This window comes from Vitis riparia, chromosome 12, assembly GCF_004353265.1.
Source record: "Vitis riparia cultivar Riparia Gloire de Montpellier isolate 1030 chromosome 12, EGFV_Vit.rip_1.0, whole genome shotgun sequence".
NCBI lineage: Eukaryota > Viridiplantae > Streptophyta > Magnoliopsida > Vitales > Vitaceae > Vitis > Vitis riparia.
The window spans coordinates 8840245-8984423 of NC_048442.1; the positions used below are offsets into that span (position 1 = coordinate 8840245).

Sequence of the window (144179 nt, forward strand, 5' to 3'; positions counted from 1 at the left end):
TACCCTCCCAAATCTCCACTTCTTTGGACTTTTTAAAATTTTTTGGGGCATCATATGGCTTGGATGTTGTTTAAATAGGTTCATTACACTTAGAAGGTGGTCAAATGATTTCCGGAAAAATCGAAAGACAAAAATACTAAAAAATTGACAAGGGTACGAAGAATGTGAGGAATCCTCACATTCTTCGTACCCTCCGAATTCTCCACTTCTTTGGAGTTTTAAAAATTTTTGGGGGCATCATATGGGTTGGATGTTGTTTAAATAGGTTCGTTACACTTAGAAGGTGGTCAAATGATTTCCGGAAAAATCGAAAGACAAAAATACTAAAAAATTGACAAGGGTACGAAGAATGTGAGGAATCCTCACATTCTTCTTACCCTCCCAATTCTCCACTTCTTTGGACTTTTTAAAATTTTTGGGGGCATCATATGGCTTGGATGTTATTTAAATAGGTTCGTTACACTTGGAAGGTGGTCAAATGATTTCTGAAAAAATCGAAATCCAAATATACTAAAAAATTGACAAGGGTACGAAGAATGTGAGGAATCCTCACATTCTTCGTACCCTCCCAATTCTCCACTTCTTTGGAGTTTTTAAAATTTTTTGGGGCATCATATGGCTTGGATGTTGTTTAAATAGGTTCGTTACACTTAGAAGGTGGTCAAATGGTATCCGGAAAAATCGAAAGGCAAAAATACTAAAAAATTCACAAGGGTACGAAGAATGTGAGGAATCCTCACATGCTTCGTACCCTCCCAAATCTCCACTTCTTTGGAGTTTTTATAATTTTTTGTGGCATCATATGACTTGGATGTTGTTTAAATAGGTTCGTTAGACTTAGAAGGTGGTCAAATGATATCCGGAAAAATTGAAATCCAAAAATACTAAAAAATTCACAAGGGTACGAAGAATGTGAGGAATTCTCATATTCTTCGTACCCTCCCAATTCTCCACTTCTTTGGAGTTTTTAAAATTTTTTGGGGCATCATATGGCTTGGATGTTGTTTAAATAGGTTCGTTACACTTAGAAGGTGGTCAAATGGTATCCGGAAAAATCGAAAGGCAAAAATACTAAAAAATTCACAAGGGTACGAAGAATGTGAGGAATCCTCACATGCTTCGTACCCTCCCAAATCTCCACTTCTTTGGAGTTTTTATAATTTTTTGTGGCATCATATGACTTGGATGTTGTTTAAATAGGTTCGTTAGACTTAGAAGGTGGTCAAATGATATCCGGAAAAATCGAAATCCAAAAATACTTAAAAATTCACAATGGTACGAAGAATGTGAGGAATCCTCATATTCTTCGTACCCTCCCAATTCTCCACTTCTTTGGAGTTTTTAAAATTTTTTGGGGCATCATATGGCTTGGATGTTGTTTAAATAGGTTTGTTACACTTAGAAGGTGGTCAAATGATATCCGGAAAAATCGAAAGGCAAAAATACTAAAAAATTCACAAGGGTACGAAGAATGTTAGGAATCTTCATATGCTTCGTACCTCCAGATTCTCCACTTGTTTGAGATTCTCCACTTGTTTGATGTTTTTAAACTTTTTTGAAACTTGATATGGCTTGGATATTGTTTAAATAAGTTCATTACACTTAGGAGGTGGTCAAATGATTTCCGGAAAAATCCAAATCCAAAAAATACTCAAAAATTCAGTCCATTTTGAGGGTGTGAAATGGATCGAAAAATTCAAAATGGAAATTTACCGAAAAAATATGTGAGGGGTTTGGATTTCCATATTGTTAGTAATTATACATTTTTCGTATTTTCAATATTTCAACCAATTTTTTTTGAAAAGCTAAGAAATAATTTAATCATATATTCTCAATTAATAATTAGTACACAACTAATTTAATTTTAATTTAATGTATATTTTATAAAATTTAGTTATAGTTTCCTTATTTTTTTAACTTCATAAACCAATTATATTGCTTTTCACTCTTCAAATATTCGTCAAATTTTTGTCAACAAATTATTTGATGTTAAAATAAATTAAATTTACTTTTCCTTAATTTCTAAATTATATCACTAAATTCTTTATAATTTTATTTATTTATTTTAAATTTAATTTTTATGTGGGGTTTAATCACTTTATAGTACAAAAATAAATAAACTGTAATTTATTTTTTCAAATTTCTCTTTATTTTCGTGTTTCATAAAAAAAATTCCCCAAACAAAATAATTACATTAAACAGGAATTTATAATTGGTTATTGTAATGAATGTAAAAATGTGTGTTGCATGGGATTAATTCCCATGGCAACCGGTTGGGTGATCTGAAGAATTGGTTGTGTATAATTTTTTATTATTTTTACATGCCATGTGTCTTGATCTTATTAGCCCAAAAAAGTGGGTATGGTACCGAAAAGTGCTTTTCGGTACCGTAGCAAGAGCCTAATTTGTGATATTAGATACACTATGTACCTTCCCATGTACAGTGTTTAGAATGAGCCATCTATGAACCCTAACTAGTTAAATTGCCTTTTCTTCTTCCAAGCTTGTGTCTTCCACTGACAATCTCTAGAGCTACAACACCAAAACTCAACGCATCGGCCTTTTCTGTGAGGTGCCCACGCATGGCATACTCTGGTGCAAGATACCCACTACATCAGTAACATAAAAGACCAGTTTTAAACTTTGAGGATACATGAAAAAAATCCCAAAAAAGAGAATAAACAAGGAACATAGGGCCTTGACTTTTGAGGATCTTACATTGTGCCTGCAACACGGGTGCTTATGTGAGTCATTGTGCCATCATACTGTTTGGCCAAACCAAAATCTGAAATCTTAGGATTGAGATAATAGTCAAGCAGAATATTGCTGGCCTTCACATCTCTGTGTACAATGCGAACTCGCGATTCCTCATGAAGATAGGCTAGACCCCTGGCTACACCCAAGCATATATCATTAACGGGTTGGCCAATCAAGGTCCAAACTTCCGTTTCCTGTACATGAATAACAAGCATAACTGTATTCATTGTCTTTTCTTCATAAGAAAATGTCATGATAGCTAGAGCCGCTAAGGTGCTAACTCTTGCCAAATAGTGCTTTATCAAGGCTCTTGTTTTCAAGATACTCATAGACAAGTGATCGGTTTACTCCTTCAATGCAGCACCCATACAATTTCACAAGGTTACGATGTTGCACAGCTGATATGGTTGCAATCTCTGTTACAAACTGATTCTTTCCTTGGTGGGATGATACAGATAGTTGCTTTACAGCAACAACTCTTCCATCAGAGAGTGTCCCCTAACGAATATAAAATTATGACAAAAAAAAAAGAAGATTGAGAAAAATACCATGTTCGTAATCATAAAAAAATATATGCTCAATAGGATAATGACCTACCTTATAGACAGGTCCAAATCCGCCCTCTCCAAGCTTATTAGAAGGACTGAAGTCTTCAGTGGCATTTCTTAGTTCAGCATAACTGAAAGTGTATGGCCTAGCATCCATACCTAGGAGCACTGCAAATTCCAAACAAAGCACAATCAATTGTGAATCTGTTCACTGATTTCTTGCCTAATCAACAAGATGTCTTTGCAAATGCAAAATTATCTTTGACAACTGGATGTTGATCTGCAAGAACTTGTATATTCTTTGGCAAGATGTTTGGATTCCTCTTTTTAACATGCATCAGAATAAACATTATCCCTCTCACTAGATGTTAAATGTCATAAGCAAGCATCTATACACCAATACCAGTGAAAACAAGAAAAAGTACTTGCAAATAATGTCAGAGTGGGCACTTAAACCCAATTTCAGAAGTCAGAGCACTAACAATATGAACACAACATAACCTTTTGCATTACCTTCATCTTGGCTTTTCATATGGCTTTTTTCTTCTTAGAACAAAATAATAAAGAGCGAAAACAGATAGAATGCAAACAAGTCCAACACCAACAGCAAGTCCCACCATCAAACCAGTCCTATTCTTCTTCCCATTTGGAGCAGTGTTAGGCACAGTAGGCCCAAAAATCTGTGTAAAATTTAGTAATCACTCAGTATCAGTATGAAAGTGGATCAACATTTTAGTTACTGATTTGCATCAAATACTTTCTAATTGCATTACCCGGGGTAGTACTGATTGCTGAAATAGAAGGTCCATATGTCCCTCGAGCAGGTACGCAGCAAGTCCCTTTTCCAGCCCAAAAGAGATGGATTTCAATGTAATTTTCCGATACCTGAGCCTTGAATTCTTTCTTAACAGCTCGGAAAGAGACCTCTCCTGCCTCCTTTCATACTTCAAAATCTTTTAAAACCAAATTTCCCTAGAATAAACAAATTAGAACTTAAATAAAAATAAATAAAAAAAGGGAAACATATTGGAGAATGTCTTCTTAGGAATTTGGGAATAGAAGAATCCATTGAAGTTTCATTCACTATGCCATAACCTGAGATTATATCATGAAGAAATCAGACGGACACAGTTGAACTGACAATTTGGAGTAGAATTTCATAACTAAGAATAATAGTGATGGTTGAGGCAACATATTTTGTATAAGAAAGAAGCTGGAGTTTTCATTCTATAATTATTAAGAAAACTTTGAGGAGTTATTCTCAATATTGTGGTACTTTAAGTACCTATTGAATCAATAAATCACCAAAAAAAAAAGAAAAAAAAGAAAAAAAAAATTGCAATATCAAGATCTGTCAAAAATTTTCAAAATAATTACAAATTGATTTGAAGTAATGATGAATTATAACCTACTACTAGGAAATAAACACAATGTTGGTTACTCTGAAACTTGAGTTTAACAAAGAAAAGTGAAAACACAGTTTCTTGCACAAGTCCTTATTTCAATACTAACCTGGATATAAACATTGAAGACACGCCTTCCAAGACTCTTCCAAGAATTTGAATTAACAATTGCTGTCTCTGCAAATTGGAGGGTCAAATTATAGTTTCCATTCTCAAGGCCTAAGCCATAGTATCTTAACGACCCAGCAGAGATCCTTGCTGTTTGGAACAGCTCTGAGTCTAATATATTTGTGAATTGAGATGAAGACGTGCTTGTGTACTGAGGATTGCTTCCAGAAAACAATCCAACATTGCTAACTGCCCACCTGTTTGTTTCAGTCACATAGTATGTAGCTGGACCAAGAGTTCCATTATCCCCCTCAAACACAATCTTATCAGAAGATGTAATCTGAGGACCACCACACTTGATAGCAAAGTTGTAATCTGTACACCAATATAAAAGGCAGCATTTATCAAAGTTAAAGAAGAAGTGAATTGATTTTTTCAATTGAAAAGTTAAATTCACCTCTACCTTTTTGTTTTCAAATGGTTATACTCAAGAATATTGACAATTAATGAAATAATTCATACTTGAAGGTTGCATAAAGTCATTTTTCAATGCTCAAAACTGACATGAATCAGCAGCAAACCTTCATATCTGTTTGAGTGGAAATTCCAAAAAAAATTCTGGTATTTGATACTTCATAATATCATTTTACAACTCTCTCATCCCAATTCACCCCTCAAATCGATGACCTGTGAATATTCCAACGGAGGAGAAACTTGTGCTATGATATCTATTACAAGGCTCTCCCTGGACCTAACTAATCAAATGTCTTGACCCACAAGAAACAAACCTCATTAGTTTCCCTTTTTGAGTCTTTCAACAAACATGTCCTGGAGTACGGCAAGAACACCAATCACTAGCATGACTTGCCCGGTCTAAATTAAAATGGGCACTCAAGTAAAGAAAGGATTTTCCTATTCCTAGCTCATACAAGTTTATAGAAACGTGAAATACAGTTTCCAATATTGACAGTATTCTTTTTTGTGACACTGATACTATAGTAGATTTTTCTCCTTTTCATGCCATAAGAACTAATAATATGTCCCACCACTGAAATCATGAAAAAGGGAATGGTTCTGCATTGAACTTACAAATTCCAGAACCTCTATTGCAAGGAAAATTTTGATGAAGGCAGTTGAATCCTGAAGGAAGAACACTGTAAACACAAGAAGAACATACTTAGTTAAGCCAGAAATGTAATGAAATTATTGCAGCATCATGCATTAACTATTTTAAAATATTAAGGAATTTTCAGACATTAAGCATTGAGAGAAACTGTTTGCATATTTTTAATGAATAAGCATATCTTCATGGGTTAAAATATGGGATCGAAAAAATCACCTGCTGTTTGAACTGTCTAGTGTGAAGCTGTTGGCGACCGAATTACTGCATATTCAACCCCATAGAGAATCATAAAGTACAATGTTAGTTTCAATATCAATTGATACAGAACATAGCTCATGTTACAAAATGCAAGTTTCATATGATCAGTGAAGAAGCAACGAAATATGTCAAACCCGAAAGCTGGTCAGTTAAAATATTACAGCATTTCAATTTGAATATCAAATTAGAAACTTCTGAGCTACAAAATTTTATAAAAAAAAAAAAAACAGAAAGAATAGGATTTTTGAACATACAATTGTAAATTCTCTTCATCAACCCAAGAAGGAATGCTCCCTGATAGTCCATTGTATGACAAGTCACTGCAGACATAACATAATGGGAATGTTAAGTATATAGTCCACCAACTGATAGCCAAAATTGTGGTCAGTGTTAAATTTAGATTTTGGAAAATCTTAATTTAGCCAGTGGAATTATATAAGATTGGTAAAACTGAACTTAAAGAAGTAATTTTTTCACACTACAATAATCTCAATCCAGAATCCTCATGTATGTTTCTCGATTTTTCCTCATATGCATAAAATATTGTAGTGTAACACAAATATCAAGAAAGATTTTACATGAAATAAATGGCTCTGTACTAAGCTTTTGGGCTTGTTCTTTGATTTGTTGCCGACATCGTGACCCCTGATAACTATCTGTCAATGCACCATGATTCTTTCAAACTAGTAAACATGACACCTAAACCTACATAATGCTAACTTGCACACTGGACGAGAAATGAACGCTATACTCTTGAGAGGGGGAAAAAACAAATCAAACAAAAGAATAGACATCAGGACTAAAATTCTGTGCTAGGAACTTCAGGAAAATAAATTTTCAAATAGATTTGTAACTGCTGAAAAAGAAGGTACCACCTTCTTATTGAAAGAAGTAGCTTTAAATGATTCCCCTTCATAGTTTAATTTCAAAGACATAAAATAAGATACCACATATTATTCAAGCAGAGATTTTTTTTTCTTCTCCAAAGTTGCTTCCACATCACAATACAAACAATATATTTCAGCAGCTAGTAGGATCCTGATTCTTATCTTAGTATCACCACATATAAGCAGCTAGACTAGTTCTTAGTGCACATTGGGAGAAGTACTAAATGATTTTTGGGGCCTACAATATATAGATCTTTATTGTTTCACAGATAATATTTTAGAAATGAAACTTGCCATTCAACAGAATTCATAGCCCTAGTCCCTACACTTAGCATAATGGGGGGGAAAGGGAATGAAGATATTAGCTAGATACATCAATTTTGAACACATTTTAATGCTTATGAACATAAAAATGTTGAATATACTTACATATTGAGAAGAGATGTACTTTTCTGCAAGGGCAGACTACCAGTTAACTGATTATTTCCAAGGAACCTGATAAAAAAGACAACAATACATGCTTCACAATGCGAAGGAATATCTCTTGGAAGCATATGAAAGAACTAAGGAGGCAGGGACCATTACAAGTAAGTGAGTTGACTCAAATTGAAGAGTGATTCTGGAAGTTGTCCACTTAGATTGTTGAAACTCAAATCTCTGCATAGATAATCCAAAGGCTATAACATAAATAAAAGATGGAGTAGCTGACATTGAAAAAATGAATATAGATAAGAAAAATGATCTTCATGTGGCTAAAACTAATCAAATCTACACCAAACCCATCAGCTCCGCTGAATCAGACCATGAAAAATGGGCTTGGTTTGATGGCTAACTTTCTTTTAATGCAATCACAAACATGCTGAGGTCTACTTAGACCCCGGATTAACCTACCTGGCAAGTTTTTACTCATTCAGAATTTACTAAAATTAACATTGTATTATAGATGGATTGTTGGGTTGGTTCCAGGTGACTCTATAAAATGAGTTGTGCTCCAGAAAGTTGGATGTTTTGGAGCCAATCCAAAATTTAACCTGACATGCTGTTCATGTACAAAAGCAACATCCATAATTCTGAATAACTTACAGCTGAGTCAAACTTCCATATTCTCTGATAGTTGATGGAATGGAATTAGAGATATTATTATTCCTTAGTACTCCGCAAAAGACGACCATCTTGTTATATTGAAATCCCATATCAGAAGGTTAAGAGCAAAAAAATAAAATAAAATCCAACTGTTTTATAAGCTAGAAGCATGTTGCGTTACAAGGTGCTTAGCAACTTCATATCCTTTATAAATTCCAGTGAAGTAGAGCTCCCATTAGATATATCACTTATTCTCCTAGATTTTATATAGCATGAGAAAAGGTTAATCATACAGATCTGCTACATATCAATGGAAATAACTAACAGATTCTACACTTGCAAATTGGTCAAAGAGGTTAAACTGGAAAATGATGAGGGGATGGGACCTTCAAAAGAGTTCCCCTGAAGCCTCCTACAGAAACAGTTTGAAGAAGCAGATTATAATTGTGTAGAAGTACTCTATAAAGTTGAGTATCATGGTAAATATGAAAGTTCACATCCCTTAAAAGATGTACATTTACATTGAGTTTATAGCATAAAGTAAATTCAGGCATGTAATCTAAGCATAAGGAAAATAATGATTAAAAAACCAATAATGTTGCCTTACAATTCAGTTAGCTTTGATCATTTCCCAATGAAATCAGGTATGTTTCCTGTGAGTTCATTGTCTGACGCCAACCTGAGAGCCCCAAAAATTCTCAGGAAATTATATGAGGACACCTTCTCCTCATCAAGATATAGTACAACAATTCCAAAATGTGTAGACAGAAGGCCAAGAAAGCTCTTACACTATAGTCAGGCTCTGTAGATTAGCAAATGTTGAAGGAATCTCACCACTTAGCCCAGAGCTATCGAAGTAACTGTCGAGGTGAACAGCATTCATTAATTTAAGTGATATCCAATTTCTTTTCCTTAATACCAGCAAAAATTTTTGTTCAAAGATGATCAGTCAAGTTAATAAAACATGATCAGCGTGCCCTAGAAACTGCTAAAATTTTGTACCCATGCATGTGTACAGAAATCTACCAACAAAAACCAAGGAGGCATGTTAAAATTACATAAAATCAAATTAAATATAGCATTTTGTGTGAAGGATATTTCACTATTTGTTTGTACTCCTCTTTTAGAATTATACTGCTTTTTGCCTCTATGTTGTACTAAGGGATCAGTCAATCAATATTACACCTTCAAAATCAGCCATATGATAGAAAGAGATCTATTGATCAGTTGCATCTGGATCAACCCCAACCTATAATAATAAACCACACAAATGAACATTACTATATTATGACTAAAAATCCCCTTGTAACCCTACCAAATATCTTATGCCAGTTTTATGTCGTCGATCATGACAGTATATTAGTTTGATTCTAAATTACAGTTGTCACAAAGGGTTATATTCTTTGCCTAGAAACAATATCACTGGAAAGTCTCAAGAACCATTTCCAAAATGTGAGACCAAATAAGTAATGTAACCTACAAGATTTTCAGCATGTTTCATAGTCTACATGATAAAAAATCAAAATTATATTAGAACTTACAGATACTCTAAGTTCACCAAATTCCCAAGCTCAGATGGCAGAGAACCAGAGAAGTTGCTTGTCCCAAAAGAACTGCAAATTCAACAAGTGAATAGCATCAGGTTAACTCCAATTGGTAATATTTAAAGATCATCTTCTTATAAGTTCACAACATCAGCAAAAAGTACATGAACATGGTTGTTATAACTTGACAAAGCAACAACTTGTTCTGACATGGTGGCACCAAGCCAATCAACATGTGAAATGGAAAGAAAAAAAAAGTAGAGAGGGGGGGCACGTAAAAGAGTTGGTAAGACTAGCATCTTCCTAAAACGAAAGTTATGTGGTGTTGAACAGGGAAATTTGGATTGAAGCATAGTACTTGAAGATTACTAAACAATCCTGTTATCTATACAAAATAAGAGTATGGAAAACTTACAGAAATCGTAAATCAGTAAGCTGTCCAAGTTCCTTAGGAAGCTCCCCTGATAATGCATTAAGTCCCACGCTCCTAACAACATGAAATTAAACATCAAAAAGGACACCAATAAATGTCAGTGTAATAGGAATTTCAAATAAAAATTTCTAGTGATTTGCTTACATGTTCTGCATCATTCTTAGATTGCCAATGGATGCAGATAGGGGACCTGTCAAATAATTTTGAGCCAAATACCTGTAAAAAAATGGAGAAAAGTAGTGTTACAAAAAACACAGAATGCAATTGGAACCCTAGTAAAATATTTCAATGGGTTGATTTTCTGCATTAAGAATATCAAAGAAAATGAAGAGATAAAAATGCACAACCATAACTACAAGCAACGAATAAGTGAAATATGAAGTCATACAGATTGGTGAGGAAAGTCAAATTCCATAGCTCATCTGGGATTGCACCAACGACGTCCAATGCACAAACTTTCCTGTAAAGAATCATTAAATGAAGTCTTTTAGGTATACAGTAAAAGCTTAAGAAGCTCTTAAGAAGATGAATAGGGCCCCCAGACATGGAATATAGATTTGAAGTGTTGGTTTAAGGGAACCAACTTGGATGCAGTGGCCTAAGCATCAGATTGGGCCTCAATGTCACTTGGGCAATGACCACTCAAACCAAATATCAAGCAGAGGGACTGCATTCATAGGAAATAGACCAACAATATATATGTTAAACTGGATAATATTCAACAACCCATAAAACATGTACATACAGTTGAGTGATATGACAAGTGGAGGCATTGTCATAGGAACAATCGCATTTGATTCCGGGATTATTAATCTCAGAGCTATCAATGGCAGCTCCGGCGCATGGTTCCCCACTTGTGTTCCATTTCTTTGATGCTGAGATTCCCCATTGTTGAAATATAGAATTCAAAGCTCTCACTGCAATCAAAATTCAATAATCATAAAAATTGATTTAATTTCAAAATTTTGAAAATCAATTTTATCAGCTTGGTTTCTAATTTCCTCATCTTCAAATTCATAAAAATCAAATTAAATCAATATTTAGTCGTGAAATAAACAATTAAATAAAAAGATATTGAAATGAAAAGAAAAAAAAAAATAGTTCGGGTTGAGTGCTGGGTTGGGTCAGACTTCATCCAAGACTCTCAACCCGGTCCAACCCGCCGAATTGCAGCCCTACAAAACCACCAACTGGAATTGGAGGAGAGCCGGTGGAGAAGCTCTCTGAGGTCTAGGGTTTATCCCTTGCCACTATCACCCTGCTTGCTCACAATTTCTTTTCTTTTCCTTTAATCTAAACAGGCCATTTGTTGTTTGTTTTTTCACCTTTCAAGCTCTCCGCGCACCTATTTGAAATAGAGGAGGAACAATCGTCGGCAGTGATGCTGACGCGCGCCGGTGGTCTTTCCTTTTTCTTCGCCAAAACCCCGATACTTTGCCATGTCGGCCATACTCGCCTACGCTCACTTCTCTACGGTTGTTCTCCTCACCATTTCAAACCCACTACCTACAGTCCCTACATCAAAGATCGCATTTTTATAAACAAATCAGCGCATTTCTCGAATTTAGCTCTCTCTGCAACCAATAAATATATTCCTGAATCATCAGCAGTAGCAGAAACAATGTCCAACAAAGCCAGGAAGAAGGCCAGGCGAGAATCGCCTGAAGGAGTGCTCAGATTTAAACTAGATATGTGTTCGAAGCGCGGTGATGTTGTGGAAGCTCTTCGCCTTTATGATGAGGCTAGGAGTCGAGGGGTTCCGCTTAGCCAGCACCATTACAACGTTTTATTGTATTTGTGCGCTTGTTCAGGGTCGAATGGGGATGAGAATGTGGTGAATTTGGCGTTGAAGAGAGGTTTTGAGATTTTTAAGCAAATGGGTGTTGATGGGATTGAGCCTAACGAGGCTACATTTACGAGTGCGGCGAGGTTGGCCTGTGCGATGGAGGACCCGGAAATGGCGTTTAATTTGGTGAAGCAGATGAAGAGTTGTGGTATTCCCCCCAAGTTGAGGTCGTATGGACCACCACTGTTTGGGTTTTGTAAGAAGGGGGATGCGGATAGAGCATATGAGGTCGATGCCCACATGAAGGAATCTGGTGTGGTTGCTGAAGAACCTGAGCTCTGTGCTCTCCTTGGGCTTAGTGTGGAGTCGCGGCGGGTGGACCGGGTGTATGAGATGATGCACCGCTTGCGAGCATCTGTGAGGCAGGTTTCAGAATCAACTGCTGAGGTTGTTGAACGATGGTTCAATTCCGAAGATGCTGCAGGAGTTGGGGAGGAGAATTGGGATGTGGGGAAGGTGAGGGAAGGGGTTGTCAAAGGGGGAGGGGGTTGGCATGGGCAAGGGTGGCTGGGGAAAGGGGAATGGAAGGTGGTAAGGACTGAGATGGATGAGGCGGGTGTGTGTCAGTCGTGTGGCGAGAAGCTTGTTTGCATTGATATTGATCCAAGGGAGACTGAGAACTTCGCTAGCTCTTTGACCAAGTTGGCTTGCCAGAGAGAAGTTAAGGCAGATTTTGTCCAGTTTCAGGTATGGCACCAGCTTTCTGTTTCCCCTAAGTTTCTGAGATTCATGGAGAATTAGTTATTTGTGGTACACATGAATTTGGAAATGCATATATATTGTCGATTAGATTATTAAATCTCTCTTGTTAGGTGCTCTACTATATATTTACTTTTAATTTGCCTATCAAAAAAAAAAAAAAAGTTGAGTCTCTCACTTCTTTTTTGATCTAAACTTTCAATTAGGATTCCAGTAATCATCAACAACTACAATTACAACTCAAGTGGGAAACAAGCCAAATCCCCAATTTAGATCAACTCTATCTTTGAAGAGAAAAAGAATGAAAAACAACCTGACTGTTGAGACAGATTTGTCTCTTGCTTGGGAGCTAGAAGTTGATTGCCAATTTCCACTAACCGAGTCATCAAATCAGCATCTGATTTAATGGGGACAAATATAGAATCCAGCTTACGCCTTAGAACTGATTTACGCCACTTCAATGCCCTCCACCAGTCAACCTCTCCAATAATCACCTTCAAATTATTACTAGAAACTTCCATGTTAGAAAGAGCTTGGGCAATTATAGAAGCTCATCCATTCCAAGTCTGGTGCAATGCGTAAACCACTGGAAATGCTGGCCAATTTAGGTAAGTAATGAAGTGATATCTTCAACTTTGGAAGGTATGTTTTGAAGCGGAGCAGATTATGTTCTGCAGGAACTTCATGAGTCACCAAGCTGTTTATTTTGAGGCAGTTTTCAACCACAAGCTCCTCTAAACGGTTGAGATTTTCAAGCAAAGCCAAAGTAAAAGTGGTCTTCAATTGGGGGCATGCATACAATTCTAGAGAGTCTGGATAGGCAAACCTTCCAGATTGGCCCCTTCCATATACTGCCTAAATTCTTCATATAGTGAAGCCTCAAGTATCGGAGTGATCCAAGTATGATTTTTTGATGAACATCTCCATCATCATCTTCTTGTCTATAATTTTCTGCTCCATCCACAAGGGTTTGAATCTTGCTACATTCCCCCAATACACAAAATTCTAGCTTCATTATATTTTCAATCCCAAATTCAGACAGTTTGGTAAGAGTTAAATGTCGTTCCAAAAGCAGAGCGGTAGCATCTTAGAGTATCTTCTTAATTTCCATTGGGACACCTTCACCATTGACATACTTCAAGCATCTTTCTTGCTGTTCAAATTTGACCGCAATTTCTTGTGGTAGTCGAGATACAAAGTGCTTGCGATGGCTGCCAATGATAAACCTGAAGTTCATCAATGATAGGTTTCTGGATGATGTTCCACTCCCCATGAACTCATTCACAAGTATAACCTCTGGTAAGTAAAGTTTAAGAGTCTCCAAGTGTTTGAAGCTGCGGACTTCCTTAACAATATCTTTCATGGTCACATCCCATTGCTCATCATCTGGATTCACATGTATGCCTAACTCTTCCAATTGAGTGAGTTCTGATAACACGTTGTGGGGAATCATTGTATCTGACGATTGGTTATTTTGTTCAGTTTGGTCACTGTACCCATAGAAGGACACTCTAAGGCACTTGAGGGTGGTCAGCATTTTGATATTCACAGGTAGGCTTATAATTTCGGTCCCTTCAAGATCAAGCACCTCAAGTTTTATGAGATTACCAACTTCAGGTGGTAACTCCATGAGAAGTTGACATCCTCTTAGAAGGAAGATTCTGAGTTCGACCAATTCAAAAAGAGATGGTGGTAAAGATCTAATTGTAGAGTTGGACAAGTCTAAGAATTGTAGGATAGGCATCTTTTCAAAGAATATTGGAGGAATAACTCTCAGACCATGATTGGCTTGTAAGAACAGTGCCCTGAGTTGAGGGCAATGTGGACTCTTTGGTAGCTCAGACAGTTTATTGTTCATCAAATGCACCTCACTGGCTTTTTCCCATGCCTCGTCTCTTGGTGGTTCAGTTAATCCCTTTCCCCCTAGCCAAAGAAATAGCGACTCTCTTTTAAGTCCTAACATCTTTAGCAAGACCTCAGGGATTTTACTGTGCATTTTGACAAAAGAAGAATCTCCATTCGTAGACCTCCTGAACAAGAAGTCGTCAACAAGACGCCAAACCTTCTCTTTTCCTTCATCCACTTTTCTAATTAAGCCGTCTGTGATCCACCTGCCAATCAAATCTCCTTCCTCTAACTCTCCCCAGCATCCCATTTCTACTAAGTACTTCAAACAGTTCATTGCTGACCCTAAATGTCCACAGACGAATGCTAAGGCATTAAACAAGACATCGTCGTCTCTCAACTGAGTGGATTGTAAGGTCAATGCAAGAGATGCACATTCCCATGTGTGAACCTCATTAATACCTCTCAAGGCTCTTGCCATTAAAACAATGACAAGTAAATGACCCTTGCACTCTTTGACCATGCGTATTGCAAGGCGTTGGATGCCTGAAAAATGAACAACATTGCCAACTTCCATACAAAATAACTTCCATGTGAACAGATGATCCACCAACCTAATCTCCAGATCGGCTTCTGTGTAATCAGCTCTCCTTTCCATAGAGCCAGTTGTACAAACCATCTTTTGAAACTTCTTCGAGTTCCACCAATTGGTCCCCACGTCATTCAGATTTGTTGATGGAGCAAGATCAACATCGTCAAGAAGGATCAAAAAGCTTTTGCTTGTCAGCAATCCATCCACTTCCTGTCTGCTGGATGTTGAGAGACCCAGTTCTCTTGCAACGACATCTTCAATATCTCTAGCACTTTTACAAGAAGAGGCCTTAACGTGAATGACAAGATCAAACATACCCTTTTCTTGCTGTAGATTCTTCAATCTTGACGTGAGGAGGCCTGCATCATCTGTGCCACAGATCAAAATCCTCTGAAATTTGGGAATTTCTATATCTTGTAAAATTTGGCAAACAGCAAAATCAATAGCCAAATTGCACCCTTTTGTAGTAGGTGTTCTACCCCATTTAGTCTCCCTTTGCATCTCCTCAATGATGTCTGGTCGAACATAAGCTTCAATATCATGGATTGAATGATCAAGCAGTAGACTGATTCTAGGAGAGAGCTCTGAAACAACGATTTCTTTCTTCCTGTAAACTGCTTCTCTTCGTTTTTGATTAATCACCAAAACATCAAGAATCCAACCTTCGTGACTCTTTTTGATTGCCGAGCTGAAAGGAGGATATGACAAAATAAGGCATAGGACATCTTTCTTCCTGTTCAGTCTCCGAGCTCTGTCCCTGATTGTGTGTGTGGCAGAAACAAGGAAAAGTGATTATCAGAGGATTGGTTCTAGACCTGTAAAAGTTAGCCCCTTATCATAAGTATATATAGCAGCACAAAGACAAGAATATTCAGCACCCATATGCAAATAATCAATGGGAGAGATACTTGATGGTGGTTGTGTTGGAGAAATAGGGTTGATAGAGAAACACAAACAATTACAAAGAAGATAAAATAGGGGAGAATTAAAAATTTATTGTATTTCACTACTTTCTCTTATTCAAATATTACATAATCTCTTATTTATAGATACTCATACTTAACAAAATAGAAACTCCTAATAATATATGTATATATATACGAACTTGGTAACTCAAAAATAGAAATTAAAATAATAACTCAAAATAAAATATTCACCCTTATCTTTTAGAAACTGAATCTATTCTAATATTTAGAAAGTTTCTACCCTTAAAGTTGATTTGTGACTCCAAGTAGCATTCTTAACCTTCTAAAATCTTCAACTTGAGAGGCTTGGTAAAAATATTCATAATTTGATCTTGAGATTTTGTAAATTTTAATTGCACTTCATTTTTCATAATGCACCCTCTAATAAAATGATATCTTGTATTGATGTGCTTGTTTCGGTTATGGAAAACTAGGAAAAAAAATTTAATTTTTATAATGCAATCATTGATTTGTTGTCCGCACTCAGTTTGCCTTCCCTCCAGACTTAAACTAACCAACCACTCTACCATATATCTAGTCATCTTCTCCATCAAAGTCTGAATCATCAGTTGGTCGGTCACTTTCAGAGTCACTCAGCACATACCATGTCCGGACACGAATCACCCTCTGTGATCTAGTCCTAGCTGGTATCACAACTTCATTTGATTCCCCTCCTGAGCTATGTTTGAAGTAGAAGCAGAGTCCCCAAATTTTCTTTGGTCTCAGTTGTCTTGTCTTCCCAAGTACTCCTGCCCAGCACAGATCCACTTTTTTTTGTTAAATGGTGATGACCTCATCTTCCTCACCTTCTTCTCTGGAGAGATTCCCAAAGTCTCTGACGGTTTGAAGATTTCCGTTAGCAGTGTCTGGCCCAGTAGTTGAGGCTGCTGCTTGTTGGCTACTCCTCTCTCGTTGTTTGCAGCAGCAGCGGAGGCTTAGCAGGTGCTTCCTTGGCATTTGCAGCTGGTTTTCTTCTTCCCTTCTTTTTTGCATCCAGGACAGCTACTTCTTTTAACCTCAAAATATTTGTCATCTTCATCATCATCAGAAATTTCTGTGAGAGAGGCCAAGGGCTTTTTCTGTGTTGCAGCCCTTCTACTGGGTTCTTTCTTCTTAGCTGCTGGCACTTGAGGCACCTCAGTTTCCATAGCTGCAGATCCATCAGGAGAAGACTCAAGGTTATAAGCAGCAAGTTGTTCCTTCAACTCAAGTACTTCATCATCATCCTAATCCTTCAGAACTGAAGTGGGCATTTCCTTCTTTTTGGCTGGGGCCTTCCTTGGAGCGGCCCTGCCCTTTGGTTTCACCACCTCAGGAACACTCTCCATTTCCATTGCAGAGCTAGCTGACACATTCATGGTTTCAGCGGTGAGTGCAGCATTGTTGGCCTTCTTATTGTTCTTTCGGGGGTTCTTCAGCCTGTCTAGTAACCTTATTACCAGCTTTACCCATTACCCTGCTCTTCAACTCCATTCTAGCCTCCTCTGCACGGGCATCATTTTTGTCTTGCTCATCAAGTTCCCTCTCAAGGGCATCAAGATCTGTCATCCATAAAGCCTTTGGAGTTGCCTTCTTCAAATCATCAACTTCTTTGTTTAGCTTATCCCCATCAGCACACAGCTCTTGCACCTTCTCAAGCGTCAAGGTTCCAATTGCCATGGACAGTAGGTATTCATAATCAGTGGCCCTTACTCCTTTGCTGACCACATCTGTGTTTTCGTCAGCTTCTTCTGTATCATCAGTTGCCCCAGCAACAGCAATTTCGACAGACTTGGATTTCAACATTGTGCCATTTGATTTGAGTCAAACAGGTGCATGTTACTTGTGGAGATTTTAGTGGTGAGCTTGAATTTCTGCGACAAACCCTCCTGTTTGGCCATGAGCAAGTTCTCTTCAGACATTATAATGTTACTGTTGTGCCATCATTGTGCTCTTTGTAATCCTTGATGAAAGGATCCTTGATTTTATCATTCCCTGTCATAATGGACTCCAGAAATTCCTTGTAATCCTGAGTCCATTTCCTGATGGACAACTCTGTAATCCTGAGTGTTGTCTCTTTAACTTCTTCTATTATTCCTTTAACAGTGTAGCCAACTGCTTCTTGCTTTGTTGGGTCCATTTTCCCAATAGTTCCCCTGAATCCTCTGTACCATGGATCCATAGGCTCCATCATCTCACCATTCAACAAGCGTCTCGCATTTGCAATAATATCGCTTGGGTTATAATTTGGGTGGAAGAGCGCCACTCGGTCCAATGCCTTCACTACCATTGACTATAACCATTGGAATAATTGGGACATACCAAGTGGGTTCAATAGATTGTCCATCTTCATTTAAGTAGTCTAGTAGGACATCATCATCCTTTGGGAACAGGAACCGTGTGATTGGAGAAAGTCGAGTGTATATGTACCTTGCACTTGCATGATCTTTCCCCCCCTGATGAGGAGTTCCAAATTGACCATTTGGTAGAAGAAGGTTTATGTTGTTGCTGCCCACAAAGTCCTGTGCCATGCCAATAATGGTGCTAGCAATAGACTGCTCACCACGATGGTAAGCGGAATGCTCAGACACATAACCAGAAAACTGAGCAATTTTCGCTTCTTTGACAAAGTTACACTTGAAAGAGCAAAAAAGAATCTTCCTTTGACCTGGTTTCAGGCTATCAAACATTGAAGGAATAGACCTCTGAAGATCTGCCATAGAAAACAATATAAGCTCCTTGTTGACAAAGTCACTTTACTTTATGAGTTTCTCCTTCTGATCAAGGTAGGTTCCAGGCTGAAACTGCCAAAGCCAATTCTTCCTTTCTTCTATCTTCTTCTTACTGAATGCAAGCTCAATTGCATCTCCATCCTTCTCATCAACCCACATGAAATCATTTTTTTTCTTTGCAAGATCCTTGAAGTACTCCTTCCCTTTCTTGAAGTGCTTGTTCTCATGTAGGGAGTGCGGCAAGTCACTATTGTTTTCTTCATTGGCTTGTTGCCATGGAGTTATGCTAGAGATTGCTCTCCTTAACTGGGTTTGTATGGGGGACATCAAGGGGTATCTTTGATACGATGGCTATATTTAGCTGATTGGAAGATATCCCAGGGGCAGAGTCTTGTGAGATTGTGCTACACAACTAACATTTGGATTGTTTGGATCACCAAGATCTTTTAAGCAAGAGGACATTGACTGATTAATACGGGATAACATCTGTGCTCAGTTTCTTTGTGGTTCTATTTCCTGAGAGTTCTCTAACATCCCTATTGGTGTCAATGGGGTTTTGAAACTTACGTGTCCAGTAGCTCAGACCTTGAATATGTTTTCCCCTTACTCTGCCTTGCATTTACCATCTCTATTCTTGTCTTTTTCACTAATGTCTATCACCCTTAATAAAATTTGTATCAATGTACAAACTCATGTTGGTAGAAACACTCCTCTGATCTCCATTCATCTCTCACCAGGGTTTTGTGAAGTAGTGCGAGGAAATCCTAGTCCATGACTTGAGAACTGTTTTTAGGAAGTCAATTCTAATTCAGTTTTGATGAGTTGTTTCTCTGATCAGACAAAAATATTCCTAGTTTTCTAGCAGTGCTTTGTTACCTAGGTTTATGCTAGCGAAACTTTAATGATTCAAGTTATCAATACTTAATTTTTATTTTTTTGGTCTTGTGATTAAGTTGTCAATAAAATATTCAGGTTTTATATTGACATGAGCAAACAATTTTAGCTTAGATATATTTCATTGGTCTAATTTAAGAGATCAATATACTCATAGTTCATCATGTTATTGCTGAAAATGTGTTTATTGTCATAGTCGATGGCCGATATTTGCTACTTGTTTATGCTTCAGGCAAGTGATTCATAAAACAATTGCCAGTCCGATCCTGACTAATTTAGAAGGTGAACTCATTCAGGAGTGGCTTCAGCGGCATGGTCCATTTGATGCAGTGGTAGATGGTGCCAATGTGAGCCTGATCAATCAAAAGAGCTTCAGCTTTTTCGAGGTTAGCATTTTCTGAGTTTAAGCTGTATGTTGACAATTTCCTTTTTAGCAGCTTAATGATTTCATTTGGTTGCAGCTTAACTCTGTTGTAAATCGCTTACGTCAAATAAGTCCATCAAAGCGATTACCACTTGTTATCTTGCATAGAAGTCGTGTAACTGGTGGTCCTGCTCAGAATCCCAATAACGAGAAGTTGATACAGAGTTGGAAAAAATCTGGTGCACTTTATGCTACACCTGCTGGTTCAAATGATGATTGGTAGGACCTTGTTTTTTCAAACACATATGGTTTGCACACTTTTTCCTAATGCAGTTTATTTTCTTTTGCTTTTATATTCTTGCATCATCTATATTCTGTCCTCTGTGGATCATGATGCTGGACTGAGTGGGTTTCCTATAAGGATTTGATAAATAAATATATTAATAAACAAGCTCAAAAGCGACCATGTTTGCCCACGTTGGATAAAGAGAATTTGAAAATCAACATGTAAGAGAAATTTAAAAAATCCATAAAAAGCATAATCATTCCTAACTCATTGTTCTTTATCTAAAGAAGAATCTTTCAGAGTCAACATGTTTCGGCTTGAAAATGGAGAAGTCATTTTGTTCAGAAAGTTTATTGTTCTTGAACCGAACTGGTGTCTCAGAAATTCAAAATTGTTTACAAAGCTGGACAGCACAACTATTTAAATAGATAGCTAGAGAATAGCTAACAATTCTGCCGCCTAGAAACTTGGAGACTTAATCAAACTCAGCTAACAACCTAATGCCTAAAAAACAGGTGAAAGGATTTAAATATAAACTCTAAACAATAATTTAAAAGAACAGTAACTAGCTCCTAGAATCTGATATAATCAATTATCAGATTTATTATTTAAACAAAACAGAAATATTTGAATAACAGAAAGTATCTCCTAGATTTCCTATAGTTCCTCTCTTTGCATGCAAAACATGCGTGCACCTCTCCTAGTCCTTTTGTTCTCAGACTTCATCCACCGCCCCACCACAAAATCATTAGATGTGTGAGCTACAATTCATCAAACTCCATAAATGGAGAACAAAAATTCCAAAACTCCAAAGCTTCTCTACCATGTAGAAATTAGTGATCTACTTATTCCACTACTTCTTTAGACGTCATAATGTACCTATTTAGAACATCTAAATAAACATTGAACAACGATTCTAAGTCCTTGCCACCAGCCATGTAAGAAAGTCACCTTCAGTGAAAATAAGGCATCTTTGAACTTTATGCCTACCAATTATTTGAAAATACCTTTAATTCCTATCCTGAACTGAATTATTTAATTTTAGAGTTAGGTGTCGTCTTTGGTTTTCATTAAACAAATAAAAATAATTTGTTCACTTTTCTTTTATCCAATCCTCAATTATCAATTACTAAAACTCTTTGATTTTCACCTATAATGCACTTAACATTCCCGAGCTCTCTATTTTTCCCTTTTTCCATATCCTAGCCAAAGTGTGTTTCTCTTAGTCTGTTGTGCCTAACTCGCAATAGAGATTATTTCATGCCTTAATATAGCCTCAGTAACTACCCCTTTGGACCATTGGTGTTGCACCCCTCATAAGTACATTTTCTCCTCTTCAAAGCATTGGCTACATAGGCTATGAATAGATTTGTTAATACGGTGGCTTAGTTGGCATTTTAGTGGATGTCTGCATGGCACCCATCTGGTGCATTTTCTGTGGTTTGATTTAATTTGTTGTGATTTGAGAAGCAATTATAATTTTTTCTTGAGAGTTATTAATAAATATGTTTAATTTAATAATAACTCTCCAGAAAAACTATTATTAAATATGTTTAGTTATCAGTGTATATGGAGTTACACCTCTTCTGCTGTTTCTAGAAAATTTGTTTGTCTACCTAGAAAGCTGTTGCTGCACAGGAAAGACTCAGTATGCTATGTCACTGGATTTGTAACTTAATATCTATTACTTCTAGTATGGCCATTTCCAAAGAGCCATGTCAGCGCCTCACATGAATCTCTCTGTGAACTCCTGGATGTGTCAGATGCTCTTCAACTTTGTTCATAATTTTATTTTATTTATTTTTGTATGAATGGGCCTGCATGTGTCAAGAATGCAATCAAAGCATCAAAGTATATACATGTCTTAAACAAAGTAATATTGTTCTAATATATAAAACTCTAATGAGACTATGTAGTTGTGTATACAATCACTATATTTGCTACCTTCTTCCAAGTATGCCATTGTTATTCTAAAACTTTAAATGAACTAGCCACCAGCCAACTCATATGTTATTGCACATGTGTGCACATTGTTGTGCTCTTGCTGTATCTGTGTGCTGCTACACAAGGATTTGTCTTTTGACACATACATATGGCATGTTTGTCTCCAAGCTATCTAGTTTTTGCTACATTATAATCTCTGTAAATATCACATTACCCTTTGTTAGGATATCTAGCAACTTGTGAGCCTTGCTTGCATCATTTATTCATTATATTCATTAATTTTAAAAAAATTTCAGTTCGAGGAAGATTACAAATCTTGACTTTTTATTTTTTTTAAATTAATTTAAATTGTTGATTCTAGCGAATATTCAGATGAGTGTGAGTTGTGTTTTAGAGTTTTAATTGCAGAAAGTGAATAATTAGGTGACTGTGAGTCATGTTTTGCATTTTTCATTGTAGAAATTTCATTTAAATGATGATTGTTAATTTCTTTCAATTTTGTTATATTTTAAAGAAATGAACTTTGAAAAAATATAGTAAATTCATTTCTGATCCAAATTTTATGATTTTAGTATTGTTTTCGTTTTTGAATAAGGAACGTACAGAAATTTAAGGAGTTTAATTTTATTGAGAATTGGATGAGCTATTAGACAAAAATAGTGACTGCATGTAGTTGATTCTTTGTTTTGGTGTTAGAACTTTGTGGATTTGTTTTAAATTCTTTCTTATCCAAATTAAGTGATTCTGATATTGGTTTCATTATTAAGTATTCTTTCAAAAAAATTAGATCTAAAAATTTGCTTGAGAAATAAGAGAGAAAATGGTTAATATGCCAATTATATTCGGGTTTTCTTGATGATAACTTTGCCAATTTATTATAAATTTACTTCTCAGTCAAATTACATAAAATTTTGATAGTTTGATTTATTTTTAGGTCAAGAATTAATATAATTTTTCAAAAATGATTTTGGTTTTATTTTGAGAGAAAAATTAGGTTTGACAATTGTAAAAGTTAAAGTTTGAAAAGATAAAAGAGAAAAAGTGAAATTTTGCATTAAGGTAAAAATTAAAAAAAAAAATTCACTTTATCCATGAAGTCAAAATTGTTAAAAACACTCTAAAATGTTTTGAGTTTAAGTAATTTGCTTTAAGACTTTCAAAAAAAAAAACCAACATGACTTTATTGTAAGTGGTAACACTCTAATGGAGTTTTTACTGCTCAACAGCATGCATGAGTGGAGTTAAGACTACAGCTTTGTTGTATAAACTAAACTATTAAATCTTTTGCATGCTTGAAAAGTTTTAGTTAAAGCTACAGTGGTTGAATGTTTGCACCACCTCTTATCTTTTATGCATGCAGATGCATGTGTGCAGTTATAAATTTTTCAGTAAGAATATATATATATATATATAGTCTTTACACATATGTGAGCACATGTAAGTTAAATCTAAACCCTTCTCACAGCTCAAGTTTGCTTTCACCAAAAAAGTTTCGTTGCTATTTACAGGTACTGGTTATATGCTGCTGTTAATTGTAACTGCTTGCTAGTGACAAATGATGAGATGCGAGATCATTTGTTCCAGCTGCTTGGAACTAGCTTTTTTCCTAGATGGAAGGAAAAGCATCAGGTATTGCATTCCCCCTTCCCCCCCCCTCCCTATAATTTTAGGTTTTAGCACTCTGGAGAGACTTCATACAAAAATGCATCTGCATGACCCTTTCCTTTGGATTTCGATTACTCCATTCCAGAGGAATGAAATGAAAGGGAGTCATTCCCTTTCCTTTGGATTCTGATTTTAGTGTATACTTGTCTTTTGGGATCAGAACAGGTGTAGATCCCACCTGATTTTGAGGAAACTCATTCCTCTGAACCTGAGTTTAACCTGATGTACTAAGCTAAATCATTTTATTTTATTTATTTATTTCGTTATTTAGTATAACCTACATTTAGCAACCCAACGCACTTAGGTTTAAGCCTCTTGAATTGAGCCCAACCCAAACTCTTTCTATCATCTTCAACCTTGGTATCAGTCATGAGGAATTCTAAGTAAACACTCTACTGGTAGTCACCTTTATCATCTCTGGCAGCCTTTTGGAGAATTGCTTTGGAGATGTCCAAATTTATTTACCACATACCATTACCATGACTTTGAAAGAAGGCAATGTGTACAAATGAATTGTTGATTGCTGACTTCCATCACTGAAGGTGAGCTTTTTGCCCTTATGAACTAACTCTGAACTTCTGTTACTCAGATGAAGTTCTCCATCTGCCAATCCTAAAATCACATACCTCTATGGGTGATGGTGTGTAAATCACCACTAAACTCGTCATCCTCAAAGCTGTAGCAAAGCAATGAGCGAATACACCCAATCAGTAGGATTTGGTGGCCTTGTGGATATAATTGCTCAAGCCTATGGACCAAAAATGCTCACTGGCATTATCCCTTTTTGATCAACAGCACTCAGGCATCCTCCTTGAGCCGCATTGTATGACTTTAATCCCACCTTCCTTGCTGATGGTCCATAATAGTGTTTTCCTTCCTCTTGATGCAGCCTATGAGGAGAACCAAATCAATCCAATCACACTACTACGAAATCTCAGTGATTCAATCATGTCTTAACTCTTGTTTTTCACCTATTCTTGAAGCTCCCCTAGCTTTATTGAGCTCAACATTTCAGAGATGAAACAGAGCTCTTTCGTCCAGGCAAAATGTGGTTGGTAATCACAATTAAACAAAATGCTTAATTGTGTCATTCTGTTGATATTTTCCAGGTTAGGCTGACGATGACTAGGCGTGGCCCTGTTCTCCACATGCCACCTCCATATTCAATTGTTATCCAGGTTTGATGAACTGAGAACGTGGTTTTCTGCAGTAACCCATCTATATGTATCTGAAGTTGCTGATAAACTTTTTATGTAAAATGTAGGAGTCAGAACAGGGTAGTTGGCATGTACCAACTGTCACAGGCGACGACCTTGAGACCCCGAGACGGTGGCTATGTGCCACCAGAACCAGGAAAAACCATCGGCATCCTCAGCATTTAGAGTGAAGTCTGAAAAATGTGCATAAGCCAACTCTACAACCTTGAGATCCTCAAGGGAATGGTTAATGGTTATTGCTTCCAGGGCCAGAGAGAGGGGGCTTCCCGGGATATGTAATTCAAAAGACTGCAATTGCTCTCAAGCATTCTTTGCTTTCTTTTTAGCTCAGTTGTAACTAAAATATGTATTTTATTGTGCCATTATTTTATTTTAAATTCAAATTTAAAATTTACTTATTTGAGGCCCAATTATAGTATTTACAAACATGAGTGTAAGTCTTGTTCAAAGTGAAATGGTTTCAACCAGTGAATTTTGGGGCAAAATTGTCTCCTTAGCAATTTTGAGACAACATTAAAGTTACAAATGGATCCTCTAAAATTTTAAAACCTACATCTACTAATCTCACTCAATCCAATCCTCATTGAAAACTCATTCAAATCATCCCAAACTAATGTTTCAAAATTTCTTTTCTTCTCTGCTCAAACCTATCATTTGAAACACACTTAAAAAACAATAGTTTGTGGAACGAGGAGAAAAACAAAACAAGGTATTTATCTTTTTAAATAAAACAAGGTATTTATCAAACTCATTATTGTTTTGATCAAAGCCAAAAGTCTTAACTTCTTGATCAAAATACTTATTACATAAACTAAATGTTTGTTTTAATCTATAAATGGATTTATACAACTTGCATACCAAATGCTCCTAACCCTTTGCTATGAAACCGTTTAGTTGCATCTTATAGATGCTTTCATCCAAATAGTCGTTTAAAAATGTTATTCTGACATATATTCTTCATATTTCATAAACAAGAAGCATCACAATTTAAAAGTATTCCAATGGTTTTGAATATGACGATCGACAAAAAAGTTTCCCCATAGTAGAAATCATATTTCTAATTATAACCCTTTATGACAATCCCATCCTTATATGTATCAACTTTTTCATATACTTTTCTCTTCCTTTTATAAACCTACTTGCACCCTATGAGTTTATAAGGTGCTACAAATCCCAAACCTTCTTAAATACATATTCAATATGACATAAAATGTAATTTTGTATAAACTACTTGAACTCAAAATTTATACAAAAATTATGCAAAAGGTGGGCTACAATGGATTATAAGTCCTCTAAAAGAGAATCTTTTTGATAAGTTACAAAAAGATGGAAAAGACAAAAATCAACACCCCTTGGTTTTCATAAGTTCATAAGTATACCCTATCCCTATTTGTCTTCTTCTTACCCTTGCTTTTCAAGTTCATAAGTGTACCCCTTGCATGTTAATATTTAATAATAATAATAATAATAATAATAATGTCTTCTTCTAAATGACTATTAGCTCAAGAGGTTTGGACAATTTGGATTTTAATTTCATTGAACGAGTTTATGGAACAATTCAGCAGGGAATAGGTGAAGGTCCAAGGAAGCAAGAAAATTTTGTAGACTAACCTTATCTTTCTTCTTCTTAGGTCCATGGCTTGATGATTTTGTTGACAAAGAGTCTTGAAATATTAAGAGTAGCGTACCGGTATTAAAATAAAATATCAATATTATAACAAAAACATAATTATTTTTTGTTAAAAAAGAATAATAATATTTTTATAGATACTATCAAATACAAATATATTTAGTTATAAAGGAATAAATTTACATTCTTTAAAAAAATTGATAATGGTTAATCATTTTTTAATTAAAATGAATTAATTTACTTCTTTAATTATGTAAAATAAACCAAAATTCTTTATCACCCGATCATAACATGTTACTACTCTAAAACCAATTTAATTTGGAAACTTTTGATATTAATTGACTTGAAGAAGCTAAATTTTTTATAAAATAACTGAAATTTCATTCTGTCATTTGTTGGACTAAAAAAAAAGTTTTTTTGTCGGTAGTCTGCTATTGGGTTTGTTGATTTTTGGGCACATGGGAACAAGAACAGTTGGACTCTATTTCTTAGGTCTAGGTTGATCGGTCAAGCGAACTTGCAAGTTTGAAGGGCTTCTTTTTTCATGATCCTCATTTTTGGGTACGATGAATTTGTGCACCCTTAGGTTTTGGGGTAAACAATTTTCCTAGTGGTTCAATTTTTGGGAGCTCCATGACTGAATCTCTATCATGCCCTCTTATTTTTCCCCACAAAAAGCAATAGCACAAATTTGAGTATTTGAATACTTCATCTCGAACTAAAGTGTCTAAGACTTGAAATTGTACCCAAGGAAATTCAAATTTTGAACTTGGATTTAAAAATTTGATAAATATCCAAATTTAGATTTGAAGATGTTAGATTTATTCTCTAATAAGAAAATAATAATTTATTTAGTTGATAATTATATTGTAATAGTCAATTTTTGTTGATCATAAATGGCATCATATCTTTTGAGGCATAGTTGATTAATAATCCAAAACCCATTCCACTAAGTAAGAGGAGGGTAAAGGAATGGCGAGTCTGTGATGTCTAATGTGGGGACCTAGAGTGTTGGTGAAGCCAAGTGTATGGAAAAAACAAATACAAAATGCATAGTGATATGCTGTGTAAGTAGTGGAAAGTTATAAGCATATTTAGGAAAGCATTACCACCTTCAACTGCATAATACAAAGTATGACAACAATTTAGGCGGGTTGTTCGGGTTAATGGTTAACCAAACCCAATATGAATTAAAAGATAATCAATCAAATTCAACCTTTAACCTGAGATATTCAATCCAAATCCAATTCAATATTATTTTTTTAAAGTCAAGTTGAATTTGGATTGGTCAAACTAAACTTGAATTAAACCCAAGTTGATTGAATTAGACTCGATTTAGTTGAGTTGTATGATTCAAAATTCATCCATAATGGTTTTTAAAAAACTTTTTTTCTATATATTTATACCAAAATTTAAATAGTAAATAATACAAACTTCAAGAGAACAATTTAAAAGTAAAATTAACTTACATATCTTTCTAAAAAATGAAAAAGTATATAACATAATTGTATTTCGATTTTTTCTTTAAAATATCAAAAAATTGAATATTATTATACAAGATAATAAATATTATAAGAACATTAAATCAAGTTCGACTTAGGCTCGGATTGTCCAAACCTTGGTCTGACCCTAACCCAAATTAAGCTTGAATTGAGAAAACTTAACCCAATTTCAACCCAAGTATTGAAAATGTTTGTCTAAGCTCATTCAAACATCAAATTAGAATGAAGGATTCTCCTTCCCACCTGCATTTGCTTCAAACAAGTAAGTCCAATACAACCGAAGGCCCTCGGCCTTCTGCCACTCATCAACTAAGAAAAACAAAATAAGAGAAAGAACTATATTCCAAATTCTCTATCTCCAATACTTCAAAGCTCATTTTATTAGAGCTATCAAACAATCTCTTCAAGGGCCCACTTCCCATGATTTTGGGCAATTTACGATTCCTTGGACAGTCAATTTGCAGCAATGATCCATCCCAAATGGAACTCTATTTCCTATCGTCTTTGACAAGGTCTGTAAATCCTATGAATAGTGCACAACCAAATTCTATTGGACTTCAGATCAAAGGTAGCCTCCCAATCACAATTCCTAACTTGAGTGACTAGCCAACACTAGAGATAGGTGGCGATGACTTGATTGGAGCCTTGCCATCTTCTATTGGCCTCAAGTTTAGGTCACCGAACTACTTTTGCAAGAGGGCATCTTAGCACAATGCAAAAGCAATTTCCTAATCCATGTGGAACCTCAATAGTCTTTGGCTTTTCAATCTATCCTGAAGAGTAAGTTTAATATTATCTTTAAAAAGCACTTCTAATCTAAAAAGTGTTTTTAAAGAAAAATTAAGCGCAAAATTTAAAAAACACTTTCAAAAAGTTGAAAAATCACTTATAGTGCTTTCAGAGAAACACTGAATATGTGATTCTTCCAAAAATATTTTTAAAGAAAACACTTCTACTAACAACACTTCAAGTAAAAATACTAACAAAAGCATTCCAACTCTATAAACGGGATATCCTCCTCCACAGATTGAAAATCTAACGGTGGCAGGAACATTTGATCTAATCCAAAAATCAACTACCTGAAAGCATTCCCACCAAAATATCAAATCTAAAGATGTTAAGGCATCTCAACTTGTCAGACAATGCATTTCAAGGTAGTATTCCTGATGGCATCAGTGAGAGTTGACTACTTTAGAATCTTTGGATCTCTATTCCAACAAACTATTGGGCATCATTTTTGAGTCATTGGAGAAGAAGCGTCACTCTCTCAAAGCATCTGAATCTCTCTTTCAACATGCTAAGTGGCAAAGTTCCTACTGGAGGACCTTTTGGAAACTTTACTGATCAATCTTTCATGGGCAACGGTAAATTCTATGGTGTCTTAAAACTTAAAACTCTCAGCTTGCACAACAAATTCTAGCTCAAAATCTGGGAGGGTAACATTTTGGCTCAAATGCATTGACTTTCCTATTGCTTCACTAATAGTTTTGGTTGCTTTCTAACACGATGGACAGATGTCCAATGTGCTACATTGACTGATTACCAATGTTGATTGGGCATTATATGTAGGTTGACATCTACCCCTCATTAGCTTAAGCTTTTGGGAGTGTAAGTGGTCCCACATCATTTGGTATTAGAACGAGGTTTGACCTTACTCATTTCGAGCTAGTTGATGTGGGCCTTAAAACTGAGTGAGAGTGTCTGGCATAGGATGAACAAAAGTCCAATGTCCCACATTGACTGATTACCAACATTGGTTGATCCTTATATGTAGGGATACTTCCACCCCCTATTAGCTTAGGACTTTGGGAGTGTATGTGATCCCTCGTCACTTTCCTAATTATCATTATAAAGTATCAAGAGAAGAAGAAACAGCAAGCCCCCTATTTGGTTGAATTCTCAAATGGTGTAGCCACTAATTGATATCAAACCATTAGCTTCTTTGTGCCACCAACAACTTCTCTGAAGCAAACCCGCTAGGAATTCAAAGTTTTGGGTCTGAATACAAAGGAACTCTGACAGATGCTATGAGTTTTGGATTTGCAAGTGCTCTTTTGACGGTTCTTGGGGAAAGTGAGAGAAATTTCTAATAAAGAATATGCTTTCTATATACCAAAGCTCTTAAAATTAAGTGAGGGTGCATTGAAATCTATTATCACAGAATGTGAAGTGCTGAGAATGTTAAGACAGAAATATCATAAAAACCATAAACGCTTGCACTAACCTTGGTTTTAAAGCTTTGGTTCTTCAGTGCATACCTAATAGGGACCCTAGAGAAGTTGCTATATTGTCACTACTACTGCTTAGATACACTCCAGAGACTCAACATTATGATCAGCGTGATAATAGCTGTTGAGTATATTCAACATGGTTACAGAGTCAATAGTGCAATGTGATTTGAAGCCAAGCAATGTTCTTCTAGATGAAGAGATGGTCCCATATGCCAGTGACTTTGGCATCACAAAAGTTTTCACAAAATGCAAATCGAAGACACGAACAGCAATCCTTGGCACAATGGGCTACATTGCACCAGGTAAGTTAAAACTCCTACCTTCCTCTAATGCATGTTCTAGCATCTTGATTTGTGCAAACCTAACAAAGTATGGCTCTAAAGGAAGATTGTCAACAAAGGGAGACGCCTATGGCTATGATATTATGTTGATGGAAACATTTACCAAAAAGAAACCAATGGGTGGGTTCTTCTCATGATCTAACAACGGAGATTGTCAATGCTAACCTATTGACACAGCAACAAAAAGCAAACTAGAATCACCGATATTGTCTCTTGTCCATCATGGGGTTAGCCTGGCAGTTTTCCTTGGATTCACAAGAGGAAAGGCTCAATATCAAAGACAAGGATAGACTAGCAAAGATCAAACAACAATATATTAGCTAGATGTAAGAAAATTATATGTTCTAGTCTCCCATATCCTGTTAATGTAAGTTAGTACAGGAATTAACTGTGTAAGTTAGTACAAACAAAGTACCACTTTCATAAAGCATAGTAGATTACAGAGTTTGATGTAAACTGATGCAACATTTCAAGATAATCAAAAGAAAATAACACACCCTAAAACGGAAAACGGCACATTTTGTGGTCCCAGAGGAAATCTAGTTTTTCCATCCACCATTATTACAAAAGAATTGAAAAACACTCATAGGAACTTCCTGTGTGGCCTCCCAGCATCCTCATCTTGCATATGCTGTCACCACAAGTTCCAGAATATGAAGAAATTAACACAATATTTGTATTAATATAATCTCAGAAATTAATTGAAAAAATTCCTACATAGTTGCATCCAAACTTAACAAAGAAAAAAAAAAAGGAAAATTAGTATAAAACATCAAAACTAGTAGATTTGAAGATGGCATGGAACTAAAGAATATCAAAATTATTATTAAAAAAAAAAATACTAGACCTGCAGGGGATCAAATTTGCTTCAAATTTTCCAACACAAAATCTAAACAATGGACAAAACAGATGCTTAAGATGATGAGATTAAAACACATTAACATTCATTTTACTAAGTAAATAATTACTGTAAACATTCACTTCAGACCTGTCTTTTGTGACCTAAGATTTTAGCCACATCTAGAACTGGACTTGTGCTATATCATATTAACCGATGAAGTTTTGTGTAACTCAAAGTCTGAGAGTCACTAAAACACCAAACCAAGATGCATACATTTATGCTCCATTTGCATCTTGAGAAGTCTTAAGGAAAGAGAAAAAAACAGGAAGGAATCTCAGATTCCAATTTTTGGTTTGCCATGTAAAACACGAAGGAAAATGAAATGCAATGAAAATTATATGAAAAATCTATACATTTTCAAATTTCTCATTCTCTATTATAAAAGGTAAATAAAATTATGGAAGGATTGAAGAAAGCATTTATTAAAAATGAATATAATTTCTATTTTCCTACCCTTTTTCTTTTCTTTCTTTTTCATTGCCCTCACCTTTTCATGAACTATGCAAAGCCTTAAACCCCATTTGGATGACAGAAAAGAATCAATCAAATTTGACCACTTTCTCAAGCTAATTTTTTCCAGCTTGTCTCTTTCCTTTCTCTTGTTCTTTCCCCAGTCCAAACAGAATATTCACTGAACATATTAAATCTGAGAAAAAAGACCTAATTTTCAATACCACAAGAATATAACCAGCAAACTCAAAGCATTGCTCAAAACAGCTCAAATTTGATTACTGAAAATTTGATCCTATTTCAGTTTCCATTCCCTCAATCTTCTCCTAGTCTAAGCATAACCTTAACACGCAGAACATATTTAAAACAAAACAAAAACAAAAACCCAAAAAATTTCAAACAATTACTTGAACTAACCCAAATTTGATTACTTAAATTTGTGCTTTGTCATCAGATACAACAACGTCATTCAAATTGGATAACTTTCTCAAGCTAATCTCAGCATTTTCCTTCCCTTCAACTCGATTTTCCCTCCATTCAAATTGAAGCTTAACACGAGATACACATGTCAATAAAATGCCCATTTCAAATATCAAATCTGCAAAAACAAGCCCTAAATTCCAATATCACAACAATATAAACCAAAAAACCAGAAAAAAGAATCATTAATCGGAACAACTCCAATCCGATTCACAATATCCCAAGGGAAAAGAAAATCCGGATAAAAAGTTTCGCTTAAAATTTGAAAGCAGAACCGAAAAATGAGAACTACGGCAGATAGAAGACCAGTAAAACAAACACAAAAGTACTGAATATTGATAAAGAGACTTGTAATGAGAATGAGAGAGAATTACGAATTCTTTGACGATGCCTCGGTAGACCAAGATAGGGACTGCGACGCCGAAAATTCCGGCCAAAACTAAGTTTCGGCGAGTCCACCGGAAGTTATACTCGAGGTTCTCTCTGGCTGCGCCCCATTCCTCTATAAATTTGTTCTTGTGCGCCTCCATTCCTCCACCCATCGTTTCTCTCTGCTATCTGCTCTCTGCAACTTTCCTCTCTGCCTTGATCGATCTCTCCTGCTTCTGTCCTTCTGGGCTAAGCCGGCTTTTATTTGTGTGATGGAATACCGACTGTTTGGACGCATCGTTTGGTCTTTCTTTCTACGTTATGGGCCTCTCTCAGGCCCTTTCTTTCCCTTTTTTTTTTGAGTTTCATTTTATCGGGGCAAGGGGGGAGTTTATAACTTATTTTATCGAAAACTATTTTATTATCATTATTATTATTATTATATATTAAAAAAAATACTAAAATAAAAATTAAATTAAATTATTTAAAAAAATTAATTTTATATATAATTGAGGTGAGATAAACAAAACAAGGTAATACTCAAGCCCCTTCCGGGGTTTTTAAAAAAATGTCAAACTCGTCAAAAACCCATTTATTTAAATTTTAAACTTGTTCCGTTAGGGGCAAGTGAGTACTCGAAAAAAACCATCACATTATTATCCCTAATTTTAGTTAATTTAATATATTCAATATAGAAAAGAATTAATTATACTTAGAATTTTTAAAATAAAATATAAATATTTTTAAAGAAAATGATATTTGTAAAAGAATGCAGTAATTTTTAAGATTATAAAATCGTATAATATAAGTATTAAAATTTAGACATATCATTATTATAATTTATTCTTAAATGAAATTTAAAAATATCAATCCAATTTTTTAAAAATTAATTAAAATTTTAGTAACATAATTTTTAGATTATAATGTAAACCCAAATGAATTTTTTTTTCCTAATTTTTAAGTGGTTAATAATACTTTCACACGTGATATTATAATAATTATCATAATTTTTATAAAAATACCTCAACTTTTGATTTTTTTTTTCATTTAAAAAATTAAATAAATTCGTTAGCTATTTGAATATCCTTTGTTTTACTTTTTATATATATATATATTAATAAAAAAAAAATTAACAGTGAAAACGGCTCGCTCCCGTCATCCAATGCCCAAAAACACCCCTGATATTAATCCAACTGCTTCAATTCACAGTCTAATATTTGAATTTGAATACAATCCAGTGATCATAAATGTTTTTGAGCTTCCAACAGCCATTTAGGTCCAAAATTTTTCTGTAAGTAGTTGATCTTCTGCTCATTTAATTCACAATTCATTGGAAAGGTTCCTTAATCCAAAATTGATTAAAAAAAAAAAAAAAAATTGTTCTCGTTTTCTTCTCAAATTTTCATACTGTTTTCCAATCTCTCTGAAATAAGTTTTGGTGCTTCTGAATGGAAGGCAACAAGACAGATTTGAAGCAAGAGAATAGTTACTTGTTGCCACTGAATCCATTCTTGGCAAGACTCATTTTATGCAAGCACCACTCCTTTGGGATAAAGGGCTCTTCTTGGAATAAATTTTGATAATTATTTCTAAGCATTTTTTTTAAATAATTACTATACTAATACTAAGTGTTTGTTTAAACAGTGATTTTAGGAAATGTTCTTTATCTCTTCTAACATTTAAAAAATAAAATTTTTCAAATGCTAAAAAAGTTAGAAACACTTCTTAAAATTACTATTAAATAGACTCTAAATGTCGTTTGATAATTATTTTCGAAAACAATTATGAAAAATAGATTTTGAAAACAATTTTTGAAAATTGTTCTATGACTTTTGTAGAATAGAAATCTGTTTAAGAACCTAAAACATTTTTAACATATTTTAAATATTTTTAAATATGTTTTAAAAATAATTTTTATATGTAGTATTTTATTTTTAATCATTTAACATGTTTGTATAATTATTTCTTAAAGCAACTGTTAGAAAACAAGTAAAAGATGTTATCTAAAAACACTATATTTTCTAATCTAAACCGTTATTGTTAAATGAAAATACAAACAAATGACACTAAGATATAAAACAATAAAAAAATGAAATTTAAAGGTGTACTCGCAAAACCATCATATTGGTGGTGATTTTTTAGTACATATTGAAGAGGTACCTTTCAAGGACCGTATTAAGGGCCTCCAAAATATTACACATAAAACATCTGGATTGCATGGTGATTAAGTTCAGTTCAAAGAAGAGATTACAATGGTCCTTCTGGAACTGGTAGAAAACTAAATCCACATTAACATTGGCACAATTTTTTCAACTCCAAACAAGTACACATGAAGTTGTTACCTAATGTTAAGAGAGTCTAAACCGTATGGTATGCCACACCATAGAAATGAGCTTCCTTCAAGCACCTATAACACAACTTTCCAAGTTTGGCAGCTCAGGACCTGCTCGTTTCTTTGTGGAGACACCCAGCTTCATTCCAACTGCAACTAGGGTTTCCAGGGATTTTGTACTGTTCTCTAGAAGGTCCTCATCTATCTCTATAGTATCCTGCAGCATATTTAAGAGATCAAGTTCCAATAAACAATTGTTGTTGATTGCCACTATTTTAACACACTCACATATGCTTTGGCTACAGAAAATTATACTCAGATTGAACAAACTAGATAAAGTTTGTTTTTTAATTTTTTGGTGATTTTGACCGAGATGCTAATTGTTTTAATCTTTGAATTTCCAATATTTACAAGGCATTATATAGAGAATGTTGCTAGAAGTCACCAAAAGTGAAAAGCGATGAAAGTAATATGCGATCAATATTCTAGTATCGAGGGCATGTGATCAATATATAGGTTGTGCACTAATACGAGTATGGGGACATCATTGAAATTATGTTTGCACTAAATATTAAAACATCTCAGAAGCACATGTCAACTTCTCAGAAGCACATTGTGTTTTTCTCTTTCAAGACAAAATAACAAGGGGCAAAGGAAGAATAAGCATGATTGCTCTTCCTCCGCATCCTAAAGATATACATTGGGCACTAACCTTTTCAAAGACACAAATTACAGTACTTCCACCAAATGAGAAATATCCGAACTGTAAATGAGCAAATGAAGGTAGAATGTTAATTAGAAGCATAGCAGAATACATGGACACCACAATGAAAAATAAAAGAGATAAAAAAATGAATTTTGAACCTCTTCTCCTTTCTGCACATAGTCGCCCTTCTTTTTAGTGAAGGTGATGCTACCAACCATCGTTGCCCCGATTGCAACAAATGCCACCTGCATCCAAATTATATTGGAAGTTTCTCATGTTTCTCTTTTATATGGAAGAATAGGATATTTGATTTATTTGTGACACTTCTCAATTGTCCCCTTTACTGGGGCAGCCACTAAATGGGCAGCTGAGATCCCAGATATGCAGACTTGCTTTTCAGGGATTCATCAGGGCACTAGAAGCAAGATCTGAAGGTGCTATGCACAGCTGCCGCTCTTTGAGTTATCTAGATTAAAAAAAGTATTCAGATACTTGAGGAGTAAAATATTTTTTACAGAGCCCAGGGCTTGTCTTCATTTTTTGACCACTTTAGGGGTCTCCATGACCAAGGGTTTTGCTGTCTTGCTAGTTTGATCTCATTGGATTAGGGAGGTGTTTACTAGGCTCCTATTAGGACAGCCCCTCTTAGGGTCTCTTGTTTGCCATTTCTTGGAATTGTTATAGGGGTGTGGATTTCTGTTGTTCTTGTGTGAAATGGTGATAATGAGCACATGTCCATTTCATGGGGAAAAAAAAATTGCACACAAGATTTGAAGAAATCATTTACTGAAATGATAATGAGAAGCACACATCCATTTCTTCAAGTCCAAAGATAATCAGGGAACTTATTCATGTTGCTGTTCTAGGAAAGCTATTGCATAAAATCTCTACGAATTTCCTCCTACAAGGGAGATTCATTTGCTAATGGATAAGAGATTAACTTCTCAGATGACTAGTGGTGGGGGAAATCCTCTCAAAAGATCTTTTCCCTACCTTTTTCATCTTTCATATGGATAGAAGGACCCATCTCTTCCTTCTCTTTCCACTTCATCTCCTTGGAAATTTATCTTCTGCAGCAACCCAGAGGACTGAAGACACCAGTGAATTCGTTTCCCTTCTTTTACCCTCAAATAACGTTTACTTATCTTACTGGATTCCTGAAGAAAGGACCAAAAGTTGTTGGTTTCTGGGAAGGGGTCTTTTCACTCTTAAAGGCTTTTCTTGAATTTCTGTTTAGGAGAGATAATAAGTCTAACTTCTTCCCAGCAAGCTGCCCCCATCTCCCTCCTATCCAAAGTCAAAGCTCTTCATTGGGTGTGATTCTAAAGAAGGCAAGCCCCAACAACATGCTCCAAATTAAGAGATCTTACAGAGCCCTTAGCCCTGACAAATGGATGAAAATCACAGCTCTTACAGACTTTTGACTCCAAAGAAGGAACTACAAAATACATGCTCTAAATCAGAAGATCTTACAAAGCCATTATGCTGGCAGATATTGCGTGTGCCTGACTAGCAGCATCCTCTATTGCTCAAGCATGCTAGAGCTTTGGTAGAGAATGTTTGCTTTAGCTAGGATTCATTTGGTTGCCTTTAAGGAAATATCTAAGCTTATGATCGCATCATTTGACCACTTTGATAGGCAGGCAAAAAGTAAAGTTCTGTGGAGTTGTGATAATTTACTCAGAGTCTGGGTAATCTAGATAAAATGTAATACTCCAATTTTTTTAGGACATGTATAATACTGTTGAACTCAAGAGTGGTTAGTTTGGGAAGTCAAAAGGTGTGATCCTATTTTTAGACAATGGATCCTTCCTCCTAATGGAAGTTTAAAGCTGTACTTTGATGGCTGGTCAGTTGGTACCCTAAGATAGATGGGTATTGGAGAATTATTTGAGATCACAGGGAGAACACTGGTGGGCCTTTTCTAGATTAGATAGGACAAGGACACAAATGTAAGCCAAGATCCTAACCTTACTTGAGCACATTAGAAAGGCCCTTTCTCTGGGAATTGGGAACCTGTAGGTGGAAGGAGACTCGGGAATAGTCATTGCACAGGCCACCAGGGGGAATAGAAGTAACTAGTGTTGTAAACATCAGATGAAATGGTCCGATCACATTTTCTTTTTTTCCTAAAGTGCAGTCAGAAAGTCTATTCAAAAGCAGTAGGGTTTCTTCAAGCCAAAATTATGTAGCATTCGCAATTCTGCGAACATGATGCAGGAGTTGAACTTGTGGTCAAACATAAAGAAACTCTCACCCAATCCTTGAATGCTAAAGAATATGAAGAGAGTAAGCTACACCAATTATGCGGTTTGAGAGGAAAACATTTTTGAGAGAAATTCCTTTTCATTCCTTCCCAAACCACAATATTCACTTTGGGATGAAAACTTTGATTTTGAACCATTTTTCTAAAACCTTTATTAGTCATAGACTTTTCTAGACATAATACTGGTGCTTCTGACAAGCAGAACTAATGAGGGACTGCAGTTCATGGATTTAAATTTTGAAGAACAGTAGTTTCAAGAAATCATATTTTGAAGAACAGTAGTTGGATCAAGGAGTCAGAAATCTGCTAGAAGGTGGTCTGGGGAGATTTTTATTTCTCATGATTCTTAGCTTGAAGATGAGATTCAAGAAAATAAAGCAGAAGATGTATTGAACAGAGGTTCAATTGGGTATCCTGAATTTCAATGTTTCTATGTTAATTACTGCCTCCTTATTTTCCTTACTTTCATGATCATTATAATTGTTTGATTGGGTTGATTAAATTATAGATATGAGATTTGGTACATTCTTAGATTAAATTTACACCTTAAAACTAATAATTGAATATATCCAGGGAACATTCAAATTATATAGGAACAAATGGAAAAGATAAAAAATAAAAAATAAAAAATAAAAAAATCATAAATTTAGAAACCAATGATCCCCCATTGGGGCCTTTCTATGGAAAACAAGTTAAAAGGGAGTTGAGATTAAAGAACTACTGTGTTTTGGAAAAGAAAAAACTGGAGCTTGTTTTTTTTGTTACATAAAGACAGATGAAATTCAAGAAATGTGAATCAAGCAACATCAAATGATTGAAATCACAGACCTTCCCAAAATCTGATGTTGAAATAACAGATACGACTCGCTTGTTCTCTGTGAATACATTGCAATACTTGCTATTCACAGCAATGGGATTAACCTAGCAGAAAGAATTAAAGTAAAAGATCATGGGAGGTTCTGAAGAAACAAAAAAACAGTTTGCAAAACAAACATGAATTTCAACAGATAATAATTGCACATACTGTATATAAGCATCCGGGTATGTCAACAAAACGCTCAATGGTTCCAGAAACTGGAAAATGAAAGCGATGGTAATCCTGCAACAATTTGGAATTCAATAATTGAACCATATAATATGAAAAGTCTTTATCCTACAAAGCAATAAAGACAAGTTGTACTAAATACCTGTGGTGCTAAACGGAATATCACCAAGGATCCATTAATAAAAGAACTAGAGCATATTTCTTTTCCCAAAAGACCTTGAATCGAAAACTTCCGACCCTATGGAGAAACAAATAATGATCCTAGAAAATAAGAGATCACCCAACATATAAAATTTAAAATAAAACAGTGAGAAGGAAAAAAAATAAAAAAACAAAATAAAAACACACAGGAGGATTCAGACTTGAAGGATTCCACCAATTTTTTCAACATGATTCTGTAGGAAGTAGTAAAGCAGTGGATAATGTTTTTTCATCTCACTCGTGAGTTCCTTTTCCTGATTAATAATAGATGGTGCCAGCCAGCAATTGAGGGACCATTGCAGTCTACAAAAAGGTTTTCAAAATAGCAGTTTAAGTAATTGGCCATCTTGACCAATATTTTCTAGCTTTTTACCTTGGCCTTCTGGGACCAATATTCATTGATTTACTCCAATACAGAGACAAAGGCCCATGCCAAAACTCCAATTTTCTATGATCACATCTCCAAATAAAAAATAAATATTGAGCATGTCTTTTAGCAAAAAGAGTTATTTAGATAAGTATTCCCTATTATAAATAAATAAATAAGTAGATGAAAATTATCAACTGGCAAAGATGAAACCCAACTTGCATAAAATCTGTTACATAAAATCTGTAACATAAATATTATGGAATAAGGAAACCCAACCAGGATCCTTTAAAGGTCTCAAACTTATATAGTTATTAATATATAAAATTCTTCCACTTTTCCGGCTGGATTCCCTATTCTTGATACTGCTACTCCGTTTTCATTTGTGTTCAATAAAGCAGTGAGCATGCAAAAAGGCGTCTGGTTCTTTAAGTCTTGGAAAGAATTTTCAGATTATAATCATGATTGCCTGATGGGGGAAAGCCTTTTAAAGTTTATTCAAGGAGGAAAGGGAAGACCTAAGTAAACTTTAAGTAGGATTAATATTAATTAGAATTGAATTAGGATTGGTATTTGTTGGAGTCTAATTAGGATTAGCTAGTTGAGTTATAATATAATTAGAATTTGAGTCATGATAGGTTATTAGAGTCCTAGTAGACTTTAAATGTTATAATTAGAATTAGAATCATAATAGGTTATTAGAGTCATAGTAGACTTTGGATTTCTTAAAGAAACCTATAAATAGACTAATCAATGTACAATCAAAGGGATGATTGATATTAATAATATTATGTTTTTTTCATTGCAAGGTTGCAACTCTCAATGGTGAGACTCCATTGATCTTCTTCTAGGTGAGACTCCTAGAAGGTCTTAGTGAGACTCTAAGGTTTTCGATCTTTTCTTCGTTGTTTTTTCTTTCTCTCTATTTCTTATCTTATATTTTTCTCTACCATAAAATTCATTCCTTGTTCCTCTTCTTACACCCTAAAAATAACACCCTAGCCCACCTAACCTTGAGTGTAGGCAACCATCATAGGGTTGTCCCACACCAATTTTGGTATCAGAGCAAAAATTCTTGGCATGAAGGCATATGTAATTGAGGAGTGTTAGCGACCATCCTAGGGTTGTCCTACATCATTACCATTTGCCAATGACTGAAAGAAATAAGAAACAAGTGAAACAAGAAGAGATGCTCTCATCATCAAACCATCTATGTGACATCACATGCACTCTCCTACTTCCAAACTTTTTATTTTTGTTCAGCGTAACCTTTAAGTTAAATGGAGAAACAGTAAAAGGGCCACATCTTCTCTACCATGTGTCCTAACACTCACACAAGCTCCTACTTCTATTTCAGTCTTTTTCTTTTTCTTTAATAAGGAAAAAAAAAAGGAGAAACAAGAAGAGAGGGTGTAGGGAATCTATCAAAAAAAGAAGAGAGTGTGTAGGGTGTTCATGATAGCAGATTTCAAATGGGTCTCTCATGTCAGATATCCTCAACCATCTTGGCTGCTTTTATTTTTGTTTCATGTCACCTTTTGGACAGCCAGTAAAAGGTCACCTCTTCTCTGCCATGTGTGCTGATCCTTGAAAGGATGATAAAAGGGTAAAGAAGAATAGACTAAAATGTTGAAGAACATCAGGTCCTTAAATTTAGGAAATTATGGTATAGCTATGATAAGTCAAACTTTCTATATATTGGGAGCGTTCCTAATTTATAGGGATGGTTAGAGTTAGTTTCCAATGATAGAATCAGTTTCCAATTAAATTTTGAACTTCATAAATAGGATTATGTAACCACATAAATATGCACTATATGTTTTCTTCTTGAATTAGTAAGACAGTTTTAGAATTTCTCACATCATGGTATCAAAGCAGTTTTCTCTCTGGGATCCATTGTCATTGATAACCTGTCTAAATTCATTCTTTGGCTTTAATCACCATAAATGTACTCTATTGTCTTTTGCTTTTTCGGCACTCTTATTTTTTCAGAATTTAATCAAAATCTGTTTCTGGATTTTTCAATATGGGATATGTCAGACATCATACCAGCCCCATCAACCAATCTTACATAGTCACCCATGGAAGCATCCCAAAACCATACGACTAGAGAATTTCATAATATTTAGATTGTATACCGCTTAACAAGAAGGAATTATCTACAGTGGTCACAACTAGTGAGGATGTTTTTAAAGGGCAAGGGACAACTGAGTCATCTCACTGGAACAGGCCCAAAACCTGAAGATCTGCAATTTACTATTTGGGACAAAGAAGATTCTAGGATTATGTCATAGTAATGGAATTCAATGTTACCTGAAATCAACAGAACATGCAATTTGGGAAACTGTTTGGGAAAGGTACTAAAAAATACAGGATGCTGCCTGAATTTGTGAATTGAATATTAAAGTCTACACTACAAAACAGGGTACCTGATCGATTATTGAGTATTACAATGTAATGAAGAGTCTATGGCAAGAGGCAGACCATACTCAAACATTCAAATGAAGTGTTTTCTATCATCCATGCTGAAGAAAGCTGAAAGGTGGTGATGCTTGATCCACCACCAGTGGATGGATCAACCATGATTGTAAAGAAACCAAGAGGAGGAGCCAAACCAAATGGCACGAATCATAATGTTAACATGGCGCAAGAAAGACAGGAGTCGATGAAGAACTTAACAAAGAAGAAACTACGGTGCTCGTACAGCAAGAAAGCATGTCACACCAAAGAAAAATGTGGGAAACTTCATGGGAAACCACAAGGTCTCAATCAGAGCGATGGTATGAGGAGCTCATACTTCTTACATCATAACTATTTTTTACTCTTCAACAGAAAGTACTTCTTTCTGACCATTAGTTTCATTTTACCTTATCAACATTGCAAAAGCTGAGACCAAAACAACCTCTAAAAGATGTGTAGCTCTTACATCACAAATATTCAAAGTGACAGATAATACCTTAATCCAAAATCTTAGAGAATCTTCAACAGATTTAAATGCCGTTAGACGACTATCTGCAGCACATACAGCAACATCATCACGTTCCATGCAGGCAATTGGTCTAGCACCAGGTTTCAACTCTCTTATAAAAAATTCATTGAATGTCTGCATATGAAGTTAAAATTCAACTTATTCAGAAATTCAACGATAGTAACTGTTCCATTTCAAGAAATGATACCGAGATCCAACAATGGTAATAACAAAAACCTCACCATCAACTAAGAAGGTTAAAAACCAACAAAACCATAGGGGAAGTGATATTGCTCCATCTCTGTGCAAAAATTTATTTTTGTCTTTCAATTCCAAGCTAAGCAATGAAAATTTATATGTTCCGTCTTGGAAGGGGGAATGTCCTTGTTAATGAGGGTATTATTGAGTATGAAAGTTATTACAAGGGTACAGTATACATAGTTTATTACTGTAGTGTATTATTTTACTAATCAATAAAAACAAGAAGAGCAAACACATTCTCTTCTCCAATTCTTGTTCTCTAACAAGGTACACGTAAAATTTAACACAAACACTATAAATCCTTCAGTAAACATATCGATTAGAAAATTATTAGCATGAAGTTGAAATGAAGGCAGTCTAATGTGCTATAGCAAAATCGAGATAACATAGTCAATAATCATTAAACAAGCACAGAAATGAGAATTTGTGAGTGCATCAGGGGGGAAAAAGTATTACCAATCTGTTTCAAAGTACCACCCTACCTTAAAATGTTCCAAAGGGTACTTGACTTCATCCAACTTGATTTGATCCTACAAACCATGCTGAATTAAATTAGAACTGAGAACCATGTTCTTCAATACATGTGATGTCAGCATTTAAAAGTTCGAAGGAATGAAGTTTAATATGCATATCTATAACTAGGCCACCATGAATAATGAACCACATATAGGTATAGACATCTACCAGAGAAAAGGAGGGCAAACATTCTCAGACAACAAACAGGAAGCATGCCATATATATGCAGCACAGCTTCTACTTTAACAAATATTATTTATAAGAGAGAGAGTACTTCGCACATATTCTATTGATCAATATTTTCGCAAATTGTGTTTATTGAAAGATCAAATAGAAGAAAAGGGTCATCAAAAATGGATTTGGTTAATAATTATATAGCTGATATGAATTTATGTGCTTTTATAGAGAACTAGGTCTTACAACATAAATGACGTGGGCATTTAATACAACAGGATGCAATCAAAATATATGTTTTTGTGAGGATTCAATCAAGTTCGCATGCGAAAGACAATCAGAGCTAAATCTTAATGCATTTGCATCCTACCTAAGCATGAAGAGCCTACCACTTGCTACAATAACTAATGGACAGCAGTGTAAGTGAAGTGCTTTCCAGATGGCATGACAAATCTATCAAGTGGAAAGAAAGGAAGCAATGAAGAACAGCTAACACACAATTGGCCTGCTATCTTGGGCAGAAGCATGACACGAGAAAATTTTGAGGGGACTGAATCTGCAGAAAGAAAGCTTAAATAAATTGCACTAGGAGCTTTGTACAGTTGAACAAAGGAGGTTCTAGAGGATAATATACAACCTTTTATACTTGGAATACAGGCTGCTGAGTGTGTATGCATGGTTTATTTTGGCCCTTTGTTTGCCTTTCCTGATTTTCTGTTAGCATAATGCATGTACTCCCTGTGTGCTACAGTTCTCCTTTTGACACCTCTATTATATTATTTTTTTTTTTTTGACAGAAAAAAATATGTGCATATAAAAAAGTCAATGACAAATTGTGGATAATGGTTCTTTTTCCCAGTTAGTTACATGAATACATTTTCTATGGAATTTAGTTTCATAAGGAATGCAATTCCAGTTTTTTGAAAATTTTTATTATCAATAAATCAAATTAACAGGATGATTAATCTAGGTGAATGCCATGATGCATGTGACCCATAGTTTGTGATATTAGATACACTGTACCTTCCCATGTACAGTGTTCAGAATGAGCCATCTATAATTAGTGAAATTGGGTGTGCTGTGCACAACAAAGAGATATAATACTTCGCTGAGCAGTATTGCTGTGTGTAATTTTGACATGCAGTCAGGGAATAAGAAAGTCCCATTACAGAAAAGTTCAGAAAAAGTGTGTTAACCTGTAATGTGATTGGTGTTATCAAAAGCAATCGCCTAGATCACCTAGGGCGTCAAGCTAGGCGAGGCAAATAAAAGTCGCCTCTTGAAGACCCAGGCAAAGTGGCTTCAAAGAGGCAACGCCTAGGCAATCACCTTAGGATAAGGCGCAAGGCATAGAGGTGGTCGCCATTAACCATGAGTTAAGATTAAACATAATTAAATTATATTTTCATTCAATCTAACATTGGATTAAACAAAGTATAAGATGAAATATTGTATTATTAATTATAGAGATAATGAGATGAAGGGCTATCAATCTAATCTTGATGGAAGTGATGATAATTTTAATTTCAATGATAACTATGATGATGTCGCTCAAAGCTTCTTTAGGATGTTCATTCTCTTATTTTGGCTTTTATTCTAAATTTTAGATATTTGAAAAATTAGAATATGATTTTAGACGGAATGAATATCAATTAACAATATGATGTTTCTTATGATGTGGGTATAATATTTAACACTTTTGTGAAAAGAAAGAAAAGGGAGAATCCCTAATTTTTGTTATTAAAAAATTGTTAATAATACACATTGGACTTGGGTATATATATACATGTTAGTGGGACCCACAATACAATAAGGAAAGAAAAGGAAAAGTAAATAACTGAAATAACTACACTATCTAACACTCCCCCTCAAGCTGGAGCATATATGTTATATGCACCAAGCTTGTTACAAATGTATTTAATTCTAGGACCTCTGAGAGATTTAGTAAAAATATCTGCTAGTTGATCATTTGAATTGACAAAACTAGTCGCCACACATCCTGATGCGATCTTCTCTCTAATGAAGTGACAGTCAACTTCAATGTGTTTGGTCATTTCATGGAAGACTGGATTGGATGCAATATGCAAAGCGGCTTGGTTGTCACAGATGAGCTTCATCTGTTCATCATTTCCAAATCTCAACTCCCGAAGAAGATGTTTCAACCATATGAGTTCACATGTTGCCAGAGCCATAACTCGATACTCGGCTTCGGCACTAGATCTGGCCACTACATCTTGTTTCTTACTCTTCCAAGATATTAGGTTACCTCCAATAAAAACACAATACCCGGAAATGGAACGTCTATCTGTGGGTGAGCCAGCCCAATCTGCATTTGTGCAATAACTTGGGTATGACCTCTGTTCTCGTACAACACACCTTGGCCTAGTGTGCTTTTGATATATCGAAGAATGCGGATTACAGCATCCCAATGGCTATCACATGGTGACTGTAGGAATTGACTAACAACACTTACAAGAAAAGAAATGTCTGGACGAGTAATGGTGAAGTAGTTCAGTTTACCTACAAGTCGCCGATATCTCCCAAGATCTCCTAAAGGCTCCCCCTGTCCTGGTATAAGTTTGACATTTGGATCCATAGGAGTGTCTACCGGTTTACAGTCTAACATACCGGTTTCTTCCAAGATGTCTAAAGCATACTTCCTTTGGGAAAGAACCACATCGGAACTGGATTGAGTTATCTCAATCCCTAAGAAATACTTGAGTTTCCCCAAGTCTTTAGTCTGAAAGTGGGTGAAAAGGTGTTGCTTTAGTTTTTGAATACCATTCTGATCACTGCATGTAATGACGATGTCGTCCACATAAACTACCAGATAAATACACTGTCCCGAAGAGTTATGATGATAGAAAACGGAATGGTCTGCTGTACTGCGAAACATGCCAAACTCTTGAACAACAGAACTAAAACGGCTAAACCATACTCGAAGAGATTGTTTCAAGCCATATAGAGAACGGCGTAACCTGCACACTAAACCAGACTCCCCCTGAGCAACAAAACCGGGTGGTTGCTTCATATAAACTTCCTCAGCAAGATTCCTATGAAGGAAAACATTTTTAATATCTAACTGATAAAGAGGCCAGGAACGCATAGCAGCCATGGATAGCAATAGACGAACAGAAGCTATCTTGGCAACAGGAGAGAAAGTGTCACCATAATCAGAACCATAAACCTAAGTATAGCCTTTAGCAACTAAGCGGGCCTTAAGGCAATCAACCTGACCATCAGGGCCAACCTTAACTGTGTAGACCCAACGACAATCAACTGTAGATTTACCAGAGGGTAAAACAACAAGATCCCAAGTGCCATTGGAGTGTAAAGCAGCCATTTCATCTACCATTGCCTGTCGCTAGCTTGGATGAGAAAGAGCCTCAGGGGTGCTCTTGGGAAGAGAAACAGAAGATATAGCAGAAACAAATGCAGAATAGGGTGAAGATAATCGATGGTAACTCAAAAAATTGTAAATGGGATGAGGATTACGAGTAGATCGATTACCTTTCTGAAGAGCAACGAGTAAGTCAGCAGAAGGAGGCAAAGTCGGGGCAGGAGAAGCCAAAGGGATAGGAAGTGAGTTAGCAGGTACCTCGGCCAAAGAAGGAGGAACAGTGACACGATGATGACGATGATAAACCTGAAGTGGGCGAGAAGGCACTGCATTAGGTGGGGAGATAATGGGAAAGGGTAAGACTTCAAAAACAGGAAGAGACTCAGAGGTGGAGAAGAATGGTGAGTCCTCAAAGAAGGTGACATCAGCAAAGAGAAAGTAGCGATGAGTCTCAGAGGAATAACAACGATAACCCTTTTGAAGTCTGGAGTATCCCAAGAAGATGCATTTTGTGGCTTTGGCAGAAAGTTTGTCCTGTCCAGGAATGAGAATATGAACAAAGCAAGTACAACCAAAAACACAAGGAGAAAGGAAATAAAGTGGTTGGCTAGGGAAAAGAAGGGAATGAGGAATCTGATCGTGTAACACAGATGAGGGCATACGATTAATCAAATAACATGCTGTCAGAACAGCGTCCCTCCAAAAACGAAAAGGAACATTACTATGGAGAAGGAGAGTACGAGTTGTCTCAACAAGATGTCGATTCTTACGTTCAGCTACCCCATTTTGTTGAGTATGAGCATAAGAAGACTGATGAAGGATCCCATGTTGGGACATAAATGAAGTAAATGGTGCAGAAAAATATTCCCTGGCATTGTCATTGCGTAACACACGAATAGAAATATTGAACTGGATTTGGATTTCGGCATAAAATTTCTGGAAAATAGAGAATAACTCAGCTCAATTTTTCATTAAAAATAACCAAGTACATCGAGAATAGTCATTAATGAAAGTGACAAAATACTGAAATCCTAAAGTAGAAGCGGTCCAACAAGGACCCCAAACATCAATGTGGACAAGTTCAAAAGGAGACTTTGCCCGATTATTCAAACGCTTTGGGAACGAGACACGAGCATGTTTCCCAAGCTGATAGGACTCACACGCAAGCGACAACAAAGATGAAAAACGAGGGACCATTTTCTAGAACTTGGATAGACTAGGGTGGCCCAGGTGACTGTGGATGAGGAGGGGAGCATCAGTGGAAATGCAAACTGCAGGAATTGAAGGCGAGGTGAGGTGATAGAGGCCTTGAGACTCACATCCTATGCCAATCGTCTTCCCCGTACTCCGGTCCTGCAAGTCACAAATTTATCAGAAAAAGTAATAGAGCAGTTAAGAGTACAAGTGATTTTGCTGATGGAGATAAGATTAAAGGAACACTCGGGAGTATAAAGGACAGAAGTGAAAGGTGGAGAAGGGAGAGGATGTGTCAAACCAATGCCTTTAGCCACAGTTTGAGCACCATTAGCTAAGGTAACAATAAGTAAGGCAGAGGTAGTAGTAATAGAAGAGAAAAGATCCTTATTACCAGATATGTGATCAAAAGCGCCAAAATCTAGAATCCAAGGTCCAAGAGAAGATGTGTGGGTAAGACAAGCAGAAGCATTACCAGTCTGGGCAACAGAAGCTGACTTGGTGGCCTGATAGCGGAGATAGTCATCATATTCACTGTCAGTGAGGGAAATACCCTGAGATGTGGAGGAACTCGAAGGTTGAGGCGGCTGAGGATCAAATGACTGGGCCACGTGGGCAGTACGGGGAGGCCGCCCATGTAACTGATAACACCGATCACGAGTGTGGCCAAGCTTATTGCAATAGGTGCAATAAGGACGTTGGCCTCTACCTCGGTTACCACTACGTCCTCCTTGAGAGTTAGTTTGAAAAACTAACACAGAAGAATCTGAAGTGTTATCAGATGGCAAAGTCTGAGTGGAGGAGATACGGAGGAGGCGAACAAACACATCATCCAAGGATGGAACGAAGGAAAGATACATGAGAAAGAAAGAAAAAGGATGGAACGAAGGAACTGCCAAGAATCTGATCGCGAACGGTCTCAAGATTTGGACGGAGGCCAATAAGCGTAAGAACCATGAAGAACTTGTCAATCTGTGTTCGTTGATCCCCAACATCAATAGTAAGAGGCATCACGGTCAAGAATTCCTCCTTAAGAGAGGCAATCTGTCCAATATAAGTAGATAAATGTCTGACATTGACAATAAAAGAGGCCACCTTATAAAGACGTTGGATATCATTCGTGTATAGCCCTTTCGCCTGATTCCAAAATTTAAAGCATGTTTTGTAGGCCCGAAGGTGAAGCAGAATCTTAGGATCAACTGATTGCTATAACACACTACATAACTGTGCATCTATCTTCCTCCATTGTACTCTGTCAACCTCAGGGATATCCGCCTCCTGCGTAACAAGGTGATCCTCATAACCTTGACCCATAAACCAAAGCTCCAAAGAGGCAGACCAGGACAAATAATTTTCACTGCCAACCAATTTTTCCGAAGTAATCATAGGAGATCCAGATATATCAGGGGAAAAAATGGAACTTTTAGTAGTCATATCTACTTATCTGGAAAACGAAATATATTTGGATCGAAGAGAGCCTTAACACGGCTTCAGATCGCGGCTGAAAGAAGAAAAACTGAGGATCCGCGGCTGTGAGAGACCAAATAGTAAAGAAAAACAAATGTGGCACTACTAGAAGGGTAGAAGAACACTTCCTAAGACACGTGTAAGGCTTAGGGTGGAGAGGAAGTCACCGGAAGTCGCCAGAAAGGCTGTTTAGAGGGCCGGTGGAGACAAAAAACCCCAAAAAATGCACTTGCAGGGCTCGGATGGCACAAGCACAGATGGAGAATGGCTAGACGGTGTCAGGCGAGGTTGGTGGTGGAAGCGCATTGCCGGAAAGTGCTCCATGCGCCGATGAGTGAGGTTCAAGCAGTCGGAGAAGAAACACGCGTGGCCGGCGCGTGACTAAGAATCTCCCTCCAGTGCTTTGACAAAACTTGAAGATCTCCTCCTTATGCACCTGATGGCATGGTCGGTGTCGGAAAAGGACTTCGCCGGAAAAAGTCACCGAAAAGTGGCGGTGAGGGTTTTCTGATGGAGGTGAGGGTTTTCTAAAGGCAATACGGTTGACTTCCTCTCCACCCCGAGCATGGGAAAGGTGACCGGAATGAAACACAGTCACCGAAAGGTTTCCCAGAATTGATTCACGGATAAACCGGAAATAATTAGGTTTTTTTTCTCCCTAAGCTCTAATACCATGTGAAAAGAGAGAAAATGGAGAATCCCTAATTTTTGTTATCAAAAACTATTAATAATACACATTGGACTTGAGTATATATATACATGTTAGTGGGACCCACAATACAATAAGGAAAGAAAAGAAAAAGTAAATAACTAAAATAACTACACTATCTAACAACTTTGAATAATTATTATTATTTTGTTAATTTTATAAGATATCATGAGGGATGAAATTAATAGTGTTGACTGTTGAAGACAACACTTACATTGGTTAAGTATCGAATAGGTAAATATAAATTTTTTATCGCCTTATTATAATCAAGCTATCACTTTGTTTTTCACCTTTTGCCTTAGTCTTATTGCCTTGACATTGCCTTTTGCTTTTGACAACACTGAATGTGATGCCAAGATGAATTATAATTATTATTTTATTATAGACAATATCATATAAACTATTGTTTATACACCATGCATACAAGACTTATATTGCATGATACTACTGATGTATGGAATCATAAGTAAGTATTTCTATTATAATGCTGGTAAATTATTATTATTATTTTAATTTTTTGCTTGTGTGCTCACCCCTAATTTATTATTGAGCAATAAGTTGGAAAATAAAGACGTCCATGAACAGCTAGAAGCAATTTTTCTTTTTTTTGTCTTAATCTTTTTGAGTAATTATGTTGTAAGGATCCAGTTGTGCAAAAGAATTATTTCAAACTCAGTTATCAACCACTTCCTAAGTAATTGAAAATGAAGTTAGAAATCATGGTAACAAGATTATAGTTCATTCATTAAGAGAGATTGTCATGCCTCAAAGAACTTAAGGAACTTGGGTATATCTTTAGCAGATTCAACTGAATTCATTTGCTTTCCCTGCTTTTCAGAAATTCTTTGCAAAAGTTCTTTTGCACCTGCATCCAAATGGAGAAAGAATTTAAGTTGTGCAAGAAATTAAATGGTAAAGGAGAAAAAATAAAAGAAGGAAAAAATTGCAAGTCATTGATTACAACAACATTATGTTGATTTCAGAGATAGTGCTTATGGAAAAGTACAATGTACAAGTTTAATTCCTAATCATTGTTAAATATTGATTATTCATTTCATATATTTTGTTTCCAAATATATATTTAAAATGCATTCAAGGAAATCTATTTACAGTCAGAAGAAAAAAAAACAGCAAAAAATGTGCAAAAGCAGTAAAGCCTCTACTAGAACAATGAATAGTTCCATTATGGTATATAATAGTGTGAATAACAATTTTAAAACTTCAGTCAGAGTACATGTTATTGATAACAAAATGTCACTAAAAGGTTAGAATGAAATGTATCTCTTTAAACAAAATGGCATAAGATCACTAGAAAGGCGGTTGAAACCAATAAGGAAGGTATGACTAAGATAAAAAAACATGATTGCTTTACATGGCATGACCGTAAACACAAACCAATGTATCTCTTACTAATTTTTTATCCATAAGACATCAAACCTGTCATTCTGAGCATAATTTTTTTAGACAAAGATGATTAAATTAGTCATCCTTTAAATGTATCTGCCTATTACAGAGAAGTTCTGATCCTTGCAGCCTCTAATTGCATTCCAAAGGATTATGATCCAAGAGAAAAACAAGTAGTTATAATTAACATAAATTTTTGAAACAACTAGTCAATAAATTAGAGTTACAGGGAACACCCCAAGGCAACAAGATGTTAATATGAGAATATGAGAGGCTCAACAATATTTTGGTCCAGGGACCTTTGGCTATTGTCTTTCTTAAGTGACCTAGGGACTGAGAGGGCATTTTCATGCTTGGAGTCGCAAAATTGTTGAGCTCTTCAGAAGTTTATATTGTTTCTTTAGTTGAAATCCTCAGTTGGTTAACCAGTTAGTGAATCACCCCTTCATTCTAGAGCATTCACAATGTGGGTTCTTTTGTTTGGTTCTGCTGTTAGGTCTTTTGGGGATGTATAAATGTTTTATTTTTTCTTTTCTTGTTCAGACAGCTCTCTTGAAGGATACTCACTGTTGCATGTAATCACTCTCACTTTTTTAATAAATGATTTTCTTGTTTCCTTTATACACAGATGGACAGATAGAAAGATAGGTATATACACACACACATGTTAGCATGCCATGGATATGTGTTAGACATGTCCTTTGTCAAGGATGTATTCAAGAAAAAATGCTCTTATCATCACATTAAAATAAAAACAAAAAAAAAAAAGATGTAGTCGAGAGACTTGTCTAGCAAAAACAGAAAGATTCCTGTGGCTGGAAAGCATTGCTGCAAGTACATTGTGGTGAAGATTTTTAATGTTGTCATGGCATACGGTACATCCAACCTAACAAGATTGCTATTAAGGGAATATGCATCATCAACCATAATTTTTCTACAATGAAATTCCTGCTTCCTTCTTAAAATTTTTTTATAATGCAATAGTAAAGATTCACTAATCCTGCTAGGCCGGCAAATATTTCCTCCACAATGGCAAATTGAACCCACTAGCTTAGAGAAAGCTATCAACACCTATGCCTCTATAGTTTGGGAGAACTTCCCCAATTCCCGTCTGCCCTAGGTTACCTAGAAAACAACAATCAACAATAAGTTTGATTCAACCAAGGAAGGGAACTACCCCCAATTCGTTTTGGCAATGTGATAGAAACAAACATCTCTTTGTTCCCACAAAATCAAACTAATAGGATGCAAGAGAATTCTTTAGTTACAGAAGCTCAAATACAGGAGAGGTAGTAAACATTGTTGACAATTACAATCAAATTAACCATTATAAAAATTTGAAGCTACCTATCTATTAAGTTCAACTACTTGTTCAATGTTGATAGGTGACTATATCATTAAAACTTGGAAAAGAAAAAAAAATTACTCATACCTGCATCCATTAGGCCAAGCCCTAATTTTGATTGGTAGATGGCTCTCATTGATAGGACAATTTTTCCATCAATTAATTCTTCAACAACCCTCTTTGTCCTTCGGTCAAAAACCTAAAGCAGCAAAATATTAATTAGACGATAAAAGTGAATGAGATCTTAGTTTTTCAGGAAAAAAAAAAATGCGTGCAATTCAATGGAATCAACAATTCTTATAGCACAAATAAAGAAAAATGCATGAATAATCATAGACACAAATTAATGAAGATGAATCTCTAAGATCTACTAAAAGAAGAAATAAATATACTCAAAAAAGAGAAGGAAAGAAATAAATAAAATTTAAGTAGGATTAGTATTAGTTGAAATTAAATTAGGATTAATATTTGTTGGAGTTAAATTAGGATTAGCTAATTAGGTTATAGGAGGATTAGAATTAAAGTTGTCATAGGTTATTAGAATCCTAGTAGAATTTGGATTTTATAGAGAAATTTATAAATAAGACTAATGACGCAGATCAAAGTATTGGTGATAAAATACTATTAATTTTTTTTTTCCCAATTGTTTTAATTCTCAATAGTGAGACTCCATTGATTTTTTTCTAGGTGAGATTCCTAAAAGGCCTTAGTAAAACTCTAAGGTTTCTAGCTCTTCTCCTTCTTACCTTCTTTCTCTATATTTTATTTTTTATTCTTTTGCTGCCATACTTTATCCTTGTTTCTCTCCTTAAATCTCAAAGATAAAAACCCTATCCCACCTATTTGATTGTAAGCAACCATCCTAGGGTTGTCCTACATCACAAATGACATACTCTTTTTTTTTGGATAGATAGGTAAAGATTGTATTGAATGTGTTAGAAATCTGAATTTTCCTATTTGAGGTCTCTTGTATATATTTATGTAATATATAGCTATAAATTAGATTAGGAAAGTGTGTATAGTTGTAAATCAGATTAGGAAGAATAATCTCCGATTTATAAGAATTGTCCTAATTTATAGGGTTAGTTTATTTTTTTCCTTAAATTTCTTTGTAAATATAGGATCTAAATTAGGATTATAGCAGTTGATTGAATAAGAATTTTTTACCACTTTCTCCCACATGGTATCAAAGCCACTTTGACATTCTTCATCAACCTTCATTGCTGATTTTAGTTCAAGTTTTTCAGACTTCATTACTGAAGATTTCAAGCCTAATTCTTTCAACCTTCATTGTTGTGTGTTTTGTTTATTTCTTTTTTCATCTTTCATCCGTGCTACTTGCAATTTCTAGGATTTCACCATGTCTGATATGTCTAAGACTTCTGCCACACCCATAGTCATCTTTGGTGAAACTTTGCCTCATCAAACCATTGGAGAGTTACAAAACATCAATTCAGGTAAAACTTTATCTAATACTTGCATGTTTTTTACAACAAAGGAAATTTGGGAATCCTACTGGCAGACCAACTCCAAAGTCCGAGATGCTGCACAAATCTATGAGATTAAAACGAAGATCTCATCTACCAAACAAGGTAATCACTCAGTCATTGAATATGCTCAAATTTTACAAAACTTATGGCAAGAGTTAGACCATTATCACTGTATTGAGATAAAATGTAGTAATGATGCAACCCTTCTTACATTTTATGGAAAAAGAGAGGATTTGCACCTTTCTTGCTGGATTGAATATTGAGTTTGATCCTATTTGAGTGCAAGTGTTAAGAAAGGAAGAAGTTCCTTCACTTAATAAAACAATTGCCATAATTCGTGGAGAAGAAGGACGAAGAGGGGTTATGATGGAACCTTAATCGACAAATGGTTCAACCTTGGTTACAAAAGATATAAAAAATTATTAGGGAGAAGTTGTCTTAACTGCTACACATTTGATTGATAAACTACCTACTTGAGTGCTTGATTATAACAACCCCATACAACTATTTTCAAAATATTTTCCTAACTTCAAAACAACAAATCACTTGGTTCGTAGGTCTTTGGGTGTGTATCCTTTGTTCATATTCATTCAAATAACCATGGGAAACTTGATCCAAGGGCTCTCAAGTGCGTTTTTATGGGATATTCTTCTACACAGAAAGGGTACAAGAGTTATCATCTTCCAATAAAACAGTTCTTTGTCCCTGTAGATGTAACACTCATTGAAACTGAAAATTACTTTCCTAATCCTTATCTTCAAGAGGAGACATCACTCATGGAGGATCAAAATAGAGATTTGTTTTTGTTTGATCTTTCATCCTTCCCATCCCCACAAAATCAAAATCCTTTGTCTTCTCCATCGCCATCCATTTCCATTCCTTTACCAAATGAGTTAGACCCAAGTACTCTTAGTCCGACAGCAAAGGATAAACATATTCAAAGTGCTACTCACCCATTGGAGGTATATTCAAGGAAAAAGGAACCCCTTGTTCAACAAATGCAGGTTCATAATTCAGAACCAATCTCTAGAGTTGATAATATTGAGATAACTCCCAATTCAGAAGATTATTAAAGAAATGTGTCTATTGTTGATGATTATGATCTTCCTATAGAAATTAGAAAGGGTGTTAAGACGTGTACTCAACAACCTACATATCCATTGTTTCACTTTGTGTCCTATGAGAAGTTGTCCAATGGCCATAAAAAAATTTTTATTCACCTCAACACTATTACTATCCCAAAAACTATCTTTGAAGCATTGAGAATTAAAGAGTGGAAAGACGCTTTAAGATTGAGATGGATACACTTGAGAAAAAAAAAAACATGGGACTTGGTAAAACTACCTCCATAAAAGAAGTTAATGGGATGTAAATGGGTCTTCAATGTGAAACATAAAGCAAACGGATCACTTGAATGTTATAAGGCAAGATTAGTGGCTAAGGAGTATACTCAAACTTATGGGTTAGATTATCTTGAAGTATTTGCTTCTGTAGCAAAATTGAATACTGTAAGAATCCTATTATCTTTAGCAATCAATCATGGATGTTGACATAAAGAATGTCTTTTTACATGGTGGTCTTGATGAAGAAATCTATATGGAGGTTCCTCCAAGATTTGACTCAAAGAAGAATAAGGTGTGCAGGTTGAAAAAGACACTTTATGGCTTAAAATAGTCTCCCAAAGCTTGGTTTGGTAGGTTTGCTAGAGTAATGAAAGCTTTGGGTTACAAACAAAGTTAGGGTGATCACACATTGTTTGTTAAACATTTTGCTTTAAGGGGAGTTACAACTTTATTAGTTTATGTGGATAATATAGTGGTAACAGGAGATGACTTGCAAGGAATAGAGGCATTGAAAAGGTGTTTATTGCAAGAATTTGAGATTAAAGAACTTGGCAGGTTAAAATACTTCCTTGGCATTGAAGTGGCTCACTCTCGACATGGGATCTTTATATCCCAACAGAAGTATGTGCTAGATTTATTAACTGAAATAGGGAAACTGGGGTGTAAACCAATGGAGATACCTATTGAACAAAATCACAAGCTTTGTGAGGCCCAAGAAGATTTGAAAGTAGTAGAGAATCCTATTAGAAATTAGTTGGTAAACTAATCTATCTTTCTCATACCAGGCCAAATAGAGCCTATGTTGTAGGAGTGGTGAGCCAATTTATGCACAACCCAAAAGTACATATTCAAGCAGCACACCGAATTCTACAATACTTAAAAGGTACTTTAGGAAATGAAGTGTCGTTTAAAAGAGGCAATGAATTGACATTGGAAGCATGCATGGATGTAGATTATGTTGGATCAATTGATGACAGAAGATCGACTTCCAGCTATTGTACATTCCTTGGAGGTAACCTTGTAACATGAAAAAGCAAGAAGTAAAACATAGTTGCAAGGTCAAGTGCAGAAGCTGAGTTTAGAGCTATGGCATTAGAAGTTTATGAGCTTCTATGGATGAAAATAATTTTGGAAGATTTGAAGATTGCATGGAAAGGACCTATGAAGCTATATTGTGATAACAAGTCAACAATTGATATTGCACATAATGTTGTGCAACATAACTGCACCAAGCATGTGAAAGTCGACAAATATTTTATAAAAAAGAAATTAGATAGTTGATTAATTTGTACTCCATTTGTGTCAACTGAGGATCAATTTGCAAATGTGCAAACTAAAGGATTGAGCAGTACTGCATTTCAATCTATTATTGGCAAGGTAGGAATGGATAATTAGGGAGTGTTGAAGAATATTATAACTAGTAGAAGACATACAACAATAATATACAGCTATGTAAGTTGTATAGCTGTATATATATATATATATCTAGGTGTATATTTATGTATATAATTTCTAATTTATAGGGATTTTTCCTAATTTATAGGGATTCTTCCTTATGCTTTCTTTTTCTTCCTTTTTCTTTCCTTTTCGTTGTTGTATATATATTTCATTGGTTGTATACTTCCAACATATGAAAAGAAATACAATTTTTCTCCACATGTAATACTCTTTACCTGAGATTGATCTAGAGTTTGTTTTTGGAAGAATTTGTCATGAGGTAATTTTCCAACCAAAACATCTTCTATCTGAACTTATCTAAGCTTGTTATATACCAAAGTTGCCTGTATTTCCAATTTGGTGAACCTTTCTAATGAAGTCCTCTCTTCAATTTGTGACTTCTTCAAAACTTTCCGAATTGTTAGACCTTAAACCTTACATCCCTTATGTTCCTTGCATAAGTTTGAAACCTGACTCCTTGTTGAATGAGAGACGTTTTAGATCGAAGTTGGTACTCCTCCAAATCTTTTTCTAATCAGGCTCTTGCCAATGATATCTACCTCTGAACCCTTAAGATGAACCAAAAACACTTTGTCATGTGTCAACTCATTCCTGTCCTCGCATATGTTAATAGGGAATATATCTGTCCTCTTATTTGGTTTGGAAATGACCAAGATGAAGCTCTTTGACAACCATCATTTCCAGCTACAATGTTTTGTATAACCTTCAAAAGCACCAATCTAAATTTTCCCGAAGATCACTTGCTTCTCTCCTTGAAAAGCTAATAGAAAATATTCTTCCATTCCCCATTTCTTTCCAATGACAATAATTTCTCAACCATATTTTCAGATTTTTATAAACACTTTCTCATCACCTTCCTAGTGTGTTGCAAGGCTTACCCCATTACTAACACCTCTCGAACAGTTCCCTTTCCAGATATCCAAATGAAGGAATTGCAGTGCATCCTCTGTCCACCACAGTCAGCAAGTTGGTTTTATGCTTTCAAGAAATTTCCTGCTCAAAGCTTTATGATCTAACTGATAGCTCTCTTCTCTTATAATCCATCTAATCAAAATCATTACATTGTCAACTGATTAGCATAAAATTGTTTACTAATTAGCATAGTAAATCATACAAACTAATAAAATTTCATGCATAAGAGCACCCCATTTATTACGCTTTATCAATAAAAAGTGTCTTGACCATAAGAGCACCCCATTTATTATGCATAAGGAAACTAAATGAGGCACTTTCAAAGGGTTAATAACATCAAAAGCAAGATAACTAAATAACCCCTTAATTCCTCTTCAAAAACCAAGAGAGCGCAAGAAAATGTTATTTGCTAGGCTGCCCGCTAGGTTACCCACTGAGTTGCCTGCTAAGCTAGCCTAGCAAACACTGAATTGGCTAGGCTAAGAACCTAGCAACCAGGACGACCCATTTTTGCAATTTTAAGCTTCTTCCATATTTTTTTTTTCATTCTTTTAAGCCCAAAAAGCCTTGCAACCTTCCCAAACCCCTTTTTCTTCATTTCTCACTCTCACTCTCCCTCTCTTCCCTTAGCAAAGAATTGCACTTCCAATCACCAAATTTTTTTTTTTTTTTTTTTGATTGGAAACGACACAAAGATATATTGATAGAAAAAAGAAGTACAAGAAGAAGGATGAGAAATCCTCCCACCAAAGACAACAAAATTACAGGAAAATACACATAAAACAAACGAACTCCCTCTAAGGACCAATCCTTATGGAGTACACACCGCTATCCAATCCAGATAAATCACATTAAGGGGAGTCCCCTTAAATGCCTTGGAACAGAAAGCCCAAAGGGAAGCAAGGAATAGAGTCCCAAAGGAACTCTGAATTCCTTGCTTTATCCTCGAAAATCCTTGCGTTTCTTTCCAATCACCAAATATTGCTCACTTGTTCCCATTCTCACCTTTCACCTCTCATTTCTCTTCAAACAAAGCTCACTAGGACCATTGCAAAAACCTCACTAGGTGAACCAAAGCTGCCACACAAGCTCCGGCTGCCATGGCATGCATAACACCTAACAAGCATGGAAAGTCACCTCATTCTCCAACTGTTCAAAGTCAAGGGGCATTCCAATTGCCCTCCTAGTTCAAAGTCTTTCCACTTTAGCCTTTTCTTCTATAAATAGCAAGCATGACGGGAGCAACATGCATAGATAGGGAGTAGAGAAGAGAAAGCAAGGAAGCTTAGTTAGGATTTTCTCATGAGCAATAAGGCACGATAATCTCATGGACTAAGATGACCACTTAGTTCTTCTATGAAAAAAAAATTGAACTGTCTATTTTAAGTTTCTTTTTCCTATTCAATGCAAAGTCCTATTCATTTTTAATCAATGCTAGGAGCATTTGGATTTAAAATTTTCGGTGAATGCATATGTTTTTCTTCTTCACGTTTAGTTCACTTCCAGTAGAAAATTCTTTTTCCCTTGAGTTTGCTGTAAGTAGAGTAAATGAGGTGAGTGAGTGATTTTTCTTCTTCACTAAGTCTAAGATACAAAGCCACGATTCTTAAGGTTGATGGTAGAGTGATATCCAGTGTAATGAGCCTTTAGGTAGCTATACCCAAGTGTCCCTTAGAATTGTTTGGATTAACCAAGGGGATGAAAACCCTTCTAGTAGGGTTGGTCCTAAACATGGATCACAATATTTGCATTGCGAAGAGACAAGGTAATGAAGGTAATAACTCTCTCCTTCCCTAATTTTCCCTTTGGTTAATTTTCAATCAATTAATTGCTCATTTTCATCACTAAAATTCAGAGAATTGTCCCCTTTGATTTTCTTCAACACACTACATTTTCACTCTTCTTTCTCAAGAGTTGACAATACTATTCTGAGCTGTCAAAAACAACTCACTTTCCCTATGAAAAACAACACTCAAATCCCTTTCAAACTATATTGCAATCATGATTCTTGCGGTTAGTGACAAGGACTCAAATTAAACACTTGGATGGCTTTAAAAATGTCTATTTTTGTGTGTTTGAGGCACTCATAACAAGCCTAGTTCTTCAATTTGATGTTAATGCCTTAGAAAATTCCGTTTAATATGTTTTGTGAGATTTTTGCAGAATTAAGGCAGGTTTGGTGCATTTCCAAAACTTCATGGAGAAAGAGTACCTAAGTGGGGTACACTATCACTGATAGTACACTTCAATCTGAGCAGGACCCCCAATAGCGCACTAGGGAGAACCCTTTGTAGATGGCACACCCAAGGAGCATCAATCCAAATTGGACACTTAAAAAAATGCATTTAGATTTCACACCCTTAAGTGACGGTCTGGATTGCGCACTTAGGTGCCTGATTTACATTGCGCACTTTAGAGAAGCGCACTTAAGAGACTTTGCTTAGATTACACACTCCTTAAGGACACCTAGCTGAATAGCACACTTCCCTTAAGTGCTTCAACAATTGCGCACTTCCCAAGCATGTTGAGACCAAAGCGCATCACACCACCCCATCCTGCACAGAATTCACAAAGTGCACCCCAACAACTATAAGTGGGCTATTGTTCATCAATAAACCCAGCACACATCAGCAACCTTAAGTATGCAATTTTCCTCAATAAAGCCACGCACTACCCCAATTCATAAAGTGTTTTCCACTCCTCCGCCTATGAAGCGCACTCTAGATAGCTTCTACTTCAACGCATTGCCTTTATCGCTCCACCTTGCGCTTGTGCTACACCTTCTGATTATTGCACACTTAAGGCTATGCAACAATTAGGGCCCCTGAAGTTTTAATTGATCTATCCTCATCATCATGTTGCTGTACTGAAAAACACATTAAGTGTAGCCAAACGCTCCGCGCAGTCTTATTACTGATGGCAGCATTGACATACTTAGACCACAACATGGGTAGGAGGCAAAGCTAGATAGGGATGGCTTCGGAGTACTAGGGGAGGAGGGAAATTTTCACTTATAAATACCATAACTGTAAATAAACAAACGGGAGGTGGGATTAATAGGGAAATAAGTTAGGTTGTTTTCGTTATTTTATATTTCTTTTCTTTTTTGTACCTTTTCCTTGTTTTAGTAAATCTTTCTTTTTTAGTTTTATGTTTCAGTGTTTGTTTATGTTTGCGCCTTTTCAATTTGTGTGTGTGCGCGCTTATCAGAAACGAACAAATGAATTAAAATAGAAAAACATGAGAAGGATGAGAAGTCCTCCCCAAGATATGCAAACCTAATAAAAATTGAGTAAACCTCCACAAAACAAGGAGGGCTATACAAAAAAGACAAAGGCCTATACACGTATAATAAATCCAAACCTTGTAGACCCAACTCTAAGGTGTGCAAATCAACAACCAGTTAAGCTAAATTAAACTCAAAGGATAGGGTTTAAAAATGTTTATATAGTAAGCCTAAAAAGAAACATAGAATTGAAGCGAATCCCACAAGCGTCCTCCTAGTATCCTTAAAAATTCTAATGTTCCTCTCTCTCCACACAATCCACATCAAAGAGAGACATGTTATCATCTAGAGAGTTTTGCCTCCATTAGAATTCACAAAACATTTTAAGGAAGTCACCATCATATCACGAATACTACTTGGTTAAACTCAATCCATCCCCGCTTGTGAAAAAATCCTATTCCACAAACCCAAAGTGCTCGAACAGTGCAAAAAGAGATGATCAATCGTCTCACTGCCCTACAAAGCATGCACCAATCAGGACTAAGGGTTTTGAAAAGTCTTCTCAACTCTACCATGTCATTGGTATTCACCTTCTTATGTGTCACTAACCAAGCAAAAGCACTAACTTTAGAAGGGACTTTTGACTTCCACAAAAAATGAACAGGGTAGAAAGGGATAGAATTTGAGATATTGGATAAAGCTGAAAAAAACGAGTTTACCAAGAAAACTCTAAAGAGAATGGAACCCAAGCTTTCACATCCATAACAAAAGAAGATAAATGAACACTGGAAAGTAGAGATAAAAGTCATTCAAGATCCACAATCTCCGCGTCAGATAAATTACGACAAAGGGTGAAATCCAAAAACAAAAAAGCGTTATTACTCATAGTAGTTGAAATAGGAAGGTTTTTGGTTGTGGTGACTCCAAATAGTCTTGAAAATTTTAAGCAAAAAGGTTGATCCCCCAACCACAGATCTTCCCAAAAACAAATTGTGGTCCCATCACCCACCATAAAGCTAGTGTGTAAAAAAAACTTGGAGCAGATGTGCAATGGCCTTCCAGGGGTACCAATGTGACTATCTAACTATATTATTGGCGTCCCATCCATTTGAATGTGTCCCATATGTACTTAAGATAGCCTGGTGCCAAAGGACAGAACTTTCCTTAGGGTACCTCCAAAGCCATTTCCTTAATAAAGTTTGGTTCTGTTGAATATAATGTATTTATAGTGTACAATCTTTCTTTCCTTTCTTAATATAGGTCACATATATGGTAGTTAGTTCAACCTAGTCTTGTATGTATATTTCTCTATTGTAAGAAATTAACAATATGAATGAGAATTAAGGTTCTCTCTCTCTTTTTCAACATGGTATTAGAGCCAAGGAAGAAAACTTTATTCTTTCTGGTTTACCCGTGTAATTAATTCGGGGAATCCGTCCAGTGACCGTGTTTCATTCCGGTCACCTTTTCCATCTCCCAAAGCTTTCCGATCAGCCATATCGTGGTCAGAAAACCCTCATCACCATCAACATTTTTCCGGCGACTTTTTTTCCCCGGCGATATTTTCCGACACTGACCACATCATCAAGAGCGCAAAGAGGAGATCTGCAAATTTTCTCAAAGCACCAAAGCCAAAAACCGATCCACGCGCCTCCCATGCGCCATTTTTCTCCGACAGCCTGAATCCCACGCGCCAGCGCGTGAGGGCGCGTGGCCCACTTTCTGGTGTCGTGCTTCTACCAGCAGGCTCGTCCGGCGCCGTCTTGCACTTATAAGCCTCCATCAGTCCTCTCCGAACCCTGTTTCTCCATTTTTTTGGTATTTCAGCCTCTGCGGGTCTTCTTTCATCCTCCGACGATAGCTCCCTTCCTTGGCCGAGACCTGTGTGTGCCTTGGGAAGGCCTCTTCTTCATCTCCAGTCACTTTTTTCCTTTGTTTGGGTCCCGACATACCAGGTTCTTCTTCCACAACTGTGATCCGACCTCCCTTTAGGGCTCTCTTCGATCCAAACGTGATTCAATCTCAGGTGAAGTGGACATGGTGACTAAAAATCCTATTTTTACATCCGTCATCTCTGGATCTCCTACTATCACATCGGAAAAATTGATTGGTAGTGAGAATTATCTCTCCTGGTCAGCGTCCGTGGAACTCTGGTTTATGGGACAAGGTTATAAGGATCATCTTGTTACACCTGAGGATGCTATACCTAATGTTGACAAAGTGCAATGGAAGAAAATCGATGCACAATTATGCAACATATTATGGCAATCTGTTGATCCCAAAATTTTACATCATCTTCGTGCCTACAAAACCTGCTTTAAATTTTGGACTCAGGCTAAGGATTATACACGAATGATATTCAACGATTTTATAAGGTGATTTATGATATTGTTCATGTGAGACAGCAGAATATGGATCTGTCTACTTATATTGGCCGGATTGCGTCTCTTAAGGAGGAGTTCTTAACTTTGATGCCCTTCACTAATGGTGTTGAAGCTCAACAAATACAGACTGACAAGTTCTTTATAGTGTTAACCCTCATCCGTCTAGATCTTGAGTCTGTCCGAGATCAGATTTTTGCTAGTCCATCAGTACCATCATTGGATGATGTGTTCGCTCGTCTCTTACGCCTCTCCTCTACTCAGACCTTGTCAACTGATAGTCCTTCAGATTCATCTGTGTTATCCTCTCAGACTAACTCGCGAGGAGGACGTAGTGGCAATCGGGATCGAGGACAACGTCCTCAGTGCACCTATTGTAATAAGTTTGGTCACTCTCGAGATCATTGCTATCAGTTACATGGACGGCCTCCTCGCACTGCCCACATTGCTCAGTCATTTGATACTCTGCTATCTTGACCTAACTCCGCTGCGAGCTCCACATCTCAGAGTATCACCCTTATTGGCAGTGATTATGATGTCTATCTCTGATATCAGGCAACCACATCAGCTTTTGTTGCTTCTGTTGCCCAGACCGGTAATGTCTTTGTCTGCTTTACTCAATCTCCTTCTCTTGGCCCGTGGATCCTAGATTCTGGAGCATCTGATCATATCTTGGTAATAAACACTTTTTCTCCTCTATTACTACTACCTCTGCCTTACCTACTGTTACTTTAGCTAATGGTTTCCAAACTATGGCTAAAGGTATTGGTTTGGCTCATCCTCTCCCTTTCCTACCTCTCCATTCTGTCCTTTATGCCCCTAAGTGTCCTTTTAATCTTATTTCCATCAGCAAAATAACTCGCACTCTTAATGTTCTATCACTTTTTCTGATAAATCTGTGATCTTACAGGACCGAAGTACGAGGAAGACGATTGACATAGGGCGTGACTCTCAAGGCCTCTATCACCTCACATCACCTTCATCTCCTGCAGCTTGCATTTCCACCGATGCTCCTCTTCTCATTCACAGTCGTCTGGGTCATCCTAGTCTCTCCAAGTTCCAGAAGATGGTCCCTCGTTTTTCCACTTTGTCGTCGCTTCCGTGTGAGTCGTGTCAGCTTGGGAAATATACTCGTGTCTCATTCCCAAAGCGTTTGAATAATCGGGCAAAGTCTCCTTTTGAACTTGTCCACACTGATGTTTGGGGTCCGCGTCGGACCACGTCTACTTTAGGATTTCAGTATTTTGTCACTTTCATTGATGACTATTGAAGATGTACTTGACTATTTTTAATGAAAAATCAAGCTAAGTTATTCTCTATTTTCTAGAAATTTTATGCTAAAATCCAAACACAATTCAATGTTTCTATTCGAGTGTTACGCAGTGACAATGTTCGGGAATATTTTTCTACACCCTTTACTTCTTTTATGTCCCAACATGGGATCCTCCATCAGTCATCTTGTGCTCATACTCCTCAATAAAATGGAGTTGCTGAGCGTAAAAATTGACATCTTGTTGAGATAGCTCGTACCCTCCTTCTCCATAGTCATGTTTCTTTTCGTTTTTGGGAGGATGCTATTCTTACAGCCTGTTACTTGATTAATCGTATGCCCTCATCTATATTACATGACCAAATCCCTCATTCCCTCATTTTTCCTACCCAACCTCTTTATTTCATTCCTCCTCGTGTCTTTGGTTGTACTTGTTTTGTTCATACTCTCACACCTGGACAGGACAAGCTCTCTGCCAAGGCTACGAAATGCATCTTCTTAGGATACTCTTGACTTCAGAACGGCTATTGTTGTTATTCCCCTGACACTCATCGTTATTTTCTCTCCGCTGATGTCACCTTCTTTGAGGACTCTCCATTCTTCTCATCCTCTAAATCTCTTCCCATTTCTGAAGTATTGCCACTTCCCTATATATCCCCCCCTTCAGATGCGCTCTCTCATCCTCTTCAGGTTTATCATCGTCGACATCGTGCTGTTGCTCCTCCTCTCTCTTCAATTGAGGTACCTGATGACTCACCTCCTATCCCACTGATTTCTCCTACCCCGGCCTTGTCATCTACTGACCATTTGCCTATTGCTCTTTGGAAAGGTAATTGATCTACTTGTAATCCTCATCCCATTTATAATTTTTTGAGCTACCATTGATTATCTTCATCCTATTCTGCCTTTGTCTCTACTTTATCCTCTGTTTCTCTTCCTAAGAGCACTAGTGAGACACTTTCTCATCTTGGGTGGCGACAGGCAATGGTTGATGAAATGGCTGCTCTGCACTCCAATGGCACATGGGATCTTGTTTCTTTACCTCCTAGTAAATTTACAGTTGGATGTCGTTGGGTCTACACTGTTAAAGTTGGTCCAGATGGTCAGGTCGATCGCCTTAAGGCCCGCTTGGTTGCTAAAGGTTATACTCAGATTTATGGTTGTGACTATGGTGACACCTTCTCTCCTATTGCCAAGATTGCTTCTGTTCACTTATTTCTCTCCATGACAGCTATGTGTCATTGGTCTCTTTATCAGTTGGATATTAAAAATGCTTTCCTTCATGGTGAACTTCTCGAGGAAGTGTATATGGAGCAACCACCTGGTTTTGTTGCTCAAGGGGAGTCTAGTTTAGTGTGCAAGTTACGCCGCTCTCTATATGGCTTGAAACAGTCTCCTCGGACATGGTTTGGGCGTTTTAGTTCAGTTGTTCAAGAGTTTGGAATGCTTCGGAGTGAAGCAGATCATTCAGTTTTCTATCATCATAACTCTTCGAGCCAGTGCATCTATTTGGTAGTTTATGTGGATGACATTGTCATTACAGACAATGATCAGGAGGGTCTTGGGCAAACTCAAGTACTTTCTGGGACTTTAAATAGCTCAATCCAGTTCAGGTGTGGTTATGTCACAAAGGAAGTATGCCTTAGACATCTTGGAAGAAACAGGTATGTTAGAATGTAAACCTGTTGACACTCCTATGAATCCAAATGTCAAACTTGTACCAGGAATGGGGGAGCCTCTAAGAGATCCTGGGAGATATCGACGACTTGTAGGCAAACTCAACTACCTCACCATCACTTGGCCAGGCATCTCTTTTCTTGTGAGTGTGGTTAGTCAATTTCTACAGTCACCATGTGACAACCATTGGGATGTTGTGATCCGCATTCTTCGATATATTAAAGGAACACTAGGCCAAGGTATGTTGTATGAAGACAGGGGTCATACCCAAATTGTTGGTTGCACAGATGCAGACTAGGCTGGTTCATCCTCAGATAGGCATTCCACCTCAGGGTATTGTGTTTTTATTGGAAGTAACTTAATATCCTGGAAAAGTAAGAAACAAGATGTGGTGGCCAGATCAAGCGTCAAAGCTGAGTATCGAGCTATGGCTTTGGCAACATGTGAACTCACATGGTTGAGGCAACTCCTTCAGGAATTGAGATTTGGAAAAAATGAACAGATAAAGCTAGTCTGTGACAATTAGGCCGCATTACATATTGCATCCAATCCAGTCTTTCATGAAAGGACCAAGCATATTGAAGTTGACTGTCACTTCATTAGAGAGAAGATCGCATCAGGGTGTGTTGCTACAAGTTTTGTTAATTCAAATGATCAACTAGCAGACATCTTCACTAAATCTCTCAGAGGTCCTAGGATTAAATACATTTGTAACAAGCTTGGTGCATATGACATATATGCTCCAGCTTGAGGGGGAGTGTTGAATATAATGTATTTATAGTGTACAATCTTTCTTTCCTTTCTTAATATAGGTCACATATATGGTAATTAGTTCAACCTAGCCTTGTATATATATTTCTCTATTGTAAGAAGTTAATCATATGAATGAGAATTAAGGTTTTCTCCTAACTAATCAATGAAGCTAACAAGAGAAATAAGGTTCATATCTACAGACACCCTAAACCAAGACCACAAATTACATACAAAAGAATTTTTCAATCTTTGGATCAATAACTCCTCATTGCCAAACGCTAACATGTTCATTTCCTTCCACACTGTCCAAAATATACATAAATGGACCATTGCCAAGCTTTTTAACGAGTTTTACCCACGAAACATCCATGCTACCTAAGAAGAGTTTCCTTCACCGAACAGGAGAGAACTTAAGACACCAAAAAATGAGAAAAGCAAATTCCAAAGAACCTGAGTCTTTGCACAATGTAGAAGAAGGTGATCAACCATCTCTACTTCAGAGAGGCAAAGGAAACATTTGGACCTAGATCTTGTCCTTGCCTAAATTAGAGAGAGCAGCAAACACCTCTTCTTCCGAAAAATGAAGATCTAGCCTCTCAACCTCACTGCTATCTAACCCATCAACACTGGGTCTTTACGCCCCTTCTAATGAAAGGAAGTTACAAAACGCGCCAACCACACTAGCTTTTAATTCATTCTCCTCGACATGCCAACAACCATTCACTTTCACCTTGGTTAACCAGTTTCTTCTGCTATGTGTATTTGTCATCCTATGGAAGAATCTGGTGTTGCAACCCCCCTCCTTCAACCACACTTGATTTTTGTCTCCAAGAGATTTCCTTCCTCAGCACCCACTTCTTATAAGTCTCCCTTGCCTCCTTTCTGGCTTTAGACTCTTCCAGATTTAGGGTTGAACCCTCCTCCTCCTCATCCCAGTACACAACTTGACTAAGAGCTTCTCCCTTTCTAGCCTTAATGAAACCAAACACTTCTTTATTCCAAGTCTTCAAGACTGCTTTTAAGGCTCTCAATTTTGCATCTAAAACAAAGCTAAAGGCCCCATTAAAATTAAAGCTCACCCACCAATTCTTAACCAAATCTTTGAACCCTTCCTCCTTCAACCACATGTTTTCAAATCTGAAAGGAGAGGGTCCCCTCCTCTGGCCTCCCCCCATTGAGCAAAATGGGAAAATGATCAGAAACTAGTCTGGGTAAAGCAAACTACACAATCCCATTTTCAAACTTGAGAAACTTTTAAGTGGACTCCAAAACTGATAGTGGACTTATAGAATTCAAGCCCATCCAAAGTTGGGACTTCATAAGCCTCACACAAATCAAAATCATGTCTAATGGAGTTGAAAACAAACCTAAGGGTTTATATAAAAAAAAGATAACTATAAAATCCCCTACATAAGTCATCCTAATAAAGGAAGACATCACATGGCATATATTACTCATAGTTGCATACACCATAGTACTAACCATCTTCTCTTACTACATTTTAATTTAATCTTCTATTTTTTACCTTTATTATATTACATATTCATATGCACAATATCTTCATATACCTAGGTGACTGTTTGCCACTGCAATTTCACATGATTCCCAAGTCAATATAAACATAAAAGACACCACATTACAAATTCCCCTACTCATGAATATCCTGACTCCACCATTCAACCTGTTGAATACTCATGCAAACAATATCCTCATGTAACTTGGAGACTATTTGTCACTGCATTATCCAACATTCTTGCAGGCCAAAGGAACTTGTATACAAGAGAAGAGCCACCGAGAAGGAGTACAGTTTTGTGCAACTGCTCCCCCCCACTAGCTTGGTTCTCATTTTTCGTGCAGATTTATGTTATTTTTGGAGTTCCTCAACAGAAATTTTTTCTCTGATCTTTTCTTTTCTTTAAGAGAACTCTCCCATATATCATCTTCTTGTTCAAAAAAATTCATTCATCAAATAAATAAATTTAAAAGATAAACTCAAATAGACAAGACTACTTTGCCAAGATAAAGTATAATTAGTCTTTCCCTGTTTTCTCTCCCACACTAAGCTCCAATCAAGACTGCAGGCAGCAAGGCAACAAATCTATTACAAGCACAAATAGGACAAATAAGCAAATTCAGCAGCATATTGCTACAGCAGAAGGGCTTTTGTTATTGCTCCTTTTTTCTTCCTACTTTCCAGCTTTCTTTATACCTTCCCTTTTCTACTAATAATGATCTGTTTCCTATCAAAAATACTTCCATAAAACTTCTATAAAATGCTATGACTGCACTAGCAGGTGAAACCAGGAAAGAAAATAATGTTTGGGAGGGGTGGGGGGCACTCAGCTCAGGTGCAGAGTCAGAGGGGAGGGACAAAATATGGCTTTTCATTAATGAGTTTATCCATTCAATCCCCCAAAACACGTAGAGGATAGAAAGAAGGACAAAAAAAAAAAAAAAAAAAGAGAGTAAGAAAGGTGCATACCAGAATATGTGAGGCACTTGATCCAGAGTTCAAACCAATGTCATAGGAAGAAAAATGGGCCCACTCACTCAGTTTAAACATCCATCTAGAGAAATAGAATTTTACCTTTCAGTTCATAATCATGACATTATGATAGATAATCCAAAAGATCAACATGAACAAAGTTTTACCCATATGAAGCCTGTTTATCAGTCAAAAACCCTCCAGTCATAACCTGGTTTCCAGTCCCTTCGTCAAAACATAGGTTCATATGAATCATATTGTTCAGCTTATCAGAATCTAGAACCTCGCCACAAACAGGGCAGCAACTAATAAGCGGTTCCCTACAATAAAAGGGAAGTAGGATTTAGAATCCAACAAATAGTAGCTTGAAAAGCAAACTACCATTAAATGAGCATTATAAGGTCAATAAAACTGGCATGCATGAGATATTAAAAGTCATAAAAGAAGTGAAAATGGCTCTCAGGGATCCCAGTTTTACCACAAAAAAGGTTACAAAATAAGAGTAGAAGAAAATCGAAAGATTTAGACCAATCACCTTATTCTTCCTAATCAAGAAACAAACACAATAGCATCTCTCGTGCGTCCAGTGTCTCCCAATAACCTCTGCTCCTAAAAATCAAGATAACCTCGGTCCAAGTAAAGGAGCCAACCCTTTTTCAGTCTTTTTATCACAATCCTTCAACTCAGTTTTGAATAGCTTTATTTGAAGAGTGCCAACTTTTTAACAGGAAATTAGTCTCTTTTTTTTTTTCTTTTTAAATTGCCTTTCTTTAATTCCATCTTTTTCTTTTGGGACCACAAGAGGGATTCCAAGCCCTCAGCATTATGTTAATTGGAGGAGAGATTTCAAATCTGTCAATGCACATGATGCATTCTTCTGGAGGCCTAGATAAATGCAAGTATAGTTTCTTAGAAAAATTAATAGATAAATAAAAACTAACCAGAAGATAGATGGTTAGCATAGAAGAGAGCTAGGACTTGAGGTGTATTTGTTATTTATTATTGACACCCTTGTTCAGGGGAGCGCAATGTTGTTCTTAATTTTTCTTTAGATAATCTGAACTTTTCCACCATGCATCATGTAAAAGGAATGCCTTATCCATGTATAAATCAACATAAATTGTCAGCCCATGCAAGCAAAATACAAAAAATAAAATACACACACACACACACACACACAAAAAAAAAGCATAACTTTCACAATTAAAAGCTTATTGCTTCAAAATTTTATAGGGACCATTACTTTTCTTGTTGAATAGCAAGAAGAACAGTCAACTCATCCATGCTAACAACACCATCCTCGTTCTTGTCAGCCGCTTTAAAGAGCTCCTCTTTCTAGCAAACAAGGTAAATATACTGCTAAGATTATAAAATCCACAAAACAAATTCTATAAAGTAGCATTTGAATCATTGACTTTGAAAGAGTCACTTTGGATTTGAGGCCCAAAGTCCAAATATATTGCTTAGAAAAGCCTTTCAGCAATGCAGATTCAAATTTCCAAATGATCCATGAACTGATACTAAACCCCCATATCCATGGATCTGAAATATCACATGGGAGTTCTCACTTTTTGAAACCTCTAACAGTCAAATACAGGTACTCTAATTTACTCCCAAGAAAATTTAGGAAGCCCATACCTAATAACAATAAAAGGTGTGAAACAAGGGACTAAAAATAGAAACCCAAAATAAAACCTTGAGTTTGCACCTTCTCAGCTGCCACTTGATTTCCAAACGCTTTAATTAATTCAGAGAACTCAGAGGATGAAAGCTTTCCATCTTCATTATAGTCCTGTATAAAGTTTAATGGCTTAGGCTTTGCTTTGAAAAACACTATATGGTGTCTGAAAATAAGAATCAGTGAATGAGAAATATCAACATAAGATAATTAGATGCAGTTCCTATTGAACAGATGAAAAAAAAACCCAGATATAACACAGGGCTCTTCCCCGTAATTTTTATGGTCCAATGGATTTCATTAAAGATTGTAGAGCACCTAAGTTCTAAATATTGATAAAAATATCCTTCTATTAATATATTTCTCTTCGTTTCTGATAAAAATAAATAAATAAATATTGATAAAAATGATGAATTTCAAGTAAAATTTACCATTTTCCAGGTAAGATATTTTAGAAATATTTAATTTATTTTGACAGACAAGGAGAAAATCAATAATATGGTGGTGTTAAGCATATCAACTACAATTGCTTGAACAATACGATTATACTCAATAATTGAATCTTTTAGCTTGCAGAAAATTATTCAACAAATTGAGGCTTTGAGTTTGCAATGTGCTCCTTATTGTGATAGATTGTAATCATGATGCTTTGAAAGCATAATTCTGCACTAAAACAGCATTTTTCACATCTCATGTTTATGCAAGCGAGTCCTTTGCGAGGATCACCCTAAAGGAATGAACCTATCCCAGATAGGTGTTGGACATTTGTTGAGACCAACACTATTGCAAAGTATTCTTCCTTTACTAAGACATCAGCAATAAAATCTAAAACAAATTGTGCAGTATGCCCAATATTCACATGGTCTGAAAGTGAGTAACATAACCTCATTAAGCACATTAAGCCTTCAACATAATGCAGTTCATGAAATGTGCTATTGGTCAATTCAATTTATTTTGGAAAAAACTGGAAGGCAACATATTTGAAAAGGGAAAAAGAATGGAAACTGGCAAAAACCATTATGTAGCATGTTTACCCTTTTTTATAATAATTTACATATAAAATTGCTATAAAACAGGAAAAAAATTTGGAAAAAAAAAAAAAACCTACATAGATCACCGCACAAATCTTGACACATCTAAACAGAATTACAAAAATCCATACATTAGATTCAAAAAGTAATTACAGAAACTATTTAATTACTGATTGAATAAAAAAGGCTATCTCTCAGGCTGCTTTGATTATGGTTTGGAGAAGATTTCACGGTGGACTGCTAAAATGATGTGAAGTTGGAAAAGATAAAATGATTCTTGTGTCTTGGAAAATGGGTGCAGTGAAAAAGATGATTATATTTTTTAGCCATTGCCCAATGGTTGGTCTTGCCTCTTATTGCTGTCTCCAGACATTCTTTTCCACTCTGGCATGAAGAATGAGAGAGACCAATTGGTTACTATGTGCTGACACCTGATTTGGAAGACAAAAAGACAGTGTACCAGCTAGTAATGTGCAACCAACTGAAATCGCATTCCTACGACAGAGATGTTATCAATGTATGTTGTTGTTTTCCAAGATAAAACAATAATATAAATGAACATATCCATATCTCATGCCAAAGACTAAGATAAATCAATTTTTTTCATTTGAGAAATTGCTAGAAGTGAGATTGTAGCACTGATTTCAACAAGATCACAATCAAGATATCAATGCTCTCATCATGATTTTATTCATTGGTTCTAAACTATCCCAAAACTGACATAAATTCATAGTATTTCCTTAAACATGACATTTGAGTAGTAAACATAGATGAGTTGATGTATAAAGATCATATGGAGAGAAGATCGAAAATTATTAAGAACATACCACTATAGATAAGATCCTTCTGACAAAACTTCTCTCAGTTTCCGTTGGATCCTGTCAATGTTTTCAAACCAAACGTCATCCATAAAAATGCTCATGAAGGTTTCAGTTATCAACCATCCAATAAGATATGTTTGTAATCTACCACACACCTCAACAGAACATGAAACCGTAATTTTCCCAACGGCTATGCCAGACGAAGATGGATCAAACAGATCAAGTACTTCAGAATCAGACTCTGAATCCTGCGATAGAATTTCAAATGAATGTAACAACACAAAAGGAAAATGAACAAATAGATATTCAGCCATTAGAAATTACATACAATATAAAAAATCTTAAGCATGGGGCTACAAAGAGTAAAGCTAATTTACATTGCATATTTTTTTTACAAGGAAACAGACATATTAATAGATAAAAAGGTGTGTACAAGAAAGGATAAGAGATTCTACAATCAAGACGGGATTGGAAGCCTAAAAAAGTGGCTCCCAACTACAAGAACAAAGAAAACCATCAAACAAGTACTCAACAGAGCTGAAGCTCAAGAAATCAAACCATTTTCCTTAACTCTTTAGCAAAATTACCAATATTTAAACAAAATGGCATGTATATATGTATGACTTATTGATGTATGTTTAGAATACATAAAGAGAACAACTAGGATTTTTAGCCCATAAAGTTATGTTGGCAAATTTTGTACCAATATGCATGCACAGATGTCAAATAAAATACCATGCATACATAATTCAAGTTAAAGAAGCCGTGTCATGCTCATGGGTTATGCAAATAGAAAAAGTTAAAAAAAAAAAAATCAATCAATTCTAGGTATGGAAAGTGGTTTAGAGGCCTCAAGAATACTATTAGATAATTTAACTTAAAAATATAGGTCATAACTAAGCTTCCTCGACTTGATTAATCATGACCTATATTTTAACTTAAAAGACCTTAGGAATACTAATATATGTCAAAGATGAAAGAGAATTTTACAGAAAAATAAAAAACAAATAAATAAATAAGAAAAAATTTCTTCTTTAGGAAAAATGAGAGTTTTTATATGCAATTGCAAACCCCTTCTCAAGAAATTTATATTAGAGTTGCTTCCCATAAAAATGATAATGTAGCAAATTTTTAGGCCAAGGATAGGTAAGGATATTAGATTCCTTGTTTTTTAAGATCTTTCTAAGATTGGGAGACCAAGATGGTAAATAACTCTCTTTAGCAAATCTAAGCAATGGTTTTCAAGGGGTTAGTAGGTAGACATTGATATGATGGGGTTGGAAGAATGGGTGCTTCTTTGTCAAATCATTCTATGCCTCCTTAGCTTCAAAGTGTTCATTTTGTTTTCCTACTAGGGAGTATGAAGTTAAACGATGGCCCTTGGGGCATTTTTTGTTGTTTGGCTAACTATTTAGGAGAAAATCCTAACATTTTACCAACTTATGAACAGGGGATAGACCAGGCTTAGTAAATGCTTCCTAAGCAAAGACCAGTAGGAGGCAGCAAACCATATTCCCATTCACTAACAGGAAACCCTCCCTCTACAGGGCTTGTTGTTGGTGAGGGAGTAAGCAAGTGGAGTAGGAAGGTATGGAGAATAGCCCCTTTGTACTTGTTTTGGTGCTTTTTTTTTTTTTTTTTCTGTTGATAGACCTTGTTTTGGTGCCTTTGAAACGTGCAGAACTTATGAGTGGCTGAAAGAGGCTTTCTTCAAGTCTCTCTATGTTTGGTCAAGGTGTAGATTTTTCTCTTGTTGGATTTTATTTATGGATTGAGTGAGGGCTAGGGGTTATAGCCTTTCTTTATTCCTTGTCTATCTTCTCTTTGTCTCACCCTTGGTCACTCTCTATTTACTTCCTACGTATCTGACATGTGGCCCCCTTTTGGTAAAATTTATCTTTTTTCTTTTTTGGCCTTAAAAAAGAAAATTACATTTTTCACCACTAGTTTCAACAAGATAATATACATATGTATGTTTCTATAATTTGGAAAATTTTGCACTATTAGTGATATCAATACCATTGATACTGTCAGTACATAATTAACTTCATTGTCACACAAACAAACCAGAATGCATGATTTAATCAACATTGCACTAGAACATGATTTCCAAGTCGTAAATGAAGTAACTATTATATACAGAAAATTGTGCACATAATGTTGTAGATATGTGCACTCTATTTCTATTATTTTCCTCTCTCTTTTTTCTTTTTACTAAACAAATTGCATGATCATTTGTTGTTACAATTTAGCCTAACTTCTCCATTTCACTTTCAAAAAGCATGAAATAAATGGAACTCACCTGAGTAAGAAATTCAAAAAGATCAATCTCACAATGGCCAACGAGATTGCTCTTGGATAATCTGTTGGTCTGCACCATAAGGAAAGGTTTTTATGAAGAAAACCACAATGTACAAATAATATTTTACACTTATTATAATATTGTACAGTTTTGAAAGAAACAGAAAAAAGAAAATAGAAAACTTTGCTTTTAGAACTCTCTTGCAAATAACTTTCTTGATTAGAGGGTATTCTTGCTTTTTCAAACACAAACGCAATTACATTAATTTAGCAACTTCAAAGAAGAGATGAGGAAAAAAAAAGCCAGTGAAAAGTTTAAGCAACTCCATTGTTGCTGAATTTTATGGATCTGAGTAAACAATTTGTAGGAATTCAGAGAATAAAATCCCTATTAAATAGGGATTAGTTGACCTATTTATCTCCTTTTAAATAAAGAGATATGGATCAATTAATAGGGATTAGTTGATCTGTTTATCTCCTTTTAAATAAAGAGATAAGGATCAATTCCAAATATCATTTTTGTATTTCAGTTTTTTATGTTTTTATCCCTTAGTTTTAGGGATAGCTTTATGGTCCTATAATTAAGGAATTATCTATGGCAAGTCGTTGCCATCTTTCCTATTTAAGTACTATTATTGTTCACGGTGAAAAATAAGAAAACTGGAGTTTTCCTCTATCGTTCTTGATGGTATCAGAGCCAAATTTGGCTTCTTAGGGTTTCAATTTTTTCTTGAGCCTTCATCATTGGTTGTTTAGGAACCTGCACAAATCCGGTTTTGAAAAAATAAAAAATAAAAATTCTGCTCCTTTTTTTAATCTGAAAATAGAGCATTTCTTGTTGTGGCTTGCATTGCTGCTGCCTTTTAATTGACCATCAGATTTAGATTTTCTGTTCCAGCACTGCCTTATAACCCTTCCTCAGCCTCCATTGTCATTTTTCTCTGAAAAATTCAAATGATGAAATACGGCATGAAATAGGCAAGAATCCTGTTCCGAGGTGACCTTTGGTCAAGAAATTTTATAGTACAATAATATGGAGTTCAGTCAGCCAAAAGCAGTGGCTGCTCAGTGGAAAAGGTGTATTCCAAAAGGAAGAACAAAACTTCTTCCGGTGCCCCTAGCTTCCTTTAGTTTTTTGAGTCCTTTGGTGTCTTCGGGGTTTTTTCATTTTTTATGAAAATTATTAGTTGGAATTCTAAAGGTCTCGGTTCCATTAAGAAAAGAAGAGTAGTGAAGGATTTTTTTTCTCTTGAAAATCTAGATGTTGTCCTATCACAGGAAACAAAGAGGGAGTCTTGTGATAGGAGGTTTGTGGGTAGTGTGTGGAAGATAAAAAACAAACAGTAGGTAGTTCTTCCAGCTAGCAAGGCTTTGGGAGGAGTGGTAATCTTTTGGGATGCTTTGAGGTTTAAGTGCTTGGAGGTTGTCCTAGGATCTTTCTCTGTTGCAGTCAAGTTGGAGTCAAAGGAAGAAGGGTCGTTTTGGCTTTCTTCGATCTATGGTCTTTAGAAATGATTTTTGGTTGGAGCTTCAAGATCTTTCAGGCTTAACTTTTTCAAAACGGTGTGTAAGTGGGGATTTTAATGTCATAAGAAGAATTTCATAAAAGTTAGGAGGCTCCAAGTTAACCTCAAGCATGAGGGATTTTGATGATCTTATACGAGAATGTGAATTAATTGATCCGCCTTTGAGGAATGTGTCCTTCACTTCGTCTAATTTGCAAGAAAACCCTATTTGCAAAAGATTGGACAGATTCTTATTTTCTAGAGAATGGGAGCAAGATTTCCTTCGATGCATCCAAGAAGCTCTCCCCAGATTGACGTCGAATCACTGTCCAATTGTGTTAAATACCAATCCTTTAAAGTGGGGGCCAACAGCTTTTAGATCAGAAAACATGTGGCTAATTCACTTAGATTTCAGCGATAGAATGAGTGTCGGTTTGAAGAGTGGGAAGGTCACCAATTCATAAAAAAAACACAGTTTGTCAAGTCAAAATTGAAAGAGTCGAAGAAGGCGTCTTTTGGAGACTTAAAAGAAAACTAGAAAAATATCCTTTTAGACATAGTGGGTTTGGATGAGAAGGAAAAAAGAAGGGAATTTTTTGTTTGATCTAGCAGCAAGGAGGACATTAAGGAAGGGGGAGTTGAAAGATGTGCTGCCAAAGGAAAAAGTGTTTTTGAGACAAAAATCTAGAGTCAAATGGATAAAAGAAGGGAATTGTAATTCAAAATTTTTTCATAGGATGGCCAATGGTAGTCGGAATACGGAATACATTAAATCCTTAGTGACAAAAGATGAGGTAATCTTAGATAATATTAAGAGCATTTCACAAGAGATTAAGCACCATTTTGGGAAGTTATTTTCCAAGCCTTTAGGTGGTACTTGGAGGATTGAAGGTTTGAATTAGTCTCTTATTTCAGTAGAGAGTGTCAAGTGGTTGGATCGCCCTTTTTCAGAAGAGGAGATTCACAATGTTGTGTTGCATTTAAATAAGGAAAAAGCCCCTAGCCCAGATAGTTTCACAATTGCTTTTTGTCAAGGGTGTTGAGAGACCATTAAGGATGATCTTTTAAGAGTGTTCTTAGAGTTTCACAACAATGGAATAATCAATCAAAGCACAAATGCTACCTTCATTGCTCTAGTGCCAAAAAAAGAGTCAAACAAGTAGGATCTTAAATTATAGACCCATCAGTTTGGTTACTAACTTGTACAAAATCATAGTCAATGTTCTACCAGGGTGGTTGCGTAAAGTCCTCCAAGACACCATCTTTTCAACTCAAGGTGCTTTTGTTGAGGGGAGGCAGATTCTGGATGTTGTCTTGATTGCTAATGAGTTGGTGGATGAGAAAAGAAGATCAAGAGAGGAAGGGTTAGTTCCCAAAATTAATTTTGAAAAGGCCAATGACAATGTTGATTGGGATTTTTTGGACCACGTACTTGAAAGAAAAGGGTTTAGTTCAAGATGGAGATCCTAGATGAGGGGATGCTTATCTTCAGCGACATTTGCAATCTTAGTAAATAGAAACGCTAAGGGGTGGATTAAGGCATACAAAGGCCTAAGACAAGGAAATCCCCTTTCCCCTTTTCCTTTCACCTTGGTGACTAATGTTTTAAGCAAATTGATTGTGAGAGAGAAGAAAAGAGGTTTATTCAAGGGGTTTCTAGTGGGCAGAAATAGGGCCAGAGTGTCTCGTTTACAATTTGCAAATGACACCATTTTTTTTTGTAGAGCATCCTTTGAAGAGTTGCATTCTCTCAAGTTAATTTTGTTGGTGTTTGAGCGGTTATCAGAGCTAAGGATCAATTTAAATAAGAGCACTCTCTCAAGAATCAACATTAGTCAAGACCAAACCGCAAGGTTGGCTTCTCTACTTGATTGTGCAGTCTCTGATTGACCTTTAACGTATTTGGGTCTTCCTTTAGGAGGGAACCCAAATTCGCTCTCCTTTTGGGATCCAGTGTTGGATATGGTCTCTAGGAGGCTGGATAGATGGAAAAAGGCCTTTTTGTCCTTAGGAGGTAGAATCATCCTAATTCAGTCTTGTTTGTCACACATCCTAAACTATTTTCTTTCTCTTTTCAAGGTTCCAACTTCAATAGCTTTGAGGATTGAGAAATTACGAAGAGATTTTCTATGATCAGGTTTTGAGGAGGGTAAAAGAGATCATTTAGTCACTTAAGACATGGTCTAGAAGTCTAAGGAGTCTGGTGGGTTAGGGTTTGGGAAAATCTCTCTTAGGAACCAACCTTTATTAGGGATCAAGTTATCTTGAGTATCTATGGGACACATCCTAATGGATGGGACACCAACAATATAATTAGATGGTCACATCGTTGCCCTTGGAAGGCCATTGCTCATATTTTTCAAGTCTTTTCCACACACATTCGTGTTGTGGTAGGTGATGGGACCAAAAACTCGTTTTTGGAAAGATCTATGGTGGGAGGACCAATCTTTTTGTTTACAATTCCCAAGACTTTTTAGAATCACCACTACTAAAAATTGTCCTATTACAACTATTCCGGGTATCAATACTTCTTTGTCTTGGGATCTAGTCTTCAAACGCAATCTAACTGATGAGGAGATTATGGATCTTAAAAGACTAAAGTCCTTACTTTCCCTTGTTCATTTGACTCTTTCTGTTCCAAATGCAAAAGCTTGGATACTATCCTCCTTTTGAATTTTCTAAATTAAATCATTTTTTTCAACCTTATCCATTATCTCAAATTCTATTCCTTTCTACCTAGCTAATTTTTTGTGGAAATCAAAAGTCCCCTCTAAGGTCGTGGCCTTTGTTTGGTTGGTGACACTTAAGAAGGTAAATACCAATGACATGCTACAGTTGAGAAGGCCTTTCAAAGCCCTTAGCCCTGATTGGTGCATCCTTTGTTGGAGCAAAGAGACGATTGATCATCTCTTCTTGCATTGTCCAATTACATTGAGATTGTGGCATAGAATTTTTTCACAAGTTGGGATGGAGTGGTTTAGCCTAGCAATATTTGCAATATGTTGGTGATTTCCTTGAAGTGTTTTGGGAATTCTATCGGAGGTAATACTCTTTGGAGGATCATGTGTCTCTCTCTGTTGTGGATTGTGTGAAGAGAGAGGAATGCTAGGATTTTCGAGGACATTTGGAAGATGTCGGAGATAATGTGGGATCAGCTTCATTTTTATGTATCTTTTTGGGCTTGTTGTACAAACATTTCTTAAACTCCATCATTTGAGTGTAATCCAGCTTAGTTGGCTTCCGTTATGTACACCCTAGAGTTGGGTTTATAGGGTCAAGATTGTTTTACTTGTATAGGCCTTTTGTTCCTTTTGTATAGCCCTCCTTGTTTTAGTGAAGGTTTACTTAGTTCTTTCGATCAGGCGGCCTTTTGCACCTTTTGTATAGCATTCCTTGGTTAGTGGAGGTTTACTTAGTCCTTTTGATTTGACTTGTACTTCATGGGGAGGATTTCTCATGTTTGTTTTCGCTTTTAATACATATATTTTGTTTCTGATCAAAAAATAAATAAATAAATAAATAATCATGGTGGTTCAGAGAATTTTGTTCTTCCCATCACTGGACACAAACTCAATGACCAGAATTATCTTAAGTTGTCGAAGTCAATAATGATGTTTTGTGTGTGGAAAAGGAAAAGATGATTACCTCACCGGAGCTGTCACCGTGCCTCCATCTGAAGATTCGAAGTTCAAGACATGGAAATCAAAAAATAGCATAGTCATCTCTTAACTTATAAACTCCATGACCAATTATGAGACGGCTAAGGAAATCTAGGATGCTGCAAAGGAGACCTACGCGGGCAAGGAGAATACATCCGAGTTATGTGAGATAAAAGGAATCCTTAATGATCTAAAACAGGGAGAACTCACAGTCACATAGTATTGGCAACACCTAGACCTGTTTGATGAGAATAACCCCAGCTGTCCAAATTGTTGCCGAAAATATAAGAAAATTGTTGAGAATGAGAGTCTTCAAGTTCCTGTTTGGACTCAATAAAAATCTGGATGAAGTTAGAGCACGAATCCTCGGAACAAAACCTCTTCCTTCCATCCAAGAAGCGTGTTTCGAGGTAAGAAGTGAAGAAAGCAGGCAGAAAGTAATGCTGGGAAAAACCTCCTCGACATCCAGTGAGAGTTCTGCTCTTGCTACTCATGGTTCAAATCAATCCGCCTACGACAACAAGCAAAAGAAAAATGGCAAACCCTGGTGTAATCATTGCCACAAACCTGGGGATACGAAGGACCGTTGCTGGTAAATATATGGCAAACCAGCGGATTGGAAACCTCGTAGCTCATCCAAAGAAGGTCAAGGTCTAGCAGCCAGCTCAGGGGAAAAGAAAGAGCAGCAGACTTCCAATAACTCTACTTTTTTCAGCAAGGAACGAGTAGAGATCATTCAAAAACCGATCACTCAGGCAACCTCTTCCCAATCAACTCTAACAAGAGTAGCGTCCATAGCTCATAAAGGTAAATTTTCAATGACCTTGAACTCCCAAAAGGAGAAGAGTAACCATTGGATAATTGACTCTGGGGCCACCGATCATATGATGGGTAATGTTGATTTATACCACACATACAGCCCATGTTCTGGAAATTTTACAATTCGTCTTGCCGATGGTTCTATGTCTAAGGTGCTTTGAATAGGATCAATAGTCATTACTGAAGATTTAGCACTCAAATCTATCTTGCTGGTTCCAAATTTGACTTACAACTTCCTGTCAATAAGTAAGTTTACGCGTGATTTGAATTGTGTTACTAATTTTTATCCAACACACTATGAATTTCGAGACTTGGAATCTGGGTGGATGATTGACAATGCTAGGGAACGTGTTGGGCTCTATCTTCTTGAGGTTCCTAATAATCCTGAAAAAAAAAAAAAAAAAAAAACTCAAGTTGCATGTAGTGCTCCTTTTCTTGTTTCTTTTCATGCTTTAAATAATTATAGTGCAATTATGTTATGGCACTATAGACTTAGACATCCAAATGTCTTGTATTTGAAAAAACTATTTCCTGATTTATTCAATAATACCAATGCCAAGTTTCTTTAGTGTGAGATTTGTCAGTTGTCAAAACATGTAAGAACCAATTTCCTTACTCAAGGGTACAAAGTATCTCATCCTTTTGCTCTCATACATGGTGATATTTGGGGTCCCCCTAGAATCAATAACATTACAAGAGCTAGATGGTTTGTATCCTTTGTTGATGATCACACTAGAAAAACCTAGGTTTCCCTTATGAAAGCAAAATCTGAATTTGGTCCTATATTTTAGAAATTGTGTACCATGATCCAAAACCAATTCCAAGCATGGGGAAGATAGAGGGGGTTGGTGCTCTCAGGAAGTGAGAGAGGCGCATGGTGTGGGCCTATGGAAAGGAATAAGGATGGATTGGGAGTTGGTGGGTGATAGGATGTTATTCATTGTAGGTAATGGGCGGAGGGTGAGATTTTGGAGGGATAGATGGTGCGGGGATTCCCCTTTGTGTGTGTCTTTCCCTTCCTTGTTTGCTTTGTCTATTGATAAGGAAGCGTGGGTGGCAGATATTTGGGACCCCTTGGCTGAGGGGGGTTGGGGGGGTTAGGGGGGTTGGAACCCCTGTTTTTCAAGAGCCTTCAATGATTGGGAGGTAAAGGAGACGGAAAGATTCTTGGAGCGGCTACATGGAAAGAGAGTACTTGAAGATGTGGATGATATGGTGTCTTGGACTGAAACAAAGAGTGGAAAATTCTCGGTCAAGTCTCTACTTTGCCCTAGAAGCGGGTTGTCCGTCTTTGTTTCCTTCTAGCTGCATTTGGAATGTGAGTGTGCAGCCCAAGATTAGTTTTTTTGCGTGGGAGGCATGGGGCAAAGCCTTAACCTTGGATATGGTCCAGAAAAGAGGACGGGCATTGGCAAATAAATGCTTTATGTGTCTTGAGAAAGAGGAGACCATAGACCATCTTCTCCTACATTGTTCAAAAACAAGGGTTTTATGGGATTTACTCTTTACTTTATTTGGGGTGTCTTGGGTGTTGCCTTCTTCAATTAGAGAGACTCTCCTAAGCTGACATGGTTCTTTTGTGGGCAAAAAGTGCAAGAAGGTGTGGAGAGTTGCTCCTCTTCACATTTTTTGGACGGTTTGGAAGGCTAGAAATAGATTGGAATTCAAGGATGATGTGTTGTCAATCCAAAGACTGAAATACTCTTTTGTTTTTTTCTTTTTGGTCTGAGGCTAAGTTGTTTATAGTTGACTGCCTCTAATTATAGTTAATTTTATTGATTGGTTGGGCTCGATTAAGGTTGTTTTTTGGGTCATCTAGGTTCTTTTTGGCCATTTTGGAGGTGGGTGTATAGGTATTGTTTACCTTGAGTCGCCTTTTTGGCGTCTCTTTTTATATATGAAATTTTCTTTACCTATCAAAAAAAAAAAAAAAAAAACTAGTTCCAAGCAAAAGTTAGGGTATTCTAATCTAACAATGCTAGAGAATACTTTAACACAAACCTAGGAAACCATCTTGAGAGTCAGAGAATTGAACATTTGAGTTCATGTGTTGATACTCCTCAACAAAATGGAGTATCTTAGAGAAAAATAGGCACCTTCTAGAAGTTGCAAAATCCATTATGTTCACCATGAATGTTCCCAAACATTTTTGGGGCAAAGCAATCCTTACTTCCACCTACCTTATCAACAAAAAGGGTACAAGTGTTATTCCCTTGCTACCAAGAAATTCTATGTCACCTAAGATGTCACCTTCTTTGAAAATCAACCGTTTTTCACCAAAAGTAACATTCAGGGGGAGAACATACAAGAATGTGATTTTTGGTTTCAAGAAGTACCTAGAATTGAACCTAGTGCTTTAGTTAATCAACCTATACCTAATATACTTCAACCTATCCTTTCTAAAATTCCTGAAATTGCTCTTGAACAACCTGTCCCTTCAACCTCTCAACCTAAGCCAACTATTCCTACCTCTTTTTCTACACAACATGCAGATTTGACAAACCAAAAGGCATCACAGTCCATTCATAAAGCCCATGTTTAGTTTTGAAAGTTGTTTTCCACTTATCATTTTCCCAGATCTAAATTTGGCGATAGCCATTTTTAAGATCAATTTTAGAAAATACCTTTGCTCCCTGCATCATATCCAACATATCATCTAGTCTTAGGATCGAGTATCAATACTTTATCGTTATGCGATTTATTGCGCAACTATTGATGCACATTCTCCAGGTACCATCTTTCTTTGGAGTTAATAGTGTTAGAACTGCACATGGACTCGGTGATTCCTTTATACATCCTTTATGCAGCAACTCTTTCACTTGTCTTTGAAGTTCTTCACGTTTTTTTGGAGGCATTCTGTAATGTGCTAGGTTTGGTAGGCTGGCTCCTGGTACTAGATCAATGTAGTGTTAGATGCTTCTTTTTGGAGGCAATCCACTAGGCAGCTCTATAGGAAATACCTTTGAAAATTTTCCAGCAATGTCTTTGCTTCATTAGAAACATCTTGCTGATCTTCTAAGACTTCTTTTTCCTACAGCAAAAATGCAACTCCATTAGTTTCAAACTCATTTAAAGAGCATTGAATAGTTACACAAGATTGTTCTGGTTCAACCTTGACTTAACAAACTCTTCTTCTTTCATCAAGGCAAGTACTACCTTAAGCCCATTTTTGTAGAAAGCATAAACATTCTTCTCTCCATGGTGGACAGTTTTATTGTCAAATTGTCATGGCCTTCCAAGTAACAAATGACAGACTTTCATTTCTACCACATCACATAGAATCTTATCTGAATAGTTTTTCCCAATTGAGAAGTGAACAAAGCACTGCTGCACTACTTCCACTTCACCTCCTTTCTTGAACCAAGCAATTCAATATAGCTTTGGGTGTGGTAGCACTTCCAAGTTGAGCTTCTTCACCATTTCTTTAGAAACAAGATTCTCACAACTTCCCCCATCAATAATAACATTGCAAAGTCTCCCATGTGAAGCACATCTAGTGTTAAAAATATCATTTCTTCGCCAATCGCTTTTTGATGCTCTTGGAGTTAACATGGATCGTTTTACCACTAAATTTGGAAGATCATGGTCTTCATATGTGACTTCATCTTCTGTGATTTCCAGCAGCCCTCCATTGCCTTAAGGTTCCCTTTCTACCTCCTCATTATCATTATTCTCTCCTTCATCCTCATTGATCAGAAAATTGTTGGCTTGGTTTTGGCAATCAGAAGATTTGTGAACCTTTTTTCCACATTTATAACATATTATTTTGTGTCCCGCAGGTGCGATGAGTTGCTACTATTTCCGAGAACATGATTTCTCCTTGTTGCACACCCTTGGCCTTGGTTGCGTGCTTGGAAGTGAGTGTTTGATCTAGAATTCTGCAAATCATCGGTCGCTGCCACTGATTTTTGCTTGACATCTCCTTGCTGCCTATTATCCTCCAATTGATTAGGCCTCCTTGCACTTTTAATTGGGTGGTTATTGGACCATCTTTGTTGATTTTCAACCTTCATTGCCAACTGAACAGCACCAGATAGCGCCCAACAAGACTGTAGCTCCACCAAATTTCTAACCTGCACTTCCGTTTCAGTTAGTTGTACTCTAGTTCGCATTTTGTAAAACTCATTAGCGTATTCTCGCACAGAACATTGACCTTGCTGAAGTGCTTGGTATTGCCGAAAAAGAATTCCTTCATAGTTCAATGGAAGAAATTGACTTCAGATTTGTTGAAGCATTTTAGTCCAGCTCTAGATTTCAACTTTCCAGATTGGACTCTTGTCATCTACACTTGTTGCCACCAAGAGGAAGCATACCCCTTCAATTTTATAGCCACCAACTTCACTTTTTTATTTTCTAGAAGATTTAGAAACTCAAAAACCCTTTCAACTTCATTCAACCAATCTAAGACCTCCTCCAGTTGCTCCTCTCCAGTAAAGTGTGGAATGTCTACCTTAATGTTTAGATTTTGATAACGATTTGTAGTACGATGAAACATTCGTTGCGTTCCCAAAGGTAAAAATCCACCTTCTTCATCTGAAAAGTCCCCATAGTTTGCTGGAACTCCTCCATAGCAGGCTGATTTCTCACATTCCTCTGCTGGTAAGTTCAAAAATTCTGCCTTGTTTGGCCTCCAATGGTGGAATTTTGAGCACCAAAATACCAACTTGCTCCAATCTGGCACATAATTGATTGAGTTGCTGCAAGTTTGCAAACTCTTCTATAGTTGGGTCACTTCCTACTGGTTGTGATGTTGTAGCATTCAAATGATCCCTAGACCCAACATTGATTCAAAACAAGCACAAATCTGGAACAGAGGATCAGATACCAATTGACGAAAACTAAAAAGCTATTATAGCTACTATCCAAGTAAACTTTAACCAAGTCACTCCAACCACCATCGGAGCCAAAATTTCTTGCAGAAAAATCTAGGAAAAACCCTTTGCAGAAAGTTGAAACTAGAAACTTCTGGTTAATCACTTCATATATTTTTTCTGGATAATTATCAAAAGTCCTTACAAGAAGCAAGTTCTTTCCTTGTATAATGACAACCCTCAACTACTTTCTAAAGGCTTCCAAGACACCATTAGTAGCCTTTAATAACAAAAAACTGACCTTTTAACTTCTAATTTAATAACAAACTTTTCCCATGCAAACCTTTGATGTTTTCAAACTGCCATAAATTGACTAGTACTAACTGCATCATTTTGAACTAAAAGGCCTAGGACCTCTCAAATATTTCCTAGGCATGGTTCTGGATTTACTAAAGGAATAGGGGTGCTAGGATGTAAGCCTTCAAATACTCCCATGGAATCAAACTACAAAATAGGACTAACGACAGAAAACCCCCCAGTTGACAATGGAAGGTGCCAACAACTTGCAGGAAAGCTCATTTATCTTTTCCAAACACGACCTGATATTTGGTTTTCAGAAGTGTCGTACATCAATATATGAACAATCCTAATGAAGAGCATCTTGAAGTCGTGTATCGAATTTTATGGTATTTAAAGATGACACTAGGAAAAGGTCTCTATTTTAGAAAGGGAACCAACAAAGGGATTTAAGTCTACTTTGATGCTAATTGGGAAGGATCCATTCAAGACAGAAGGTCTACTACAGGCTATTGCACGTATGTTTGGGGGAATCTTGTAACTTGGCGGAGTAAGAAGCAATCTGTAGTAGCAAGAAGTAGTGTTAAGGCAGAGTTCAAAGCTCTTACTCAAGGTATTTGTAAAGAATATGGCTGAAAAGATTACTTAAAGAATTGAGAATTAAAGCTGAGAGAGTAATGAGTGTTTTTGTGACAATCTAGCAACAATCAGTATTGCAAAGAATCTAGCTCATCATGACAGAACCAAACATGTTGAAATAGATCATCACTTCATCAAAGAAAAGATTGAAGAAGGGATACTAAATTTGATCCATACTCCAACTAGTCTACAAGTAGCTAATATTTTCACAAAAGCTCTTCCAAGGATGAAGTTCAAGGAATTGATTTCCAAGCTGGGAATGACAAGCATTTATTCCCCAGCTTGAGGGGAAGTGTAGGAATTCAGAGAATAAAATCCCTATTAAATAGGGGTTAGTTGACCTATTTATCTCCTTTTAAATAAAGAGATATGAATCAATTAATAGGGATTAGTTGATTTGTTTATCTCCTTTTAAATAACAAGATAAGGATCAATTTCAAATCTCATTTTTGCATTCTAGTTTTTTTAGGGATAACTTTATGGTCTTAGAATTAAGGAATTATCTATGGTAGGTTGTTGTCATCTTTCCTATTTATGTACTATTATTGTTCATAGTGAAAAATAAGAAAAATAGAGTTTTCCTTTCTATCATTCTTGACAATTCAACCTTGAAAATGTTATATTTGGAGGTGAAACTCAGAAAAAAAAAAAATGAAAAAAGGCAATAGTTAACTCCAATTCCTATGTCCATATTCATGCCAAACATGCACCACGCTAGGGATTAAGGTCTATTTCTTTGTTCCATAGGGCATTAAGAATTGGTTCTTCTTTCATGTTTTTCTTTCATATACAAATGCATTATAAATATCAAACCTCTCCATCCAGAAATTTTCTCATTTTGTTCAAGGAAAATGCATAGAAAAGAAAAAAAAAAGGGACATTTTGTACACTCAAATTTAGCTCATTACACACCTCAAATATAGATATCCTTGCAATATGAGGCCCATTTCTTTCCATTAGAAATTTCTTCTCCTGTAGAAGAAAAACGAGATGAATATTCAAAAAGATAATTAGAAAGAAATAAATAAAATAACAACCCACCATATTTTCCTTGGATAGGTTACCCATTCTCAAGTGAACATAAAAAAGAAAATGATATGCCTAGGCTCACTCCTAGATCAAAAAATACAGACTCAAAAGCATACTATTTTGCACAATTTGAGATTCAAATCCAAGAATCGTTAATGAATTCATGGTCAATAGTAATAGTTAATGGGTTTTTGGTCTTTCTATGTTTCAAGTGCCATTCCTTTGGAGTACTACAATATAAAATGCTTGGCTTCTTCAAATCCAAATTAGCCCTTCTTCGATGACTTTATGCCTTATGTTGTAGAGAGTGAGGACAATAGGAGCGAAGCCCTTCATTTGTTACAATCAACTTTCTTTTCAGATATGAGCTCAACAAGCTTGACAATGCTACTAACAATGACATAGGAGGCCCTTTTGGCAAAGACAACTAGGTTTTCAAGTGAGCTGCTTCCTTCCACTTCTTTGGGGGGTAGGGTCTCTCCTCTCTCTCTCTCTCTCTCTCTCTCTCTCTCTCTTTAGGAGAAGTTTTGACTAAGGGATGTTCAGAGAGGCTGTCTAGAAGGGAGTTTAATATGGAGAAACTTTTTAAGGGAAACCAAGTCTATATAGGGGATTTGTTGAAAATGGTTCTTCCAAATGGGAGCCCAATGGAGCTTCCAGAGTATGTGGAGAGGAGCCTAGGGGCATAGTGGGTTTTAGGCATGCCTATAGAGAAGTTTGAGAAAGTGATTTTGGCTTTGGTTAAAAAAAAAATAAAAATGAAGGGTTGAAAGTGTTATAAAGGCTTGACTTCAAGGACTAAGAAGAAAACAAACCCTTTGATGGGAATGGACAAAGAGATTAGGAAGTTGTCGTGCACAATTAACTATGATGGAGCATCAATTAGGGAGAAAAGGAGTGGCAAGAGTGGGTAGAAATAGTTTGTATTAATCAATGAAATTAAAGATTCTTTCCTAGAACCTTGGGAGGCAAATGATGGAGAAACTAAAGTTTAGCATATGACACTTCAATTAGTAAGGAGCTTGGGGGTAGGCAGATTTTTAGAATGGGGAGCAGTGTAAGCTAGAGAAGCATCAAATGGCGAAGTGGTGTTTTGGGATAATAGAGTTATAGAGCTTCTACAGGTGAAGGTCAGTGTCTTCTCCATTTCTTATCATTGCAAGAACTATGAGGACAATTTCAAGTGGATTTTTACATAGGTGTATGGTCCTATCCTCGATGAGAAGAGGAAGACTTTCTAGGTTACAGTGCCTAACATTAATGGATTGTGGAATGACCCTTGGTACGTTGGAAGGGAATTCAACATGGTTAGATTCCCCAGGGAAAAGAGGAATTGCTCTAGGTGCTCTCTATCTACGAGACAAATCTCAAAGATAATAAAGGAGCTGAATTTGTGGGGTTTGCCTCTAATTAGAGGGCCTTTTACTTAGTGCGGGGGTTTAAACGAGCAATTTGCTTCAAGATTTGATAGATTCCTTATGTCAAAAGATTAGAAGAGTCGCTTTAGCAATATCTCTAGTGTTCTCCCCAAACCAATCTCTGATCATATCTCAACTTTGTTAGATGGTGGCAAGATCAGGAAAGGCAAAACCCTTTTTAGGTTCAAAAACATGTGACTGAAAGAAGAGGGGTTTGTAGAGCAAGTTAAAGCTTGGTGGACAAACTATAATGTTGGAGGCTCTTATGGTTATATGTCGGCTTGGAAGTTGAAAGAGTTGGAAAAAGGATTTGAATGTGTGGAACAAAGAGGTGTCTGGAATAGCCTCAATTAGGAAGGAAGAGGCCTTAAAGTAGATTAGTCTTTGAGACCTAAGGAAGAGGGAGATTGTCCTTAATGCTAAAGTGGGAAAGGCTAGGAGACATGTTGTGGAAGATTGTAATAAATGGGCAATGATTCAAGTATTGTAGTTGACGGAGGGAGATAAGAATACTAGTTTTTCCCATAAGATGGCCAATGCTCATGGGAGAAGAAATTACATGGCTAGAATTAGAGTGAACGAGATTTGACTTTTCAACGATAAAGATGATTAAGGAGGGTGTTGCGAACGCTTTTCATAGTCTCTTTTTAAAGGGTAAGGGTTAGAGGTCTAGCATCTGTAGAATGGCTTTTGCTTGTTTAGAGAGTGCAAACATAAGGGGTTTGGAGGCTTCTTTCTTAAAGGAGAAGGTTTTCTTTGCCTTATTTTACTTAGAAGGGGACAAAGCTCCCAAGCTAGATAGATTCACTATGGCTTTTTGGCAACAATGTTAGAATTTATTAAGTTAAAGGTGTGGCCTTCTTTAAAAAGTTCTTTATGCAAGGCTCCTTTGTAAGGAGCCTAAATGCTACATTCTTGGTCTTGATTCCAAAGAAAAGGGGTATGGAGCATCTGAAAGATTTTAGAACCATCAGATGGTAGGAGGGTCATAAAAGCTTCTAGCCAAAGCTTTAATTAATAAGCTTAAAAGGGTTGTTGGTAAAGTAGTTTCCAATTTTCAGCATGCATTTGTCAAGGGACTGCAATTTTGAACGTGACCCTAATTACAAATGAGATCATTGATTCAAGGTTAAAGAGTTCCACTCCTGAAATCATCTATAAACTTAACATAGAGAAGGCTTATGATCATGTTAATTGGAGTTCCTATTTGGAAGTCATGGAGAAAATGGGTTTTAGGCAGAAGTGGGTGGGTTGGATGAAATGGTGCATGTCTTCAGCTTCCTTCTCGGTGTTAGTGAATGAAACCCCATTGATTTCTTTCAAAGCTCTTGGGATCTGGGACCTCCTCTCCCCTTATTTATTTGTCTTGGTGATGGAGACTTTTAGTCAACTACTTGTGAAGGCAACAGAAAGAGGTTTCATTTGTGGTTCCTAGGTGAGGAGGGGTAAATGGAGGGTTGAGGTGACTCATCTTTTATATGTTGATGATATTATCATTTTTTGTGAGATTAATGAAGAGCAATTGATGTAGTTGAACCAGAATCTCATGTGGTTTGAGGTGATTTATGGGTTGAAAGTCAATATGGAGAAGAGCAAGCTCATTCCAATAGGGATTATTGATAATTTGGAAGAGTTGGCAGCAAAATTGTGTTGTCAGATGGGGGGCCTTCTACTAAATTAGGTCTTCCTTAGGGAGCCCCTTTCAAGTCAACAACTATGTGGGATGTGGTGAAGGAGAGATTTTAGAAAAGATTAGCCTTTTAGAAACGACAATACTTGTCAAGAGGGACGAGACACACTCTCATTAAAAGCATTTTATCTAACCTACCTTGTCTACTGCATGTCTTTATTAGTGATTCCAAGAAAGGGTGATTTCAAGGCTTGAGAAGATCCAAAGAGATGTCTTACGGGGGTGGCAAAGCTTTAGAGAAAAAACCTCACCTAGTCAATTGGTGTGTACATGGATAAGAAAAATGGGGGTTTGGGCATTAGGAATCTCTCAGTTCTCAACACTGCATTGCTAAGCAAGTGGGGTTAGACATTTGCCTCTACAAGGGACTCAATTTCGAAGCAAGTGATTGTTGGGAAGTTTGGGAAGGAAGGTGAAGGTTGGAGTTTGAGGGTGCTTAGGGAAGATAATAGTGTTAGTTTTTAGAGAAAAAAGGGGAGGTATTTACATAGTTTTAAAAGGGTCAAAACACACCAAGGTGTAAAGTTGTCCTAGAGCCTAAGGCACATGGTGAACTTTAGGTGTGGGCTTTAGTGAAGTGAGGAACATCCTAGTTTATGTATATAACTTTATATAATCCATCCAAAAAAGTATACTTCTTCTTCTTCATGCATGAGACCTAATCTAGGCTTGGCCTTTTTTTTTTTCCTTAATTTTGTTAGGTCGAAACGCAACATTTTGAGCTACAGGTATTTTAAAGGGAAAGGAGCCAAAACGACATTGTTTTGCCCTTTCTTAAAATTAAAACAAATTAAATTAAATTAAAAAAAAAGAAGCAAAAACAACATCGTTTTGGCCCATTTCTATTTAAATATGTTGCAACTCAAAACGTTGTGTTTTGACCCAATGAAAAAAAAAAATCCCCAAATTAGGGCTCTTGGCTTCGCCTCTACAACTTGTTCGTGGTTTGTGGAGGAAGAAAAACAACAACAGTAGCAACAAAAGAAGAAGAAGGTAGAAGGAAGAAGAAAAAGCGTAGCTTCTTGTGCGCCTCCTTCAACAGGAGTCACCTAAAGTAAGTCGAGGTGCCAGCAGTTTGCATCACGCCGCCTTATGCCTAGGTGTGCCTAAAATGCACCTTTCACAACTATGGAAATTTAAAATTAGAGTTTCTTTCATTGTTGAGAATAGGAGGGGAGAATTAAGTTTTGGTTGGACAAGTGAAGTGGCAACATTTTGCTAAGACTTTTTCCCCACCTTATTTGTCATCGCCAACTCAAAGGAGTCATAGGTAGTAGATATATGGAAGCAAGATAAGGAAGTGGGTCACTAGAGTCCCTATTTCTCAAAACAGTTTTATGATTAGGAGTTAGAGGCGGTAAAAGCTGCCCTGCGAAAAATTTAAAAGCATTCAATAACATGTGATGCAGAGAATAGAATGGCTCAGTCAATTTCAAGTGGAAAGTTTCCTATTAAAGCTTTCTACTCATTTTTAGTGCCAAAGGGTTCAGAGGCTTTCCCATCTAAAGTTATTTAGAAAGGTTCTAATGAGAGTTAGTTTTTTTACATGGAAAGCAACTTAGGGAAGGATCTTGACATTTGACCATTTGAAAAGAAATGGGGTGTTTTTAGTAACTAGATGTTATATGTGTAAAAGAGAGGAGAAATCCATCGACGAAATGCTTCTTTAATGTGTTATAGCTAGAATTTTGTGGCAATTGGTTTTTTTCTTATTCGGGTTGCAGTGGATAATGAATTCTTCAATTAATTGATGTTGCTAAGTTGGAATAGGGTTCAAGTAGGAAAAAGGTAGAAAAGAGCTTGGTTAACTACCTCGTTGTATCTTCTTTGGACCATTTTGTGTGAAAGAAATCAAAGGGCTTTTGAAGATGTGGAAATCTCGGATCAATCACTTAAATCCTTTTTTACACGTTTTTATGAATTATGTTAGGCATCATATAGAAAGGAATACTATATCTTTAATCAATTTTGTTGATTGACTAGGAGCCAAGTCGATGTGGCCAAGTGTTGTTTCCTTTGATTGCTCTCCTTTATTTGTTTTTTTCACTTGGCACCCTCTATATACTTCCTATGTACATTGGTGTGTCTTAGCCATTTCCTTTTGTATCATCTTCATTTTCCTATTTATAGTGTTTTCTATGTGCTTATCAAAAAGATAAATATTATGGAAAATTGCAGTTACTCAGAAAAGGAGTTTCATACATGAGATACAATTATGCTACTAGTTAAAAGAAAAGACCATCTGAAATAGTGGTTTAAATTCTTAGCATCTTGTAAAAGAATGGGAGGTTACAGACTGCACTTTCACACCTTATCCAAAAACAGAATGATCTCTAAGTACTCCAATCCTTGACAAGAACATTCATCAAATTTAACTTTATAGAACCCAGTGGAAGCGGTATCCCCAGAGTATGTCTACCAAACAGACCTCTTGGAGCTGCACACCAAGTTCCAGTCCAGAAATATAAAGACTGAAAGGAGTCCCTGCACAGGCATCAGTAGCAAAGCCCAAAGAGAGGAAAAGAGCTGAACCAAATTCCAAACTGCCTCCACAATCCCCCCTCTATTATTTTGGGTGGGCCTCTTCGTAAATCATCAAAAGGAATACGAAACTTTGAATCTTAAATGGTGTACTTCCTGCTCCACCCCAAAACCCCCATTTTATCCCACCCTTTAATCCAGGTAAAAGTGACAAACTAATCAGCACTTCTTTAGAATATGTCCAGTGTGAACCCTTTTCTTCTAGTGGCTAAGGAGAAATCAACTATTTCATCATTGTCCCAACATTTTTTTTCTCAAGTTGGACCTCATTTACCTATATTGTGAACTCTCCTGATTATTCAGCCGCTTCCAAGTCATTAAAGAACAACAGTTCTAATGAATGATATCAATCTAAATCGCCTAACATAATTTATAATAAACTGGATATAAAAAGAAAAGGAAGATAATTTGTGCAAGTGTACACCATTTGATAAGACTGGCATTCACAGTACATAAAGCTCTAAAAGCCTCTGCATTTCAAGTCCAATAAACTACATACCATTTTAAACATATATACACCACACATACATCTATATACATTTACAACATTAAGTAAGGCAAACAAAACGAAAACTAATGAAAAGCTCAAGTGAATGACACAAAAAGTTATTGTTCAAGTGTACTCACAGAGTTCCAAACAGGTTTGTCTGTCCTGCATAACCAATCAAACCAAAATCAACAAATGGAAGAAGTATGAATTGAACTTAGAACAGAATTCAAAGTCATTTCCATAAAGTTATTTCATCCTTACAGGGAAGCATATCTTGAGCATGTGTTGATTAAATATTTGTGCCAAGTCTACCAAGTTGGAAATAACAGATGCTATGTATTTTTCTTCTTTTTTCATTTTTTTTCCTCCATTTTTTTTCTTATAAGCAAAACAAAAAGTTAAATTAGAGCAGCACTGAATAAAAATTGCCGCAACCAAAGTACACAAGATGTATACATGGAATGCTCAAGGGTAAAAGAGAAAGAAAGAAGACAAAAGACTGAAACCCCTAGCCACTACCCAATCCATCAATGAAATCCAAGAGCATAATACTGGTATTCACCTAAAAACAAATGTTGTTATCCATGGGAACAATATTCTAAATATATAATAAACATCTTTCTCACTTTTGTCCTCAATTAGTGTTATTCTTCTTCTTTACATATAAATTACTCTGTTTTCTTAAGCCATCACTCACTTTTTTGCAGAATATAGCACACCATAATTTGAAATTTGGAGAAATCTTTCAGCTATATGTCTGATTTCTCGGAGTTTTACAGCTATAAATTAATTTACTATGTTTGGTATTTCCTATAATAAGGAGATTCTGGTAGCATGTTACCCAATCTCATAGCTATTTTGTTTCCTAAAATTAGGGAATCTTTTTAGGTAAGTATCCTGTGAATAATGGGATGTTATTTTCAGCCACTCCACTATTTATAACAATGTATCTTCTTCGCTATTCAAGGAATGAAAAATAGGACCATCTTTTCCTTCTCATATTTCTTCATGGTACAAGAGCCTCCTCTAAAAACTTAGTTTCTTGAATGACAAAATATGGAATGGCCATTGAAAGGCAAAGCTCAACCTCTGAAGTCACCTCCAATCATGAAGTTATCATCTCAAACAACAATGAAAGATCATATGGCAATATTCTTCCCATTACAAGACACAAACTGAATGGGCACAACTATCTCCAGTGATCACAATCCGTCATGATGTTCATCTATGGAAAAGGGAAAAATGATCATCTTACCAAGGCTGTAGTTCCTCCCAAGAAGAAAGATCTAAAATTTAAATCATGGAAGTCAGAGAATAACATGCTCATATCCTGGCTTATCAACTCCATGATCAATGATATAGGAGAAAACTTTCAGCTCTAAGGAACAACAAAGGAAATATGGGATGCAACTAATGAGACATGCTCCAACAATGAAAATACATCAGAATTGCTTGAAATTGAAAGTATTCTCCATGAGCTACATCAAGGAGACATGTCCGTCACTCTACTTCTACACACTCACATGTCACTAGCAACAGTTGGGCATGCTCAAAGAACATGATTGGGACTCCCCAGATGATGGAATCAGGTACAAGGAGATCATAAAAAAGAGAAGAATATTAAAGTGTTTTACGAGGCTCAATATGTATCCTGATGAAGTTCGAGGGAGAGTGTTGGGATCGAAGCCTTTACCCAATATTTGAGAAGCTTCCTCAGAAGTCTGCAAAGAAGAGAATCGAAAAAAGATAATAGGTTCACAAAATGCCACACCTACCATAGAAAATTCTACCCTTGCTGCTCAAGGGATTCAACACCATAGCAATGACAATCGATAAAAAAAAAAAAAAAAAAAGGAAGACCATGGAGTGATCACTATTGCAGACTTGGACACACCAAAGAAACATGGTGGAAGACTCATGATAAACTAGCAGATTGGAAGCCTACACATCCTACTAACGACAAACAAAGTCATGGCAATCTAATCTCAATTGATGAGAACTCCACACCATCCGGACTTAGTCTTTTTAGCAAGGAACAACTAGAACTTTTGCAGAAAATGTTCGGTTAGTCACAACAAGCTCCTCTCACCTCTATGACTGGACCAGGTCCTTGGCATAGAAAGGTAATTTTTTAAATGCTTTAAATGTTAAAAGAGAGAAGATGAGTCCATGGATTGTGGACTTAGGAGCATCAGACCACATGACTAGAAATGCTAATATTTTCCATAAGTATAGCTCATGCCATCAAAATTTTACTATCATGATAGCAAATGGATCTCTCTCAAAGGTGGCCAATGCAGGCTCTATTATTATTTCAAATAATCTGACCTTGGATTTTGTTCTCTTAATTCCAAATTTTAATCTACTATCTATTAGTAAACTCACTCGAGAACTCAATTGTGTTACTAAATTCTTCTCAAACTCTTTTGAATTTCAGAACTTGGATTCAGGGAAGACAATTGGCAGTGCTAAGATGTGTTCAGGGCTTAATATCCTCAAAGTTGATGATTCGCTTGAAAGACAAGCTCACAAGGTAGCTTGTGTTGCGTCAAAAAGTTTATTTCATAAAAGTTCTTTTTCAATTGCTAATTCTAATACTGATAGTGCAGTCATGTTGTAGCATTATAGGTTAGGTCATCCAAATTTCTTATACCTTGAGAAACTTTTTGCTTCATTATTCAATAATAAAAGTCCAAAATTTTTTCAATGTGAAATTTGTCAATTTTCCAAACGTGTGTAATTCCTATCCCAAGCAACCATACATAGTGATGCATGGGGACCTTCTCAAATAAAAAATATCACTAAAACTCAATGGCTTATATCTTTTGTTATTGATCACACTAGAATTACATGGCTATTTCTCATGAAAAAAAAAAATCAAAAGTTGGTAAACTTTCAAAATTTTCAATAGTATGATTCAAACTTAATTCCAAGCCAAAATACAAGTGTTAAGAACTAACAATGCAAAAGAGCACTTCAAATCAATCCTTGGTGATTATCTCTCAAGTTAAGGCATAGTACATCAAAGTTCTTATGTTGATACTCCTCAACAAAATGGGGTTGTTAAAAAAAAAAAAAAATACACCTTCTAGAAGTTGCTAGGTTACTAATGTCGGATTCTGAGATAGAGGACTTAGAAGGTCTCATGCGGTCACTTGATGGATTGCATCTATCTCCTTCGGTTCCAGATGCCAGATTTTGGCCATTATCTTCTTCAGGGCTTTTTTCAGTCAAATCCTTCTTTCTAGCATTATCTCAATTTTCTGGATCTCCTCAGGTTTTCCCTTCTAAGTTCGTTTGGAATTCTCAAGTTCCTTTCAAAGTGAAGTCCTTTGTCTGGCTAGTGGCACACAAGAAGGTGAATACTAATGACATACTACAAGTGAGAAGACCCTACAAAGCCCTTAGTCCTGATATTTGCATTCTGTGCATGAAGCATGGGGAATCAGCAGATCATCTTTTTCTTCATTGTTCCTTGACGATTGGGTTGTAGCACCGGTTATTTTTTTTATTTTTCATAAGTGAGCACAAATTATATTAAAGGGCAAGAAGCCACAAAGCATACAGGGAGTATACAACGCAGCCAAACCCAAAAACAAAAGAAACAAGCAGCCTCACCAGCCCTTAAGTAGCCGCTAGCCACTCCAAAAAGACTAAAAGCAAAGAGGACTCCTCTCCCATGTACCCGAATTTCAGTTAGCTAAGATGGATTGGGTCCCCCCGAGGAACATCTTTGACATGATGTCCATCAAATTTAATGGTTTTGGTTCTTCTAAGAGAGGGATGGTTTTGTGGCAAGCTGCGAGCATCGCTCTAATTCGGATTGTGTGGAGGGAAAGAAACGCAAGGATTTTTTAGGATAAAGTAAGGAATTCAGAGTATCTTTGGGACTCTATTGTTTTCCTAACTTCTCTTTGGGCTTTCTGTTCCAAGGTTTTTAAGGGAACTCCCCTTAATGTGTTACAACTTGATTGGTTAGCGGTGTGTACTCCATGAGGAATGGTCCTTTATAGAGAGTTCGCTTGTTTTACAGTGTAATTTCCTGTAGTTTAGTTTTCTTTGGCAGAAGGATTTCTCATCCTTCTTTTTGTACTTCTTTTTATCTATCAATATATCTCTGTGTCATTTCCAATCAAAAAAAAAAATGTTCTCGACACATGTTCCAAAACATTTTTGGGGAGATGTAGTTCTTACAACAACTTATCTTCCAAACACCTTGCCAAGTTCTTCTCAATTTATATCCTAGAACTTGAATCATTTCCACCGTTCCCATTAGAGTGTTTGGGTGCTCTGCATTTGGTCCTTGATTGCAAGGTGTTGGATTAGCCTATTCCATACTTGGGACTTCCATTGGGAGGGAACCCAAAGGCAAGTGCATTTTGGGACCCAATGATTGAGAGAGTTTCCTGAAGATTGGATGGGTGGAGAAAAGTCTATTTGACTTTAGGTGGGAGGATAACTCTTATCCACTTGTGCTTATTTCATATCCCTAACTACTTTATGTCCATATTCAAGATCTCTTCTTCAATGGCATTGAAAATTGAGAAATTGTAAAGGGATTTTTTATGGCCTCGGCTTAAAGAGCAAAAGAGAGACCGTCTTGTCAATTGGGACTTAGTGTGTAAAACTAAGGGGGAAGGGGGATTAGGGTTCGGGAAGATCTCTGTAAGGAATCGTGCTTTATTAGGGAAATGGTTTTAGAGGTTTACTGAGGAAAAGTACGCTCTTTAGCATCAGTTTATTCTAAGCATTTATAAGGCATTGGGCACATACTAACGGGTGGGATGCTAACACTATAGTTAGGTAGTCACATCGCTGTCCTTGGAAAGTCATTGCACGGGTCTTTCTAGATTTTTCAAGATACACTCAGCCAGTAGTGGGAGATAGGACAAGAATTTGGTTTAGGGAAGATTTGTGGTGGAGGGATCAATCTTTGTGCTCTCAATTCTTAGGTCTATTCAAAATTGTCACTATTAAAAACCTCACTATCTCATCAGTTCTTGGGTACACTCATCCTTTCTCTTGGAATCTAAACTTTTGCAACAATCTTTCAAATCTTAAGATAGAAGATCTTGAAAAACTCATGTCATCTTTCTCACACTTGCACTTATCTCCTGTTGGTCATGATTCAAGAGTTTAGTCCCTATTTTCTCCATGTTTATTCACAGTAAAGTTGTTATTTTGGGTCTTAACCAATCATATTGATCCAACTCCATCATTCCCTATTGATTTTGTATGGAAATCACAAGCCCCATTTAAGGTCAAATCTTTTGCTTGATTAGTGGTACTTAAGGAAGTAAACACCAATGACATGCTACAACTCAAAAGATCTTACAAAGCCCTTAGTCCTAATATTTGTCTGTTGTGTATGGAGAGTTGTAAAAAGGCAAATCACATCTTTTTACATTGCCTATTGAGTTTGGGACTATGGCACAAACTATTCAACTTGGTTCGTATGGATTGGTTCCTCCCAAGAGTATATGCAACATAATGAGTATTTCATATAGAGGATTGGGAAACAACAATAGAGGCAAGGTATTGTGGAAGCTTGCTTGTCTTGCTCTAATGTGGGTGGTGTGGGAAATGTCAGGATCTTTGAGGATAAGGCGAGATCCTCAAAGGGTCTTTGGGACATGATCTTTTTCGTAACCTACTTTTAGGCATCTTGCTCCACAACTTTTAAGGGTGTTCCCCTTAATTTGATTCAACTTGATTGGATGTTGGTGTGTAACTCCAAGGGAGTGGGCTAGCAAGGATAGATTATTTTTGTATGTTCCCATATGGGACTTAGGTTGTGGAACATCATAGTTGTATAGATTCTTAAACTTGGAGATTCTTGCTTTTTGTTTGTGTACTTTTTGGAGGATCTCTCATCCTTCTTTGTACTTATTTTACTCACTTCAATATACTATATTGTTGTTTCTCATAAAAAAATAAAAACATACATTAACAAAATTGGAGCAAACTTATCTCAATGCAATCAAGTGCATATTCATTGGGTACTCTTCAAATCAAAAGGCATACAAGTGCTATTTCACTGATCACAAAAAGATTATAACTCCATGAATGTCACAATTTTTTAACAACCTTAGCATCCCAAATCCGATATTCAAGAGGAGAATTACACATAGGAATACAAACTTTAGGATGTTGAAACCAATGTTCCAAACTTGTCTTGCAGTCCTTCAAATTCATATATTGATCCTAGTCCTCAAGTCCTTCACACCATCCAAAGTCCACTCAACTTGCAAAAAATAGTGAGCTTATTGTCTATTCAAGGAGAAAAAAGATTGAAGAGAGTATAGAGCAACAAACACTTCCCGAGCAAATCCAAGAGTCTGATCCAAATTCAAGATTAGTTGAAATTTCACCAGGTAACACTAGTCCTACATCTGCCAGTATTGAAATTTCTAATGATGATCTTAATCACCTGATTGCCTTGAGGAAAGGTGTGAGATCCTGTACAAGTCACCCAATCTATAATTTTGTCTCTTATGAAGGGTTATCACCTAGTTTTCATGTCTTTGTCACCAATCTTGACAAAATACAGATTCCCAACACTATCCAAGAAGCTCTAATGTTACCAAAATGAAAAGTTACCATTGGAAAGAGATTCTTGCACTAAAGAATGGAATTTAGGAAATTTCAAATTTTTTTTTTTGATAGGTAAAACATATGACCTAAATTCACCTGGCAGAATATTTTTTTTTTTTATAAGCAATCACAATTCATTAAAGAGGCAAAAAACCTCAACGTATACAGGACGTATACAATGCAGTACAAGCCAAAACAAGCAAAAAGACCAAAAAAACAAACCATCCCTCATCTGGAGGCAAACCACTCCAGGAAATCTAAAAGGGAATGCGGCTCCTCTTCCATATACAATTTAGCCCAACCCCAGATATTACAAACAAAAGAATATTTGAACCTCTGAATAACTAAGACCCCCCCCCCCCCCCCCCCCCCCCCTAAAGGCTAATCTATTCCTTTCCTTCCAAACCATCCAAAAAAATGAATAATGGAATGGAATTCCAGAATATTTTCTTTTTTTCCCCACAAAAGAACCCCCCCAACTATATAAAACCTCCTTTACAGTATAAGGGAACACCCACTTGACCCCAACTAAGCCCAACACTAAGTCCCAAAGAACTCTAGCCACTGTACAATGAATAAGTAAATGATCCACACTTTCCTCTTCGCATGCACACAAAAAACACCTATTCGGGAGCTGCCACCCTCTTTTTTGAATCCTATCCAGAGTCAAGATCTTTCCCCAAGTAGCTTCCCACGCGAAAAACATGATTTTAGTTGGAACTCTTCCCACCCAAACCTTATTCTTCGGAAAATTGACAGCCCTAGCCCTATCCAACCAGCTGTACGCATCCTTCACTCTAAACTGCCCACTTCCCCCTCCCTTCCAAACAACTGAGTCCTCCTCCCGAGTAATCCTAACTCCTTTCAATGTTTGAAGCAACTCACCTATCAACTCCACCTCCCAATCATTGAAATCCCTACTGAAACACAAATTCCAACCTCCTTCCCCTACATTCTGGTCATACATGTCTTCAACCTTTGCATTTCTATTGGCTGCCAAACTGTAGAGATGCGAGAACCTTTGGGCCAGCGCTGCATCCCCGCACCACACATCAGTCCAGAAGCTGATTTTGTTACCTTTCCCAACCTTGAACCCCATTTTGTCCCAGCACCATTCAGCTTCCTTTAAAATTTTCTTCCACACCCCCACACCACATGCACCCACAGCCTTTTTGGTCCTCCATCCATAGTCCTCCTGACCGTACTTTGCCTCCAACACATACTTCCAAAGGGCCTCCTTATCCGAAGCGAATCTCCACGTCCACTTACCAAGAAGCGCTTTATTCATTGTAGCAAACTTCCTTAGGCCCAACCCCCATTCTCCTTATCTCCACACACCACATCTCACTTAACCAGATGAGTTTTCCTTTCCATAAGACCCCCCCCCCCCCCCCCCCCCCACAAAAAGTCTCTTTGCAATTTTTCTAATCTTCTTGCCACAGAAATGGGCACACGGAATAACGACATCTGGTACACTGGCATGCTTCCCATAGTGCTTTTAATTAGAGTGATTCTCCCACCCTTTGATATATATTGGCCCTTCCAAAGAGCAAGCCTCCTTCTCATTTTTTCTTCAATCCCGTCCCAGCCATAAGCAGCCTTATTAGGCACCCCCAACGGCAGCCCCAAATACACATTCGGAAGCTGCCCCACCCTACACCCTAACTTCACAACCAACTCCTCTATCCTTTGCACCTCTCCTACTGGAATAACCTCGCTTTTAGCCAAATTAATTCTTAACCCGGACGCGGCTTCAAACCAGAACAAGATCCAGCTTAAATTCGTTAAGTTCTCCTTCTTTGCCTCACAAAAGACAATCGTATCATCGGCAAAAAGCAAATGAGCAATGTGGACAGCCCGACCTCTATCACACTGAATTTTGCAACCTGAAATGAAGCCCCCCTCCATAGCCCTTCTGATTAGGACGCTCAGCACCTCCATCCCCATTACGAATAGGTAAAGGGACAGGGGATCCCCTTGACGCAGCCCTTTAGAACTCGGAAAAAACCCAGCTGGCGTTCCATTCACCAGCACTGAAAATTTGGCTGTGGAGATACACCACCACATCCACCTCAGCCACTTAGCTCCAAAACCCATTTTTTCCATCACTTTCAAGAGGAATTGCCAATTAATGCTATCATAGGCCTTCTCTATGTCTAACTTGCAAATAACCCCCTTATCTCCCTTTTTTTTCCAGTTGTCGATCACCTCATTAGCTATTAGAGAAGCGTCAAGTATCTGTCTACCTTTAACAAACGCGTTCTGATCTTGGGAAACTACTTTATCTATAACTTTTTTAAGCCTGTTGGCCAACACCATTGCCAACAGCTTATAGAGGCCCCCCAACAGGCTGATTGGCCTGAAATCTCCCAAATCCTCAGCCCCTCCTTTCTTGGGAATCAACACCAGAAAGGTGTTGTTAATACTCTTAAGGAACGTATCCCGTTCATGGAACTCCTTAAACATCATCAGAATATCCTCCTTGACGAAATCCCAGCAGCATTGCCAAAAGAAGACTGAGAACCCGTCAGGACCTGGGGCTTTATCCCCATTCATATCCATCAAGGCCGACAGAACTTCACCCTCAGAGAAGGAATCCTCCAGCATCTCTGCCTCTTGCACACAAATTTGATTAAAAGGGAGATTTCCAATGTCCGCCATCCACCCCGGACTTTCAGAGAATTGCTGCTTAAAAGCATTAGCTACCCTCTCTCTAATTTCCCTCTCCTCTGTCAGCCTAACCCCATCAATTTTAACTCGGTCCATGTGATTGACTCTCCTATGAGCAGACGCCATAACGGTGGAAATATCTCGTATTCCTATCACCTGCCTTCAGCCAAAGTTCCCTAGACACCTGCCTCCAGTGAGTTTCTTCCAGATCAACCCACTTAGCATAATCCTCCTTGGCTTTCTTCTTACAAGCTACTTCCTCCATTGACAAGCTCCTTTCCTCCTCTACTCTGTCCCAATACTCCACTTGTTAAATCGCAGCCTCCTTGTTACTTCCCAGATTACCAAACTCCTCCCTATTCCAAACTTTAAGCTTCTGCTTCAGTTCCTTCATTTTCTCCGATAATCTAAAACTGGCACTGCCCCTGACCTCTATCCCCTGCCACCAACTCCGGATTAAATCCTTAAACCCCTCTACTTTAAACCACATATTTTCGAATCTGAAGGGTGCAGGCCCTCTCCTCCAACTACCCCCCTCTAATAATACTGGATAGTGGTCCGAAATCGGCCTGGGGAGCCTCCGCTGACTCACCCTACTGAACCGATCCAACCAACAAGGAGAGACCAGGAATCTATCTAGACGGGCCCTTGACATGTTATTCAGGCCCCCAGACCACGTGAATGCACCCCCTTGCAAATGAAGGTCCACAAGGCCTAGATCATCTACCACTTCCGCAAACCTCCTCATAGCTGAAGTCATTCTCCCTTGCCTACTTCTCTCACCTTGAGCCAGGGTAATGTTGAAGTCACCACCTAGACACCAAGGCCCCTCCCAAATTCCTCTGATTGCCCCTACTTCTTCCCAAAGCCACTCCCTTTCAAGTCTAGTAAAAGGGCCATAAACCCCCGTAAAAGCCCAAATCACCCCATTCTCCATTGTCCTGAATCTACAGGATAAAGAGAACTGCCCCACCTCCCACTCCAGCAACTCCAGAGCTCTTTTATCCCAACAGATCAGAATACCCCCAGCCGAGCCACACGCATTCAGGGCCTTCCAATCCAGTGGGATGTAAACATATCTTCATAGTTAAACACAAGGCAGATGGAAGTGTGGACAGGTTCAAGGCTTAGCTTGTTGCTAAAGAGTTCACTCAATCCTATGGAATTGACTACCAGGAGATATTTGCCCTAGTAGCTAAACTCAGCACAATTTGGGTACTATTATCATTCGCAACAATTTTAAATTGGCCTCTTATCAACTAGATGTCAAGAATGTTTTCCTCAATGAAGTTCTAGAAGAAGATGTCTACATGGAAATTCCTCCTAGCTTTGAGACATAAACAACTATCAACAAAGTGTGTAAGCTCAAAAATTCATTATATGGTCTCAAGCATCCCTAAGAGGTTAGTTTGACAGGTTTACAAAGGCAGTGAAGAGGTATGGGTATTTTTAGTGTTAGACAGATCACACCTTAGTTGTCAAACACTCACCTAAAGGAAAAATAACCATCCTCATTATGTATATAGATGACATCATTCTAACAAGGGACTATGAGGAGGAAATAAGCAAACGTAAGGACTTTCTAGCCAAAGAGTTTGAAATCAAAGACTTGGTCAATCTCAAATACTTCCTTGGTATGGAAGTTGCTCAATCAAGAAAGGATATTTTTGTTTCTCAACGAAAATATGTTCCAGACTTACTAAAGGAAACAGGGATGCACAAGTGCAATCCTATTGATACTCTAATGGATTCAACAACTAAACCAGGAGCTAAAGAAGACAGTGCATGAGTAGACAAAGGCAGATACCAAAACCAGTAGGAAAACTCATATATCCTTCTCACACTAGACCTAATATTGGTTTCTCTATCAATGAGGTAACTCAGTTCATGAACAATCCAACCAAAGAACACATGGAGGCTATGCATCAAATCCTAAGATGCCTAAAGATGACACCAATGAAGGGCCTATACTTCAAGAAGACGTGAAGCAAAGATATTGAAATCTCCACTAATGTTGATTGCGCCAGATCAATAACTGACCATAGATTAACATCTGAATATTGTACCTATGTGTAGGGAAATCTCATTACATGGCAAAGCAAGAAACAATTTATTGTGTCAAGAAGTAGTGCAAAATACAAGTTTAGAGCCATGGCACAAGGCATGTTTGAAGGAATATGGCTGACAAGGACACTAAGAGAATTGAGAATCTCAATTGAGAAACCTATGAAAATGTTCTGTGACAATCAGTCAGCCATAAGCATTGCTAAGAACCTAGTTCATCATGGCAAGACAAAACCTATGGAGATAGATCGTCACTTCATAAAGGAAAAAATAGAGGAAGGGATAAATTCAGCTAGTATACACACCAACATGCCTTCAAATAGCAAATATCCTCACCAAAGCTCTACCAAGGATCAACTTTGAAGATTTGGATACCAAGCTAGGTTTGATCACACCTACAACCCAACTTGAGGGGGAGTGTGGACATCTTTCAGTTATTGGTCTAATTTCTTGGAGTTTTACAATTGTAAATTAATTGATTGTGTTTGGTATTTTCTATAATAAGGAGATTTTGGTAGCATGTTACCCGATCTCATAGTTATTTTGTTTCCCAAAATTAGAGAATCTTTCTAGGTAAGTTAGTAGATGTATCACGTGAATGATGGGATGGTATTTTCAGCCACTCCATTATTTATAGCAGTGTATTTTCTTCTCTATTCAAGAAATGAAAAATAGAATCATTTTTTCCTTCTCATATTTCTTCAAAATTTTAGCCCAAGATTTCACTCATTGCGCACAATGATTCTCATGATAGTTCAGGGGTGATCAATAAAAAACTGGCTTTAGTTTTACCAAATAAATAGCAAGACGTGACATCCCATCAAATCAACATAGCTGAATTTAGGCAGGATCCTTTCACATCATTTGCACTTGGACATTAACATAAATAATCAAACAACAGAATCACAGGTACAGAGTTTTGGAATGTACAATTAAAACATGTCAACAGGCAAAACATGAGACTAAACAAAGAGCCAGCTTAAAATTCCAGGTGGTTCAATATTTTTGCACTTCTTTGTAATATTTTCATGCTTTCATATTTTACATCATGGATCAGGTGATTGAAAACCAGGCCCTTTTACAACTTAATATCAGCTTCAATTTTTTAAGAACACTGCATTAACTTACTACAAGCAATTTGCAATCACAATACAATGACTGAGCCAAATTCATATATGGTTGTGTCAAGATGGGGACCCAGCTTGGAAGTTTACTAGTTTCTTAGACATGCTCATACATGCTAGTTGATTGAAACTCAGATTTACTGTAGCATTAGCATTGTGAGTTACCACAGCACTTAGAGCAAGTTATTATAAGTATTGCAGCTACAGTAGCAGCAAAATTTCTCTATCTGGATTTTAGATATTTGGAAGTACTTCTTTATGCTTATTTTCTTTCAATCCTTCACAGACAGCAAAATATTAGCCAAGCATGCCTCGACATTTGCACAAAACTTTTTATATTAATGCAAGATTCAGAATAATTCTTGAAGTGGTTGACTTCTGAAATCTTTTTGTTTGACACTTTCATAGTAATCTTCTTATCAATGAAGAAAAACAATTAAAAAACCTATCTAGTGAAAAAATTCCGTTATAGAGCAAAAATTCAAATCTTCCTGCATTGGATTATTTTGAAATTTAAATAAGTCAAAAAAATATATGAATTTGGAAAATGCATTTGAATGTTAAAACAGATGAGAATTTGGAAAATAGATTTGGATATTGCTCTCCTAAGGAATAAATTCAAATTCCACTCACTTGATAAAAAAACAAAATGATATGTAATTAATTATAAAAAAAAAAATTGTCAAGTTCCCTTTACTGACCATAATATAAATAATATCTAATTAAGTGCCTTTTTCTATTTTATTTTTTTCGCTAGTTGTTTAAATAACAATAACTACTAATAACAATATGGTCCCAAAAAAATATGAATTAAAAGTTTAACAGATGCGTAACTGATCAGAAGTCTCTGTACGGAACGTTTGTTCTCCCACCGAAACACAAGCAAGCCACTTGTCCTTGAACTTCATCTCTGCCTACAAGGAAATAAAAAAAAAAAAAAAAAAAAACATGTTTGGTTGACAAGAAAAAGCAGGAAATCAAAAGGTAGTCAGCATCTTTACAGCCTGTGTTTCCAAGAGAAAATATTAAAAAATAAATAAAATAAAGTATAAATTAAAGAAAAGATATTTTTATAATTTTCATAAATAAAAATAATCAATATAAATTAAAGAAAATATATTTTTTGAATTTTCTTATTTTCATAAATAAAAATAATAAACATGCCCGGCTGGGTTTTTAATTGTTGTATATATATATTTTGAATTTGTTAAAATATTTTCTAAATAGTTTTGAAGTTTAATATATGTAGGACTTATGATATTAAGAATAAAATTGAATAAAACATAAAGTTTTAAAAAACAAGTACAGCTCAGATTTCCATCAAACAGACTTTCAGGTTATATTGGTTCAAAAAAAACATATAGAAAAAAAAATAAAAAATAAATTTAAATAAATAAATTATTTTCATATATAATTTTAAATTCATTTCATTTAACCCAAATTTTTAGTATAAAAATTAAATAATTTTAAATTTTAAAAGTTTCTAGCTAGCTCTAAATCTATTTGATTTTTATGATATTTCTAATTAAATGATAAAATAGTTCTCCTTAACATTTGGAATATTTTCTCGGGAACCAAACGGAAATTAAGAGAGAGAAAAAGATCTTTCAACATTTTCCAATTCTCGGGAACCAGACGGAAATTAAGAGAGAGAAACAGATCATTGAACATTTTCCTAAATTTTTATATAAAATGTTCTTAATATTTGGAACATTTTCTCGGCAACCAAACGGAAATTAGGAGAGAGAAAGATCATTGAACATTTTCCTTAATTTTTATAAAATAAAATAAAAAAAGAAAGAGACTTAGCCAGTGTTTGGATTGGTAAAAACCTTTTTAAGCTTGATAAAAAATTTTATTTGAACTTAGAACATGTCTTTTAGAAACTTTCTTTCAACTTATATTAAAAAATATTTTATATTTAATAAAAAAATTTAATCCAAAATATTTTAAAATTATGACTTTGACCCGAGTGATTTTAGTTCTAACTTCTAACCAAACCAGTTTCAGGAAGAGAGAGAAATCGTCGAACATTTTCCCCTAATTTTTCTGAGCAACCAAACGGAGATTTGGAAAGAGGACAAATCGAAAAATTTCCTCCAAATAACAAGCAGAGGGTTAAAAAGAGAGAGAAAAACGTCAAACATTTTCCTCCAATTTTCCAGAACAACCAAATGGATACCTAAAGAGAATAAAGATCGTTAAAAAGCCTTCCTCCAATTTTTTTCACAACACCACAACCGAAACTTAGGAACAGAGAAAAAGCAAGTCGCCAAAGATTTTCCTCCTATTTTTCTCAAGAACCAAACAACAACACTCGGAAAAGAAAAAAAAAAAAAGTCATCAACCATTTTCCTACAATTTTACTCTACCAACCAACCAAACTAAAGCCTTGAAAGAAAACGCCGATCAAACATCTTCCTCCAGTTTTTCGCAAGAAAAAATTGGACACTTCAAAGAAAAATAAAACAAAAAGACCGTGAAGCATTTTTCTCCAAAATTCATCAAGAAACAACGAAAAGCCTGGAAAGAGAAAAGGCTGACCCCATGGAGCGTGAGAAGAGCGATGCCGGCAAAGTCCTCTGCGGCGAGGCGTTTGTTGTGAGAAGAGGAGACATGGCGGTGACTGCTATGGGGAATTTTACGCCAGACTCGGGCAACGCGAGACGAAGACGAGTCTTGCTGGTGAGTTGATTTGGAGCTTCCGTGCCCCATTCTCTCTTTCCTCTCTCTAACTCTCTGGTCTGATTTGCTTGGTATGTTACGACATTTCACTATTTTATATGATAATACATACAGACATTAAAGATATAAAGTGATTTGAAATATTCTGAAAAATATGTTCAGAAAGTTCAACTACATTCTGGCCTTTCCTTCCGTAACCTTTTTCTCTCTCCCTTTTTACTTTTTCTCTTTTACCTTTTTGCCCTTTTATACATTTATGAAAAGTCATCGCACTCCAAGGTTATGTTTGCCTCCCAAGAATGTGAGGGAAAATCCTTACATGAAAAAATATATATATAGAATCAAGGAAAAATAAAAAATAAATTCAAGATTAATGAATTGTTTATATATTTATTTCAAACTCATTTTTCTCATTTTAACTTTTCTATATAAATATTAAATAATTTTAAAATATATAAATTTATAAATAATTTAAATTATATTTTATCTTTTTTATATTTTTCATAACAAAATAAAATATAAAAAATATTTTTCTAAGCATTTTTTAAGAAATGACCATATGATGCCTCTAAGCAATTTCCAATTCAACTTTCATAATGAGGAGTAGGACCTATTTTTCTTAGTTATTTTAAAAATAAATTTGACTTTATAATTAATTATTTAAATAATAAAAATAGTGAAAATTTTAATATATCCTTAAAAAAAATACTTAAGATCTGGGAATTGTTTTCAAGACAATTTTATGTTAATCAAAACAAAAAATACAAGAAATGCGTTTGACAACTAAAAATTATTTTATATTTTTTATTCTTAAGGATATAAAATATGATATTTTCAGAAAATATACAAATTTTTTAATATTTTTAATTATATTTAACTTTCTTTTATATTTTTCATAATAAAATCAAATATAAAAAAATAATTTTCTTTAATATTTTTTTTTCTTTTCGCTATTGCTTTTTGGAAACCAAACATAACATAAGAAAAATTGTTTTATAATATATGGTTTCATTATATAAAAAATAAAAGAAAATCAACTATAATTTAAATTAATTAAAAAAAAATCATATATTTTAATATTATTTAATTTTTATATAATAGAAAAAAACAAATTTAATCTTAAATATATTTTAATTTTTATTTACTTTTTCTTTCTTACTATTTTTCCTTCCTATTTTCTCTTCTTTACATTTCCTCAATATTTTCTTTCAACTGCATTTTGCCTCGTAAATCAAACATAGCATTATTATTTGCCAACTAGTTTTATGTCTTATTTTTCTAGTCAACCAATCACCATACTCATGATTTTAATATATATAATATGGGATATAGATGGATGATGGATCTTTATTACTATTATTTTTAATAAGAGTTTATGATTGGAAATTTGGAAGTGAGTTTAAAAGATAATAATAATAATTATAAGGAAAGAAAGAAAATATAAAGTAAGTTATGGTGTGAAATGCATTGTGAATACTTAAAGGCCAGCCGCCATTATGTCATACAAGTCCCGACTTTGAATAATTTTTTTAATTTCTAAAAAGAATCTTTTTTAATAACTTTTATATAATATGTATGAACTTGTCTTATTTCTTTAAAATTTAAGGTTAATTTCATTGAGACCCCTAAGATTTAGCATAAATACATTAAGCCAACGTAAGTTTTAAATCTACTAAATTAGCATCCCTATAAATGTATTTCCTATATAAATTTTATTTAAAAAAATATATAATTTAGTTTTTAAGGAATTATTAAATACTCCTATCTAAAATATTTTTAGTTAAAATATTTTTAAAAAATAAATTTGATAAACAAAATAAATTTATAAGGATGTTAATTGACAAAATTTAAAATAAATGATGATTGAGTATATACCTCATGGTCTCAATGAAATTAACTCTAAAATTTATTTATATAAATTATTATTATTTTCCATTTTTAAAAATAGAAAATAGAAAATGTGTTGGAACCAATCTTTGAAAGAAAGCATGTGTCATTTTACTTTTGTTGGTCCAACATGTAAATAAATCCCATAAGTAGCATTAAGGTCACATATGAAAATTTCTATCCAAAATTTTTATAATGCTTTTCTAAATATTTATTTGACAAAGAAAACATTTTATTTTGAAAATGTTTATGTGACAAATCTAGAAATATTTATAGGTGGTAATTATTTTTTTAATTTAATATTGAATGTAATTTTCTTTTGGATTTTAAATTATTTGTTTTTAACTTTTTTTCTATTTATTACTTATTTTTAATTCTTTTTGTTAAATAGAAAATGACAAAGAGTGTTTGATAAAACTTAATATTTAATACCTAATGAGTTAAGTTGATTTTAAGTTAAATTATATTTAAGTTATTTAATTAAAATTTACTACTTAATTCTTACCAGTATTAAGGTTGTTTGATAAAATTAACTTAAAATTTACTATAAATCATCAAATTAACCTATTTATTCTTATAAATTATATTTAGGATAAATGAAGTTGAATAACAATAAAAATCTTGGAATAGCAAAAGAGATTATAAAGGTAATTAGGACAAACGAGGATAAAAAAGTAAAATAAATATGTAGATTTAAAAATAAGTTAATTATTTTTATTTATTACTTAAAGTTATTTTTTTACTTTAAGTTATAACTTTAAATTATTTTATCAAATATAATGACTTAAATTAAGTTATTAACTTGCTTTAAATTATTAGGTTGGTTTACCAAACACCCATACAATATTTAATTTTTTTATTGAATATTAAAAATAAAAATTTTGAAATAACCAAAACACAATCTCAACACCATCTCACTTAATAAAAATAGAATAATAAAAAATAAATAACATAATATTTAATACTATTAAGTATATTTAATACTATTAAGTTATATTTAGAATTAAATTAAATTAATTTTTATTTAGATTTAAGTAAAAAAAAATTACAATTGCAGTGTTCTTATTCAAAGGTAGGGAGTTTTGGTATCTATTTAGAAATATAAAAAATATATGAATTTAGCATGTTCTTAAAAAAAAAAATTGAAGGAGTAAAAAATATTAATACTCCAATATTTTTAAACAAATTTTAAAAGTCGTCTTAAAAAACGTCTCAAAGACTTCTCTTATTATCATTATCTTTTATAGTGTCATTAGAAAGGTGGCCACTTGTGCGAGTGCACTTCCACAACCTTGTCGGCTTTTGGTTGAAATTGATTAGGCTTGTATGGCAAGTAAGAGAGGAAAGCCAGAAATATGACTAGACATGCGGAGCGAGCAACATCTGTGAGTAACATTCAGTATGCCTTTGCGCCCGGGAGCATACTTCCAATAGATTGTGAAGCTAATGCTAACCTTAAATTTGGCTAGAGTTTGAAGAGGGGAAACATGAATGTGACTTGTGCTTGTGTGAGGGAAGGGGGTGTAAAAAGAACATGTTACCATGCTTGAACTAAATGATACATAAACCTTGTGAATAGCTGGTGGAGATTCTTAATATTGTAGTATTCATTAATGGATAAATCAAATTAGATGATGTAGATCTCAAAATTTATCTTATTTTTATTTTATATTAATTTTGAACCTAATTTTATTATTAATTTTTAAATCTTAATTATATGTGATATTTTTTATTAATTCATTATCTAATTATTAGTTTTTATTATTATTATTATTATTATTATTTTTATTTCCTTCCTTTCTCTCTCATCTCTTCTCTCTCTTCCTTACCTACCCTCACCAACCCTATCACCCAAGACCCATTTCTACTCTTTATCATTTTTTTTCATTTTTTATTTCATCTCCTCCATTCCCAAGGCAAGAATGGTCGGGCCCCTCTGTTCACCTCTTCCTTTTCTCTCTTTCTACTACTCTCTAGAGACTCATAGACAACCGGCCCATTTTTGGCTACTGCCATTTCTCTTCTTCTTCCTCCACGGCACCTCACACACTACTGGCCGAACACCCTTTATTTCCTTCCCATCTTCTTCCTTTCATTCTCTATTTTTTTTTCTTATTTTCTTTATTATTATTATTATTATTATTATTATTTTCAAAAACTCAACCCCTCACCGCCATCGATGAGACCACCGACCAGTCACCGCCGGCGAACCACTGCCGGCCGGTGACCCCCTTCCCATCTCTCACTTTCTCGCCTCACCCATTTTCCTTTTAATTATTCATTTTATTTTATTTTATTTTTTCTTTTCCATTTTTTTTCTTCTTTTCTTCTTTCTTTCTTTCTCCTTTCAACTCCACTGCCGCCCAGCCGGCGCCGTCCAACCGTCGCCGGCGAGCAATTCCGGCGACCCTCTCCTCTATACCTCCACTGCTAGTCTCTTTTCTTCTTTGAAATCGGTTAATTTTTTATTTCCTTATTTATTATTTATGTGTAATGTATATTTTTTTAATCAATATAAAATTTGGCTTTGTAGATATATTGCATTTGGTGATTAATTTGAAATATTTAGATTATGTCAATTACATATTATTTAATTATCTTATTTGGACTTGGGTCTATTGCTTATTGGTTATTTTTTGGATTTTGAGATTTTGATATGAGCTTATACATTTATGTTTGTTTGTGAGTCTTGTATTTGGGCTTTGAGACTTGGATATGTATATTGGATATCTAGTTGGGCTTAATTAAATATATTGGTTTTTTTTATTACATGTGGGCTCTATATATTAAATTTGGTTTGATTTTGGTTGTGAATTTAAGTTTGTATATTAAATTAGGCTTGAATTATGGAATATTAAATTTATGTCTAATAAAATATATCTTAATTTATCATTGAAATTATATTTGAGTTATTTTTGTTTTTACATGGGCTCATTCTGTAAATATGTTGGCTGACTACAATTTTATGACACGTGGAACACAGAATTTCATGGAACAAAGTGAGACTCAAAAAGTTGTAAATGGAGCATTGAATTTGTTGTAAGTTTGTTTGGATATATATTTTATTTCCTACTCTTATTCAGTTTTCATTTTTATAAATATTTATTTGTGCATATTTACTTGTTATGTACAAAATTGAATATCGAGCAAATCAGAAATTTTGTTTAAATGAGGGAAAGAATTCAATAAACATGTTTTAATAAAATAATAATTTTAAAATATTATGTTTAATAAAATAATTTAATTTATTTTATTTTTATTATTTTTTTATAAAAATTCAAAAAAATGCATTTAGAAAAATCCAAAAGAATTGTTTTTAATAGAATTTGAAAAACTGTTTTTAATAAAATTGTCCAAAAAAATGTGTTTTTAAATAAATTCTTTTTCCTTACTTTAAAATAGGATTAAAAGCAATTTTTTGAAATAAGCGATTGGATTTTTTCTTCTTTTTAATTAAAATTTCTTTTGCAAATAAAATTATTATTTTTTAATAATTTGTACAAATTACTTTTCTTAAATAAAAACAAATTAAAATACTTTTGTAAATAAAATTGTAAAAATTCATTATTTTCTAGTAAAAGCAAGTAAAAATAATTTATGTATCCAAATTGAAATTTTGTAATAAATTCTTTTGATACAATAAGTGTAAATAATTTTTTTTTTTTAAATTGAATTCAAATGAAATTGAGAAAATAAATTGATTTTTTTTTTTTGTAAATAAATAAATTAAAATCATTAATTCAAAATCATTTTTAATATAATTCTTTGAAATTTCTTGAAAACTATTTTTTTTTAATATTTTTTTTTAGTTCAATAAATCATTTTGCATAATTCTCTTATCATTTATTTTGTGTATTTTTGTAATTAGACTTCATCATTATTTTTGTGTATATTGATTTTCACTATGACTTGTACATGCTTATTTGCTTGATTATTTTTCTTGGTATCCATAATTAATTAATTAATTGTTACAATTCCCTTAATTCGATTAGTAGAGACCGTATGTATACGGGCCTAGAGGGGTGCTACGGCTCACCACCGTACCTTCCCAATAAGTAACCTGACCCTCGAATCCAGATTTTGTTTTTGCAGACATGTCTTTTCCAAATAAGGAGTCACATAGGGTTTTCTTTCATATTTTGTTTTCCCTTAAAAAAAATTAAAATAAGTGGCGACTTCAAATCTTTTAAAAAAAATCAATTTTTACCAATAAAACAAAAAACGAGTTTCACCATCGAATAGGAACGCATGAGCCGAAATGCGGGGTCCATAGAAGGAAAAAGTACTTTTGACTAACTAATTTTTTTTTTTTTTAAAAAAAAGAATTCCAAATTTTCTAAATCAATTCTATTTTCATCAATTTTAAAATACATGTATTTTTTCATAAGCCAAATAATTATTTTTTGAAATGATCCTTTTACTTGTCAAATTAATAACAGCATTTTAAATTAAGAATACAATTAAAACTAAAAAAAAACTTTAAAATAAAATATTAACTTTCACTTCGCTAAAACATATTAGTAGAAAATATAGATATCGAGAAAGAGTTGGAAATACGATGAGAATGAATATTTTATTTCTTTAATTTTTAAGTCTTTTTTATTTTAATTATATTTATTTTAAAATTATTTTAGTTTAATTATATTTTAAAATTTTAAAATTTCTTATTATTGTTAATATCACCTAATAAAATTTTTATTCAATTTATTTAAAAAATGAGAAGATGAGTGGATTTATATAATACAAGATATAAAATTATTATTAATTAGAGAATTAGAAAGATTTTATTTATCACTTAAGGATTTTCGAATTTTTTACACAATAATTTGTATATCATATTATATAATAAAATATATATAATATATTTATTTATAAGAGACTTTTATTAAATTAGAATGATAAATTAATTCTTTTGATAATTTTATTTAATATTATCAAGTAAAAGGGTATTTTAGAAAATAATTATTTGTTTTATAAAAAAGTATATATATTTTAAAATATTTTTAAATGGATGAAGGTAAAATTGATTTATAAAAGTTGAGTTCGTACATGTATTTTCAAATTATTTACTCAATATTTTTAAATGTAAAAATATTTTAAAATATTTTTACAAGTATATATTTTAGTTTTCTTCACAACAATATACAATATTATTTAGTCATCGAGTGGTCCCTCTTCCATGTAGTGAGCTTGAAGTCCGGTCCATGTTCCATGTTGTGAACTTGAAGTCCAACGTTCAAGTCTTCTAGTCATGTGACAGTGTCTTCTTTAAGAATTTTTCTTAAACTCATTATTTATCATCTTCATCAGTCGTGTGTGACAGTTTTTTCTTTAAGAATTTTTCTTATACTCATTATCATCTCCATCCCACATGGTGAAAAATGCTAACAAAAGAAAATTAACAAATAGATTTAAAGTTTAAAAATTATTTTTATATATTACTTCAAATTCATTTTACTTATTTAACTCTTCTATATAATGATTAAATAATTTAAAAATATATAAATTCTTATTAATTTGAATTGTATTTGACTTTTTTTTGGGGTGTTAAGCAGTATCAAACCAAAATACCTAATAAGTATTAGCTCTCCTTGAAAATGAGGTGATCTAGTCGCACCTTTTAGTACGACTACCTTGTTATAACTTCACTTCAATCACTAGCTCTACCTTTGACATCCCTTTCCTTACGATTAAGATAACGATTTCAAATATGACTAGCGCCCATAATGTGACGAGCAGTGTGTATAAGACTCGACAACGAATTCACTGTTGTATGGTTGATTAGTGATTACTAACGATTTTGACTTCATGCAAGCGAATTGCAACTTGCAATTTGAATTGAGGACAAGTTTTTGCAGGTAGCTCACCTTTGCGGGATCACAACCCTCTAGCTTGGCTTTGAACAAATATGATAGAAACATATATGATATATATGCATCGACACATTTCGTATCAAGAACAAAAAAATGCAGATACGATGAAATGGTAAAATTTCTTTTTGCCAAGGAGAAGATATAGGTTTGATTCCCACCATCTGTCCAAGGTAAAGAAATAGTTGACCATGATAGGGTAGTCATTATATCATTCCTTGGGAAAATGTAAAGAAAAAAATAATAAAGAGAGAAAAATTAAAGAAAAAAAAATTAAAGTTAATAAATTATTTTTATATATCACTTAAAATTAATTTTACTTATCTAACTCTTAAGGTTAAATAATTCTAAAATATATAAATTCTTATTGAATTTAATTATATTTGACTTTTCCTTTTAAGGGATCTAATGGGTTGGAGGAAAATTAAGATTATATTGGTTCTGAAAAGTTTAAGGGAAAATGCAAAAGAAATAAAATAGATAAAAAAGAAAAATGAAAAAAAAAAGATTTAAAATTAATAAATTACTTTTATATATTATTTCAAACTCATCTTACTTATTTAACTTTTCTATAAAAAAATTAAATAATTTAAAAATATATAAATTCTTATAAATTTTAATTATATTTAACTTTCTTTCTTATTTTATTGTGAAAAAAATCAAATATGAAAAAAATTATTTTCCTTAATTTTTTTTTTCTTTCATTACTGATTTCTAAGAACCAAACATAGCCTAAAAGTAAAAAGGCCATCAACCTAAAACCGACTAGTCTGTTCCCTGTTTCAGCGGTTCAACTGCCAATTCACCCAGCTCGATGCTGGTTTAGTATGTATTATTCCAGGCCAAAGCCCAAATTGGCTCCAGTCGATGGTTTGACTAATTGAACTAGCCGGCCTAGTCCAACTTTTAAAACATTGGTATGAAGGTTAACATATACTTTGGGATCTTCAATCATTGAAATGGCAACAAAAGCCTCCTGTTCATCTCTCCCCTGTATTTTCGAGCCTGCTTGTCACCAGCCCCTCCATGAAGTAGGTTGACACTCAACAAATTCTTCCACTGCCTGCAAAACAGCAAGAACAAAAAAGATAGAAACTCAAAAGCTTGTATTGCTGAAAAAGACCACAAAATTAGGTGTTGCTCACATTTCTGCTCTGCCACACTGTTCCCATCTACTTGATTATATTGGCCATCATTTATGTAAACTTGTTTTATATGAGTAGAACAACTAAAGGCAGACAGACAAACAGATATCCTTTTTCCCCCCCGGAATGACACTGTAAGTCGCATCTCTCTAATTCTTGATCAGGTCAAAGTAGTTTGAGTTTTACATCTCTTTAATTAGTGATAAGTTGAAACTAGTGTGAGCTCATATGTTGTCAAATCAAATCTCTTTCTTGTAATTAAATAATGTATAGGGTCATACAAACTTTCCAAGGAAACCATTTTCTTACAAGCACCAATTGCTCTTGAATGCAAGTAACTTTTAACAAGAAAATCTCAAAGTAAAGACCTTGTTGACTTAATTGTGTTAAGGCAGCACCTTCAAGGTTTTAAGTCTTCCATAAAATAGCAGGTGATTCCTTCCTGTTAGTGGTTTCTCAGAGAAGACTGCATAATTTGCCCTAAGAAACAAAAGGAAAAAAAAAAAAAACATTTGATATTTAATAATTAGAGGACATAAAAAAAGCTATGAAAATCCTTTCTTGAAATGTTAGAAAATTCTAGCTTACTCGTGCTGTGGGCATATGTCCATGCTAGTATATATTCCATCTATGTGAGTTCATACGTCCAGACCCCCAACAAAAGCTGTGTCAGAGGTTGGTGCTGTGAGCCCAATCAACTATCAACATATACATTTGAACACTTAAATATTGCAGAAAGGACCAAGCTAATGTAATTTCTAATTTAGACGACTCATGTTAATTAAGCCTTCTTGCAAGGAAGCAATGAACCTTTAGAACTAGAAATCCAAGATATCTCCAAACATTTTCACTCCATTCAGTTCCCAGAAAGAATGAGAAAAAAGAAAATAAAATGTTTTAAGACACCTGAGGAAGGAACCCGCTTTTAAGCATGTTCTTTTTGTATCATTCTCTTGGGAAACTCCAAACACAGCATTGATATTCCACAAATAAGAAGACATGTACACAAATCTCTGGAATTGCATATTATTTAAAGAGTGAAAGAGCACTTCATACTGACCATACTAATGAAAGAGTTTTTGTCTGCACCATTGGGACCAAACATACCAAAGCACTCTCCATGAGACAAAGCAAGAGACAACCCTCTCACTGCAATTTTTTCAAGGGTATCCAAATCACAGATGATGGCATGATCTTTGCTGGATTCAAGTAGCAGCTGTTCAACCCCCTCCCTCTGCAATAAATAAATAAATAACTGAAATCATTAGTTGCCCACATAACTGAGCCACATTCATAAGACATTAAGGAAAAAATGAAGGTACACAACAGGTAAGATCTATTAACATAACAGAGATGAACTGATCATACACAGGCCGCATTTAAAGATAATGTTTCATGTTATGGCAAAACCTCACAAAGCAATGTTACCAAAATAACCTAACAAAATTGACATTTTTAAATAATCGGTAAAAGCATTCAGCTGATGTTACTAGATAACATATGATACTGGAATAGTGGAAAACAACAGGAACATAATATACCATGTTATACTATCAAATGATTCAAGACACAGATTTTGTATGGTATAATAGAAATACTGAATGAGCAACAGAAAAATAACTTGCATTGCAATAGCTCAAATCCAAAGTAACAGTCCAATGGTCCTTAAAAACATTGATCCTTGTGGAGAGAATAGAGTTGACACCAAGAGTCCACCATTTCTATTTTCCTAATTTTGTGGCATATTTGGTAAGGGTATTTTGACAATTCAAGTAAAAGTTTGGCATCTTTATCAAAAGCATCAATGAGTAAAGATCCAATGAGAAGGTGAAAAGGGGAACTTTTATGATTACTATTTATTTCCTTTTGAGGAGTGAGTTTGTTGACCCTTGTAGGTTTGTAGAGTTTTGATGTAGGGCAGGAGGTTTTTAGCTTTGGCAAGTATAAGGAGATCGTATTGCTGGCAGGAGAGGCTCCAGACTTGGCAATTCAAACATGACCACATTGTCTCAAACAGAATATTGTCATTTTTGTAGCTGTGAAGTCTAAACACATTTTCCTTATATTTCACATTTCGTTATGGTGATGGAACTTCAGTTCATTGTAAGAAAGACCCTACCCCCTCCATTCTGATGTAGGACATGTCCCCATACCTACCCCTTACTGGCATGTGCATCTGCATGCAGCCATGCGAAAGAAATTCAAAAAGTTATTTATTGGTCAACTCAGACAAGGACCTACCCTACTACCCATACATCTTTGTGTGGTCCACACTTCAACCCACATACTAGGATTTGCTGAGGCAGAATTAGGTGCCTGTTCTGAACCAGCCCCATAGACAGTTTGACATCTTTAAAATCCTTTTCCTCAGGATTAAACTTGATATCGACATAATTCAGAGTATTTTACTAAGATTAACAATGAAATTGAAATCAGATTAAAAGTTTTACCAATATTTAAACTGAAATTGACATGACTTGGAACCAAAAAAACTTAAGTTTTAGCCACAGAATTAGAATTGGCCCTTCAGAAAAAGTTAATTAGAACACAAGTTTCTGTCAGGAAAAGATCTACTGAAAGAAACAGGATCAAAGTATATCTGGAAAGCCATGAAAACTTATTGTCAGACTTTCTTTTCAAAATGTCTTCCACTTACTCAGGAATAATGTATCTTCTACAAAGAACTGAAAGCAATCCCCTTAATAGCCCTGTTCGAAGATGCATGCATACATACATACATACATATATATATCCCAATACTACAATCATCAAATTTCCATTTGAACATTTGTTAATTAAGTAAGCTTTTTGGAGACAAAAAATAAGATCCTAAGAGCCCTGTTCCAAAGATGTAAATAAATCCCAACATCAGAACATTTGTTAATTAAGAAAGCTTTTAGGAGACAAAAAAATGAGATCTTGCCCACAACTATATTTGACATCAATTAGCCATGGCCCAACCTGTGGCAGTCTTAGTTTGAAAATACTGCAGCTACCAGAAAGGCCAACGAAATTTGCTAAATTTGTATAGATAAAGTAAAACACAAGTTGGATGCTGTAGTAATTCAAAGTGAAGAATTTTAAACCTGCAACGAAGTCAAATGCTTAGATCTACTAGAAGCAAAGACGAAGAAAGAAAAGCAATCAACTGATTATATTATTACCTATAGCTGAGCCAAATATCATAAAACACATGTAGATTGAAGAAATGCCAAGAAATTAAGCAAAGGAAATCATCAATAAGGTTCATCAGCAAGTCCATGCATTTTCATTATGATTCTTAGATTTTGTTGCTTCTCATAAACCAGAGACGTCAACATGACTTGCATCAAAGAACAGAACTTCTAATGATTATGCAACTTTAAAAAAAGAAAATAAAACAAATATATTTAAAAAGAAAAAAGAAAAAAAGAAAAAAAAAGAAAGAAGGAAGGAAAGAAACCATCGAACATTACTGCAATGACTGGCTTTTGCCCTCAGATGTATGGGCCTTGAACTCAAGGTGAGGATATTAAAAGATAAAATCAATATCACAGAGATCCTTTTCTCACAAAGATTACATGATGATATCTATATTCAATGGTCTAATCCTATAAATCTAAACTAAGAATTTGGGGCTTACAAGGAGGATGATTTTGTAAACTCATGAATAAACATAGACCCAAAATTCATATAAATTAGCATAGAGGACCCAACCAGCAAATTAAAATTTAGACCATTTAATAGAGAAAAAAAATCCTGAAAAGAATCTCTGTTTCTACAAAATAAAAGCCAAGTTACATTCACTTGTGAGAAAAGGATTTATTCTCTGACTTGTAGAGCAATAGTGACTAGTTACATTCACTTTTACTTTCAGCACATACAAACTAGATCATAATTCAAGTGATATCTCTCGCATGCACTGTCAAGTCATGCCCACAAATAGATGATTGAGAACCATTATTCAGGCATCAACTAAATGAGCATTCCATATGCACCATATGAAATAGTTATATATGAGTAATAGTAAATAGAATAGAAAAATCTTCCATTATTAGTAGTTAGCTGAAAAGTACAAGGGTTTTATTCACAGGGAGAGCAATATCACTACATTAAGAATTTATAAGAATATTATGGTTCGCAACATCACACAAGCCTCATATTGTTATGGACATTTAAAGTGAATATCATCAGTTCATATACTTACAGGGAACAGTTGCAAAATGACCTGCATAAAGAAGAGTTTACCAAGAAGAGAAGATAAATCCAGCCTGAGTTGGGTTTCAGGTTTGGGCATTTCTTTAATGAAATCAAGTATCATTTTGACACCATTCCCTCGCACAAGTTGGAGGTTTACCCAATCTTGCCAGAATTTGAGTGGCATGCATTTCAACACAATTTTTTTAGAAAAAGCAAAGAAAACTTAATGAGTTACAACTCACAAGTCACACTGAAGTCTAAGGTTTCATGTACTTAGGAATTGAATTCATAGCAAGAGACCTTAAAACTGAATTAGGATTGAGTTACCATGTGAAAGAATATGGCAGAAGTTACAGGACAAGCTAGTTAAATACCAATAAAGGTCTCACATGGCACAAAAAAATATTAACAAAAATCCACACTGAATTAACTACATTGCATGATCACAACAAACTTTACAAAATTTATAAACAATAAACAACAGTGATAAATAAATAAATAAACAACCTTGAAATAACATAATATAATGTATGTATTATTGAGAACTATCTTCTATTACATTCAGTTGGTTTGTAGGTAAAAAGAAATCCTCCAACTCAATTGCTACGAAACTCCAAGTCTTAGTAAAACTGCTTAGCAATCACTTCATGCTTGCATTGCATCCAAACTTAACTGATGGTTCCAGAGCTCCAGCTCAAAGTCCATGATTACACCAACCATTACAATGGTTCAATTTTTTTAGTTCATCTCATTCCCTTTGAACTTTCCTTCTCCTCGAGGGCAACACCATGTCTTCCTTGTAAATGGAGCCACAACCCCTTCAATCCCAAGTAAATATTACAACCGCTACAAAATGCAGCCTGAAAATTTCAATGTCTTCATTTGGTAATAAGGTTTACTTATGTCGGTGAGAGCTTCCTCCATTAGAAAGCCCATTCATCAACCTGTTATATGAGGCAAGATCAGGTATAAACCCCAAATCTAACATCTCATCCAACAAACGTTTCCCCTCCTTCCTTTTACCTTCCCTGGAATACCCATTAACTAGAATGTTAAAGGTCATGCCATCTGAATCCAAACCCTTGCTAGAGGCCAACAACCTCAACTTATTTGCTTCAAAACTTCTCCCCACCTCACAAAGATCCTGAAGCAAACAATTGCAAGTCACACTATCTGGAAGAATGCCCTCTCTCAGCATCTTTTCCATTAATTGAAATGCTTCTTCTGTTTTTCCGAACCTCCTCAATCCTTCTATCAAAGTAGTACATGCAATCGAGCTTGGTGCATTTCCTTTCCTCCATAGCTGATCCAATAGTTCCAATGCCCGATCCACATTTTCTTCACCACAAAGCGCCTCAATGAGACAAAAATAATCAAACCCATTAGGCAATGCTCCTTTCCCTGAAAAATCAATCAAGAGATCACATGCCTCTAAAACCCTACCTTCCCTGCAGAGCCCATCCACTAGAATTTCACAAGTCACATTTGAAAACTCACATCCCAACTCAAGCATCTCATATGCCATCCCAACCCCCTCTTCAAACTTCCTTTCCCTGAAAGACCCCTTAATCAAAGTGTTAAAACTAACAACATTAGGACTACATCCCTTATCCTTCATCTCTTTAAACATTTCCAGAGCCAACCCGAACTGTGAATTCCGACAACAACTACTGATCAAGCTATTGAATGTAAAGACATCAGGCTTGACCCTATCCTTAATCATCTTCTCATAAACAGTCATCACTTTCTCATGCTCTCTACATTTGACATACCCATTAATCAAAATATTATGCATTGCTACACTAGGTTTCCCATCAATCATTCTTCGCATACTTGCAAAAGCAATCTCAGCATCCTCCAACCTCCCAACCCTACAAAAAGCATTTAGCGCAAATCTGAAAATGGGTTCAGACCTCGGGCAGGAGAAAATTCCATCGGAACAGGGACAGGGGTTGGAGACCATACCTTGAAGGAGAGAGTGAAGATCATCGAAACGGTCGGTGATGGCAAGAGTTTTGACCATCCACTCATAGGTGGAGTGGTCGTGGCGGAAGGAGTCGATGGTGGCGGCCCATGTGAAGATGTGGAGGTCGAAGTGGGAAAATTTGGGATGGTAATGGAGCTTGTTCTTGAGGAAGATTAGGAGGTCTCGGGGTGTGAAGGAGGGAGTGAGGTGGGCTTTGAGGAATTGGTGGAGTTGATGGTGGGATGTGTTTGCAAGAGACAGTGTGGGGATGGGAGTGGAAGAAATGAGGTTAGGGCTTGAAGTTGGAGGAGTGAATTGTGACGGAGGGTGAAGAGGTTTTGGTAGGGTTTTACGGAGTTTGTTCATCGCCATTTTCATTTTTCTGAGATTGGAGTAGTGATTTTACCATGCAATTAGCGATTCGGGTGCTGTGCTGTGCCGAGAAGCTGGGCAACCTACCGAATTTCAGTGCCACCCAGCTCTGATTCTATGAAGCACTTGGGAAGAACCAAGGATGAAAGTTTCCATTTTTTTCGCCGAAATTCGGGTTTCGGTGGCCGGCGATACGAAAGAGGGGGGCGAAATGTCGATGGGAGAAATTTCGCCAAATTTCGGTTAAAATCGGCGGCAAAATCGCCGAAAATGGATGCAGGCGAAAAATCGGCGAAATCTTCAAAAAATCGCCGGACACTGCAATTTATCGGCGAATTTTCAGTTTGTATCGCCGATTTTTTTTCCGATTTTTCGGGAAATTTCCCGATATTTCCTACCAGTCCAGCCCGCGCACAGGATACAAAATCTGATCATGATTTGCAGGCAAAGGTTGTGTTTTTTAGCCTCGCTCAAAAATCGTGGATTTAGGGTTCGTGAAATTTAAATCCAATGGCACAAAAGCAAAGCGACCCCTAGAACAGATCCAGAAAACACAGGAAGCAAAAAAAAAAAAGCAATCTTTCTGGTTTTCCTTGGGGGTTTTGCATGGATTTTCTCGGAAATCAAACGAGGATGAATTTTCCCGGAAATCGAATGGGGGATGGATTTTCTTGGGAATCAAACGGGGTTGCAGAAAAATAAAAATAAATAACAAGATTAGATTAGTACCTGGGAGGATTGAGAGTGGCAGAGGAAAATAGGGCCTTTTTAGGGATTGTCTCGTCTGGAGGGCAACTTCAGAAAAGGGCTTCTTGATGCCCGAGTGAGAGAAGTGGGTGGCCCTTTTTATTTTTAGATTTAGTAGAGATAAAAAAACAAAGAACAAAAGAAGGAAACATATCATGAGAACAATTTTCCTCTCTCTATATAAATAATTATTAATTATTCATCTTTATTTTGATTAAATCACTAATTAAAATTGCGATATTTTATGAATTAAAATTAATTTGATAATATAAATTATTAATAATTTTAATTATTTAAATAAATTAATATTAATAAAAAAAGTTGTTATCACATATTTTTAATAAAATTTTAGAAATTAAATCTCAAATAACATATTTTATTAATATTTCAATTTGGACTCGGTGCATCTGATGGTCCAAATTGAAATTGAATGTGATTCAATGATCAGAATTGAACCTCAAGCTATGTGATAATATGTATAAATTATTGATATTTACTAAAATAAGTTTTTCATGAAACTTCATAATAAGTGTGTAAGTACAACACTATATATTAAATTCTTCACCAAAACAACTTTAAATTGTTTATTATACTTTTAATTACATTAATATAAGGTTTTTTCACATTTCCATGAGTTTTGATCAATTTTTTGCTTATCAAATTGTTTTCCAAAATATCCGTCGATATTTCTCCGATATATCCGTAAAATCAAGTTACCGATATATCCATAATTACCAATATTTTCATCCTTGGGAAGAACAATTCACACTTCTCGAATGGATTCCATTTCTTCCCGCTGCACCCCCACTCTTCCCATAGATTCTATTGAAATCACCAGCAATCATCCAAGGAATAGAAAGTGAGTGAGCGTTTCCACCCAAAGCAACCTCCTTTCTTCTCTATTGCATTTAGCTTATATGAATGATGCACAAAAAATAGAGCATACCTTGAAATTGGGATTATTGGTTTCTCAATTTCTTAATATTTTCATTATTAATTTATAATGAATTAAAATATTATAAAAGAAAAATTTTATGATATAATTATCTTTTCTTAAAAATATTATAAGAAAAAAAAATAGTATTTCAATATTACCATTATTAATTTTAAAATTATAAAAGAATATAATATACAAAAATATTTAAAAACTAACAAAAAGGCCAAAAAAAAAAAAAAATACATGGAAAGGAAGGTAAATGTCCACAATTTTTCTATTTTATTTCATATTTACTATTTATATAATGATGGGTTTTGAATAGACACCAATATATTTTATTTTTTCTTTCAAATTTATATTTATGTTTTCAATTTTATTATTGACAAAATGATGAATTTTGAGCAAGAACCAATAATTTTTACAATTTGAATTTAATTTTAGTTTTATTGCTATTTTTATATTTTATTATATTTTTATATTTTAATTTTGCTAGTATAAATTTTCATTTTTAGGTGTATTGTGGATGATGGTTAAGGAAACTTTTGTTAAATTTTTAACATAAAAAGATAGGTGTTTTATACATACAAATCTTTTACGGTACAAATGGGTATGAACCTAAGGAACATGAGCTGATGTCAACATGCATACAAAGAGAATGAATGAGGTTTTTTAGGTTAATAAGGGAATCAATTTTTTTTCGAAAGAGAAATAAAAAATAAATAGATAGTGATTTTAAATATTTATTAACTTAAAAAAATATTTAAATTTTGTAAAAAGAAACCATTTGAATTGATACAATAATAAATATATGAATATATAAACAATTGATTAAATAGTTAGAATAAATACATGAATAACTTATTAAATAAATTATTTAGGTGACAATTGTGTTTTGGACTTAGTTGGACCAAAAAATTAAGCTTTGGTCCATATAAGTTCACTATTTAAGTCTAAGACTCAGAGAAAGTGTGAAAAATGAGTATAATGATATGAATTTTTTATATTTTCAGAAATGATCTTTATTGACTATGAAAAAAAAAAGTAGAAAAATATTAATTTAAATTTTATTTATTTTGAAAACCTCAATAAAATTTAATATAATTTAGTGATTTGAAAAAAAAATACACCATTTTCCAAAAAAAAATAAAAAAATAAATTATTATTATTATTATTTAAAAATAAAATATATTGGAAAATATATATTTTTAAAATTGTGTATATAAAAAAATAACTAAAAATATGTCAAATTTATTTTAAAAAAATGATATATTTTTAGAAAATGTTTTAAAAAAATTAGTTTTTTTTTTTAAATAATATATTTTCAGAATAATTATTAAAAAAAATTAAAATAAAAAAGTTTGTCAAACATTGTGATAGAAAATAGTTTTGAATGGTATATTGGTTTCTCATATTTTGATATCATTCCCATCAATTATACAACTTATATGGATCAAAGTTTAATTTTTGGGTTTAGTTGGGTCTAAAACACAATTGTCCCATTATTTAGAGGATGTTGATAGATATGAGTGACAGAATGAGGGTATTGTGGAAAAGAATGTTTACAAACACTTCATACTTTTATATTTAATATAGAACTCCTAAATAACTCAATTTGGCTGAATCCACCAAATTACAAATGTAATAGAGTAAAACTTGGATAAATAAATATTTTATAAATTAATAATTTGATTTAAATAATAAAATTTTTTGAACGGAATTCGAACCAATGCACTAAATTCATAACTTCGCTAAATCAATTGAAAAGGAGAAGTGTATTCTCATGACACGATTGTAGTTTAAATAAATTGAAATTACAATGTTGAAACATTGTTTCTTTCTATCTATTTAGTACATGGGTTTTAACACAAGAAAACTTATATTAAGTTAAAAATAATTATAACTTTAAAATTTTTTTAATTAAATAAAAATCTAGTTCTTATGTTGTCTTTGAGAGAAAAATATAAGAGGGTGTTTGATAAAAGTTTTAATAATTTATAAGTAGAAAAAAAATGGTAGGTTACATTTTTTAAGTGTATATGATAACATAAATTTTAAACCACTAATAACTAAAGATATTGGATTGAAAAGTCTCACTTCTTGAACCTAAGAGTACACCCAAGGGGCGAGGGGTGATTTGGGTAATAATAAAATCATATTTTTTTTTAATACTTAAGCTAGCTATAAGTAGAATATCAATGAATGAATGCAAAATAAAACAAAATAAAAAAGAGTTAGAAATCAAGGGAGACTGCAAACAATAATTTATAGTGGTTCGATATTGGCTTACTTCCACTCCCTCTAACTTCTTTTCAAGCTTGAAGATATTTTCACTATCTTGAGAATTGACCAAAACTTTTAAATGTCTTATACACTTGCATTCCTAGGTTCCAATGGACTTTTACATCAACCGAGTATTTTTCAACTTCTTACATAAATAATTCTCATAAAAAATAGTTCAGGTGTAAGTTCTCTTTTAATGAGGATAGACAAAGGTTGTTATATTTAAATTTAAAAAGGTAGAATGAGTAGTATATTTGATTTTCAAGTTTTTGTTACACTTTAAATAAACCAAAGGTTTAGATTTAAATACGTTTGAGAGTCAAACTAGCTTTTAAAAATAAAATCTCCAAAATTGGACATCCACATGGTCGGCCATATAGTAGTCATTGGAACATTTAATGAGCAACAAAAAGATGTTGGAGGCCAAAAGGTATATGTGAACGACTACATTGCCAAGCAAACGACCATATGGTTTCTAGTAGTTAAAAATTTCAAAACATGGTTTCTAGTAGTACTTATGCTTTAACTTAAAATAAATGCAAGTTTGAGTGGGTTTTGGGCTACGATCATTCTCCAAAAAATTCATTTAAACCATATTATGGAGACTGTTTCAAAGTTTGAAAACACATTGGTTAAGTTGAAAATGTTCTTAAGAAAACTTAAGAATTTTAATGAAGAACTTGAGGTTCAATGTAGTCTCCTATGCTAGGTAGCTTATATCATCTTCATGTGGGGCACACATACTTGAAATACAAACAAGAGAAATCAAATAAAAAGCTTAACTAAGACTTTTGTGAAAATTATGAAACCTTATACTTCTTGAATCTTGCATTTTGCTTCTTAAAGGAGACTTGTAGCGAATAAGGTGATGCAATTCTTTTGAACCCATACACTTGAAAAACAAACATATTGGTGTCCACATTTACTTTGTTATCATCAAAATTGAAACTATCTAATCTTTAAGTTGACATGAATTTGTTTTGACCTTTACTTCATTATCACCAAAACTGGAATTACCCAATCCTTGGGCTAACATGAATTTTTTTTTTTGTAGAAAGGACTTGAGTAATCACCTATGGCAAAATATGATAAGTGAAATTTAAAATTTGTATTTTATATTTATATTTTTAATAAAATATTGATATTTATTATTAAATAATTTTATACTAAAATATGTTTTCTTTTAAATAATTTTTTTATTAGAAGTTCCTTTCTATGATAAAAATAAAACTATAAAAAAAAAATCCTAAAATAAAATTTTTATTTTTAGTTATTTAATATAATAAAGATTGAATTTGAAATAAACTCTATTTAATGAAAGTATTAAAAATTATAATTGAATTTTTTAAAATGATTCTGATTAAAAAAAAAAATGATGAGCTAAATTAAGTGAATTGTTTATGTTATATAAGTTTTTTTTTGTTACAATTTTTTACTTTATAATTTATTTTTATTAATTTAATTTATTTAGTAATTGAAAATTTGATAAAAAGAAATTAGAAAGAAAAAAAATAGAATGATAGAACATGGTGAATAAAACTTCTTTTGGTTGAATGTTCATAAAAAAATTTGAGAGAAATAAAATTAAATTTCTAAAAAACCAAAATAAAATTAAATTTCTGTTAGTCAAAAGCAAGTATGCCCCTTGAGGCTCTTTTAAACAATTTTATTAGTTATAAAAAAACCAAACATGCTCTTTCAAATTGAAAAATAATTAAAAGCTATAAGTTGTTTGAATTACTAAAGAACTAAAATTTTGTTTTATTAATTTAAAGTTTGGCTTAATTAAGGATTTTTTTTGACATTCTTTCTCTCAAAAAATAAACTTAAAAGTTTAGATAAGTTTAAAGCATGGAGAAGTACCTATAAGCCATGCCTTGGTTAATTTGTCAGAAAAAGAAAAGAGAAGAGATGAAAAGGAAGAGAAAGAAATAAAAAAAATAAATAAATAAATAGAGAAGGGAAGAAGGAACAAAACCGAGTCTTCTGAAACCATAATTTCCTTAAAACAAATTCACCTTCTCCGCTGGTGCTTTGAAAATTGCAAGGCGTTTGCCTCTCAAGATAAAACGGTCTTTGAGTGACAGCAACAATATCTTGCAATCACTTATTGCGAACTGAACTGTGTCTAACTCTATCACAACGGAAGGAGGGAAGGAAGGTTTTGATGACTTCAACGCTAAAATTCAGAAACTTAACCTCCTCGAAAGAGAGTAAGAGTCTTTCTTTATATAGACTTCAAAAGAGAAGTGGGGAAAAAGATTGTTAAACTTTAAGAAGCCAAAATGTTTTGGCTTCTTAAGGCTTTTAGGTTTTTGAAAAGGGTTAAATTCATTCACCCATTCAATGTATTCACTCATTTTCCAACAGTACCTACCAAACATTTTATCTCATTTATTAAAAATTTGGATTATTGAATGATAATACAAATAATGAGACTAAAAAAAATAACATTAAAATATACAAGTGTAAGTGTATTTGTATGTTGGCAACTTTGGGTCAAAATTCCCATTATGTTCCTCTAAACTCAATCATTTCAAATCCTTTCTTAGACTCTTGCCTTTTCCAAAATGTTCATGATTGAAGATTGCTAGAGGAGATGGTAAGTGTTTTTGAGGTATTTAATAGCAAACATTGGTTAACCATGTTTTAAACTTTTATCCTTTTATTGAAAAAATGAATTTGAAGATTAAGAGTGTAAAATATTGTGTTTAAAACGATTAGATCGATATTTGATAGGGTAACAATTTCTACTAAACCTAGATTTTTTAGTCTTATTTGATCGATCACACTTGTGAATTTTCATTATTTTCCAAATGAATCTCAACCATTTGATGAGTTTTAAAACTCTAATTTTTAAGCCCTATTTCTAGAAGAGTAAGAGTGGGTTGTGAGAGTTGATGAAACCCTCTTTGAGCTTCAAGTTCCTTACCTAATTTGGAGGTGTTTGGTTTGAAAGAAAATTTTATGGGTTTTGAGTTGAAAATCATTTTTGAGTAAGAAAATTTCTTTCAAAATGTGTTGATTCAATGTGAGTTTTATTCCTACTCTCATACTTATCATTTTGGTGTAAAAACCCAAATTTCCTCTTACATGAATTCAAGAGTGAATTACATTGACTATTTTGTTAGGAAAGTGTTGGTGCATCCCTATTGCTTGTGTGCTTTGCTTGCTTATTGTTATAATTGAAAAACATGGACAAAATAATTGAGAAATCAGGAGAATGTTTAGCATTTGTGGGTATTATCTGAAATTGTTTTTAAAACACCTATTCTCCCCCTCTCCAAATATTATCCATAGGTAAGATTCATTTAAAAAAATAATTAGACTATAGTATAAAGTAATAAGTCCAAATTTGCTACAAACTAAGAACACTTCAAGATACATATAACATGACAAAATTGATCACATTTTTTTATGCTTACCGAATCTATATCGTAAACAAACCCTTGAAAGTTTAGAAATCTTAGTACTAAAAGTTAACCTTGTCATAGAGAAGATAGCAAATGGAAAGATTGAATTCAAAAATATATTTTTGTTCATGTCAAAATGAAGAGTTTTATGACTTGTATCTTGTAGCGGGGTGGATTGACTAGAAGTAGATTAATAAAGGAGAAATGTTTTTTAAATGAGTCCATTTAGGAAGGAGATATGCTTTGATAATATTTCATCTAAGTGGGATCCCAAGTAGTAATATGATATTTAAAAAACCATAATTTTTAGGCAAAAGAAGAATGAGATGGAAAACATTCTTTTCCATAGGGTAAAATCCATAATGCTTTACGGGTCTCCTTGAGGCAACATTATACAATTTCAATATTATCATTTAATTATATTTTTTATTCAACATTTTATTTTTACTGTGAATTACATTAGTACAAGTTTAGGCTAGTATATGAGAATAAAGAGTGAGAATGAACATCTTATTTATTTTCTTATTCATTTTTATGTTTGGATAATTCAAGTGATAATGGAAATGAAATAAAAAATTATTTCAATAAAATAAAATTCATTTATAAGTGGGAAATGAAATCTTATTTATAAATGAGATTTCACTTGTGTTAAGGAATAAGAGAACCAAGAAGGAAAAAAGGCAACATTGGAATTTTCATTTCTTTGTATATATTTGTACCTATACATTTGAGTGGTTTTAGTTTTCAAGATTTGTAACTGATGCAAGTGGGTTGTTCTAACAGAATGAGATACAATGTGGGTGGTTTAGCTGTTACTAAACTGAAGCTAACTGATTGATTTACTCTAACAACTTGATCTCTAATAGAATGTATTTTGATTGGTGGAAATTGTTTGTAAAATACTTTAAAAAAGATAAAAAAAAACCAAAAACTTACTTGGATAAGTTTTTTAATTTTTTTTACTTTTTTTTTAAAAAAAAAATGATAAATTCAATTTATATAATATAAACTAAATTTAATTCAAATCTTATTAAAAATAAAAATAATTTTATAATTTCAAATAAATGAATAAATAAATGATTTTTAACAAAATATGAATATGGATATTATAATAAAATCACAAATTATATTTTTTTATAAATATCATAAAAATGTGAAATATTAACATCATTGTAAAAACATAATTGATTTATTTTCTTAAAATAAATAATAATAATTATGTTAATTCCATTTTATTTTAAATGATTTTAAAAATTATTAAATTCATTAATAAATTTAATACAAGGTCTCTTGATTTGAAATTCATTTCTTTAGTGAAAAAAAAGAAGAAGATTTTATAGAAAAGAAAAATAATAGAGTTATTTTAACTAATTTTTATCCACAATTTTCTAATATTTATATGGTCATTATTTGAGTTTTAAATTATTTTTAAAAATTAGTAAACCCATTAATGAATCTAAAGCATTAGGTTTTACTTAATTTAGAGCAAACATACACGACCTCATTTTGTAAAAAAATTCATGGAATCATGATTATATAGAAAAAAATTAGTGAAGTCATTTAAAAAGAAGGGAAAATTGTGTTTTGATAGGCTAATTTGTTAAATATATGGTTTTTGAAACCCAGGTTTATGAAATATGAAAAACATCTTTTAATGTGGAAACTTATATGAGTTTCATGCACTCTGAGCCGGCTGTCTTTTTTCTACCAAGATTGCCTTTCCTGGTATCCAGGTCAGCAGCATTCGTAGAGCATGTCAGCATAGGCTAAAAATCCAAAATCAAATATTCTTCCCACAAAAACACCCTAGTTGACGGTTCTTTCTTCCTTCTCTCTCATTTGATACCCGTTCCTCTCATCTGTCTTCACTTCGTCACCGAGCTGAAGCAGAGAATCCTGTATATTTTTCAATAATTTCTTTCATTTCATTTGAGAAGCCTTTAATCCCAAACTCCAATCTACAGTTTTCTATCTTCAACCCATTCTCCTCTCAAATTCCTAACCATTTGAACCCGATCATCCCAATTTCCCCACCCCTCTGGATTGAAGACGGTGTCAAAATTTGCAAAATTTCACACATTTGAAAGTGTAAACCTTTAATTGAAAACCTCAATCTAAATTTTTGTTTCTTGTGAAAATTGTGAAGAACCAAATGGAACACTTGATCAAAACAACGTCTAGTTAAGAAGACGACTTGAGGAGGGTACGTGTTGATTGAAAATCTAGTTTAGGATAGTGAACCCGAATGGAAACGACACCTTTGATATATTGGCTTCATGAAGAAGAAATCTCGTCTTCGTCTCATCGGATGACATTTTTCTCTAACCTCCACATAAAATGTGAAGGTAATTAATTTGTATTTAGGGTTGTTGTGTTAATTTTTTTTTTTTTGTTTAAAATGGAGCAGAAGAGTGATTTTCGAGTGGTTGTTGTATTTCAAATTTTTTGTGCATTGGTGAGGCCATAGCTTGAGGCGCATGTGGATTTTGGAGCGCATGATCGGACGTTCGATCTCAGTCTTTTTGTGGATTGGAGACTGATGAAATGAAAAAATGAAAGTGGTAATTTATTTTTTATTGTGAAAAGAATGTTCTGGAAATATATAGAAATTGGGTGGAAAACTTGTGTATTTTTTGAGATTTTTAGACTGATGGTAATTATTAATGACTATAATTAGGCAAGATCATCTTTTGGCAAAAAACTTGATAATTCAATCATATTTGTTGAGAATAATAATAATAATAATAATAATAATAATAATAATAATAATAATAATAATAATAATAATAATAATAATAATAATAATAATAATAATTAAAATGCGTAAATTATGTGTTGGTTAGTAGAAATTGTTGGTAGTGTTTGTGAATTTGTAATGTTTGTTGGATTCTGAGTGTACATCTTTCGTTAATGAAGACAAAATTCTTTCATTGCATTATAGATTGGAGCATGACATTATTATGTTGTTATTGGTTACTCAACATGTAGCTTATGTAATCATCAGAAATTTACTACCTTAATGCACCTCAGGTACTACCTTAATGAAACTGAGGTACTACCTTAATGTACCTCAGATACTACCTTACTGCACATTCGAGAAATGTTGCTCTTTTGTGACTTAAGCCACAATTAGTTTATTGCATTACAGAGTGCAACATGACATTGTTATGTTCTTATTGGTTACTCCATCGGTAGCTTATGTAATCATCAGAAATTTAAGGTACTACCTTAATGCACCTCAGGTACTACCTTAATGTACCTCAGGTACTACCTTAAGGCACCTTGGAGAGATGTTTCTCTTTTGTGACTTAAGCCACAATATTTATAGGCAAATTCTACTTGTGCAACCACAACTTCCCATTGCTTAGGATTTTCTCCAACTGGGCACCTCAATAAATCACCCAAAATTCTATTGACAACCTTAATTTTTTTATTCGTTTGAGGATGATAGGAAGTACTATGCCACAACCTGGTTCCAAACTTCTTCCATAAAATTCTCCAAAAAATAGAGAGCAACTTGGAGTCTTGATATGAGGTGATTGATTTTGGAACTCCACGCAATCGCACAACATCTCTAAAGTAAAGATTTGCTATATTTGATGCATCCATGGTCTTTTTGCAACCAATGAAATGAGCCATTTTTTAAAATCTATCAACCACCACAAAGATGGAATCCATTCCCCATTCACTTCTAGGCAATCCCACCACAAAGTCCATACTTCTATCTTCCCAAGGAGCTATAGGAACTGGCAGGGGAGTGTAAAAACCTATATTTTGAACTTTTCCTTTTGATTCTTGGCATGTTTAATACCTTTTAACAAATTTGTAAACATTCCTCCTCATTTTTGGCCAAAATAAAACTTTTGTTGAATTATAACATATGTTTTATCTTGCCTAAAATGTCCTCCTAAGCCTCTACTAAGCCAAAATACAAGTGTTAAGAACTAACAATGCAAAAGAGTACTTTAAATCAATCCTTAGTGATTATCTCTTAAGTCAAGGCATAATGCATCAAAGTTCTTATGTTGATATTCCTTAACAAAATGGGGTTGCTAAGAGAAAAATAGACATCTTCTAGAAGTTGCTAGGTCACTAATGTTCTCAACACATGTTCCTAAACATTTTTGGGGTGAGGCAGTTCTTATAGTAACTTATCTTATAAATAGAATGTCATTTTGAGTTCTAAACTTCCAAACACCTTGCCAAGTTCTTTTTAATTCATATCCTAGAACTTGAATACTTTCCACCATTCCTATTAGAGTGTTTGGGTGCTCTGCATTTGGTCCTTGATTGCAAGGTGTTGGATTAGCTTATTCCATACATGGGAGTTCCATTGGGGGGCAAACCAAATGCAGGTGCATTCTGGGACCCAATGATTGGGAAAGTTTACCAAAGATTGGATGGATGAAGAAAAATCTATTTGTCTTTAGGGAAGAGGATAACTCTTATCCACTTGTGCTTATCTCATATCCCTAACTACTTTTTGTCCATGTTCAAGATCCTTCTTCAATGGCACTGAAAATTGAGAAATTTTGAAGGGATTTTTTATGGTTTGGGTTTGGGGAGAAAAAGAGAGACCATCTTGTTAGTTGGGACTTAGCGTATAAAACTAAAAGGGACAGAGGATTAGGGTTCGAGAAGATCTTTGTAAGGAATCACACTATATTAGGGAAATGGCTTTGGAGGTTTATTGAGGAAATGTACGCTCTTTGGTATTAGGTTGTCCTAAGCATTTATAAGACACATACTAATGGGTGGGATGCTAACACTAGTCACACTGCTGTCATTGGAAGATCATTGCATAGGTCTTTCCAGATTTTTCAAGATACACTCGACTAGTTGTGGGAGATGGGACAAGAAGTCGATTTTGGGAAGATTTGTGGTGGGTGGATCAACCTTTGTGCTATCAATTCCCAAGTCTATTCAAAATAGTCATTGTTAAAACCTCACTATTTCATTAGTTCTTGGGTCCACTCATCATTTCTCTTGGAATCTAAACTTTTATCATAAATTTTCAAATCTTGAGATAGAAGATCTTGAAAGACTCATGTCATCTTTCTTATACTTGCATTTATATCCTTTTGGTCATGATTCGAGAGTTTGGTTCGGTTTGTTCATAGTAAAGTCATTCTTTTACATCTTGACCAATCATATCAATCCAACTCCATCATTCCCTATTGATTTTGTATGGAAATCACAAGCCCTATTTAAGGTCAAATCTTTTGCTTGATTAATGGCATTTATGAAGGTAAACACCAATGACATGCTACAACTGAGAAGATCTTACAAAGCCCTTAGTCTTAATGTTTGTCTATTGTGTATGGAGAATGGCAAAATGGTAGATCACATCTTTTTACATTGCCCATTGAGTTTGGGGTTATGACACAAACTATTCAGCTTGGTTCATATGGATTGGTTCTTTCTAGGAGTATATGCAACATGATGAGTATTTCATATAGAAGATTGGGAAACACCAATAGAGGCAAGGTGTTGTGGAAGCTTGCTTGTCTTGCTTTGGTGTGGGTAGTGTGGTGGGAGAGAAATGCTAGGATCTTTGAGAATAGGGTGAGATCCTCAAAGGGTCTTTGGGACATGATTTTTTTCATAGCCTCCTCTTGGGCATCTTGCTCAACAACTTTTAAGGGTGTTCCCTTTAATTTGATTCAACTTGATTGGGTGTTGGTGGGTAACTCCAAGGGAGTGGGCTAGCAAGGATAGATTATTTTTGTATATTTCCACATGGCACTTAGGTTGTGGAACCTCATAATCGTGTAGATTCTTAAACTTAGAGATTCTTGCTTTCTTTTTGTGTACTTTTTAGAGGATCTCTCATCTTTATATATATAAGTAAAAGAAGTATTGTGTTAAAAAAAGGTATACATGATGTATAGAAATACAAAAACCAATAGGAGCAAGAACACACAAAAAATGATTGCACTCTACGGGGAGTCTAATCAATCTATAAAATCTATATATATAAAAAGTAACACTATCCCCATGTAAACCCCAACCTAATCCTAAAAGATAAATAAAAAAGAACTTTTAATTGTTTGATCTAAACTTTCCATATCATCAAAGACTCCTTTTCTTTTCCTTCCAAATATACCAAAAAATGCAAAATTGGATAATTTTCCAAGCCTTTTTCCTCTTTTTGCCAACCGAGAAGCTATTCCAACTTAAGAGCACCCCTTTCACAAATGAATGCATCATCCATTGTATATGAAATAGAGTAAAGACCGATTGCAACAATAAGTTTGCTTTCGGATCGTACAATAGAATATAATCTCATGTTTCTTCTCCAGCCTTGCACATGTAACATTTGTTTGGCATCCTCCATCATCTCTTTCTAAGCTGGTCCTGTGTCAATATCTTAGCCCAAGTTACTTCCCAAATAAAAAAGCTAGCTCTTACAAAGGCCCAAGAGTTCCACATTATACTATGCGGGAAAGGCTCCACTCTCCTATTTTCCAAAGAAAAGTAAAAAGACCAAACTTAAAAAACTCCATTCTTAGTTCCCAACTAAACCAAGTCATCAGTGATACCCAAAACAACGAAGTAGTTATACAACCTCCCAAAAAAGTCATCAACATCCTCCAACTCATAATAATTGAATTATCTAATAAACCTTGGACCCTAACTACCCTCATCTTAAACATCTACCACCCAAGCATCCTTGGAAGAAGTGATAGCATAAAGACCCAAGAATGCATCCCTTAAAGATGTTTCCCCATACCACCTATCATTCCAAAATTTCACCCGATTCCCCGAACTAACCCGAAGACTAGTTTTATCTTTGAAGAACTCCCAACCATTTCTAATTGCCTTCCAAAGCCCTACATCAAACCTCCATCTCATCTCCTTTGTGCACCATGTTCCCTTCTATAACTCATACTTACCAATAATTACCTGTTTCCAAGGAAGACACCCTTCCTTCATAAATCTTCAATACCATTTCCTCAATAGGGCCTTATTGAAAAGAGAAAGGCTTCTAAAACCCAAACCCCCTTTTTATTTCTCCATACAAACAATCAACCACTTAACCAAATGAGGTTTTTTCACCAAATCCCCTCCTCCCCATAGGAAGTCTCTTTGAATCTTTTCAAATTTGGCTATCACTCTTTTAGGAATAACAAAGAGGGACATAAAGTAAATGGGTAAGCAAGATAATGTGCTCTTTATCAACTTCTGTCTTCCACCTTTTGAAAGATATTGTCTCTTTCACAAAGCAAACCTTTTTTAAAACCTTTTCTCCACCCTTTCCCAAACCCTACTCGACTTGTAAGGAGAACCCAAGGGGAGGCCTAAGTATGTGGTTGGAAGGGTGCACACCTTACAACCTAAAACCTCAACAAACTTTTCCATATTATGAACATCCCCAACAAGAATCATCCCACTAGATTTATCTAGAGACCCGAGCATTTCTCAAAAAACATAAAAACTCAACTCAAAGACACCATATTTTCTTTGCTTGCATCATAAAAAATGAGAATATCATTTGCAAAGAACAAATGGGAGACCTCTACACCCACATTATGCTTTTCCTTAACCCGGAACCCTATAGAAAAGCCACCCTCATTTGCCTTAGAAATCAAACAAGAAAGGATCTTTATCACTAAAATAAACAAATAAGGAGACAAAGGATCTCTCATCCTTTTTTGTACTTATTTTACTTACTTCAATATAATATATTGTTGTTTCTCATCAAAAAAAAAAAAAAAAAACCATCCAAAATTGGAGCAAACTTATCCCAAAACAATCAAGTGCATATTCACTCGGTACTCTCCAAGTCTAAAGGAGTATAAGTGTCATTCACTAATCATAAAAAGATTATAACTCCATGGGTGTCACAATTTTTTAACAACAACCTTACCTTCCCAAATTCATTATTCGTGGGAAGAATTACACATGGGAATACAAACTTTAGGATGTTGAAACCAATGCTCCAAAATTGTCTTGTAATCCTTCAAATCTATATACTGATCCTAGTCCTCAAGTTCTTCACACTATCCAAAGTCCACTCGACTTGTAGAAAATAGTGAGCTTATTGTCTATTCAAGGAGAAAAAAAATTGAATTGGGTATAGAGCAACAAACACTTCCTAAGAAAATCTAGGAGTTTGATCCAAGTTCAAGGTCAATTGAAATTTCACCAGGTAACACTAGTTCTAAATCTGCCAGTATTGAAATTTCTAATAATGATCTTAATCCTCCTATTGCCTTGAGTAAAGATGTGAGATCGTGTGCAAGTCACCCAATCTGTAATTTTATCTCTTATTAAGGGTTATCACCTAGTTTTCATGTCGTTGTTACCAATTTCAACAAAATACAGACTGCTAACACTATCCAAGAAGCTCTAACATTATCAAAATGAAAAGCTACCATTGGGAAAAAAAATTCTTGCATTAAAGAAAAATGGAATTTGGGAAATTTCAGATTTACCAAAAGAAAAACATCCCATGGGATGTAAACAATTCTTCATAGTTAAAAACAAGGCAGACAGAATTATGGATAGGTTCAAGGCTTAGCTTGTTGCTGAAGAGTTCACTCGATCCTATGGAATTGACTACTAGGAGACATTTGCCTTAGTAGTTAAACTCAACACAATCCAGGTACTCTTATCATTAGCAACAAATTTCATTTGGCCCCTTATCAACTAGATGTCAAGAATGTTTTCCTCAATGAAGATCTAGAAGAAGATTTCTACATGGAAATTCCTCCTAGCTTTGAGACATAAACAACTATCAACAAAGTGTGTAAGCTCAAAAAGTCATTATATGGTCTCAAACAATCTCCAAAAGATTAGTTCTACAGGTTTACAAAGGCAATGAAGAGATATGGGTATTCTTAGTGTTAGACAAACCACACCTTATGTGTTAAACACTCACCTAAAGGAAAAATAACCATCCTCATCGTATATATAGATGACATCATTCTAATAAGGGACCAAGAGGAGGAAATAAGTAAACTTAAGGGCTTTCTAGTCAAAGAGTTTGAAATCAAAGGCTTGGTCAATCTCAAATACTTTCCTGTTATGGAAGTTGCTCAATCGAGAAAGGGTATTTTTGTTTTTCAACAAAAATATGTTCCAAATTTACTAAAGGAAACAAGGATTCTTGAGTGCAATCCTATTGATACTCTAATGGATTCAACAACTAAACTAGGAGCTAAAGAAGACAGTGCATGAGTAGACAAAGGCAAATACCAAAACTAGTAGGCAAATACCAAAACACTAAGGAAGAGCTTATACTTCAAGAAGACGTTAAACAAAGATATTGAAATCTTCATTGATGTTGTACCTATGTGTAGGGAAATTCGGTTTCATGGTGAAACAAGAAACAATTTAGATGTTCTACAAACGCACTGAGAGAATTGAGAATCTCAATTGAGAAACCTATGAAGATGTTCTACGATAACCAGTTACCCATAAACATTGCTAGGAACCTCGTTCATCATGACATGACAAAACCTATGGATATAGATCGTCACTTCATAAAGGAAAAAATAGAGGAAGGAATAAATTCAGCTAGTATACACACCAACATGCCTTCAAATAGAAAATATCCTCACCGAAGTTCTATCAAGGATCAACTTTGAAGATTTGGATACCAAGTTAAGTTTGATCAACATCTACAACCCAACTTGAGAGGGATGATGGAAATCTTTCGGTTATTGGTATAATTTCTTGGAGTTTTAAAATTGTAAATTAATTGATTGTGTTTGTTGTTTTCTATAATAAAGAGATTTTGGTGGCATGTTACCTAATCTCATAGTTATTTTGTTTCCTAAAATTAGGGAATCTTTCTAGGTAAGTTAGTAGATTTATCACGTGAATAATGGGATGGTATTTTCAGCCACACCATTATTTATAGCAGTGTATTTCCTTCTCTATTCAAGAAATGAAAAATAGAATCATTTTTTCCTTATCATATTTCTTCAAAATTTTACCATTAGTTCAGGGGTGACCAATAAAAAACTGACTTTAGTTTTGCCTATGGTTTTAAAAACCGGATCAGACCGGTTGGTTATGGTTCCAGTCCAGTCCAATCAATTGGACCAGAATTGCATTGAACTAGGGTTGGATCGTTTGAATTAGCGGTTTAATCGGTGAATTGATCGGTTCAATTAATTTTTTTTAATTTTAAAAATAGCATTAAAACGACGTCGTTTTGGAGGGTATAAAATGAAAATCACGGTTGCAAACTGCAAACCCTCCCTCAACTCCATCGCAATAGTTGTCGCTCTACCTGCCCCCAACGCGTTGTGGCCCACGACACCCAAATAGCTCCCACCGACGGCTGTTACAAGCCGACAACCCTCCCTGTCATTGCCTTTTCCCAGTTCCCCACTGCGGCGTTGGAAGCCGGCAAACCTCTCTGCCACTAGAAACCACCCCAACCAGCTGGTACCCTATCCCGCCCCCTTCCGGTTGTAAACATCCCACACCCCCCCGTTCGTCTCTAAACCCCCCACCCCCGATCGGCTGTGAACGGAGGAAAGGTGACACCATTGGGTTTAGGAGTTGTACGGATTGCAATGAAAATTCTCTAATCTGGTGCCCTTCTTGTTTCATTGTGGCACTTTGATCCGTTCAATCAGAAGCTGAGAAAAGAGAGGGAAAAAGAAAGAAACGAAAAAAAAAAAAAATTGCCATTATTCATGTAATCAGTTTGGTGGTTTCTTTTTGGGGAGTTCAATTGCAAAGAAAAAACTCTACCTTTCTAGTTTGATATTTTTCTTTTTGGGAGGTTCAATTAGTTTGGTAGTTGACTAGTTTCTTTACGGGTGAAACAATCATAGGAAAGAGGCATTTGTAGATGATGAGGACGGTGGTGGTATGGCTATAGCAGGGCTTGATGTGGAGAACTTTGGTTTTCCAGATGCTCATTTTCATTCTCCATATTCCAATTTCCAAAATGAATGAAGACATGAATTTTATATTTATTAGAATGCAAAAATCTCCATGAATATTCAAACATTGACATGTTATATTTTGAGTAATTATTTAAGTGTTGTGGTTGACATTTGTATTATCTATTATGGACAATGTGTTAAGTTAATAACTCTTTAATAATTTGGTTATTATAGGATAGTAATGGTTTGATTATTTGATAAATACTGGGTTTATTGACATTATGAATGTATAACATCTTAT

At 35.0% G+C, this 144179-nt stretch overlaps 4 protein-coding genes and 1 pseudogene across 10 annotated transcripts; 1 reads left to right on the forward strand and 4 right to left on the reverse strand.

Moving 5' to 3' along the window:
• Window positions 1–2309: 2309 nt before the first annotated feature.
• LOC117926737 lies at window positions 2310–11343 on the reverse strand (annotated as a pseudogene).
• Window positions 11344–11372: 29 nt separating this feature from the next.
• On the forward strand, window positions 11373–25644 carry LOC117926735 (proteinaceous RNase P 1, chloroplastic/mitochondrial-like). 2 transcript variants are annotated; one of them, XM_034845994.1, is made up of 6 exons: window positions 11376–12677; window positions 19993–20082; window positions 20158–20339; window positions 23799–23919; window positions 25065–25133; window positions 25220–25644. In XM_034845994.1, exons 1-6 carry the CDS (start codon window positions 11526–11528, stop codon window positions 25340–25342), a joined length of 1737 nt encoding a protein of 578 aa, XP_034701885.1. In that variant the 5' UTR covers window positions 11376–11525; the 3' UTR covers window positions 25343–25644. The 2 variants fall into 2 exon arrangements, with proteins under 2 accessions (XP_034701887.1, XP_034701885.1); XM_034845996.1 differs by lacking the exons at window positions 25065–25133; window positions 25220–25644 and adding an exon at window positions 24545–25051 and having other exon boundaries at window positions 11373–12677.
• Window positions 25645–31260: 5616 nt separating this feature from the next.
• Window positions 31261–33350, reverse strand: LOC117926244. Of its 2 annotated transcripts, none has more exons than XM_034845327.1 (2): window positions 33082–33323; window positions 31261–31507 (listed from the first exon to the last, which is right to left on the reverse strand). In XM_034845327.1, exons 1-2 carry the CDS (start codon window positions 33247–33249, stop codon window positions 31460–31462), a joined length of 216 nt encoding a protein of 71 aa, XP_034701218.1. In that variant the 5' UTR covers window positions 33250–33323; the 3' UTR covers window positions 31261–31459. The 2 variants fall into 2 exon arrangements, with proteins under 2 accessions (XP_034701218.1, XP_034701217.1); XM_034845326.1 differs by lacking the exon at window positions 31261–31507 and adding an exon at window positions 32362–32775 and having other exon boundaries at window positions 33082–33350.
• Window positions 33351–35163: 1813 nt separating this feature from the next.
• On the reverse strand, window positions 35164–110335 carry LOC117926327 (phosphatidylserine decarboxylase proenzyme 2-like). Of its 2 annotated transcripts, XM_034845420.1 has the most exons (22): window positions 110092–110335; window positions 108382–108461; window positions 95233–95257; window positions 88840–88899; window positions 76199–76267; window positions 74052–74144; window positions 73903–73953; window positions 72075–72158; window positions 71610–71701; window positions 70534–70686; window positions 70364–70448; window positions 53459–53570; window positions 51387–51487; window positions 43705–43752; window positions 42950–43096; window positions 39568–39663; window positions 39405–39479; window positions 39209–39301; window positions 36273–36359; window positions 36121–36171; window positions 35466–35625; window positions 35164–35353 (listed from the first exon to the last, which is right to left on the reverse strand). In XM_034845420.1, the coding sequence occupies exons 1-21, from the start codon at window positions 110260–110262 to the stop codon at window positions 35476–35478; spliced, it is 1923 nt and encodes a 640-aa protein (XP_034701311.1). In that variant the 5' UTR covers window positions 110263–110335; the 3' UTR covers window positions 35164–35353; window positions 35466–35475. The 2 variants fall into 2 exon arrangements, with proteins under 2 accessions (XP_034701311.1, XP_034701310.1); XM_034845419.1 differs by having other exon boundaries at window positions 35167–35625; window positions 110092–110334.
• Window positions 110336–118745: 8410 nt separating this feature from the next.
• On the reverse strand, window positions 118746–126080 carry LOC117927109. Of its 4 annotated transcripts, none has more exons than XR_004653289.1 (6): window positions 125279–126080; window positions 122096–122220; window positions 120195–120368; window positions 119723–119798; window positions 119533–119614; window positions 118746–119052 (listed from the first exon to the last, which is right to left on the reverse strand). XR_004653289.1 is itself a non-coding variant. In XM_034846517.1 (4 exons), the coding sequence occupies exons 1-4, from the start codon at window positions 125655–125657 to the stop codon at window positions 119002–119004; spliced, it is 729 nt and encodes a 242-aa protein (XP_034702408.1). In that variant the 5' UTR covers window positions 125658–126080; the 3' UTR covers window positions 118746–119001. The 4 variants fall into 4 exon arrangements, 1 of the variants encoding a protein (XP_034702408.1); XR_004653288.1 differs by having other exon boundaries at window positions 119723–119832; XM_034846517.1 differs by lacking the exons at window positions 119533–119614; window positions 119723–119798.
• Window positions 126081–144179: the final 18099 nt, after the last annotated feature.

Bases quoted from the DNA above. Each gene is read 5' to 3' on its own strand.
- LOC117926735 (XM_034845994.1), top strand. From the start codon at position 11,526: ATGCTGACGCGCGCCGGTGGTCTTTCCTTTTTCTTCGCCAAAACCCCG. The intron at 20,083-20,157 runs GTTAGCATTTTC...ATTTGGTTGCAG, and splicing joins AGAGCTTCAGCTTTTTCGAG to CTTAACTCTGTTGTAAATCG. The intron at 20,340-23,798 runs GTAGGACCTTGT...TGCTATTTACAG, and splicing joins GCTGGTTCAAATGATGATTG to GTACTGGTTATATGCTGCTG.
- LOC117926244 (XM_034845326.1), bottom strand. From the start codon at position 33,249: ATGGGTGGAGGAATGGAGGCGCACAAGAACAAATTTATAGAGGAATGG. The intron at 32,776-33,081 runs GTAATTCTCTCT...TCTCGTGTTAAG, and splicing joins GAGGCATCGTCAAAGAATTC to CTTCAATTTGAATGGAGGGA.
- LOC117927109 (XM_034846517.1), bottom strand. From the start codon at position 125,657: ATGAAAATGGCGATGAACAAACTCCGTAAAACCCTACCAAAACCTCTT. The intron at 120,369-122,095 runs GTTGGGCCATGG...TATTTATTGCAG, and splicing joins TCAAACTAAGACTGCCACAG to AGGGAGGGGGTTGAACAGCT. The intron at 119,053-120,194 runs GTCAGTATGAAG...GCTGTTTTGCAG, and splicing joins AAAACTCTTTCATTAGTATG to GCAGTGGAAGAATTTGTTGA.
- LOC117926327 (XM_034845420.1), bottom strand. From the start codon at position 110,262: ATGGGGCACGGAAGCTCCAAATCAACTCACCAGCAAGACTCGTCTTCG. The intron at 51,488-53,458 runs GTATGAGTAATT...ATTTGGATGCAG, and splicing joins GCTTGGCCTAATGGATGCAG to GTGCAAAAGAACTTTTGCAA. The intron at 39,302-39,404 runs GTATGTGCAATT...TCTTTCTGCTAG, and splicing joins TACCCGGATGCTTATATACA to GTTAATCCCATTGCTGTGAA.